Source organism: Sorex araneus, chromosome 8 (genome assembly GCF_027595985.1).
Source record: "Sorex araneus isolate mSorAra2 chromosome 8, mSorAra2.pri, whole genome shotgun sequence".
NCBI classification, from domain to species: Eukaryota; Metazoa; Chordata; class Mammalia; order Eulipotyphla; family Soricidae; genus Sorex; species Sorex araneus.
In genome coordinates, this window is record NC_073309.1 from 19,164,361 (window position 1) to 19,308,539 (window position 144,179).

Below are 144,179 nucleotides of genomic sequence, written 5' to 3' on the forward strand. Positions count from 1 at the left end.
AGTAAGATAATCTGATAAATAGGATAATATATGTTACTACTTACAGAACCTAAAAAAAGTCGATGCAATGGAAGAGAGAATAGGATATTTATGCCTACTGTGAGGTGCTAATGGGGTTAATAAGAAATATGGGTCAAAAGGCAAAAACTTACTAATAAAACGGTAATAAGTTCGAGGTTAAACTGTATAATATGACCACAGATGAGAGCACTATATTACATACTTGAAAGATCTGCATTGAATAAATGTTCTCACCCAAAAAGTAGACCTGGTCTTACCAGAGAAATAGTATAGTGGGCAAGGTATTGTATTGCATGCATGTAACTCAGGTTCAATTTCTGGCACTCCATAAGGTCTCCAGAGTACTGCCAGGATTGATCCCTGAGCACAAAACCAGGAGTAAAACCTGAACACTGCTTCCTACCCACAAAACAAAACAAAAATATACAGACATTTCAGGAAATGACAAATAACCCTACTATGGCAATCATTTTACAACATACAATAGTATCAAATCTTCACACTCTTTATCTTACATTTATGATAAACAGATAAAATCCGCACTTCCTGTGCTCTCTATATATTTACTTCTCCATAATGCACTAATCTACAAGTGTAGATTTCACCTGATCCTTCACACCTGGTACTAGAAACATTAATTGGTGGTGATATGTGACATCCATGAAAACAACCATTCTCAGGGCTGGGTAGACTAATCAATGCCAGCTAGTCAAGATCCAAGTTGTATGGTTAGATATGTGTTTTACTAATGTAGAAATGATTAGAGAATGAGATGGTAGGACTGTAAAAATATTTAACTTCAAAACTAATAACTATCATTCCTTAGAATTGTTAGCAACACCATATCTCTAGGAACTGGTATGATGTTTTCATCAAAAAAATGAATCAACAGCAATCATGCCCAAAACCACCCCTGGTTGATGCCAGACAATTTCATCATTGGCTGCCATCCAGATCTCATGTCTTTCTCTCCCGGAATGGAGCATAGCATGACACTCTCTATAACCATGCCACCAAACCCTGCGCCAGGCTGTTTCTTTGGGGGCGCCCAGGAGAGGGGTCGGTGAGACCCCTCCTGTCCCAACGGACCCAGCCCTGCAGTCAGAAACCTCCAAAACTCAACCACTGCCATGCTCACAGCCATTCTCCACATGTTCGGGCCCAGCCTCACCCACAAGTAAACCGTTGTGGCCACGCGGTCCTTCATACCACACACACTACCCATACTCCAAGAGTAACGCACAACATTTGAAGAGGTTCAAAGTAGGAAGTAACCAATATTAGAGGGAAATGGTTTCTTTTATACATGTGTGTGTATATATATATATTATACATAATAATATGTATATATTATTATGTATATAAGCACACAAAGTTCAACCTTTAACAAGATGTTAGTGATCTCTTACAGAAGAGCTCAATGGTCCCTCAGTGAAATACAACAATTTTCACACTCTTTCCTCTAAGGAAATATTTTTCTAGCAACTTCAGTGGTTTTTCATAACAAATAACAAAAAATATATTATTTTGGTTTTGCTTTGGGGCAGGGATTGGGGTTCGGGATGAAATATCTGAAATATGGTGGTGGGAAGGTATAATGTGGTGGAATTGGTGTTTGAATATTATTAAGTGTAATCAAATATTGTGAACTACTTTATGAAAAAGTAAAGAAAAAAAGAAAATGAATCAAGCATACTTTGTCAGATGAAAAAGTAATCACTGAACAACTATATAGTTGCTAAAATTTTCAGTCATGAAAGTCAGACCTTATTTAAAATTCAAATTTCACCCACATATATTATTTAATGTAATCCTTCCATGTAGGTATATTACAAAAGAGAAAATATGAAGTTCATGCAATTGAGTGAAATAAAAAATACTAGTACTGTGCATACTATATGGCAATTCCTTAGTATTTTTAAATATTGACAATTTTTATAATAAATAAGGTGTTTATATTGATTCTATGGTTGCCTATGAGCATAGAAATTTAATCACTAAGCCCTTTAAAGTTCCCACAAGGTATGAATAGGAAAACTTGTTACAGATTAGGAAGTGAACTCAAATATTAATTGACTTATCCAAGAATACACACTAATAACTGACACACTGGAATTTGATTTTGTATTGATACAAAGACAGTACTTGTGGCGTATTCAATATGCCAAAAAACTAACAAGTCTCACAATGGAGATGTTACTGGTGACCGTTCAAGCAAATAGATGAACAGCGGGAAGACAGTGTTGCAGTGTTACAAAGACAGTATCTTAATAACAGTCAGATGCTTTTAGCTTCAATGTCATGGAGGGTTCTGCTTACATTTTCCTCCATGTACCTTATGGATTCAGGTCTGATATTGAGGTGTTTATTCCACTTTGATCTGACTTTTGTGTTTGGCATTAGACATAGGTTAGAACTCATTTTTTTGCAGGTAGCTGATCAGTTTTCCCAACACCACGTGTTGAAGAGGCTTTCCTAGTTCCACTTCACATTTCTTGCTCCTTTATCAAAGATTAAATGATAATATATTCAGAGTCTGTGACAGAATATTCAACTCTGTTCCACTGGTCTGAGGGTCTGTTTCTAGTCCAATACCATGCTGTTTTAATTACTACTGCTTTGTAGTACAGTTTAAAGTTGGGTAAGGTGATGTTACCCATCTTCTTTTTTGCAAGGTTATCTTTAGCTATTAATGGGGGTTGTTATGCCATATGAATTTCAGGAGTGGTTTGTCCATTTCTTTTAAAAATGTCATGGGCATCCTGATAGGAACCACATTAAATCTGTATAGTGCTTTTGGGATTATATCCCTATTGAAACTCATTATTATTCAAATATTTTATGAAAATAGTGCAAAAATCCTTCATTCTTCCCTGTGGCTAACTAGAATAGCCTTAAAATATTTGGTTTCCACACTTAACCATCTTTTCCTTAAAACAAAATTTCACTCTTAAAATAGGCTGATCATGCTTTCTGATCTTACCAGTCTAAATGTGAGAGACACAGGATAGCTTGGAAATTTGTTACTTAGTTTGCAACTTTAGGATTCAAATGCTCTAATATGTAGGAGATTCTATCAGCTCTTTTGAATGAGTATGCTGAGAAAAGTTTCTTCAAATATATATAATATTATATATTACTGCCATCACTGTCATCCCATTGATATCGATTTGCTCGAGTGGGCACCAGTAATGTCACCATTCGTTCTACCCCTGAGATTTTAGTAGCCTCTCTTTACTCGTTCTTCTCAGAGATGCCACATTAGAGGCTCATTCAGGTTACTGGAAATGAGACCCATCATTGTTACTATATTTGGCATATCGAATACGTGATGGAGAGCTTGCTAGGCTCTGCTGTGCAGGCAGGATGCTCTTGCTACCTTGCCAGGTTCTCTGAGAGGGAGAACTAGGCTATAAGATGTCATACGGCTGCATTTGCACTTCCGGGAGCTTTGTTTTATAGTCTCTGGATCTTGGCTGTTGATGGGATTGCACAGCACTGGGGACAGCTTGTGGGTGTGGCTGCCAAGCTACTGGAAAATGGGGGATCAGGGTGGAGGAGGCCCAGTCCCGATCTGAGCAGGCTTGGAGATCTTAGGCCCAAGTCCCACACACTTGGGGTCCTCTCCTGGTTCCTCCATGTGTGAGACTCATCTGAACGTGTGGAGAGGGGCCTTGAGCATGGCTTTGGCTGAGTTCTGGAGGTCTTTGCTGCAGGGGCTCTGCTTGAGTCCTGGATCTTGGCCGTTGATGGGATTACACAGTGCTGGGGGCAGTGTGTGGGTGTGGCAGCCAAGCTACTGGAAAATGGGGTATCTGGGTGGTAGACAAACTATAAATTCAGAAATCAAAAACTCAACTACTTAGAATAATACATTAAAGAAATGAATATAAAATGGCTACATAAATAAAATAGCTAATATAAAATGTACAGAAAATGGCCTCTCGAAATTTTCTGGGATAGAAGAGATCACATTCCTCTTGCATAGCATATAGTCCCTCCTGTCCCCATTACCAGGGTACAAACAAAATCACTGTCACTGTCACTGTCATCCCTTTGCTCATTGATTTGTTCGAGCGGGCACCAGTAACATCTCTCATTGAGAGACTTATTGTTACTGTTTTTGGCATATCCAATATACCACGGGTAGCTTGCCAGGCTCTGCCGCGTGGGCTTGATACTCTCTCGGTAGCTTGCCGAGCTCTCCAAGAGGGGCGGAGGAATTGAACTCGGGTCAGCTGCGTGAAAGACAAATGCCCAACCGCTGTGCTATTAAAATATAGTATATTATATGTGATATATTATATTATATATAAGCTATATATAATATAATATCCTCAAACATATATAATATTCAATAGCCATTGCATACTGGTCCTTGAAAAAATCTTGTATATATTTTATCTTTTTATATTTAATACTTTTATTTGTGGAAGTCATGCCCATCAGTCCTCACAGCTAACTTCTAGGTCTGTGTTAAAGGGTCAGTTCTAGTGGGACTTGGATGGCTATATATGGTGCCAAGGATCAAACCTGGGTCAACCGCACAAGTCAAGTCTTATCTGCCCCAGTATATTTAATACTTAAAATGCCTTCTGACTCACATATTTTTACACAGTTTTTTTTTAAATGTAATCCACTACCCCCTTCCTATTGGAAATTAAACTCTTTGAATGATTGCATTTGTGTATACATGTATGCACACATATATCACAGTATAGAAAACATCAGAGCATATAAAATGCATCATTCTCCTTTTCAACATAGGTTTAAGATATGTTGTGTGAAGAAGGAAAGATGGATGTTGCAAATTGAATACTCAACTGAGCCTCACGCTCAAAGCACATTTCATTTTTTCTAGATTTGGGATACTTTCATTGGCTTTCTTCTCTTAGTTAATTGACACAAACAAATGACATCTCTTTGCACTCAGGAAAACCATCCATCGATCTCTTCTTCCCACATCATACTTGAGTTTCTCCTATTTTCTCTTTTCAGCTTTGTGCCTCTCAGCGCCCACTCTGTTAATAAATAACTTAGTTTGATAGTGTTTGATAGTATTAACACTGGTCAAAACTTTAAAAGAAATGGAAATTTATCATTAAGAATTACAACTAATATGATTCCATCATAGTGCTTTTCACAAAGGTGACTAATGATGCAACAAAAATATGAGGACCACACATGTTCTCTCATTTTTATTATTCTAGTTTGTTACATGTATCTGTAGAGGCTGGGCAGAGATACAGTGAGTGAGTGAGTGAGTGAGTGAGTGAGTGAGTGAGTGAGTGAGTGAGTGAGTGAGTGAGTGAGTGAAATGCTGTCTGCCTGCATCTTTATGTATAAAAACCACTATTCCACGTATTAAAACGCCTTCCTCCTGTTCTGAACCTCCTCCATTTAGGCCTCCTCTTAGTTTTCAGATTTACTTTACGTCCTCATATTCAGATTTACTTTAGATCTTTAGGTACTTTAGATCTTTAAGTCCTGAGGGCTAACTTTTTGCCATATTTCCACAGATTCCCCCATATCTACCTAGTGATTGAGTTAGACCAGTGGGAGACGCAGGAAGGTTATCGGAGGGAAATTGAAGCATTTCTTCTTCAGCTACCTTCTCTGTAATGTTTTCTCCATTTTGCTCTTTCCTTCCACTTATGGTTATACTATTTTAATTTTTTTATTTCTTTATTTTTTCCATTTAAATTTATTTTTAAATTGAATCACAGTGAGATGCACAATTGTTCGTGATAGGTTTTCAGTAATGTTTTAACACTCATCCACCTCCAAATGTCCCGTTTCCCTCCAACTCCCTACCCCTTCCTCCATGTCAGGTACTTTTCTCTCTTTCCCTCTGTCTCTCTCCCTGTCACTCTCTCTCTCACACTTGCTCTCACTCTCTATCTTTTACATGTAGCTGCCAAAGTTTTTTTCTAGCACCACTTGTTGAAGAGGTTTTCCTTGCTTCACTTCATACTCATACTCTTTTATGGAACCTTCTTTCATTAGCGTCACCCCAGCATTTTCGACAAATGACTCCCTCTCCTCCTTGCTCCCTAAAGTTTAAAGATGGAAATAGCTCACAACTCTAATGAGCCCTGCTAGCATTGAAACATGTTATATTATTTTCTAAGTAATACCCAGCCCAAATAGCTCTAACATTGATTATTTTGACATTCTTTTCAAACAACCCAATTTGAGTGTGTCATTTTTTCAGGTTAAGACCATGACTGACTGACTCAAACTAATATAAAAAAAATCCAAAATAGATCCCAAAGAAAAAAGTTCTTGGAGGTTGAAGAAACAGTGTGGTTGGCAAAGTGCTTATCTTGTATCTGGCACCACATGTGGTCCCTTGAACACTTTAAGAGGCGAACCCTGAGCACAGAGCCAAGAGTAAGCCCTGAACACAATCAGATGTGTCTGCACAAAACTAAAGAAAAACAAAAAAGGGGGAATAACATAATAGCACAGTGTGTAGGGAGTTTACCTTGCATGTAGTGGACCTGCGTTCGATTCCCAGCATCTCATAGGGTCCCCCGAGCACCACCAGGAGTAATTCTTGAGTGCATGAGCCAGGAGTAACCCCTGTTTTCCATTAAAAAAAGTATGGCAGGAGTTAAACAAAGTTTAAAGGTTAAGTGCCATTAAAAATACAGTCAGAATCAGCAAACACTGATTTTCAGATTTACTAATAGGTAACACTGAATTTTCAGATTTACTAACATAAATTCTCTGTGCACTTAAAGTTTGGTAAAGGTTTTCACTTGTTCAGTGAAAGCACTGGTTAGAGATTTTTTTATCAGGGGCTGGAGTGATAGTACAAAAATGCCCTCTAATCCCAGAGTACTTTGACAGGTCCTAAATTCCCCATTGTTCTTCAATGCTCAAAGTTTGAGAATGAATGTACTTCAAGAGTTGAAGTGGAATAAATGGCTAGAGTCAAAATCAAGAATAAGAGCCAAGATCTAGCACAAAAGGGAAGTGCCACATTTTACCACTTTATAAAACCAAATCACCAGTGAGACAAATTGATCATCAGATTTAAAGCAATACAATAATGCTACTCATACACTCCCTACCATGGCTTCTTCAGTTTTAAAATCTTCTAAAACTCAAGTGACATTGTCAAATATTGTGGCATTCCAGGCACATGTTCCCTGTCTGCAGATGCTGTACACCTTTGATAACTGTCTTTTACTGGCCTTACTGCATTTGTGCATGCTATGGTACAGCTGTTATAAAAAGAAAGAGTCAGAAGAGGAAAATAAAGCACACATTAAAAAAATCAAGGAATGCAAAAATAATGTTATTTTTTTAACTTGTGTGATTATTCTTTTATAATATTCTTGGTTCTATAGAAAGCATCGAACTGGTGCAATAAGCCAGCTCCAAGCTGAATTCAGTTCATGTTTCCTACAAAATAGAATCAAGTTGACCCTATGATAGGTGACTATAAGGAACTTAAAATTTAGAAAGCTACTAATATTTGCTGTCTATAAAAAGTTATACTAAATCCTCAACATAGGGTTTGCAATTGTAATAATTACTCCATGACAAAATAATATTATCGGGGCTGGAGCGATAGCACAGCGGGTGGGGCATTTGCCTTGCACGTGACTGACCCGGGTTCGATTCCCAGCATCCCATATGGTCCCCCGAGCACCGGCAGAAGTAATTCCTGAGTGAAAAGTCAGGAGTGACCCCTGCACATCACCGAGTGTGACTCAAAGAGCAAAAAAAAAAAAATACTATTATCATCTCCAATTTTTGTTTTCTTTTGGTATGGTTTTTGAGCCACACCTAATGGTGCTCAAGAATTTCTCCTGGCTCTGCACTCCAGGACCACTCCTGGCAGTGCTTGATGGACCAAATCAGGTGCCAGGCATTGAACCTGATCAGCTGCATGCAAGTCAAATCCCCTTCTACTATATGCTGTGCTATCTTTCTAGGTCTATCATAGGATAACATTGGTTTACCCTTCCTCCCTGGCCGCTAGGAGCTTGTGTTTGTTGATTGCACCCCAACCTGTCAATTAACTTTGTCTCCTGATTAGACTCTGATTTGTAAATATTGTCTTTCTCTTCTCCTTAATGTCCTTTGCAGGATATTATTTCAGAGTAGTTGCTTTTTGTATGGATATAGGAAGACAGAAGCCTGAGGCTTGGGAGTTAATTGACTCCAGATAATAATACCTCCTGGACATCTGCTTTCTCGACTTAAGCCTCAGTTGCTCTTACTTTCTATGTCCCCAAAAGCAGGGTCCTGACTAAGAACTGGATAGACCCAGGGCAAGCAGTGAGCTACGAGCTACCCTGGCATTGAAATGGGCCTGGCCAAAGCACCCTAATGCTTAACTCTAAGTTAAGAACTTGGTCATGGACAAATTCTGTCACAATCCAAAAAATAATAACTATGTTTGGACCCTGCTGGGGTTAGAAATGATTGATCCTGCCTGAGACTATAGATTGAGTCTGTGGCAAGATGTCCCCAGAAGAGTCACCCTACAAGCCTAAAAGTGTCTATTACTGTGTCCATACAGAATGGTAAATATTAGGAAGGAGAATTAAAGATGATAATTAAGTTGCAAGTCAAAGGAGAAGAGAAACACACCTAAGGACTGTTTTGCCCTCATGGGTTGTAGGTGGTCGACAAATCTGGAAATACAATTTTGATCACGCTTCCCGTGGAGAGGCGTGGTTGGGGAGGCGTGTTGAGAGGATAAAAAAAGAGTGGCTGCGAGGTGAAAGGGGATGGTTGTTGGATTATACAGATTGTTGGAGAAATAGATTGATTGATGGTTGGAATGGTTGGATTGATTGTTGGATTGATGGATTGACTGACTGAAGGAGAGACGGTTACAGAGCAAAGAGAGAAGATGGATACAGCGGGAAGAAAGAATTGCGCGGTTAGAGAGAGATTGACGGGGGGGGTATTGGAGAGAGCTGAGAGAGACGAGAAATTGAATAAATCAATTTCAGCAACCAGCTCGGCCCTCATTCTTCTTGGTCCATCCAAGGCAACAGCCGTCCCAGGTGGAAAAAGCATCTCGAGAGCACTGGACACGGGCGGCGAGTGCGAGCCTCCTAGAGAGCCCGCAAACATTCTTTCAAGTGTAAGCCTTGCACATGAGGGGCTTACACAGCCCAAGTAGGGTCTTACACAGCTCCACAGCGCGCACGTGGGATTTTTCACACTCTATGTCATCTCAATTTTTCTTTCAATAAGCAAATAAGTTAAGGGAGTGACAGTGTGGGTCACAATGAAAATGAATGATTAAAATGTACACAAACCCAACTCAATAGCTGGTTTCCTAACTTTGACAAATGTTTTATCAGCTCAATTTTCAGGATATTTCCTCATTAGCACAATTTTATTATTATCTGCATCTGCTGGATCGTAGGTCTATGTTAATATCTTTCTATGGTCATTGGAGAGGAACAACAACAACAAAGATGATCATGTCAATTCACAAAGATAATCCCTTTAAAATTTTATTTTTAATGGATTCAAATTATTGAATGCTTTCCATATTATCACTAATTTTATCAATAGATTTGTGAAAACAGGGTATTAATAGACATGTAGAAACACGGTAATGGCTTCATGTAGTATTAATGCACTAATGGATGTGCCAAGCCATTATTGTCATTCAAATTGATAGGGTATTTTTTTTTCTGTAATAACATTGAGTGTTCATCTCCTTGAAAAGTTTTGAGCCCATGTTAATGTTTTAATACAAACCCTTCCAGTTGACTCGATACTTCACAATTACAGGGAAAATGCTCTGTGACTAATGTGTTTAAAAAGTAGTGATCAGTATCTTATTGAAGATAATAAGTCACCATTTTTTGAGCATCTGGTGTTGGCTGACTTGTAGCTGTCAAAGTAATGAGTATTTAATTAAGGGGTGCATCTGAGATGTGATTTGGAAACACCTCAGCTATGCCAAGGGGAATGGAGGAACTTCAGTCAAGTGAACAGAGAAAGTTCACAGTCAAATTTTACTTTTTAAGTAAAATAAGTTTTCAGAATTGTGGGAAGGTAAAAAAAGATTGAGAAAAAAATACCTCCAAGATGCATAGATAAATTAATGTACCATTAATAAATTATTTTATGTTTTAATCACTTTCATGGTTCTAACAGCTAATCATAGACGCATGATAATGTTGCCATCATAAGACTATTCTCTATCAAAATATGCCTGTAGATTAAACCTCTGTTTTGATTTTATCAGTCACAGCACACAATGTTATTAATGGATACATTGGTTAAATATAGAATACCTAAACGTAATACATAGATATGTATTTCCACTCTTATTTTACCCTCCCTCTTTTTCATGCACTCAATCAATTAAGGCTTGTATTTAAAAATAATCTTTTACATTTTTGAAGGAAAGAACTAAATAAATTATTTTAAAGAGGACAACAGCTGATGGTATTCAGGGTTTACTCCTGGCTCTGTGCTCAAAGATCACTTCTTGTAATGCTCAGGGGGCCATATGTAGGACTGTGGATTAAACCAGAGTTGACTGTGTAAGGCAAGCACCAAAATCCTTTAGACCACATCACCACGTCAGAGTTTTGTTTTGTTTTTTATTTGGGGGGATCACATCTGGCAATGCACAGGGGCTACTCCTGGCTTTGCACTCAGGAATTATCCATGCCGGTGCCAGGGGACCATATGAGATGCTGGGAATTGAACCCGAGTTGGCCTCGTGCAAGGCAAATGTCCTCCCTGCTCTGCTATCACTCCAGCCCCACACATCAGGGTTTTAATAAAGTCAAAAATTAAAAATTTAAAACAACCATCAACAGTATTGTTTTAGAATATTAACAAGTTTGATATAGTGTTCAAGGCAGTTAAATTCAGGTTTTATATTTATATTATCTCCAAAAATGAGAATTAGATGTACTGCAAGTAAATTCTCCCAAATCAGCTGTAACTTATTCATAAAGTAACTTCCTTACTGTACTGTCTTTCCAGCCCAGAGATTCTGTTTTTTAATTGTCTAGTAATTCCCTAGTTTCATAGATTTTTCAATACATTTCTTATGGGATGAAAAAATTTATAGACTATTGAATTTTAAATTTTTAATAAAACATGTAATATTGTAACACTTCTATTTTAAAGAGTACTGTTTTAAACTCATTCCCCCAATGTATTTGAATTTAACGTTATCACGATCAATGATGCTTCCAATGTTCACCATGTATATCTGAAGTATAAACTCTTCTTGTTTTCCCATTCAGGACTATCACAACTGTAATATTGGTTTGCCCTTTCTGCCTTGCTACAGGGAGCTTAGGTTTATTGGGTTACTCCCATCACAGTGCTTCCATTCCTCTGTGTTTATTTGTAACCTATTTCTTGGTGCTCTGCCCCCCCAACTGGTCAATCACCTTTATCTCCTAATCAGACTTTGTTAACTTGTAAATATTGCTTTTTTTTCTCCTTAAGTCCTTTGCATAGTTAATCCAGAGCAATGTCCTTTTTGTATAGACACAGGAAGACAGTTAATGCTATGTTTTTGTAACTTGAGAGTTAATTTACTCCAAATGATGTTCACTCCTGGGCATCTGTTTTCTCGACTTAAGCCTCAGGTGCCCTTACTTCCTAGCATCCCAATAGCGGGGTCCTGACAAGGAACTGAATGGACCCAGGGCAAATGTGAGCTACGCTGGCATCAAAATGGACCAGGCCAAAGTGCCATAATACTTAAATATAATTTAAGAGCATGGTCATTGACAAATTCTGTCATGATCCAACATATAACAACTGGATTAGGACCCTGCTAGGGTTAGAAAAGATTAATTTGGCCTGAGCACTGTAGTCTGAGATCTATATCTATAGCAAGATGTCCCCAGCAGAGCTACCCTATGACCTTAATGTATCTCTTACTGTGTCCATACGAAATAACTAATATTAAAAAGCAAAATAAAGTTGAATGTTTAAATGATTATTGAACTAAAGAAGGGAAAAAAAACCCTAGGTGGTATTTTCTGCCCTTGAGCCTGATATCCTGGCCAGGGGATCAGAAAGGGCTTTGATATGTTGATCGTGCTATCTGACTGATGTGTGTTTGCTACCCCCAATATGGGGGAGTTCAAGCGAGATGAGAGAGACCACTGTAGTGAGTGGGAACACAGAGATACAAGCAAGGGAGACAGGAAGATACAGGAACGAGGGGCTTAGTGAGATTGGAACAGGCACATGGGGAGAATGAAATAAATGGCAACTGATCACCAACCAGCCTGGACCTCATTTCCTCCTTCATCCGCCCACAGCATCAGCCATCCTGGGTCTAGGAGGGGTGCGAAACCACCGAACGCAGGCAGCAAGAGAGAGCGCTGGGGCTTTCCTAGTTGTTTCATGATTACACGACCCCTGTTGATCTTCTTGTTATTCTTTCCTAACTTAAGCTTAACTATTTTAAAATGTGACACTGGACCAGATTAAATTTTAGAGAAGCTTTCAGTAATATTATGATTCAATACGTTTGTGAATTGCAACAACGAGAAATACAAAGAATTTTAAATGATAAAGATATTCTATCCAGGGTTTGCATTTCCAGAGAGTTTGCTCAAAGGAAAACAAGTACCAAACACTGATTTGGACTTGATGAAAAGGTTTTTCTGTGTTTGTGTAGAGAGAGAGCTGCCAAAAGATATGTCTTAACAGGACTGATCTAGAAAGCAGGTGACTAGATGAGATATGTGATCTTAAAACTAGAAGTCTTCTATGTCATAAAGGGAGCAGTCGTTAGCTAAATTCTAACTACTAAGAGTTACATGGCTACCTCCTGAGGACACAGATCCACACATCTAAAGCTATGTTCTTAGAGACCTTGATAGTTGTCAAGAAAGTAAATAAGAAAATTTTAAAATCTGTGAAAATCATGGTCAACTAATAATCAATTAGGAGCCAGACTCTTGGTGGATGTGTTAGACGCTAACGGAAATAAGCTCTGATTCTGCCTGAGGCTTAGTGGCCTAAACATTCAGTAATGAACCCATCAGAGGAGAGCATCTTTGCCAGGTCAACAGAAGGGCTTTTAAATTATTGAGTTAGTACAAAGGTGGTCGAATGATGGGAGGACAAAAATGACCAATGAGACAACCAAAATATGGCTATCAACAGGGCATCATTATAACTCTTATAGTTTGAAATATTAAAAGAAATGTAGAGCTGTCAGAGCTAAGAGGCCAAAGCTCTTTAATGGGCCAATGGAGGAAAGGACCATTCAGTCAGTCAGCCAGAGGACCACTGAAAGCAATAACTTCTGCAGATTAAAAAGAAAGGACCAATGTTGCCTTTCTCTATCTCCGCAATACCAATGTCTGTTAGTGATTTGTACTATACAAAATAAGTTGAAAACCATTTGGTAAAGGAATCTTGGAACAATTGATTTCAAGATTCGGGATAGAGAAACCATAATACTATCAGAAAAAAGACAAAAATGACTGTGACGTCAGTAGGCAAACTAAGTTCTATTCTGTTGAAAATCATCCAGCGTTTTTCTAGGATATTTATAATAAATAGCATCCCTTCCTTGCCTATCTTCTTCCCCAGTGCTGTATGCAATTAGTTCTGTATATTTCTTCAACATCTCAATTTTCTCTTCTACCATTCTTAAGTTGGACTGGAGCAATAGCAGAGTGGGTAGGGCATTTGCCTTCCATCGGCCGACCTGGGTTCGATTCCTCTTGGAGAGCCTGGCAAGCTTCTGAGAGTATCCTGCCCACATGGCAGAGCCTGGCAAGCTACATGTGGCATATTCAATATGCCAAAAACAGTAGCAACAAGTCTCACAACGGAGATGTTACTGGTGCCCACTCGATCAAATCGATGAACAATGCGACCACAGTGCTACAGTTCAGTGCTACGATTCTAAAGTCAACTTACATCTAAGGCCTGTTGTTCTCTCTTACTGAAATGGAATTCTTCTTAACCTTTTTTTTGTTGGCTCTAAATTATCATTAATATATTTAAAAAATAATAACTTTCCAAATAGTAATTCATGGAGTCCCTGGCTTAAATTAGCACTTTGACCTCTCAGCACTCTGCCTGCTTTATCACCTCAGTATATTTCTATTTTTCTGTATGATTATTTTACTATTTGACATTTAACATTTGACATTTAAAAAAAATATAAACACATGCATGCATGGAAATAGTGTGATGATGTGTGTTTAAGGGCTCTCAGGGCATCTGTCTCTCTCTACTCGTATTCACTGCTCTCGAGCTACTGTGTATGGACCGGATCGGAATGGCTCCTCCTTTGTGCTCTGCTTCTGTGTGTGCTACTGTAAGCTCTTCTGTCTGTCTCTCTGTCTCTGACTCAGTCACTGTCGTCTCTCCTCTGGTCTATTCTGACCTCTATCTGTCTCTGTACAGATCTCTCTTCCAATCTCTCCTGCTTCTCCCTCTGGAGCCCTGCTCGCTCTCACTTTTGACTCTGACCCCTACTTCTGACTCTGACACTTACTTCCGATTCTGACCCCTACTTCTGACTCTGACCCCCTCCACTCTTACAGTCTTAGTTTATATAGCAATCACATAGGGTGGTGATACAACCCCTTGGTAATACAAACGGTTGAACATTAACAAATCAACGAAAAGGAGTAAGACACTCCTCTAGGAGGTTAACTCAAGGATAAAATCTCATCTAAGGAGATTACTCCAGATTACTAGGAGATCCGCTTAAGGGCAGGATCCCATCCAGGGTGTGTTGCTTTCCTCTTTCCTCAGCTTGTAATACACTTATTAGCTGTAGTAAGTGTACTTCTAATATTTCTAGCAATGTCATTCTGTATGGGCACAGTAAGAGATATATCAAACTTAAACTTTGGTTCTTCCTGAGGACATTCACTATATATTCCAGACCACAGTGCTCAGGCTAGGTTAGTCTTCCTAATCCCAACATGATCCTAGTCTTGTCATTACTTTTGGATCATGACAGCATTTGTCTATGACCATGATTTCAACTTATAGTTGAGTATTGTGGTGCTTTGGCCTAGCCCATTTCGATGCCAGAGTAGTTCACAGCTTGCCATGGGTCCATTCTGTCCCTCTGATGGACCCTGCTTTGGGGATGGTAGGAAGTAAGGGCAACTGAGTTGAGAAAGAAGATACCCAGGAGCAAATATTATTGGAGTCAATCAACTCTCAAGTTACAAAGCATAATATTAACTGTCTTCCTGTGTCCATACAGAAAGAACATTGCTTTAAGGTAAACTAAGTTCCCTGTGGCAAGGCTGAAAGGATATACCCAATGTTATCCTACAACATTGAATTAGAAAATCATATTTAAAAGGAAAAATAAGACATTTAATGTTTAAAGAATGTCTTTCATATATTTGCACCTCAAAAATTGTTTTCATTAACTTTAATGCACTAGTATTGCATTGAGAAATGCACCAATTTTATATGTGATGAAATTAATGTTCAGCATATGTGAACTTACACAGTAACTTTTTTTACCCTTTCTGCTATACCATACAGTAGCATTTAAACAAAAAAGAAAAGAAATAATTAATCAGAGGAATTTTTATCCTCTTTATGGCAAAAAAAGTGAGAAAGATGTACTGACATGTATAAATCTGTCTTGCTTTGCAAAAGGGCTATGGGAAAACACAACTCTATAGGTTTGACAAATCTCTCTATAAATGTGAATTTTATAATGATACTTCAGAGGAGGATTCTAATATATATAGATTTATTATTCAGAATACTTTGGATTCATTTTATTAAAAGTTAGACAACAGAGTATGGTAGAATAAACTTTCAGAAACTACTCCTTTAAAATAAACTCTAGGGGCTGCAGCAATAGCACAGTGGGTAAGGTGTTTGCCTTGCACTCGGCCAACCCGGGTTTGATTCCCAGCATCCTATATGGTCCCCTGAGCACTGCCAGAACTAGTTTCTGAATGCAGAACCAGGAGTAACCCCTGTACGTGGCCAGGTGTGACCCAAAAAGTAAAACAAACTCTGAACTATCTGTATAGGTCTTAAAATATATAAATTTATCATCAAGGGAAGACTGATCAATGCAAGAATCTACATTTTTAAGTAGGGTGGCCATAAGTTCATGTTATTGGAATTGCATGAGATCCCCAACAAAGGATAAAGACAGAGAGTCATAGTTGTAATAATTTAAGTCCAAGACTGGAAATATTTTTGTGGAATCCAAGTGGATTTCTGGTACTGCATACTGTGATCAGATTTTCAAGCATGGGAATTTTAGCAGTCATAGCATGGTAGGTCATTTTTACAGCAATTCCACTTTTGTGAAAATAAAACCAGGACAGAAAAAAACCTTTCATTCAAAAGGATGTATGTATACTGCTGCTATTCATTGCAGGACTCAGTACAATAGCTAGGATTAGAATCAATCTAGATATCCAACAACTGATCAGTGTATCATGAAGATGTGGTATATATACTAAATGGAATACTACACAGCTATAGGAAATGATGAAATCATGCAATTTGCTGCAACCTGTTTGGAACCGGAAGGCATCATATTAAATGTAGTAATCCACAATAAAAACAAACACAGGATGATATTCATTTGTGGTTTCCAGAGTAATTGAATGAGGAAATGCAATGATTTAAAGCGAGAGTGCCTCAATCGCCCTTGCCCCTAGAGTTTAGGGATAGGAGAGAAATAGAGTGAAGAAGGGGAGAAGATGAGCATCAGTATATGTAGAGGTCAAGGGGACTCAGGTACATTGCATCAAGGAGATCCAAGTGTTCCTGGAAGTAAGCAATATGATGCCCGCCATAGTCATGCCACCGGACTCCACGCCAGGCTGTTTCACTCGGGGCAACCAGAGGGGAATGAGTGAGAGACTTCCCTGCCCCAAGGGACCCAGCTGAAAAAACTCTAGAACCCAACCACAGCCACATCAAGGCCACTCCTCACACACTCAGTCTGAGCCTCACGCATGAGTGAACGTATTCCTGGACACATCATAAGACACTCCCTACCCATTTTTTATAAGTACCACACCACATTTGTTGGGCTTCAAATAGTAGACAACAAATCATAGAGGGAAATATGTATATATGTGAATATATACATATTTTCAGATATATCCATACGAAAGCTCACATCACTCAATCTTTAACAACATGTCATTGATATCCTAAGGAATGTCTTAATGTGGGGCTGGAGTGATAGCACAGCGGGTAGGGCGTTTGCCTTGCACGCGCCCGACCCGGGTTCGATTCCCAGCATCCCATATGGTCCCCTGAGCACCGCCAGGGGTAATTCCTGAGTGCAGAGCCAGGAGTAACCCCTGTGCATTGCCAGGTGTGACCCAAAAAGCAAAAAAAAAAAAAAGGAATGTCTTAATGGCTTTTGCAAAAATAGAACAATCCTCACACTATTTCATCTATGGATATTTTTGTAGCATTTTTAGTGTTTTTTTTATAACAGAATACAAAATATATTATTTCTGTTATGCTTTGGGACAGGGATTGGGCTTGAGATGGAAACATCCCAAATTTGGTGGTGGGATGGTGTAATGGTGGTGGGCTTGGTGTTTGAATATTAAATGTAGTCAAGTAAAAAAAAAAACAAAAAATAAATAAACAAAATACAATTACAAAAGACTGTAAAAAATAAAAGGAGATTCAGGTGTTAAGGAATGATAGAGCTAAATATACAAATTACAGAGTCAATAATACTGAAACCACATTACCTAAACTTTAACACCTGGAATTAATTGGAGCCTGTCAATATGGTAGGCTGGAGGTGGGACTCGGGTTCGAGGTTCGGAGAGGGAATCTGGGAGTACTGGTGGAGGGAGATTCACACTGCTGGTTGGATTGCTGATGAAATACTGTACGTCAAAAACCCAAGTGGAAGAACTTTGTTACTCATAGTACTTAAGAAAATAAAATTTCAAAAAAGAAAAAAAACAAATGACACAAATAAAGGTAAAGAGCATGAAAAAAATTAAAATAAAAACATTCAAAAAATTTTATTTGTTTTTTTTTTGGTATTACCTGCAGGGAATTCTCTGTTGATGGTGAAAAAACTGTGTAACAATAATTCCTTCCATGGGGGACTGGAGCAATAGCACAGTGAGTAGGGCGTTTGCCTTGCACGCGGCCGACCCGGGTTCGATTCCCAGCATCCCATATGGTCCCCTGAGCACTGCCAGAGGTAATTCCTGAGTGCAGAGCTAGGAGTAACCCTGTGCATCGCCGGGTGTGACCCAAAAAGAAAAAAAAATCATATGATCATATCAGTAAATACTGTAAAGGCATAAGATTTATGCCATTTATGATGAAATACTTTTGGTAGTAGAAGTATACCTTTATATATTAATTCCACAGATGACAAATTCACATCTAAATGATAAAAAACTAAAAATATCCTTGCTTTGATTAGGAACAAGACACGATGATGTCTACTCTCACTACTATCATTGAACATATTTTGGAAGTCTAAGAAATTAGGAAAGAAAAATTATATAAGTGAATGAAAACTCTAAAAAAAAGTAAAATATCATTATATACAGATGTTATAAAGTACATTGAAAACATAATTGCAGATTAATAGCAAATGGAGTAAACATTTCAAAATTTAGTTATACTTTAACTTTCATGATTAATAAATGAGTTAACATGGATTTCTTTAACACAAAATAGTTGCTCAATAAATATAAAAAGTCCTTTCTCCTTTTACAGAATTCAAACACTTAAACTGATCTTGTGTTGATAAATTTAAATACTACATAGTATTAATGGAGACAAAATGTTAAAGGGATCAAGCAAAACAAATTTCTGACTGAGAAATATAAAAAAAAAATAGTCCAGGAAATCCATGTTCAGCCTCATATTTCAGTCCTGAGTTTTGCATCCCCCAGTAATCTATCTTCCATTAATCACAAGAAGTTCTGACCTAGACATGATTTTTTGTCCTTTTGCCAAAAAAAAATTCTATTTCTCAGAATGTGAGGTCTATTGGAAGCCCTGTCATTCGTCTAGACTGGGAGTGTTGGCAAGAAAAGATATAGAAGGTGGACTCCAACGATGACCCCCAACAATCCAGCAATCCTTATAGAACAAGCCACTCCTCTGTGCAAGAGAGTAATTTGTTTACTGTTAAATTAATGTGTGGCAACAGTGACATGGGCCATTTCTAGTATTAGCCCATTAGAGTTGGGAACTTATGATTTTGCTCCCTTGGGAACTGGCCACTACGCTAAGAATCTCTGGTTCTTCTGCTGGATGAAGAAAGGCTGTATGGAACGATAGCAAGAGGCCCCATAAACAAAAGCCATGTTTCCTGTTGCCTGTGGCTCGGTAAAATGGGGAGCAAAGAGGTAGACCTGAGAACACAGTGCTTCCAACCCACCTCTCAACCCATCTGGGTCACCTATACTCAAGGAAATTCCTGATGTATGGCACAAATGTTCATAACCCACCAACCCCCACAAAGCGAATATCAAGCTGTACCTGAACTTTACCTGTTCTGCATTTTTGTAGGAGATGACTCCTGCCTCAATTTCTTAGGGGCTCACTCTGGATCAAGGAAATGCTCTTTGTAGGAAAGTTGGTTTTAATATCTGGGTCCACAGCCTTTCCTTTACAGAAAAGAATTTCAGAAGGAGGTGAAATAAGTGAAATAGTGAAGCAAAATAATTTGGGGGGAATTACACCTGGTGATGTTCAGGGGTTACTCTTGGCTCTTCACTCAGGAATCACTCCTGGTAGTTCTTAGGGGACCACAGGGGATGTCCGGGATCAAAACCTGGTTGACCGTGTGCAAAGCAAATGTTCTGAAGCAATAGCACAGCAGGTAGGGCATTTGCCTTGCATATGGCTGACCCAGGTTTGATTCCCAGCATCCCATTTGGTCCCCTGAGCACCATGAGGAGTAATTCCTGAGTGCAGAGCCAGGAGTAACCCTTGTGTATTGCCAGGTGTGACCTAAAAAGAAAAAAAAAAAAGTTCTATCTGCTGTACTCCACCCCTAAGATAGCTTTTTTTTTTTTTTTTTGCTTTTTGGGTCACACTTGGCAATGCACAGGGGTTACTCCTGGCTCTGCACTCAGGAATTACTCCTGGCGGTGCTCAGGGGACCATATGGGATGCTGGGAATAGAACCCGGGTCGTCCGCGTGCAAGGCAAACGCCCTACCCGCTGTGCTATTGCTCCAGCCCCCGATAGCTTTTATTTAATAAAATTTATTTAGAAAAATTTGAGTTGAGGAGAAAGAAAGAAGATATTTGTCAAGAGAGGACAAAAGCAAAGAGACATAGAGGAAAGCAAGCAACATAGATGTTCAAGGGAGATTAAGTCTTGAAGCTCAAGATAAGAGATATTGAGACAAGCAATCAAGATATGCATTCAAGAGTAATCAGGACTGAGAAAGTAATTCCTGGATGGCTCTAGGGTAGAGGTTTTATACAATTTCACCAAACTTTTTTTTCTGTTTCTGCATATATCTGCATATATAAATTAATCTTGTCACAGGAAAGTCTTCCACTGTTGACGGGATTCTAATAATCTCGTCCCTTGCACTATGATGGTCTTTTCATGGGCTGGAGCAATAGCACAGCAGTAGGGCGTTCACCTTTCATGCGGCCGGCCCATGTTCGATTCCTCCACCCCTCTAGGAGAGACTGGCAAGCTACCGAGAGTATCGTGCCCGCACAGCAGAGCTTGACAAGCTACCCGTGGCGTATCATATTTGATATGCCAAAAACAGTGACAATAAGTCTTACAATGAGAGAAGGTACTGGTGCCCGCTTGAACAAACCGATGATCAATGGGATGATGACAGTGACCATAGATTCCTCTGTAGCTTCTCCTTTACTCTGTAGTCCACCTCTCTCTGCTTGTGTCTTGTATTTCAGCAATTAGTCGGTGCTTCACTTTTGCCTCTCCAAAGAGCGCCGGATGCGAACTTCAGTTTCAAAGAGATATTAGCTTCATGCCTTTGGACTACTTCAGGGCTAGGCAGATTTTTTTTAAAAGGTTTATTATTTCCCCAAAGTGCATTACCAGGGCCCCCTTCCTATCTGTCTGCAACAGTTTCCAAGGAGTCCTTCAGCACAAGTGAAGCCATCTTGGATGTTAGCAGCCCTGCCAGTCAAGTTGATCAGAACCACCTTGCTGAGTATACCCAACTAGAGGACTATAAGAAGAAGTCAAGCATCATGATTTTAGGTCACCAGACATGGCTTATTTTATGGCACTGAATATCAGAGACAATGATGCTATTCACAGTCTCAAGATGTAGCTGCATTAGATATAAGATGGGGAAAAAAGGGAGCAGAGGCATGGATCCCTGAGATCCTGACTGTCAATCAATTTCTTTAGAACTCCCTGGGTTTTTTGTTTGTTTTAATGGGAATGATCCTTAGCCTTTGTATCATCTAGATATTACTCTCCAGAATTACTTATGGCAGACCAACTGGTGTAGCTCAGGATATCATCTCCTTTTTTTCAAATTATATACTTTATTAAGTAGGATTTATTTGACATCTGCATTATGAAAATTAAATGATAAAATCGGAGTGACCTTTATTATTTTGCATAGGGCCGCTCTCATCAGCTTATCTGAGTTGTTGAAAAGGTCATCACCAGTTATTATGAGATCCGTTAATAATGCATTAATATTTGCTTTGTAGTCCTAGACATCATCCACAAATCAAACACATAAACATTCTGAAAGAGTTTACAAATATTTGAAACAAGTTGTGTAGAATGAATGTTATTTTTTGTTTTCTTTTTTATTGGGAGGGTGATGTGGATGGGTCACAACTAGAAGTGCTAGAGGATGCAGTACCCCAGATACTGTGGTGGGGGCGGTCAGTGGTCATATGATATCAGGATCAAACCAGGATTGGCTACAAGCAAGGAAAGGGCTTGAACATCTATACTACCTTTATGTCCCTGGAGTGTGCTATTTTCTATAGTTTTGTTGTCTGGCAATAGCTACAGGTGATAAATAAAAGGAGTTAAAAAGGCTATGTCTTTTGTCTTTTGATGCACAAGCCATACTACAAAGTGGTGTGGGCTGGGACAATAGTGAACTAAATCTTTGAACAGATTTGCATGAAGCTCCTAAGATAACTAGAAACAAACAGCTTTGACTCTTTGAATTTAACTCCCTTATCTACAAATGGGATAAACCTCCTTTCCTGGGTTAAGGATAGTTAGGTTGTGAATGTCACTTTTAGTATTGATCAAAGTATATTTGAATTGCAGGGCTCTTTATTTACAAGCTTGGCCCAGTGTTGAATTTGGACTAACACTCTTTCATGAGGAACCTCCACTCAATGAAATCAAATGAGAGATAAACTTAAAGATGTGGAGGGATTCTGTAAGAACAAGCATCTAGCAGTGATTTTCCATTTCTTCTAAATATGGTCAATTTTCTTCCCTTGTTTTTTGTTTTATGCTCTAGACTCAACAGGGATGTTTCTTATAAGTTGCATTATTTGTGTCACCCATGCTATTTGCTGTCTTGTTTGTGTAGCTGGAAACATTTGAAGGTGTCATTTTAGAATAAGAGGAAAGAGATACAATGATTTTCCACTGACCATATTTGAGTTCCCCAAGTGATGATATCTGCTTTGGCTGGTCTTCACTGACTCTCTTTAATCTTCAGACTTTTAAGACCTAATTCACATTCATTCCTCCTTTCTTGGATTTTTTTCAATTCTCCATCTTCCTTTTATTTTGGAAGACACCTCTTTGTAGACATTTGTGAGTAATGCAACTGTTTTACTTGCAAGATCTTTAAACTTCAGAATGCAGGTGACAGGTTCATCTCTAAAACCTGTTAGCATGTGTTATTAGAATAATTCATTAACTTTTGGTGTTTTTTTTTTTTAATGAAGCTACCCTACTCTTTCTTTCTACTCTAACTTTATTTAGAACAAATAAAGGGGGAGGAGGGTAAGAAGCTGTGGAATAAGGGATATCAGATGCATAAAATCATTTAAAAAATAGAAATTTGTAAGGCTTTATAGGAGCCAAATGGTGGTCAGTTGTTAAAAATGAGACATTCAGGAGTCCAAGATCACCCTGCCCCTCTAGGGCACTGAAGACTGGGCTGATGGTCCTTCCCAAGGTTGGTAGTCCCCAGGCTGTCCCCATGCTTACCAAGTATACCACACCCACTGATCTTTGTTACCTTTCCTGCCCGACTGCTTAAAAATACGCTTAGTCTTTTTACTCCAGCTTCCCCAGAGGTTGGGTGGGGTCCAGCTAGGAACACCCCCCAAAACTTCTCCTATTTCTTCAATTTACTTGACTCTGTCCCTCTGTCTGCACTAGGAGAAGTCTTAGACCTTTCATCAAACAGAGGCATATATTTGTGCAACACTCTGAGTCAGGCCAAAGTCAAGGAAAAACATTTGTCTGTATGAAAGCAGAGAGAGGTTGCTACCATGGCATTTCCGGAAGTTGCTATGAGTTACATGTATGTCTGTATAATTATCACAAAAGAGCACAAATAAAGTTAGTCAAGACCTTATTTCACTCAGATCAACATAGAATTGATCTGAGCATACACATGTTATGAACTAAACCTACCTGCTCCCAGGCCAGTGTGCATGGTGGTTAGTGAGGTTTTACGGCCCTTTCTATTCTTTGTCTCTATGACTACATTAACATGCCTGACATATCATCTTTGAACTGTTTAAAAAAAATCCCCTTAATCCCTCCAAAGGTTATCCAAAAATAGAAAACTTCCCTCATGTCTGCTGTTCACCAGGTAGAAATAAAAAGTTAGATGATATGTATGTTGATAAATAAAAAGTGGTATATAATTTGTAAGCTTATTAATTACTAATGCAAAAAAAATAACTAGCCAGACAGGAGGATGTGTATCTAGGTAAGATGCATATTTAGTATATGTAGATGTATATTTAGTAATAGGGTCTACCTTTACTCTCTCTCTATATATATTTAATAAGATTTATTTTTTTCAATGATCATCTATTGGAATTCTGTTAAGAAGTCAACAATTATGTGTGTTCAAGGAAATACCCTCGACACTATGCTACTGTTGTTATGGTTTATTCAGTCAATCTTTTCTATAGAGATTTAATTTTCAGAGTTTCTATCCACAAATCTCCAACTTTTCCCCAAATATCCATTAAATATCATCCAAAACACTATTTTGATCCACCTGTATCTTGCCTCCTTTCTTTTTGTTTGCATCTGAAATGGAGCAGACATCTTGTTTACCAGAGACCATAGGAAAGTGAATTCACTTATTGATTGACATTATCAAGCAGTCAGACAGACACTGTAGCAGGTAAAATTGCTTTTTATGTGTGTTGTTGTCTGCCAAATTTTAACAGAGAAAGTGATGTGCTTTTGCCAGACAGGGCTACTACCCAAGCAGGTAATGGGTCTTAAAAATGCTACAAATGTTAATGGTGTTAGATCAATAATATTGCTACCACAGGTAAAATGCCATTACATATATTATTAAGACATTTCTCAAAATGGAGTGGCTCAAAGGACTTTGTGAATGTATGAGTAATTGTTCTACCATTGGTAAAATAAAATGCTAATGGAAATCTTGTCATACAACATGTAGTGTATACCCACTACCTGCTCCCCTCTTCTTTCACATGGGATTTTACAGAGTGGATTTTCATTCACACATGTAAAGATCCCATTGTTCCATCATAGTCTTATTTTTTTAAAAAAAAGATGAGCTAGTTGAGAAGTTAGAATTAACTATTAATTTCATAATCATTCATTATTTTCCCCAAAATCTCTCATAAAGTAGGCAAACAGCAGACTAGCAATGGCTATTAGATTTATTATTTAATGAAATATTTAGTATATTGATTAAATAAAATTGTCCTTAATACCTTCAAATTTGCAGAGTGTAATATCAAATGTTAGATCCAGAAAGCATTGTAGATTTCCCATATGCACACAAACCTCTATGTGTTTATTAATTGATTCAGAAATAAATGAATACGTTCTTTCTGTGAAGTTAGTAAAACATGAATTGAACCATTTCAATGTGTTAAAGGAATTTTATGCAAGGGTTTGATTTAAATGAGCAGAATCCTTTATATTCTGTTTATAGAATAAATGCATAATTGGAACTTAAAATGAAGTTCCACAAATATGAGAAGTTTCTCAGTTCAAAGCCTAGTTTTCCTACACATTATCTACTTATTTATATTGTTTTTAAATATTTTCTACTATGTTTATTTTATTTTAAATTCAATATTGATAAGTTAAAAGAGGAAGAATGAATAGAAAAATATGAAAGAAGAAAGGAATAATGAGGGAGGTAGTAGTGAGTGATGAATAAAAGAATATCAAATAAGTACTTTAATGATAGTGAAGAAATTCACTCGGCCATGAGTAGGCAAATAGACCAGTTATGGGTCAGATAGAATCTTGAGGGTATTCTGGAGGGATTTCTTTTCATAACTTATATTTAATTATATTTCTAGCTCAAGAAACTTGAGAACCATATTCCTGGTATAAATTTTAGCATCTGTGAAATACAACTGTCTAATTGCTAGTCAATAATTTACTTGAAAGTGGGAAAATAATTTTTTCTTCTAATTTGTCATGATCACCTTTGATCTGTAATCCTATCCAGTCATTATTTGAAAAGTTCATTCCTTTGTCTTTCTTAATAATGAGATGCATTTATTGTTGGAATATTGAGTACTCTAAATGATGAAACTTAAGTTAAGAAAGTGTACACGGCGGGTGGTGGGTGGGGAGGCAGGGGGAGAGTGGTACTGGTGCTGCTCTCCACCCAGACGAGACCCCAAGTGGGCCCACACGAACGGGTCCTCTGCTCCTGAATGACCATGATCCCGGAGGCCCACTAACCAATTTCGGAACCCAGTGGCTTCTTGCAGAAATGCCTCTAGACTGTGAACTAAGCTACAGTCCCATGCCGCCCCAGAAAGGGAAACGTTTTTGTCCCTCAGCCTTTCCTTTCAGTGGCAGTGGCGGTGGTGGTGGCATGGTGACTGCCATCTTTTGGAGCTCATTAGACAGAGGTATGAGCTTGCAGTGACGAGGTTTCTGGCAGAAATTTCTCTGGACTTAATATCTAAAATACCTGAAATCCTAAATCATATGCTCTTCATTCTCAGTAATGGAAAACAAATTATCAAATGATGCCTTTTTGGCAGGTCTGATTGTTGGAGGGAAAATTCCAAATAATAATAATGAGTTTTCCAAATAATAATATTAATTTTTCTGTCAAAATATTGAATGTAATCAAAGTAAAGAGAGAGTAAAGTGAAAATCATCAGCCACACAGGCTCGGGGTGGGGGGTGGGATGGGAGGAATACTGGAGTTCTTGGTGGTGGAACATGTTCACTGGTGAAGGGATGGGTGTTTGATCATTGTATGACTGAGACTTAAACCTGAAAGTTTTCACAGTGATTCAATAAAAACTATATTAAAAAAAAAGTATACACTGAGCAGAATGTCCTGACTCTGCACCAGGTTGTCTTCACTGGGGCACCTCGGAGAGGAGCAGGTTGAGTTTCTCTTCCTGCCCCAAGTAGAACCCCAGCAGCCCAAAACCTCCAGAACCCAATTGCTGCCACACTCCAGGCCGCTTTCCACACACTCAGGTCGAACTTCATGTATGAGTGAACATATTCCTAAACCGACACATCATAAGACACTCCCTACTATATTTCCATAATTACCACACCATATTTGATTGAAAGCAAGATGGTGCCAGTGCTGCCTGAACCACTCATACTCTCCTAAACCCTGCTCACCAGCACGCCAAGCATGGAACTCTGTGTGTGATCCCTGCTGGAACTCTATGCGTGATTCCTGATGGACACTGCCAGCTGTTTTGCAAGATTCGAACATAATGGCGTTGGCGGGGCATGAAGAAGCCATGGCAGCGGCCACAGCATCACTGCCTGCCTCGGCCAGGCTGAGTCAGCTCTTTCAGACATAGAGCCATGGTGGCAGTGCGCACAGTGGCTCACCCACTGGCACAGACCCTCCGCTATAGGGTCCTGCTCTACCAGCTGTTCAACAACCTACGAGCGCACTCCATCAACCTCAAGAAGATCAACCTGAGGCCACAGATGTCCCAGGTGCTGCCCAGAGACGCAGGCAGGTGCATGTTTGTCAGTGTGCAGATCATTAACAACATGCCAGTTGACCAAAAGCTTACATTTGGTAGATTGGGAACACCTGTAAAGGCGGTTAGAGGCCACCCCAAAAGCCTCCAGCCCTCTCGGAGAGTCCTGCAAGCTACCAAGAGTATCCTGCATGCACATCAGAGCCTGGCAAGCTACCCATCGTGTACTCGATATGCCAAAAACAGTAACAACGATGGTCCTCATTCCCCTGATCCTGAAAGAGCTCCCAATATGCCATCAGGCTACAGTAGCATGTGACAAGGACAAATGGAGATGTTACTGGTGCCCACTCGATGAACAAATCAATGAACAACAGGATGACAGTGATACAGTGAATGAACTATTGTGAGCTACTTTATGAAAATAAAATATATGAAAATTGCAAACAAAGAACAAAATAAAAAACAAAATTGTACACTGAGAGTTAATCTAAATAGATGATTTTCAACTTTTCAGATATACTATTTTATAAATTATTAGCAGAGATAAATATCTGTTCTGTCTACAATTCAGGTAGGAGGATGAAGGGACAGACTATTCTGCAGGGCAGCCAGCCTCTTCCTCAATGAGGAGCTCACTCTGCTTTTTTTTTTTTTTTTTTTTTTTTGGGTCACACCCGGCGATGCACAGGGGTTACTCCTGGCTCTGCACTCAGGAATTACCCCTGGCGGTGCTCAGGGGACCATATGGGATGCTGGGAATCGAACCCGGGTCGGCCGCGTGCAAGGCAAATGCCCTACCCGCTATGCTATCGCTCCAGCCCCGAGGAGCTCACTCTGGATCCAGCTTTCATAATTGATGGGTTGCACGTACACTTCAATCTTTTGTAAGTAAAGACTCAAAATCAGCCTAGGTTGATTATAGAGATTTCTAATCCAAAATAATTTAAAATTATAGAAGCAAATTCAAAGTTTTAGAAGAAACGAATAAGACTGATCAAAAAATAGCTAATTTTACTAGAAAGCAATGATAATATGTATGCTAATCCAGGAGAGGAGAGATGGTCATGAATTCTCTAAGTAAACAGTGAGTTAACTCACTGTAAACTCTAAGAACTAAGTTACTGAAGTGATGGGGTTACTAGGATATCACATAGATTTATACAGTATTTATTGCTACTGGAGTAGCTCATCCTTGGGGGCACTCAAAGATACAGATGAGTATCAGGCCCTTTATTCTTTATTTTATTTTTTTAAATTATTTTTTCAGTATTATTTTTAATAATGTAGGAGTACTGCTTTTTGTTTAGACATTGATTAAGGTGATTGAATTGGGCATGAACTCTCCACATTATTTATTTTTTTTTTGCTTTTGCTTTTTGAGTCACACCCGGTGATTCACAGGGGTCACTCCTGCCTTTGAGGTCAGGAATTACTCCTGGCAGTGCTCAGGAGACCATATGGGATTCTGGGAATTGAACCCCGGTCAAATGCGTCCAAGGCAAATGCCCTACCTGCTGTGCTATCTATTGCTCCAGCCCCGACATTGTTTAAGAATTGTATCACCAGGCCCTTTATTCTTATTTCTTTTTATATTTGTTTCCATATGTACATCTGACTTTTTTTGTGACATAAAGTTTCTTTTACATCAAATAATTAACATATGATTTTTCTTTCCCGGAATAGAAAAAATATAATCAAAATGAAGATGAATGTACTTAATTTTTCCTAAGATTACTTTCTCTCTGAACTTCACAAGGACTTTATATTAGACTTTACATGTTCAAGTTAAAAAGTATCCATCTTTACTTGTATGGAGAAAGACGATTTAAAATGATGTCTTTTAACAAATCTAAAAAATAGACGCAATTTATGGATCAGTTCAAAGACTAAGAAATTAGCTGTTCTTGATTTTATATTCCAGAAATAATAATTTTATTTGTTTGACCCAATTTTACCATGTTTATAAATTAATGCACATAACTTATTTTGATAGGAATTTAGAAAAGTATCTGGAGAATGGATATTCTCTCTTCTCTCTACTCCACAAGGGGCCATTTTGGAACCAATAATGCATTTAAGTGTTTGTAATTATTAAGTGTGTCCAGGGACAATTGCCATCTCACACAATTGCTCTCTTTATACTATCTTCTAAATGTCGCTAGTCTCATTACTTTAATTATTTTGTAATTGATTCCTAAATTTTCACCATTAGGTAATTTAATTAATGATTCCATTGATAACTCGATGTTGTTAAATTATTTTAAGGCAATATTTTAATTTGGGTAAGCAAACTTTGAATTTTGGGTGAATAATTATGAAATCTGTATATGGATTGGAGTAAAGAAATGACCCATGGGCTTTTCTGGTATTGTAAGGAAGATAGTATTCAAAGAACTCTGAGCATTGATCAAGTGGAACAGTTCTCCAGTGATTAAAGCATCAATGATGATAATTCTGTTGTAGTCTTCTGATGAGTAAAGGGAGAGAAAAGATAATTACAGTCCAAGAGTGATTCTACCCATTAATTAGCTGCTTCTTCTAAATAGGTTTACATCTGGGAGCAGGGGACTGACAGCCACTGTTTCTTTTTAAAAGTTTGTGTCTTATCAGGCTATTTCCTTCATGAAACCATTTGGGTGAGTTACCATTGCACCTAAGATAAAGTTAAAAATGTATAATATGAACTTATAAGCCTTCTCTTAGTCTAACCCTGCTTACCTCTTTTCACTGATGTCCTCATTCTGCTATTTTATTATAAATTTTCTTAACTTATTTGTCATTTACTCCTTCCTTTTTAATGCCTCTCTAAAATATTGAATCTGCCTGAAAATTTCTATCTCCCTGTTCTCATGAAGTCGCTTTATTTATCCTTTGAAAATGAAATCATCCTTGACCTTGACCTGACATAATTTTAGATTTCATTATATCAATATCTGAGCATGATAGATATCTCACTTATACTGACACTGAAGTTGTAACTTAACAGTCATTTGTGTGATTATTTGATTAAATTATGTAACTTCCCATTAGACTGTGAGTTTTAGAGGAGAAATAAATATGTATATTTCTACTCATCAATGTATTCCAACAAATATCATAAAACAACATAGGATTACTTAACAGATTAATGAGGACAGATTAATTAATTGATAAATCACTGTCACTGTATCACTGTCATCCTGTTGCTCGTCAATTTGCTCGAGCGGGCACCAGTAACATCTCCATTGTGAGACTTGTTACTGTTTTTGGCATATCCAATATGCCATGGGTAGCTTGCCAGGCTCTGCCATGTGGGCGAGATACTCTCAGTAGTTGCTGGGCTCTCCGAGAGGGAGGAGAAATCAAACCCTGGTTGGCCTTGTGCAAGGTAAATGCCCTGCCACTGTGCTATCACTCCAACCCAATTGATAAATAAATAGTAATTTTTATTACATTTCAATGACAATTTATGAAGAACATGTGGTTGTAGTGAAAGTTGTCACAACATATACTTTAGACACAGAAGCAATTGTGTTCAAGCAGAGCCTCTTCAACTTGACATGTGGATCATGGGCATACAACCAAAGGGAACAACTGTAAGGATTACATGAGTTAGTTTTGTCATTATACTGCTACTGTATTTATCTATTTAATAAAGTGCTGTGAGAGAAATAATTTATTGTTTATTCATTCAATATATTTATCAAACATATGTAATTTTATATTATACTCTGCCGTGATTTCAAAGCAAAATGCCTCAACGCTATTTGTTATCTTTATAAAGTTTTAAATGATACAGTAACGATCACATTACCATAACCAGCAAAACCAAAAAAAATCTACATGAGCCACTCTGAGATCAAGTAAAACTATAACTCTTTAGATTGCAGTACCTGAGGAAAATTAACTGCCAAGTCTTTATTTTTAGTGATGGAATATTGAATTTTAAGATCTGGAGAAATCTTTGAATAAGTTGATAACTATAAACTCCAGTATATCATTGTGATCTTGCACTTTTATGTCCGAATAGTTTCTGTCTAAAATGTCCATTTCAGATGCCATGTTTCCCCGAGTTTCTTTTGATTAAATGACTACTTGACTCAATGACCACTTACAAAGACAGATGGAAAGTGATGAGTAATGCAAATCTTTTTCAACAACTTTCTCCAAAGAAAATGAACCTAGATTTAGAGTACAATTACAAATAGACTGTCAAAAGTTTTACCTAGAAACTGAGGTAGGTAGCTTATCTACTTATATTTGTTCTGAGTAGTAGAAGTGAGAGTCATGAAAAGTAGTACATTTTACTAGTAGAAATTTTGTGATTATAATAACACTGACTACATAATTGATTCTTACTTTGTTTTTGTGAAGCAAAATGATTTATAGGCAAATCATAAATAATATTAGGGAGACACTATTATATTATTTCCATAAATATTCAAGCAAAGTATAAAGGAATATTTGGAGTTTTTAAATAGAATTTAAAGGGCTGGGGCAATAGGTAGGTCATTTGACCCGTGTTCAAATCCCAACATCTCATATGGTCCCCTGAGAACCTCCAGGAGTAGTTCCTGAATGCATGAGCCAGGAGTAACCCCTGTGCAATGCCAGATGTGACCCAAAAAAAGCAAAAAAGAAAAATAGAATGTAAAAATGAACTACGTAATAAAAATAGGAACTAAGCAATTAATTGTACCAGAAAATGTCTTTAGAATTACCAATTATCCTAATAATCTTTAAACGTGCATATATTATTAGCATGTAGATAAGTGAGGAGTATGAACGGGGCCACCTCCCTACATGCCACCCACACAGGCAAGACATGACAAGCTATCCATGGCATATTCAATATGCCAAAAACAGTAACAAAAAATGGGCCTCATTCCCCTGACCCAGGAAGAGCCCCCAATAGAGTAGTGTTGAGAAGGATGAACGAGAGGCTGCTAAAATCTCAGGGCCGAACTAGACTGCCAAAACAAAGGAGGACTAAAATGACTGCACTTCCAATGCAGTTTAGTGTTATGAGAACAATGTCATCATCAGAAGGGAGAACACTGGGAATGACATATCCCTCTGTGGAATTTGGTGTGTGGGCAGGTAGACGTGCTATCAAAAAATCAGAGTAGAAGTCATAGATGACGTTCTCCATTGCCCTACACTGGCATCGAAGCATCCATCGAGGACCTGATGATGCAAGCATGGAAGATCAAGTATGAAATCATTAAATTGACCGAGACAAGAAGGAATCAAACATATCATGTTGTTTTGGGCACTGAAGAAGAACTGTTCCTCAGAATATGGGATAGCAGAGGCGTCAGTGTTGTTGGTGAACTTGTCAACACAAACTTGTCCATGAGCATTGATTCATTCAAATGCCTAACAATCTTAATTGAAAGCTTACATTTGAATAGATGTGGCTCATTGCTGGCAGTTTCTATCTTCGCCATCTATGCACCAACATCCAACTATGGCAAAGAGAAACTGAGAAGAAGCTTTGCAAAGAAGCGATAAAAGAAGACCTCAAAGAGAGAAGAGCAGCAGAAGCCAGGAAAAGTATTCGCAAAGCCCTCCTGTCCTTCGCCAACTCTAAGACCAATATCACTGCCCTCCCTCTGACAGATTTTCCAGAAGGGCAATGGAGAAGGTCATCTATGACTTCTACTCTGATTTTTTGATAGCCACGTCTACCTGCCCACACACCAAATTTCACAGAGGGATATGTCATTCCCAGTGTTCTCCCTTCCGATGATGACATTGTTCTCATAACACTAAATAACAGTGAAGTGGTACGAATGCTGACCAACTTCAACTGTGAGTGTAGAAAGGTCAGACTGCAGCTGAATCTCACAAAGACAATGTTCGTGAAAAATGAACTAGTTCCCAACGTTCCACTTTCTCTAAATGTAATGAACATCTCCAAATGCAGCAGTTATATGATTCTTCTGTTGAATGTTGTATGACACCAGAATCAGTTGCTTATCCCCATATATATATTATATATTTTTTGAATGCTTACAAGTCAACAATTCAGTAACAGAATAGAGTTTATCTAAACCAGTACTGTAGTTCTGAAGATATGTTATCCCCAAGTCATTACCAGGTTTCTTTCACAAGACGAAATGCTTAAACAGTTGAAAATGGGTGAGAGTAATCACCATAAAGAAACAGGAGCAGAAAAAAAGTGAATGTCACTTCATTATAATTATGTCTGATTGTTTTGTAAGTCCTTCTCCTAATAGATTCTTTAAGAATATCACTAGATGATGTTTTGATTTTTTTTTGGTTTGGGGGTCACAATCAGAGATGCTTAGCACCTATTTCTGGTTTGTGCTAAGGGTCCTTCCCAGAGATACTTAGGAATTATAGACAGTGCTTGCAAGGGACTAAAACAGCATTGGCATCCTGCCAAAACCCTAACCCCTAAATCTTGTACAACATATCCTCTACTGGTATTCTGACCTGATATAATTGACCTGTTAATCGTAGAAATGATGGCTTGAGAGGTGAACATAGTCATAGCTGATAATTTGACATTCTGAGGGACGAAGTCTGTCATTGGGGAAAGTTTTCTTTTGATTTCTTTTGGGAGTAGGTCTTTCAAATGATGCTCAGGATATGTGAAGGCCCTCTCTTTCTGGAGATTATGTCCATTTTCATGTTGGAACACCAGTTTGTATTTGGATTTCTTTGTGTCAGGCTCTGTGATAGGCAGAGAATGAATATATAGGCTTAGAATATGGAAGGAACTGATCCACGTAATCCATTGCATTGCTCACACTAAGGTTCCACATCCTTATGGTTTCCATGGCAATGTCTTAGTTCCCATGGCAGTCAAGAGTAAGGCTCAGCAGTGATGCTCAATTTCAACACGGCTTGCTTTTCCAGGGCACTTTAATTTTGTCTACTTAATATACTGATAGGTATTGAATTGTACAATAAATTTAAACTCAATGTACTCAAAAATTTGGAAAACTGCTATAGGAATCATGAGAATTTAGTTTAAGATGTTACTAAGTTGCAGGACTAGGGAGATAGTACTGATGGTAGGGTGCTTGTCTTGCATATTGCTGAGCCCCATTTGATACTGGGCCCCCCGTATAGTCCCCTGAGCCCCAGCAAGAGTAATCCCTGACTACAGAGACAGGAATAAACACAGTAAGGCCTGGCCCCAAACACAAAACAAAACTAAACAATATGTCACTGAGGTAAAGTCCAAGATTATAACAGCATCTCATAACTTTTACTTATGAAGTCAGGATGTTACCAATGTTTATTAAGGTGGATATTAGTTTTTCAAGTGAGGGACTACAGAATTACAGGCATTTGTGATGGGTGCAAGGCTAAGGCCATAGAGAGACTCAGTCTCTAATCTAACCACTAGTCTTCATACTTATTAAGGAAATATGGACAAGAGTGAGCAGCACTTTTTTAGTGAGTAATTTGCGAGAAGGAGAAACACATTAAATAAGATCACCTTTCACCAGAAGAGTGTGAATCATGATGTAAGCCTCAAGCAAATAAAAGCATTTCTTTTCTTGGCAGAATAGATGGCATAAAGGTGTGAACTGAAGCTTAATAGTATAAGCTCTTGAATCAAAGGCAAAGAATGTGGTTCCTGATTTCACTGTTTCAACTGAATATTGAAATGGAAGTAATTTTTTTAAAAAATGACTCAAACTTCAGTTCCTTATCTATCATATTTTTATTAAAATTGCTTTAGTTACAATAATTTTTGTTCATTAAGTCAAGTATAGTGATTTTAAAACAGATCCCAACTTCGGGGTGTTAACCTCATTTTTTCCTACTGCATCTATAAATACAAATTTCAGCAGATGAGATCATATGATGTACTAGGGACTGAATCAGGGTTGGGTGTGTGCAAGACAAACTACCTTAACCCTGAATTATCTTTTAAGCTACATAAAACTCTATTTATAATGGATAATGGTGCTCAAGATGTTCCTGGATTCCTTGTTTATAACATTGTTAAGTTGGAATAATGTAGGTTTTCAACAATACAGAGAGGTCAACATGTGTCATCCATATGGCATATTATATATCATTTGAAAATAGATATTTTACAAATTAAAATAAATATCTTAAAATACAGATTAATCTCCATAATATAAATGTCTATAGGCAAAAAAAAAAAAAAAGGCAGAGTCTCTTGCCCTCGTACCTGGCTGTATTCACTGGGACCCCTCAGAAGGAGTGGATTGAGTTTCCCTCCCCACCCTGAGCAGAGCCCCAGCAGCCAAAGAACTCTGGAACCCACCCACAGCCATGTTCAAAGGCCCTCTCCACACGTTTGGACAAGCCTCATGCATGGAGGAACCGGCAGAGGAACCCCGGTGTGTGGGACCCGGGGATGAGATCTCCAAGCCTGATCAGATCGGGACTGGGCCTTTTACACCAAGATTCCCCATTTTCCAGTAGCTAGGTGGTCACACCCAGGGACTGCCCCCGGCACCATGTAATCCCACCAACAGCCAATATCCAGAGACTATAAAACCAAGATCCCGGAAGTGACATAGCCTAGTTTTCCCTTTCGGCGAACCTGGCAAGCTACCAAGAGTTTCCTGCCCGAATGGGAGAGCCTAGCAAATTCTCTGTGGCGTATTCATATTCTAAAATCAGTAACAATGCTAGAACTCATTCATCTGACTCTGAAAGAGTCTCCAATGTGGCACATACCGTTGGGAAGGACAAATAAAGAGAGGTTTCTAAAATCTCAGTGCTAGGACGAAGATGATGATGATGATGATGATGATGATGGTGTTGATGATGATAGGCAAAAAATAACCTAAATTTAAAGCCTGCAGTAATATCCATGTAACCTCATCTGAAATGATTCATTGACCAAATTGATCATTGGATCAAGATCAGAATCTGTGTGTGAAAAAACTAGATAAATTTAGAGATATATAGATATTATATGGAGGGGACTTGTTTGTGGCTATGTTTATAAACCATCTATCACTCAGAATGGTTAATAACAATACTACCTATTTTATTTAATTTTATTAATTTAACTTAATTTATTAAGATTATTTGGGCTGGAATGATAGCATAGCATATAGGACGTTTGCCCTGCATGTGGCTGACCCAGGTTTGATTCCTCTGCCCCTCTAGGAGAGCCCTGCAAGCTACCAAGAATATCCTGCCTGCATGGCAGAGCCCTGTGGCGTATTTGATATGCCAAAAACATTAACAAGAAGTCTCACAATGGAGGTGTTAATGGTGCTGCTTGAGCAAATTGATGAACAACAGGACAGCATTGGTACAGTGCTATTAAGATTAAGAAACCTGACACCAAAACCAAAGATCAGAACAGGACATTACTTGGGGTGAATGTTTATTAAATCCACATATTTATATTAATCTTAATAATGAGACATGAAGATATGCTAGCTAGTTAGGAGAAGACAAGTAGAATATAATAATTGCCATCATGTATTTTAATAATCATTCTTAAATATCCCAACTTCCAAATTTCTTGTTTAGGTACTTGGAAGCACACAAAATAAAGAAGAGAATTTTAAATCAGTATGTTAGAGTAGAGAGAGACTTCTAAAATCTCAGGGCTTAGATGAATGGAGACGTTACTGAGACCACTCGAGAAATTCAACTATCAACAGGATGATTATGATATGTTAGTTGGACAACGAGAGTAGAAACACACCCATGGGATTCTGCTCTTGGAGGGTTGTCCTGCTGAAAGAGAATCTGTCCTAGAAGCAGCATCCCCTGAGGGAAAGAACTTTACCCCTATTGATTGTGACCACACCTATGTGTAAGCCCCAACCCCTCATGCTTTGGAATTTAACTAGGCTGTAAGAGTGGGCTGGGGGGGATCCAGATCCAGAATCCAGATCGAAGAGGAGAATGAAGTAGCATGGGGGAGGAAGAAGCAGGAGAAGAATCAGAGGAGAATGGAGATGGGAATGGAATAAACTGCAACTGAGACCAACCAGCCTGGCCCTCATTCCTTCCTTCACCTGCCCATCATCATAGACCCCCCTGGGGTAGAGGAATTGGCGTGAGACTACCAAACATGGTCGGCGGGAGAGATAGAACCCCCCACCCCTTTTTTGTGTTTACACACAGGCACATTCCCTTTTATTTTCTCTCTCTCCTTTTGGGATTTATGGTTTGCAATACAGTTAGTAAGCAGCCATCATGTTTTGTCCGTAGTCGACTTTGAGCACACATCTCCCATCCCGAGCGAGCTGTCCAAACATCATTCACTTAGTGGTCTCTTTTCTATCCCAGCTGCGTTTTCCCCCAGTATGTCGGCTGGCTTCCAAGTCTTGGATCAATCCTCCTGGCCCTTGTCTCTATTGTCCTTGGGTGTTAGTCTCTCATTCTGTTGTTTTATATTCCACAAATGAGTGCAGTCATTCTATGTCTAACCCTCTCTCTCTCTCTGAGTCATTTCACTTTACATGATACTTAACATAGTATTCTGAATAGTCAAATAAAGGCTAGAGACTACAGACATACTTAAATAACAATAGAATATCTCCCCCTCCTCCCTCCAGTATAACTGGTACAAATTACAAAGTCACTTTCTTTAGTCATGAAAATGACACTTAGGAGAACATTCGAAGAAGGAACCTAGAGGGTTTAGCTGGACCAGACAACTGCCGATTCCAAGCAGATCCCATCAACATCCATCTGACTCCTTCACACTAGAGCAGATTTGGGGAAGTATTGAGAGATATTGGATGTAAAGTTAGACTAATTCCCTTAGTATTGTTGTCCAAGTGAGTTGGGCAAACAAGGACACTTTCCCCATGAAAAGTGTAGTAAATACAGAGAGATCCTGCAGAGACCTTTTACTTTCAATTCTGGAGAAACAACAATGGAATGGGAGGCATTTGCAAAGTACTAAACTATTCATGAATAAAGCCAATACCTTTCAATTTTCCCATCTAGAACTTGACAGATGTGGTCAAAAGCCAATATGCACTACTCCTTTCTGAACGTGAAGTACTAAATTAAATGTAAGCCCCCGGCCTGCAATAATAGAATATTAACATCTGACTCAGACCTACAGAAATGACTCCATTGCCATACCTGACCTGGCAGTGTAATGCAGCTCATACATTATGGACAGAGAGGTTAGGCTTTGAAGTTTTTATTTTGAGAAATTTATGTCATCAATCCAGTGGTCCTCTTTCCCATCTAATTTCTACAAACTCATGTTCCCTTAACTAATCTTTATCAAGCATTTTTTCATGGCAACATCTTTTGATCTTTTCTCAGGAATTAGATTCATCGTCTCCTTTTGTGTTTGCCTGAGTGAGTTTTTCCTGAGTTCTGCAAAATGACTTGTTATGAAAGAACTGATTTGTCATCACCTAAACACAAGTCCTTTCTGTTACGTTCCTGCTCCCAACATGGTCCATGGGTCCTGGGCTATGAAAATTATGTTGGCTTTGATAGTAAAGCTCCTGCTTGGGTTTTGAGGGCTGAAGCAAGTAAATCCTAAGTCAAAATTGTTTTATTAGTGCCTCTAGGAGGAATAATATTAGCTGTATTATTTAGGATTCATAGGCCTTGCTATATAATACCTGAAAAATATTTCCCTACGCAAAGCTCCATTAAAATTGATGGTGCAAGGAAGGAGCTTCATAAAATTATGCACTCCTATTCCCATAAAGAGCTGTGACAACTGTGGTCATGTTTACCAGGCAGTTTCTGGGTAATACTTAACATACTGCATCTGTGGAGGATTTTTTTTTCCTAGTGGCAATCTCTGTAGGATAAATGATAATAAAATTCTCTACGTGGATATTTTCTTCTCCATAAAAATAAGCCCATGCCTTTTATATGATATACAATGATCTTATAATATTCTATAAATTCATTAAATAATGATTCAAATAAATGTTTTGTGCTGCTCACAAATGTCTGATCCTTAGACAAGGAATTAGCACATTCATAATCCTTCAGTGCTAAGAACAGTGGTGTAACATTCCACCCAGTATGAAGTATTTTATCTCTCTAATGTATAAGAAATTATAAAATGGGATTTGAGTAACTTTTTTTGCCACTAGTATAAGAATTCCAGTCCAGAATTCTACTCTTTACCAAATTTGTGATCCTAAAGATGAACAATCATTCACTGGTATCCATAGAAAAAGAAATGATTGTTGAGTTCCTAATTGAGGGTTTAATGTTTTGTAAATATTTGATAGAAACTGGTACTAGGTAAAAATATTCAACTTCATTCTCTCCACATAAAGTTCAAGTAGAATGGAAGATGTTAGAACAATGAAATAACTTCTCCTTAAAAATAAAGGAAATATAGCAACAATCTAAAGTATGCCTCTCTCACAAATTAATTTATTTGACTTGATGTGAAGAGCCATTTCCATCAGATCTCAATTGAGTTTTATTAGAAGATTTTGCATCAGAACAGCATGCTTTTATTTTCCAATCTAATGTGTCTCTAGCCCATGTATTAGAAATGACAATACCAAGAAAAATAGCTGTTTCTCGTCATCAGATAGCTTGCATTTTCACAGCAAAGCATACACAAAGAAGTGTGCTCAACAGCCTGTTCCACTGTATCTAGAAACCATGTCATGTGCATTGTGTCTTCTATAATAACTACAACCCAAAAGGATTTTCAGAAATATCGCTTGTTCTAGAAGGGTATCAATTCTGAGTGATAAGTTACAAAAGCACTCTGATAAACAATCGATTAGTGTGGATATCTGATTAAAGGTCAAAATACTCTAGCACTACATTTAATGCATTATCAGAAACCATAAGATAGTGGTCATTTTGTTTTATATATCAATAATGTTTTTTTTCTAGTGCAGGCAGAGCTAATTTCTAACATATTGTTGTAGTTATTTGATAAAAGTTATTAACACCTTCCAAGAGTCAGAAACCTCTAGGATTTCTTTTCTTTCTTTTTTTTTTTTGAGTCAGACCCCGCAATGCTTAAGGGTTATTTCTAGCTTTGCACTCAGGAATTACTCCCAGCAGTGCTCGGGAGATCACATGGGATGCTGGGAATTAAACGCAGGTTGGCCTCATGCAAGGCAAACACCCTACCTGCTGTGCTATCACTCCAGCCCCTAGCCTCTAGGATTTTTTGTTTTTGTTTTTGGGCCACACCCACCCAGCTGTGCTCAAGGCTTACTCCTTGTTCTGTGTTCAGAGGCCGCTCCTAATGGGTTGGGGCACCAAAGGGCGTGCTAGAGATCAAGCCTGGGTAGGCTACATGGAAGAAAAGTGCCCTGCTCACTGTACTATCACTTCAGCCTTCTCGAGTATGTTTTGCTGATATAAAAGTGATACAATTTCTGCTTCATGGAAGTTATGCATCAGTACCTTGATTACTGACACATACTTCAGGCTAAAGCTTTCCTTTGTATATATATATATATACACACACACACACACACACACACACACATATATATATATATATATACACATACATACATATGTATATATGGGGCTGGAGCGATAGCACAGTGGTAGGGCGTTTGCCTTTCATGCAGCTGACCCGTGTTCGATTCCTCTGCCCCTCTCGGAAAGCCCAGCAAGCTATTGAAAGTGTCACGTCCACGTGGCAGATTCTGCGAGGTACCAGTGGCGTACTGGATATGCCCAAAACAGTAACAGTAAGTCTTACAATGAGAGACATTACTGGTGCCCGCTTGAAAAATCAATGAGCAACGGGATGACAGTGACAGTGATATATATATATATGTATATATACACATATGTATATATATATTATAATGGCATTATTGTTCATGCTTTTTGTGTATTAAGTTATCCACTTCCACTATTAACAAAGTGTCAGAGATCTCCCAACTCTGTCCTTGTGTTTATGAATGGGAGACTTGCAGGGCTTGGGTGGGGGAAGGTGGTGGTGTTTCCAAATGGTGCTCAGGAGACCCAAGTGATCGGAGATTCTCAGCCAACAGGTAAGCTTAAAGTGTTCTGACCCTTTGCTATTCTCTTAAAATAGAGAGGGAGAAGAGACAAAAATAAGGAGCTGGGGAGAAAGGGTAGAGCTAGGTCAAGAGCAAGATGTGTAATGCTGCTCAACTTCTCACTTTTCATCTTATAGTGACAATATAATGACAATATTACCATTCTGTTTTGACCTAGCAGTGTGACCACTTTGCTATTTGTTCTGATCACCAACTGTTGTCTTTAGCACACAAGCTCTTATATTTAGCTCTCTAACACAAATATCTAAAAGAAGAAAATGAGGTCAACTACCTTTTCGGAAGACCAAGTTTTCCATTTCAACAATACAATCCACTGAGCATCCTTAACTAATATATTGGAAAGCATATTCTTCAAATTTTTTGCAGGCTGAATAGAACAGGGATCTTAAGACTTTGCATATGGCTGACCCCAGTTCCTGGCTGACCAAGCATTACTGGAAGGGAACACCCAGCCCTAATAAAAACCTTCTTATAGAGACTATGATCCATGTGATTTTAAAATGAGTAGGTACATTTCAGATTTGTGACTTCTTATTTTAAAATATAATCTCAAAGAAACTAGACTAAATGAAAATGCCAATCTTATGGCATTGCATAATATATCATTATTTCATTATATAATATTCTTTAAGTAGTAAAAATATAGACATGGACAAGAAATTAAAGTTTTCCAAATGCTATAAATAAAGGGGTTAAGGATGCCAGTTGTAACACCAGAGAGCCTGGTGGTGATAAAATAGTTCTGCATATAAAATATGTTTGCTATTACAAGAATCATCACATTCAATAAGATTTTATAGAAATATGCACACCAATATATGTAACCAAATATATGCACACAAAACAAATATGTAAGTGCATAAAAACTGATAAAAATACATATATTCTCTGGATTATTTAATATTAATTTCCTGTTTTTAATATTTTTGCTTTAATGTTGCAAGATGTTTCTACAGGTCAAAAGGTACCTGAGACCTCATATCTTTTTGTGCATTAGTAATTCCAAAACAAAACATTAAAATAAGAATACTACTTTCAAAAAAATCAATAAATAATGAAGAAAAATATTAAACATAATTTCTAATTATTGGTGATATTTTTTGACTAGGAAAACAAAGAAATGATGACTACAGGCAAAGTTCAGAGTGAGCATCAATTATTATATGTATACCTCTCCATGCTATAATTGCTATAATTTTTAAGTTCCTCGGTGCTTTTGACAGAGAACTCATTTATTCAAGTCACAGTCTGCTTATAACTATTCAATTCATACTAATGCTACAGAATAAAATTCTATGGAAAAATATGCAATTTATGACCCAGTCTTGGACAGATGGTCTGAATGATTGTTCCCCAAAGGTTCCGCTCTGTGACAAGATCAATTGCTATAGCAAATATATGTGGTGTTTCACACCTCACTCCATTCTACTATGCAAAACTGAATATGGGGAAACCATCCAATATTGAATATATCTTATGTCTGGCCCTGTTAAAATTAGATCTCAACATTCAATGATACAGGTCTCTTCTCTGAATTCAGAAAGATAAAGAGAGCTTAATTAATGGCACAAGAGGTGTGAAAATATTGCTGTGTGACGGGAAGCACATGGAGTTTTCAACTGTGCAATGACAAAATTGGCAGGGATTTCCCACGTCCACTGCCAGCAGTTCTCTTCCTCTGTTCCTCCAGATTTTGCCAGCTGGAAAGCACAGCCTGTGCCGTCTTTCCACTTTCCCCTAAGCAGTGAAACTGGCTCTGCTGCTAGACACCCATAAAGATTCACACAGAGGAACCCAGCCTGGCTCTCAAGAGATCAATAATTCGGTATTTTAAACGCTTAAAAGCAGCACAGAAGAACGTGAGGAATAAAATAGATTTTCATTTTATGAAAATTTCTTTTCACTTAGTGGTTTATTCATCAGGAAAACATCCACTATCCAACTACACGAGGGACTTTCATGGTAGCCAGTCTTATTACCTGGTTGTGGGATAACATTGGGTTTGTCCTTTCTGCCTTGCCGCAGGGAACTTAGTTTATCTTAAAGCAATGTCCTTTCTGTATGGACACAGGAAGACAATTAATATTATGCTTTGTAACTTGGGAGCTGATTGACTCCAGTAATATTTACTCCTGGATATCTGCTTTCTTGACTCAGTTGCCCTTAGTTCCTACCACCCCAAAAGCAAGATCCCAACGAGAGATGGAATGGACCCATGACAAGCTGTGAGCTACCCTGGCATCGAAATTGGCCAGGCCAAAGTACCACAATACTCAACTCTAAGTTGAGAGCATGGTCATAGACAGATGCTGTCATGATCCAAAAGTAACAACGAGACTAGGACCCTGCTGGAGTTAGGAAGACTAACCTGGCCTGAGGACTGTGGAATGGAATATATACTGAATGTCCTCAGGAAGAATCAAACTTTTAGTCTGATATATCTCTTACAGTGCTCATACAGAATGCCATTGCTAGAAATATTAGAAGTAGATTTACTACAACTATTTAAGTGGATTACTAGCTGAGGAAGGAAGAAAGTGACACACCCTCATTTGGATCCCACCCTTGAATGGATTTCTACTAATCTGGAGTAATCTCCTTAGATGAGATTATGTTAATCTCCTGGAGGACTGGTCTTACCCCTCTTTGTTGATTTGTTAATGTTCAACCCATCTTTGTATCACCACCCTATGTGATTGTTGTATAAACTAAGACTGTAACAGAAGAAGGGGAAAGACAGAAGTGAGAGAAGACACAAAAAAGAGAAGACACAGAAGTGGATGAAAACAGAGTGGAGGAAGACACAAAAGCGAGGGAGAAGACATAGAATCAAGAGAGAAGACACAGAAGCAGAGACAGAGAGAGGTTGGAAGAGACCAGAGGAGAGACTACAGAGACAGAGATAGAGAGACAGAAAGAAGAAAACACAGTGGCACACACAGAAGCAGAGCACAAGAGAGAGAAGACACAGAAGCAGAGCACAAGGAAGAGCCATCCTGATCCAGTCCATACACAGTGGCTCGAGAGCACCAAATGTGAGTGGTGAGAGTGAGAGTGAGCGAGCGAGTGAGAGAGAGAGAGAGAGAGCACCACCCTGAGAGCCCAAGAACAGCACAACACACATCACATCACCCCCTCCAGCACGCTTGCGTGTTTGTATTTTTTACACTTGGTGTTATTTTTATTAATATTTTTTCCATAGCAAGTCACTCTTAAAGCAAATGACATAGTTAACTATCCCTTTTTCTTACGTGTTATTTGACTGGAGCAATGGCACAGTGGGTAGGGCATTTGCCTTGCACGTGGCCAACCCAGGTTCGATTCCTCAATTCCTCTAGGAGAGCCCAGCAAGCTACCAAGAGTATTCCGCCTGCACAGCAGAGCCTGGCAAGCTCTCTGTGGCATAATCGATATGCCCATAACAGTAACAAGTCTCACAGTGTTGATGTTACTGGTGCCCGCTCAAGCAAATCAATGAACAACGGGACAACAGTGCAATTACAACAGTGCTATGTGGTTAGTGACAGAAGATTTCCTAGGATACGTTCTAATTTTATGAACTATTATTTAATTTTTTTTCCATTTCATCTAACCTCCCATCCCTTCTTCCTTTTCAGAAAACATAACAATTTTAAGTTAGAAACAATTTGAGAAGATGGCAATGAGAGACCCTTGTGCACCTCACAATTTCCCTTATTATTTCCTTCTTCTATAAATATAGTACACAATTGTAACTAAGAAATCTATGCTGATGTATTACTATTAGACTTTATGATTTTTTTCAGATTTTGCAGCTTTGACTTTAATATCCTTAATTTTATAATCTTTATTTTATTAAATCTTCCCACACCTGGGTATACTCAAGTGCTACCCATAGTGCTCAGGAGTCACTCCTGGCAGTACTGAAAGGATCACTTGGTGCCCAAGCCTTCCAGACGCACAGTACACACTCTGGTCCTTGGAGCCAACTTCTTGGCTCTTAGACCTAATAACGTTTTTTGTATGTTTTGGGATGATCCCATTCAGAATTCCACATCAGATTCAGTCATCAAGTCTCCTTAAAGTGCTCATCTTTGCTGTGAAAGTTTCTCAGAGTTCCCTTATTTGTGATAACCTTGACAGATTGGAAAAGTAATGGTCAGGTTTTGCTTTTTTCCTCTCTCTTTTTTTTTGTAGAAATCCTTACAAATGATATTTGTCTGATGTGTTTCTTAAGATTAGACAGTGGTTATGGGTTTGGGAAAGGAAAACTGTAATGTTACAGTGTCATTCTCATCTTATCATACTCACATCGCTCTCTATCAACATGATTTATCAGTGTTGAGAGAAACCATAATCATCTGGTTGAGACAGCATTTGTAGGGGTTCTCTGCAGCCAACTTATTTTTTATATCTTTCATACTCTGTTCTTTGGAGGAAATACACCCTGCAAGAATTTAAGGAGTAGGGAGTAATTTATATTCCACCTCCTTGAAATAGGTATATCAACATAAATCATTTCTCATGGGACTGTTCTCTCTGTGTTGTATTAATTTATCTAATCTTTTATTTTTATTACTATGGAAAGATCAATATTTATCTTATGCATTAATATATGCATTAATGTTCATAATTATATACATAGTGCATATTGTAGTTATTTTGCGTTTTACTGGATTATAATTCAGTGCCATTTAATTAACTTTGCTTCTGAAATTGCTCCAAATTTAACTATTGGAAGTTCTGTCAGTTGACTCCTATGTATAACCAAACCTGATAATTATGTGTTTTTTTTTTGGCTTGGTTTTGAATACCTTAATCTTTGGGGTGTTATTGCATGCTGCAGGCTTATTTGCAGAATTCTTCCTCCAGTCCAGAGTTAGTTGTTTTTTAAGGATCTTTAGCCTTTATGCTATCTATAATGGTGTTAGAAAACAATATGTGGGTACTAGGTATATTTGTTGCTTCTAGGAAGTCATTACTTTTAATTCCATTGGTTGAAAAAACATGATTATATATGCAAATATTAATGCATTTTTAAGTGTGTATAAATATTTATAAACATAACTGTCCGTATTTGTGTTGAACCAAAGATGAGTTTGTAGTGAAGTCTTCAACTCTAATACACAACATGGATCATTCTGGCCTCCTACCTACATTTGCTTATGTAATTAAAGAATAGATTCACAACGGTCAAACCATGTGAAATATTATATACAGATTCACTTCTATTTTTACAGATTCGGTTTATTTCAAAATTACTTAGGCCATTGTGTTTTACACCCCTGTCTTCCCTGAGGTTGTTCATATATTAACATTCAACTAGGTATTTCTGTCATAATCTGCTGTTTTATACCGAAGACCTATAAAATTTTAAATAACTTAAATTTTGTATAGACTAAGGATCAGTCCTTGTGCTTTAATGTTCTATGGATATTTTTTAAATAAAAATCAATATATTTCACCACTTCAATATTACTTAAAATCATCTCATGACCCTAACAATATCAGCACTTAACAAATTAAAATTAGCTTGATGCAACCAGAAATTTGTTTACTCTCACTAGAGTATCAGTTTCTCTTGAATTTCATATAAAAGAAAATTTACAGCCTTTTCAAGTGACGTCTTTTGTAACAGCAATGTGCAATTAAGATACATCTATGCCTTGGTGTAGCTTGAAAGCTCATTCCTTTTTATCATTGAATATTGTTCCATAGAATGAAAGCTGAGATAGCACAGCAGGCAGGGCGTTTGCCTTGCACACAGCCGACCGGGTTTGATTCCTCCACCCCTCTCGGAGAGCGCGGCAAGCTACCGAGAGTATCCCACCCGCACTGCAGAGCCTGACAAGCTACCCGTGGCATATTCTATATGCCAAAAATAGTAACAACATGTGTCACAATGGAGACGTTACTGGTGCTGGCTCAAGCAAAATCAATGAACAGCAGGACGACAGTGCTACAGGATGAAAGCACCAAGTGTCTATCCACTCATCTATAAGAAGAAATCTTATGCTTCCAGTTTTTAATGATTAGGGGAAAAAACTTCCATAAGTGTTCATATGCAGGATTCATGCTGATACAACTTTTCAGATAACATGAGTAAAGGTTATGAGTCTGCTTGCTGGGTTGCACACAAAAGCATATTTAGTTTTGCAGAAAACTGCCAGAGTTCCAAAATGACTGTGCTGTTTTGTCTACATTCCCACTAGTAATCCAGGAGAAATCCTGTAGCTGATATCCTCAGAAACTGTTGCTACAATTTTGGAAAAAAATATAAAAAGGACTCATACTAGTAGGTATGTAAAGATTCCTAACTTTTTAAATTTGCATTTCTCTCATGAAGTATGGTGCTCTGTATATTTTTACATGCTTGTCATATTTATATGAGCTTTTAGGAGATGTTCCAATTTTTCCTATTTTTTAATTTGGGTGTTTTCTTACTTAATTGGGGAAGGGGACAAGGAGTGCTCAGGGGACCTTTTTCAGGGGCTAATGCATGTGGTCATTCCAGTCATGTGGTTCAGGTATGGAAAGGGGGCTCCTAGGTCTCGTAAGCACTATGTGGAAACACTCCTCCTAAATTCAAAATAAAACTCACATATAACCCATAGCTAAGGAGTATATTCCATCAAGTGCTCCAGTCTCCAACTTTCAACTCTCCACAAAAAGAATGAGGGTGAATGAAGTCCAGTAGATATCTTAAGTCTAATGACCCAAACAAGACTCATCTCTTTTTTTTTTTTTTTTTGCTTTTTGGGTCACACCTGGCAATGCACAGGGGTTACTCCTGCTCTGCATTCAGGAATTACCCCTGGCGGTGCTCAGGGGACCATATGGGATGCTGGAAATCGAACCTGGGTTGGCCGCGTGCAAGGCAAATGCCCTACCCGCTGTGCTATTACTCCAGCCCAAGACTCATCTCTTTATTCAAACTATTCTTCTAGCTTTGTTATTTGTATCATATAGAATATATTCATTCATGCGGTTTTTATTCTGGGTCTTGTCCCTATGTTTATGTGTTATGACATGGAGAAAGAAGTTCACTTGCTCTTCTGTAAGTCTAACATATTATCTCTGGAGTACACTGGCTCTGGGCTTTCCTTTCTGATGGTCTCTTTGGGTCTCTCCTCATTTATAGTTTTTATATTCTTATATTCTTACAACAGCCCCAAGTGATGTCCTCTCAATATTTGTTCATTTTCTCTGGTTTCTCACGCTGCTTAGATTTCTTGTGTGACTAGGAGAACCACCGAAGGTTTAGAGTAGATGATGGAGGGATCTGATCACTGGTATCAGAACACACATTCGATTGTTCAATCTCAATTAAAACAAACAAACAAACAAAAAAACTCCCTTCCAGATTCTCTCCACTTCCGAGAATCAGCATTCTTTAGCTCTCTTCTATATGTTTCTTTCTCCCTTCCTCTTTCTCTCTCTGTCCCAACCCCGCCTATGAGCCCCATATAGATTCTATATAAAACTATTTCACTCTCACATATATAGAAACTGCCTTACTTCTGTCACTAGTCAAGGAGTTCAGACTTCAAGGCATTTTATTCTCATAATAGCGATAGCACAGTGGGTAGGGTTCGCCTTGCATGCAGCCGACCCAGGTTAGAATCCGCTGTCCCTCTTGGAGAGCCCGGCAAGCTACCAAGAGTATTCCGCCCGCAGGGCAGAGCCTGGCAAGCTACCCGTGGCGTATTCAATATGCCAAAAACAGTGACAGCAAGTTTCACAATGGAGATGTTACTGGTGCCTGCTCGAGCAAATCTATGAACAACGGGACAATAGTGCTATAGTGGCATAGAATACAAAATATGATTGTCCACCATTTTCCATCTCCCTGCCTTTGATACTTGTAACCCATTACCTAATATAGATTATCTCCCTTTTACATGTACCTACCCTATCTTTCTTTAACCTCTACTTGTTTTGATGCTCAAATATTTTAATTCTTTAATTAAACATTTTAAATCTTTAGTCAAGAGGGTTCCTTAAATGTAAGAAATTTATTTTTCATATATCTGAGCTATCTGTCTCATTCCATACCCTGTAGAATTTTCAGGATTGGCAGCTTCTACCATATTGGACATACACAAAACAAGATTTGAGGGTAAATAAATTATAGAAAAATTACATTAAATAATATGCCAAACTAAAGTTTAAATCACATATAATGTCCAATGTATAGTATTACAATGCAGATGAATTGACAAGGAGAGCAAACCAAAAAAAAAAAAGTAGGAAGTGTCCAAATTATGAATGCCTTAACTAAATGTCTAAGCTTGAATTTCATTTACATTCCAATTTTGAAATGTTTTCCCCACCCTTACCTCCCTCTTGGGTTGTGGGCCAGATATGGCTGTGCTCTGGGCCCTCCTAGTAGGACTAGGGGGACCATCTAGTTGCTGGGGATTGAATCTGGGTTGGCTGTGTGCATCCAACCTGCTTTTTAGTAATTTTTTTAGTCCTTCAATATGAGATCAAAATAAGATGTCAAAAAATTTAAGGTCACCAAAATTTTTATGGTGACCATTTATCTTGAATTAGAATCAACATGTTTAGAGATCAGAGAAGGAAACTGTGTTTAGGAGTAGTTGTAACACAGAAAATAACATAAGCCACCAAGTGCAAAAATAGTATTAAAAACCCTATCACAAAATAGCACTTAAAACCCAAAGAATATCTCTCTATTGTAGTTCCAGAAAATTTTAGGGGGGCAGCAGTAAACTTAAACCAAACTACCAAAATTAAGATTAAAGATCTGGGTTTTTCTGATTAGATTATGTCAATGGCAGATACCTCAGGGGGACATGTCAGTGTAGAGTCTTTCCTATCCTTCAATACGGAGATGAGAAAAAAATCATGGCAATATTCTGAACTAACTTTAAAAATATGCACAGGGTCTGTTTGAGTTCTTGCACTCAAGTTAAGGTTAAAGACACATAAGGGTATTTATACGTTTATAAAATATATACCCATAATTAATGTCATCTGGCCGTTATCAGTGAGTCAGTCCATAGCTCTGATTTTAGCACATGCTGTAAAATTTTGTATGGTTACAAAAATGACATAATTATAGTTTTGGAAAGTTGAAATGGTGTCATCTTTAGAAGTATTCCCATGGCAATGGCGTTTTTCAAATGTAACAGTCCTAAGTTTGTATAAAAGGTAATTAACTTGTCTCACAAATTAATGATTTTTAAAGAAATAAATGTATATAAAATATTATATGATTTTTATCATACTGAAAATATTATCATTAAAAATTCAGGCAAAGCTTCAGAGCAGAGCCTACAAATTATATATTAAGAGCTCTCAAAGCAGATCAGAAGCATCTGAAGTGGAAATTTGTGGGTACTATGGCATAGAAGGGAACAAAATGAAGCAAAGTTGAATATTCTTGTTCTCATGACTTAGGTATAAAAGATGACTTCTAGCGCTATGTAGGGAGTGTTGAAGCCTGCCAAGGCGAATGCAGATATATGAGGCATTGTGAAATTGCACTCATATATTTCTCCATGCCTATGATTATTTGCTGATTTACTGTTGTCAAACTCTGGTGCTCATTCATTTAATCACAAGTCCCTTCACAACATAATTTAAGGTGATCATTCATGAGAATCTGGGGTGTGCCAGGAGCCCAAGGAAACGGCGTGAGTTAGTGCTCTGTGAATTCCTTAAGGAGCAATGAATTTCACTCCTCAAATGGGCCCAACATGAAAATAAGGCTAGGAGTCATATGTGCTTGCAGATTTTCAAACATTGAGAGACATTTTGGCAGACTGGGAAGGACTGCTTCTCAAGAGAATCCTGGAACTAGAACCAGCAGACTCGAGAAGCCCAAGATTACAAAGTTTCTGAGGGCCGGTAGCCAAAGCATTAGCAAATGCCTTTTCTTTGCCCATATCAAGTGGCTTCAGGCATCTGATTTATTTTTCCTCTGCCATGTTGGAAGAGCAATTGGAAATATATTTCCATTTTAAAGGATCCCCAACTACTCGTGAGATTGAATGGGTACGCAAGTGGTCATCAAACATATATCAAGTGATAGCCTTAGTTTTGTTTTAGTCTTCTTAATCTGATATTTATGGTTCTACCACCTTGCATCTCAGTCACAGTTTTCAAATAATCTTGCAGTATTTCTGGTTCCAGGTATTTTCATCCAAAATCATCTCAAAATTGTTAAAGAAACTTTGAGTATCACAAATCCACTTATGTTCTACATTTATTTTGTAGACATACTTAGGATGAGTTGCATGCTCCCAAACTGATCAATCAAGACTATTTCATGGAAATTGGGAGACACTTATTTAATATTGCTAAATTGCTTATATAAACATATCAGAATCTTGGTTATAGGAATACATTTTACCGATGTCTAAGAGGAAAAATAAGAAATAATTCTAGAAAATGCTATATTATTTAAAGCTTTGACCGACTAAATAAGTTTTATAACATCAACACTATTAAGCAAAAATATATTCTTTCCAACTTAATACCAACATCAGCTTGGGGACAGAGAGCTAGTACAGTGGACAAGACAGTTGCCTTTTATGTGCCCAGCCTGGGTTCAATTTTGGGCACTATTCATGGTACCCTTAGCACCTCCAGGAGTGATCCCTGAGTGCAGAACTAGAAGTAAGCCCTTTGCATGGCCAACTGTGTAAACAAAAACCAAAAGAAAAAAACAGCATAGGGGTTGGAGCAATAGCACAGCGGGTAGGGCGTTTGCCTTGCACATGGCCAACCCGGGTTCGAATCCCAGCATCCCATATGGTCGCCTGAGCACTGCCAAAGGTAATTCTTGAGTGCAAAGCCAGGAGTAACCCCTGTGCATTGCCGGTGGTGATCCAAAAAGCAAAAAAAAAAAACCAAGCATAATATCATCTCATTAAATTACATAATATGAAAAAATATGTGAATTCCCTTAATAATTTCTCAGTAACTATTTTGTTATTATATGATCAATGTCTCCATTTTCTCAAATAAAACAGTATTCCTGATTTTACTATTAATACTTAAGATGTGCAATCCTTAATTAAAATTTGGCCTTATTTTCTCTCCAACTAGTTGCATTTATAGTCTTTCCCTTTTAGTTTCATTTCTATTCATGAATCACAGCAACATCCTTCTTCACACTTACTGTTTTTTTCAGCCAAGAGCATACTACATTCTGGTATCTACCTTTGTCTTGTTAAGTCCTAGCACAGTGGTCGGGCATTTGCCTTGCACTTGGCCAACCTGGGATTCTTCCATCCCTCTTAGAAAGCCCATAAGCTACCGAGAGTATCCTGCCCACACGGCAGAGCCTGGCAAGCTACCCATGGCATATTTGATATGCCAAAAACAGGAACAACAAGTCTCACAATGGAGATGTTACTGGTGCCCGCTCCAGCAAATTTATGAACAACGGGATGACAGTGACAGTGATATAGGGATCTATAATCTGATGGTAATCAACACACAATAACTGTTTTATAATATATAGACATATATGTTTATAATAATTATAATAGCTGCTTTTCAAACATTTGTTGAATGAATAATTGCCTAAAAAGCAGAGGTTGATTAGTCAGCTAGCATGAGTTATCTAAATTATTTCCAAGTCCATATTAGGGACTTTTTTCAAGTGTTTCATGGGCGTTTTGAGGCTATGAAGTCAACAGTCCAAACAATCTTTGTATTGATAAAATAATTTCCACCGTGACAGTATTTAAGAGGCATTTTTTTGCACTCTAAGTGCCTCTCAGAAGCTTTCACTTATACTTCATTGAAAGTCATCTTGGTTTACTGATAGGTACTTTTTCTGATGCTTTCAATGTCGAGCCCCTTAACAGGCATCTGCCTATATTTTTTCACTTCTGCTTGTCAGTCTTCAGGCTAATTTCTGATAGATTCCATACATTTTTCTTCTATTAATATTTTTGAAGTGAAATGTCTCCATATTTGTGAGGACTCTGACTCCTCATTATTCTTTCAATTTTCTGGCAGAAATTCTCAGTGAATCTCTATTTTCTATTTGAAATTGTATTTTATCCATTTGGATAAAAACTCTTTATCATACTTCCCACAGAAAGCATCACATTTCCCTTTATTCTGCTTTTGAAGACTCCCCTCCCCCTCCCCCCCCACCTGCCCTTTAATCATTTGGCCAAAAGAATCATAAAGATTTATTTTATGTTGCTTGGAGAATGACAACAAGACGTTCTTAACCCTTTCAGGTTTTTTTTTTTTTATTTTATTGACTCACTGTGAGATAGTTACAAGCTTTCATGTTTGGGTTACAATCACACAATGATCAAACACCCTTCCCTCCACCAGTGCACATTCCTCCCCACCCCACCCAACCGCCACCAATATCCCTAGTATACCTTCCTTTCCCACCCTCTCCCTGCCTCCATGGCAGACAATATTCCCCATACTCTCGCTCTACTTTTGGACATTATGGCTTGCAACACAGACACTGAGAGGTCATCATGTTTGATCCATTATCTACTTTAGGCATGCATCTCCCATCCTGACTAATTCCTCCAGCCATCATTTTCTTAGTGATCCCTTTTCTATTCCATCTACTTTCTCCCCTCTGCTCATGAAGCAGTCTTCTAGCTATGGAGCAATCCTCCAGGCCCTTGTATCTGCTGTCTTTGGGTGTCAGGTCTATTTTTGCTGAAGTTTATCTGGACAACTTTTTGTATCATAAGTTAAAATAAGTATGTTTGTTTGTATGTGAGAAAAACATCCTAAAGCATTGCAATCCAATTCTCAAAGTTTCAGAGTTAGTTTCCCCATGGGAATTTACTGTCAGGGTTTAAAAGTGGTACTTATATACAGGAAAAGGGGGAAACAATGGAAAAATTACATGGGGGTTGAATCCTGTGGACACAGCCTCAGGCTCCTACACTCTGCCTTTGCTAGACAAACTGAATCGTGTTTTGCCTTGGCTACATTTACTCTCAATGCTTTCCTGTTTCTCCCTATTCTAGAATGAAATCATGACAAATGTTCCTACTGGTGTTGACTAGTAATAAAAACTCATAGATCATTATTGCAAGACATACTTTATACTGTAGTAAAAGAATACTAGGATAGGATGCATCTAGATAGTACATGCTGTAAAAGTTTACATTTTTTAAGTATCATAAGGGGGATATGTAAATTAGTCATGAATTACCAATCTACTCACACTGAGTTCATCAAAATAATACTATAGCACTGTCGTCCCATTATTCATTGATTTGCTGAGTGGGAACCAGTAATGTCTCCATTGTGAAATTTGTTACTGTTTTTGGCATATCGAGTATGCTATGGGGAGCTTGCCAGGCTCTGCGGTGCGGGTGGTATACTCTCAGTACCTTGCTGGGCTCTCCGAGAGTGATGGGGCAATCAAACCCGGGTTGGCCGCATGCATGGCAAATGCCTTACCTTCTGTACTATCGCCCTACCCGCTGTACTGTCGCTCTAGCCCCCTTATTTTTCCTTTTGTTCTTTCCTCCTGCATTTCACTGTGCTCATGGCTTTGTGCTTAGGGATCACTTTCAGTGATGGAACCTATAAACAGGTTATATTTTCTCACAGGTTATATATTTAACTATATTATATTAGAAATGGGTTCAATCTTCATTATTTACACAATAACAAAACTAGTAATGTACTAAAGCCCATTATCTTATTATTTAGATATGAAATAAGAACAGTGGGATATCTTTTTATACTGTTTGAAAACCAGTGTGTGTTTTGCTCTTAAACAAATGCTGATGTGGACCCACCACAATTTAATTGTTTAACTGGTGACTTATGACTACCCTACCACACAGTGCCTATACAAAAGGCTTTTTGCTTGCATGGGGAAAAGAAATCTGGTGGGGGAAATCAGCTTCTATATCAGGTCCAATCTGAGATTTGCAGGCCAGAGACAGTAAAGGAGGTAAGATGCATAGAGCTGACCTCAGCCTGATTCATGGTTCTGTATGTGTCCCCCAAGCTCTGAATGGATCATTTCTAAACACAGGGCTAGTGACTGAGCACCACGGGGTGGGGCACAAACCCCACGCCCACCATCTCTGGGGGAAAAAAGAGATTTACAAAATGATACTTTTTTTTTTTTTGCTGCTTTTCTTCTAACAAGTGGTCCTTCCAAATCCAATTTTTTCTCATGGGTATCAAATGACAGTGCTAATCCTTGACAAAATAATATTGAACATATTAGCCTGTATATATATATAGGTATATATATATATATATATATATATATATATATATATATATTTGCTTTTTGGGTCATATCTGGCGATGCACAAGGGTTACCCCTGGCTTTGCACTCAGGAATTACTCCTGGTAGTGCTCAGGAGACCATATGGGATGCTGGGAATAGAACCCGGGTTGGCCGTGTACAAGGCAAATGCCCTACCCACTGTACTATCGCTCCAGCCCCTGCAATTTTATTTATCGCTATTGTTCCAGACCCTGTCTTTTTCCTTTATGTTTTTTTTTTCTTTTTATCTGTATGGTGGTTAAAAACATAAATCATTGATTGCTTTAGAGAATAGATCGAGGGTCTGGGATATGGCTACACGGACAAGACCCAGGATTCAATTCCTGCTTCACACGCCCAGCCCTGAAGCAGCACTGTGGGGTGTGGCCCTGTGGCTGAGGCACAGCCAGCCCGAGCTCTCCGGCGTGTGACCAGCATGTATTACATAATGATTAATTTGTCAAAACAGGGAGCATTGTGATATAGGAATGTGTGAGAGCAAAGATAGAAATTAAAGAAGTAAGAAAGGACTACATTTTCTTTAAATTGCCAAGATGAGGGGCAAGATGCTGGAGTGATAGCACAGCGTGTAGGATGTTTGCCATGCACACGGCTGAGTCAGGTTCGATTCCCAGCATCCCATATGGTTCCCTGAGCACCACCAGGAGTGATTCCTGAGTTCAAAAACAGGAATAAACCCTGAGCATCGCCGGATGTGACCCAAAAAGCAAAAAAAAAACCCAAAAAATTGCAAAGATGAACACTCTGAAGACTATTTTGATAATAAACTAAACAAAGCATTATTTTATCATATGTTATAAGTTAAACAACATATATTTTCTAACCACTATGTCCTTGCTATGACCATTGTCACAGTTATAAATTCTGTTTGCAATTGTCTAGCTGAAGGAGTGGTTGAGGAACTGTGTATATAATATGATGCCAAGTTTGTATTAACATCTTGATTAAAGAGTGAAACTAAATTAGAAATATTCAACTTTTAAACTTGTGATTTTCCTAAAAGTTGGGAGCCATTCCACATGATCTTTATCTAAACATAATAAACTGAAAGAAATAATAATTGTGCTATCCGAAAACAGGGCCTGAAACTATTTAGTATGAAGATTTAATGAGAAGGTACAATGGAAAACTCATTTAGACATGCACAATACTGTGAAAATGGGCTGATCATTTCTGTGGAAATAAATGTGCTATTTGAAGAATATGTGAATATGTTATGTGAACATGTGTTTAACCTTTTGCCTTTATCTTTAGTTTGCTTTGTAATGTGCATCCTGAATGAGGAAATCTTATATATATTACATATAATCATATATTATATATAACAAAGAGATCAATAAGAAAGTGATTCCATCTTCCTTGTGTGAGCTTTTTCCATTTTACGATACTGGAAATACATAGCTATACCAAATATCTGTCCAATCATATCAGAACTAAGATCTTATTATTTCAAAGACATTTTTTTAGTTGGTGTCAAGTCAATCTCTAGCTTCCCCAAAAAATGTATGCAGGGTATTAAAACAATAACCTTATTTGATTAATAAGCAAGGATGATGTTCATTTATTGGAAAGGAAAATTGGTCAGCTTAGAAGTGAGGGCTCAACTCAGTTCTTAATTATCATTGTCAATTCATGAAGCTGAAGCTTGTTATCCACGTGCTTCTGTGTGCGGAGAGAACAGTGGGGTGGGAGAGAAACTGAGCACTCGTCTGCTGTATATGTTTACAGTATTGAGTCAATTTGCATTAATAAAGATTTAAGACTAGCAAATTAATTTGTGAGGTGACTTGTTTGAGTGAAGGCCTTTAAACACCCTTGGGAGAGCTATTTTGAAATCACTGAATACAAGGCACTATATTTAGAATATGTTTTGTGTCTCTAAAATCTAAGCAGCTATAATGGGGAAATTTCTGAAGTCAGGACTGCCTCCTCGTGGACAGAATTCCTTCGAGAAAGGTGAGAAAACCACTGAGTGTGAATGACATTACTTCTGAGTGAGATCAGAGAGGTCATTACACCTCCTGATCAGAGGCAGGAGTCTATATGTCCTGATCCACAGGATTGATATTGGGAGAACAGCAGAAAATAAATACATTATGTTCTGTTCCCTGTATGTTGGAATATAGCTCTAAATATTTTAGGACTGACTTTGGTTTGTCCTTTCTCCCTTGCTATAAAGACTTTAGCTTTATCTGGTAATAATCTCCAAACAATTCTAGACAACATTGGTATGTCCTGTTCCCCTTGCCACAAGGAGCTTAGGTATAACGGTCATGCACATTAAGGTGCTCTCGAGTCACTCCCATTCCTTTGTCTATTCGTAACCACTTCTATACTCTTTTCCCCAACCAGTTAATCAGCTTTCCCCCCTAATCAGGCTCTGATAATTTGTAAGGTCAGACCTTTCTAGGACAATGAACTTGTAAGTAAGTTAATATTGCCTTGCTCCTCTCCTTATGTTTTACTTTAAAACAATGTCCTTTTTGTATGGACAAAGAAAGACAGTTGTTAATATGCTTTGGTAACATGGGATTTAATTGGCTTAGAATATTATTCACTCCCAGGCATCTGCTTTCTCGATTTAAGCCTCAGCTGCCCTTACTTCCTAGCACCCCCCCAAATCAGGGTCCCGACGAGGGATGGGAAGGACCCAGGGAAAGTGGTGAGTTATGTGCTACCCTGGCATCGAGATGGGCCTGGCCAAAGTGCCTAATGCTTAACTATATGTTAAGAGCCTGGTCATGGACATGCCATGTCATGCATGATCCAAAAGCAACAATGAGACTAGGACCCTGCTAGGGATAGGAAAGGCTAATCTGGCCTGAGCACTGTAGCCTGAGATTGAGATGACCCCAGGAGAGCAATTCTATAAACTTAATGCATCTCTTGCTATGTCCATACAAAATGATTAATATTATGAATACTTATATGTTAGTTGGACAAGGAGAGGAGAAACACACCCATGGGACTCCACTCTTGGGCAGGTGTCCTGCTGAAAGAGAATAATCTGTCCTAGAAAAAGCATCCCCTGAGGAAAAGAATTTTACCCTTATTGATTGTGACCACACCTATGTGTAAGCCCTGACCCCTTATGCTGGGGGATTTAAGGAGGCGGTAAGAGGGGGTTTGAGAGAGGAGCAGAGAGAGAGATGGGAGTGTATAGAGAGGAGATTGGAATAAATTACAACTGAGACCAACCAGCCTGGCTCCATTCCTTCCATGGCCTGCCTCATCATCACCATCAACCTCCTTGGGGTGGGGGAAGTGGCTGGAGACTACCGAACTTGGGCGGCAGGAGAGATAGAGCGCCACTGCCCCGTGCCCGGTGCGGTGTGCTCCTCCCCCCTTTCCTCTTTTGTGTGTGTTTACACACCTGTAGACTGTCAATCTGTCAGTTTTTCAAATAGACAGGGTAATTTTTTTCTTTACAATTTAAATAATTCTTTTTTTTTATTGCTACAGCACTGAATGCAACTATTTTTAAAGAAAGAAAGAAAGTACAGGGGATAAGTTACTCTGGTTTGATCTCCAGAGTCATGTTTTATCAATTGAGCACTGCCAGAAGTGATCCCTGAGCAGCAATGAGTGTGGTCAACACTGCACCAAAGGAAAGTGGTGGGAGAGAGAGAGAGAGAGAGAGAGAGAGAGAGAGAGAGAGAGAGAGAGAGAGAGAGAGAGAGAGAGAGAGAGAGAGAGAGAGAGAGAGAGATTTCAAAGAAGATAACATTGGACAGTGAGACCATGCAAAGAATGAGACTTGCTTTATTTCATTGACTGTAGTAAGAACACTTAACACATAATACATCTTACCAAGTATGGAAAGTGATATTGTTAAGTACAGGCACAAGGTTGATTAGAGATTTTCTAGAATATCGTCATGCATAACAGAATCTATAGGTTCTGGACACCAAATCCTTATATTTTTCATCTGCCTAGTCTCTGACAACCACTGTTCCAGTCTGTTTCATAAACATCGTATATTAGAAAACACAAACACACAAACACACAAACACACACACACATAAAATGCCTCCACAGGGACCCAGAAGATGGCTCAGTGAGCTAAGGTGCCTGCCTGGGAAGCACAAGGTCAAATCCCACTGCTGTCCACAAGCATGGGGCTGATCCTGGTGGCTTTGCTATTAGTGATTCCCAAGCCAGCTGGGCCCTAAAGATGGGATTGAGGGCTAGGAAGAATAAGGTTTTCGAGCTTAATCCTCCATGTCATACAGTGCCACACATGTTCTGAGATATTCCTGGCCAGTCTGTAGTCCAGGGTCCCCAGAAAGGGGTGAAAAAGCATCTCTGCAACTGATCAACTATATTATTTACCTCTATCATGGGACAAGGAAAATGTGATCAGAAATTCATGGAGGATACTTCTTAGAATGGGGTCTGCAACTCAAAAGCCATCGCACAGATCTGTCTCCTGTTCAGTTTTCTCACCTGGGGGCTGGAGCAATAGCCACAATGGGTAGGGCATTTGCCTTGCATGCAGCCAACCTGGGAGTTCCATTCCCAGTATCCCATATGGTCCCCTGAGCACCACCAGGAGTAATTCCTGAGTGCAAAACTAGGAGTAACACCTGTACATCACCAGGTGTGACTCAAAAAAGCAAAAATATATTTTTTTCTCACTTGTATAGCAAAGAATTTCATCCTTTGAACAGCCAGAGATCTTTAAGTACTAATACTCCCTATTTCCAAAACTTTCTCTGGGCCATCCACTATATCTACTCTTCACTCATCATGTAGAGAGCACCAGAATTTTTCTAAAAGAAGTTTAAATGTGTTTTGAGAGAAATAATAGAAAAAAAATATTCTTCAAACAATGTTAGTACTCACAACAGAGTAGCATTTTTATATACTCTTTCTGAAATTTTATTTTTATTTTATTTATTTATTTATTTATTTTTTGCTTTTTGGGTCACACCCAGCAATGCACAGGGGTTACTCCTGGTTCTATACTCAGGAATTACTCCTGGCGGTGCTCAGGGGACCATATGGGATGCTGGGATTCAAACCCGGGACGGCCGCATGCAAGGCAAACAGCCTACCTGCTGTGCTATCGCTCCAGCCCCTGCAATTTTATTTTTAAAAGACTTAATTTTATTGTATTATCCATTTAAGACTTAGATAGGTAGTATCGGGGGCAGGAGTCAAGGGTCTTGATTACTTCTGTTCTGTAGAAGTGTAGTATATCTATATATCCAAACCACAGTTTGAGTCTCTTTTAGCGTGAGACCCAAACTAAAATAACAAAACTAAAACAAGTGTCTGAGAAGCAGGTAGGTTCTCGGTATGGAAGAGAACCTGGAGGCATGGTGGAGGGAAGTTGATGGGGAGATTGGTACTGGAACATTGCATGCCTGAAATTCAATGATGAATAAATTTGCTAATCACAGTGCCTTAATAAAAATAGTTTTAAATAAATAAAATATATTTATTTAAACTATTTATTGAGTTTGAACAAATGCAGACGCTCAGCAGGTAGAATTCTCAAGGCAAATTTGTTGCAACTCTTACTCAGAATATAAAAGAATATGTTCATAAATCATTCCCTTACTTTAAAGGAAAACAACAAGATCTATTTCTCTTATTATAAGCAGTAGGGCCTGGAGCGATAGCACAGTAGGTAGGGCGTTTGCCTTGCATGTGGCTGACCTGAGTTTGATTCCTCCGTCCCTCTCAGAGAGCTCGATAAGCTAGCGAGAGTATCTTGCCTGCACGGCAGAACCTGACAAGCTACCCGTGGTATATTTGATATGCCAAAAATAGCAAAAACAAGTTTTACAATGGAGATGTTACTGGTACCCGCTCGAGCAAATCAATAAGCAATGGAATGACAGCAATATGGTGACAGAGATAAATAGTAGAGGCTGGTATAAAGGATGCAGTAAAAAAAAAAATCACACCCAAATGCAACAACTGACAGTCTGTGACAATCTAATTGCATTTCTGCCATCCCAGAGAAGCTATTTGTTGTCACTAATAATGATGCCATAAATTAACAATCAACTGGAAAGAGACAGTTTTAAATGCAACCTCTACAAATCTAAAGCAGGTCTTTGGCACTGAACACTTTACCAGGACAGCTAAGCATTCTTCGAAAGACAATGTGTTTCTCATTCTCACTCTATGCTACTTGCTGTAATCAAAAGAGAAACTGCAAGGCAGCAGAGCACCTCAGAAACACTGACAGTGGGAAGGTATGCACAAGCATCATCTGTGTTTACTGATCCTTAGATTAATTCTCTGTTGTTGATAGTTTCCTCTGTGCCAGAGAGCTCAGATAGAGTTACAAATGGAGAAGCTCAGAAATTACTCTCCAGCACCTTTTAAATGATGGACTATGAGGGGACGGATGGATAAGAACATAAGGGCTCTTTGAATGCATGAGTGCTTGATCCCAATTAATTACACCTTATTTTTTAACTTTTTTAAAAAATTATTTTTATTTTAGGCTAGAACTTCTCTTTTTCAATTCCAATTTTACCATTGACTTACTGCCAGAATACAATGAGAAATACGGTTAAGGAATATAGCTCCATACTTTAGTCAATGTTATACACACATAAACTACCTTAGGATAACATTGGTTTGTCCTTTCTGCCTTGCCACAGGGAGCTTAGGTTTATTGGGTTGCACCCATTAACAAGGCTCCCAAGGCACTCCCATTCCTCTGGGTATATCTGTAACCTCTTTCTTTGTGTTTCTTTGTGTTCTGCTTCCCCAACACAGTCAATCACCTTTATCTCCTAATCAGACTCTATTAATATGTAAATATTGCTTTTCTCTTCTCTGTAAGTTCTTTGCATAGTTAATTCAGAGCAATGTCCTTTTTGTAGAGACACAGGAAGACAGTTAATGTTATGCTTTTGTAACTTGGGGGTTAATTGACTCTGATTGACGTTCACTCCCCGGCATCTGTTTTCTAGACTTAAGCCTCAGTTGCCCTTATTTCCTAGCACCCCAAAAGCAGGGTTCTGACAAGGAATTGGATGGACCCAGGGCAAGCTGTGAGGTACCCTGGCATAGAAATAAGCCAGGCCAAAGTGCCATGATCCTTAACTCTAAGTTAAGAGCATGATCATGGACAAATTCCATCATGATCCAAAAAATAACAACTGAATTAGGACCCTGCTAGGGTTAGGAAAGATTAATCTGGCCTAATCACTGTAGTCTGGGATGTATAGCAAGATGTCCCCAGGAGAGCCACCCTACAATCTCTTATTGTGTCCGTACAAAATGATTAATATTATTAAAAAGTAAAATTAAGATGAATGCTTATATGACTGTTGGACTAAGGAAAGGAGAAACACAACTTAGGTGGTATTTCGTCCTTAATCAGAGGGCTTTCATATGTTGATTGTGCTGCCCTACCTAGGTGTGGTTGCTACCCCCAGTGCTGGGAAGTAGAGAGAGACTAGAGAGAGACCTAGGCGGCAAGTCAGAGCGTGGAGAGACCAGCAAGGGAGATGGGAGGAGATGGGAATGAGGGGCTTAATGAGATTGGAACAGACATGTGGAGAGAATGGAATAAATGGCAACTGATCACCAACCATCCTGGCCCTCATTTCCTCTTTCGTGGGATCATGGCATTGGCCATCCCAGGTGGGGAAGAGCACGGAGTCCACCGAATGCAGGTGGTGAGAGAGAGCCATGGGAATCATTTTGGTTTTCACACAAACTACCACCAAAATTCTAGCATTACTTAGTCTGTCAAATCTACTCTCTTTACCTGTTCCTCTCTCCACCACCCCCGTCTTATAACCTCCATTTTCATGTCATCTTATAGGAGTTGTTTTGGTTTTCTTCTTTTTGTCTGAGTTTGGTTAGTTTCTTAGTATTGCTACTAAAGGCAAGATCTCATTTTTTAATATTTTTATAGCTAAGTTATATTTTATTTATGTACATATGTATGTTACGTTAAAAATGCACTGTTCACTAAAAAAAAAGTAGACATATGTGATTACTAAAATTTAAATTATAGAGGGGGAAAAGAAAGAGACTGAACTCCAAAGTGTTCTTAGAGAACATTTCCATAATCACAAAAAGTGGTTTTGAATAGAACTGTTCAACAGCAATCAGTTATCATGTTTTAGTTGACATGCAAATTCAGTCCAACTTCATTGCCCATTGGTGCTAGAGTGCCTCTTTTTTTTTTACCAGTTCCTCTCTCTCTATTTTACTTATATATATTTCCTTTATATTTGCTTTTTCACTCAGAAACCATCAACTTTTTTTCAAACTTAAGTCTCATCTTGATTTCCTTTTTTTATGGTTTCTCTTCATATTAGAACAAAATAAGCATGTTATTTTGCCTTTATCATCATCATCATCATCATCATCATCATCATCATCATCATCATCATCATCATCATCATTCCGTTGATTGTTGAATTTCTCGAGTGCTCTGAATAATGTCTCCATTCATCATAGCCCTGAGATTTTAGGACCCTCTCTTTACTCGTCCTTCCCAATGATGCCACTTTGGAGGTTCTTTCAGGGTCAGGGGAATGAGACCCAGCATTGTTACTGGTTTTGGCATATGAATACACCATGGGGAGTTTGCCAGGCTCTCCCATGTGGGCATGAAACTCTCAGTAGCTTGCCAGGTTCTCCCAGAGGGAGAAGTAGGCTATAAAATGTTGCATGCTTCCAGGAGCTTGGTTTTAAGTCTCTGGATGTTGGCCGTTGGTGGGATTACATGGTACCAGGAGCACTCCCTGGGTGTGACCGCCTTGCTACTGAGAAATGGGAAATCTGGGCAGAAGAGGCCCAGTCCCTATCTGAACAGGCTTGGAGGTCTCAGCCCCGGGTCCCACACACCTGGGTTCTTCGGCTAGTACCTTCATGCATGAGGCTTGTCCGAACACGTGGAGAGGGGCCTTGAGCATGGCTGTGGCTAGGCTCCGGAGGTTTTTGGCTGAGGGAGCTCTGCTTGGGGCAGGGAGGAAAGCTGGAGCCCACCCCCTCTGAGGGTCCTCGGGGAAGACAGCCAGGCACAGGGACAAACCAGGTGCCTTATATAACTTTATATAATACGATCATTTTCTCTCTCTCTCTAGTTATGGCATAGCTAGAGATAGATTGTAGATATAGATATCTTTCTTACCTCATGTCCTACTATATCTATAACATATATCCACTGTTTATTTCATTGAAGCCATAGAGGAAATTTTGGTATTCACATATTTTATGGTTTGGCATTTTTCCTTACCTACTCTATAATCCCAATTTACCAAGTCCTTATAAAAATCTCTGATGCTGAATATTCACTACCTATCAAATGATCTAATATAGATGGGTGCTCAACAAATAAGGTTAAAGGACAGACCACCTCTCTAAAGTCTTAGATGTATTAGCTTGTTTAATTCTCTTATTTAATTTCCTTCTGAGAGAGGTACTAATAATACTTTTTTTTTTTTTTACAGATGGGGAAAGTGCTTAGGCAACATTTAGCACCCTCTACATGTTTAATAAATGGCAACATGGAGTGATTTCTCTGGACTCCTTAGCCAATGTAACTGTTGAAAACTGTGAAACATGAAATCTGGCGATTGCTAAGAAAGCAGAAATGCAACAAATGCAGAAAAGCATTTTTCATTTAGAAGGAATGATTTTAAGGAAGTTAACTAACTCCTAAAGCAGTCCACCCAGAGAGAGTTAAATATAGATCACGATTACAGACTTTGAATGGCGCAAATACCATTTTTCAGAGTTAATAAGCAGTTTTTCATATATTCTCATTTTATAGTCTCTCTCTCTCTAATACTATACTCATTAAAAGAAAATAGGTTATTTATGTTTTAAATTCATTTTTTTGGTTATGGGTTATGGGATGTGATATTTAATTGTCACAAGCTATCTTCCTCAATCTGCCTTTATCTCATAATTCTATATTTGAATATCCTCCTCTTGATGTCCCCCACACCATAATGACAGAGTTCTGCTGATGATTTCCTAAATATAGCATCTATTTTCCCACTTTTTACACGAGCAAAACACTCTGCTTGGCTTTTGTATTTTCACACTTATGGTTGAGGTGAACCTTAAAGTTAGGTCAAATTTAAATACAGGGAGGAGAAGTGGAACAAAAATGATTTTTCTGAATCAAACCTAAAAATCAGAAAATTTTCCTGCAGATTCCTTCAGCAGTATGATGTCAGTGCTGTTCTAATATTTTCTTAATTATTAAAGTTATTAAATACCTACTGAGCATTACTTCAGTATGTTATTAAGCCTTTGAGTTACCAGCAATATGTTTTACAAATAGTTTAGAAGCTTCTTAAGGTCATCAAGTACATTTTATTCAGTTTTTTTTATTGCCCAAAGCTTTTAGTGACATTCCACAAACATATTATGAGTTCGATACTTATTAAATAAAAAAAGTATTATCAATCAGTTTCCAAGCAGTTCTTGATTAAGAAGAAAACTGAGAAAACCACGTTGACAGGAAAGGAATACCACAACTTCACTGAAAATGATAGCCAAAGCATGCCTCACTTTTGAAAATATTGAATCTGTGTCATACATTTGGATAAATCTCAGTCATGAAGAAAGTGAGTCACTGTATGACATCTCTTCTGGAGGTGTAAGCAAAGACAGATTGATTTGAGGGCCCGACTAAATAGGTTCATTCCTGTGGAGTAGGAGGAGCTGGAGATGTTGAGAAGATTTTGATCGGTATGAAATTCTCCTCAGGAAGAGAAGCAGGGAGACGAGAGTGTTTGTACGGTTATTTATGGATGGGTGGGCAGCCAAATGGCTTGATGGGATAAAAAAGCATAGTATAAACCTCCTTCCCCCCCAATAAATTTCTCTATCCATATGACACCAGGAAATTTTCCACTAGCTTTACTGACCAAACTGAATGTCTCTTTATTCGTGAAGGGGAAGGTAAAACTGCTGAAAATGGAATTATATTTGATATATCCATCTGGTTACCAATATGAATAAAAACTGGTATAGCTGTGATGGTATGTAGATGCTATGGATCTTGTCATGTTATCTACAAACCAGTTATAGATAGTTATAGTTATCTATACATTAGGATATATTAGAATATTATTTATTTTAAATGATTGGATATAGTTAACTGAACAACATATGTAAAGGCTATAAAGTGATTATGTTGAAACAAAATAAGCATCTCATGAAATCACCAAATAGTTCTTAGAAGCCACTGTAATATGCATCTGTTGAGGTCATTGTGGCATTCTCTTTCCATTCCTCATTTAAAGTGGTATTTATAATCAAGAAAACTTCTCTAAAATAATTACCTTATCTTCAATATTTAATAATTTTGTATAGCATAAATATTATAAGCCATGTTGATATATTTCCTTATAAAATTATATCATATCATCTTAGACTAGGCCTAGCATGTTGCCATTCAATCGCTTCTGAAACATAAAACACATAGTACACAGCACTAAAATATAATCATTATAGTCAAATGGGCAGTTTGTTGAGACATTGATACACACACTATATCTTTAAGTATTCCATTAAATTCTTTGAAGCCTCTAATTTGTACATTTCTCAACTTTCAATTTATATTAATTATGTCACCCATGTTAGGTACATTATGGTGTCATGGTGATAGACAGGATGAACAAATAACCCTCAACTCCAGGAAATCAATGCTCTCACACAATCTCTTCCCATAAGAGGAATCTGGACTTGATAATTAATTGAATGTGATAAAATAATAATATGTCACTTTTGAGATTGTGATATTTAATGGTGCTTGCTTCTACCCAGGGTGCTCTCCACTTATAGGGTGACTTCTAGCTCCATTAAAATATTCACTCTGGAAGAAGTTGGCAACTTTGTTGTAAGTATCCATAGGAAGATTTTTGCAGGGTGAAGGTCTAAGTCTTGCCAGCAGTCAGATGATAGCCTGGGAGAAGATTTTCTAGGACCAGTCAAGTCCTCAGATATTTGTAGTCATTGACAGCAATTCAAAATCTCATGAGAGATCCTCTACCAGAATCACTCAAATAAGCCACCTCTAGATTTCAAAATTTTAGAAATGAAATGAGATGTCTAGTTGTAATAATATAATGATAATATCTGTAATAATACATGAAATGAGATAAATGGTTGTAATTTAAGCTGCTGATCTTTGGGGCAATTTGTTAGAGAGGAATAAATCCCTAGTACCCATTATCTTGCTAATTGTTTACTTATACAAGTTTGTGGTAAACGTTAACATCCCCGTTTTACAGAATTCACTGACCACGGAGAGGCAAAACGATTTCCTTAGATTTCAGTTTCCTTGAGTCTGTTCATTTAATTCTTTCCATGATAACACATATGCCTTCTAAGAATATAGGGCTCTCTAGAGCTAATTATGGTGCTGTGATGTTTATGCAACATCTACTTCCACGGTTTTATGTCTGACCACTTTCTGATCACTCTTGCACAGACAATGCAGTTAAGTCTAGGTGCTAATATATTGTACAGCTGCTTCATGCAACCTGCTGCTATGGCTACAGCTGGGAACAACTGACTTTCTCAGCAAGCTCTGATTAGCATTTTGATCTTGACAAGCACTTTTCTCTCTGAATGCCAATGCAGGAGTGATTGTTGTCACTACCACACTTTAGGTTTCTACTGTAGGGAGACACAGCGGTTTGCCTATGCTTACTGCAAACACGATAAGCTACTGACATACTCTAAACGTGAGTCAATCCTGATTTCCAGGCATGTGTGCCCTCGAAGGGGAGTGATACAATGCAACTTGTATTCACTAACCAAGTATTGGAGAATACTTGGTCATGGAAACAATTTCTGCATCCTTTTTTATGATTCAACATTTTGGATATATTAGCACATATGTATTTAGTTGGCAAAACTTGCAAGCCTTGTCTTACTGCTTGTCCCTCTGTGTTGAGAGTTGAAGGAAGTAATGTCTATGTCTGCAGTGATTGATCTAGTTTTGTCTGGTATTGCTAAGATGGGAAGAAAAAAACTGCTTTAGTTAATCTTTCCTGAGACTCATAGAATGTACCCAGATGCAGCTGTATGCCTAGTATCATTGTGTACTTAGTCCATATTTTATTTTCCTTCTTCCTTTAAAGAGGTGTGAAGAGTCAGTCAATAGGTTAGTCTCAAAAACACCAATTTTTTTAATATATATTCACCTCCTCTTGCTTACATTTTAGAATCTTATAAAATTATTTCAAATAATTTTAGTAAATTTTATTTGGGTTCTAAACAGTTTCAATTTACTTTCTCTAAATAATTCAATTCTACTGCTAAATGAATCTCACACAAAACTCTATACTTACGGCGCTGTATTGAGTTAGTCATTGGGGAAGGGTTAAAGAAAATTAGATGGAAGCCTGAGATTCCAGTGTTGCACAGTTGCACCCCAACCCTAACTCTTTATTTTGGGGGCCACATACAGCCATGCTCTGCTCAGATCTCCCCCTCCTTCTCTCTCTCTCTCTCTCTCTCTCTCTCTCTCTCTCTCTCTCTCTCTCTCTCTCTCTCTCTCTCTCTCTCTCTCTCTCTTTTGAGGAGGGATACACCCAACAATGCTCAGGGCTTACTTTTGGCTCTGTGCTTAGGGATTACTTCTGGCAGGGCTCAGGGGAACATATCTGGTGCCAGGGATCTAATCTGAGTCAGTCACTAGCAAAGTCTAGCAAAGTAAATTCCCTACTCACTGTACTATTACCCTAGCTCCAATATTGTTTTATAAAATAAACCCCAAGTCTCTTTGAGAGTTATTATAATCATTATTTTTGTGAAAACTCACCATATCAAGGACATCCCACACCCATTTTCAGTTTAAATAGAAATTCCAGAAAAATGACATATAATTTTTTAAATTTTCATTTTTTTAATTGAGTCACCATGAGATACATAGTTACAAAGCTGTTCATGATCAACACATAATGTTATGGTTGGCAAAATGAGGATGAAGATTTAAATAAGTGTCACAAGATCATAGGTAATCAGTAATACTTTTGACAGACATGCAAGAACCCTGTAACTACAGCCCTTGGCTATAATTAGTAGTATTAATAATAACAACTAGAAAAGAGAAAGTTAAAAAGGACAAATTAATAAAAAATAAAACTATGATAAATTCATTCCAATAATGTGAAAGAATAGAGTGTTGAGTTCATGAAATTTAAGATATAACTTACAAGAAAACTAAAATAAACTATGTTTTACAACTTCTAGGAGTAAAGATCATGAGCATAATTGCTTCTATGTACTAAGCACTTTGATTTAGGTTGTTGTAAGAGCTGTAAAGAGATTTTAAGGATTATTTGCTAAATGGGGATTTGTGAAATGCTAAATATTAATTTAATGCCTATTTTTATATGAAGCATCTAAGACTTAGAGAAGCTAAAATACTTATCAAAAGCATTTATTGAAATATCTCAGGAATATAGATTTACCAAATACTTTGACTTCCAGACCATTACTCAACAAAAATTCTATTCAGTTACTTAATAATACTGCTTCTTACTATGCTATAGTTAAAATATAAAGTATAGGGTCTTGACATTAGAGTAAATGATTCTGAAATAGATGTAAGACTTTTATCAAAGATGAAAAGCAATCTCTTATATTATTAAAGTTTTAGTATATAAATTATATGATATTATTTTTTTAATTTAAACATAAACGGAGAAAAATGGTTAATATGACATGCTAATCACTGTATCACTATCATCCCATTGCTCATTGATTTGCTCGAGCGGGCACCAGTAATGTCTCATTGTGAGACTTGTTGTTACTGTATCTGGCACATCAAATATGCCACGGGTAACTTGCCAGGCTCTGCCATGCGAGTGAGATAATCTTGGTAGCTTGCTAGACTTGGAGGAACCGAACCCGGGTTAGCCATGTGCAAGGCAAATGCCCTACCCCGCTGTGCTATCTCTCCAGCAGACATGCTAATAATGAAGGCTTTATTTGCATAGTGTTTAATGAAGGCTTTATTTGCATATGGTTTTAGCCTAGGACATGATGCATAAAATCAATGATATATCTTATTATAATAAATAAAGTAAAAGATGAAATAAAGAACCAGCAATTTTTTTGGTCTAAATTTTCTTCCATTTATTTATTTATTTTTATTTTTTATTATTGACCAAGATGCAAGTTAACATGGTTCAAGGTAATGTGTCTCAACATAAAGTTCTTTTTTTTGGGGGGGGTCACAACCAGCACTGCACAAGGGTCACTCCTGGCTCTGCACTCAGGAATTACGCCTGGCGGTGCTCAGCGGACCATATGGGATGCTGGATGCTGAGAATTGAACCCGGGTCGTCCGCCTGCGAGGCAAACGCCCTTCCCGCTGTACTATCACTCCAGCCCCATCAACATAAATTTAAATAATTTCTAGTCAATTTGTGTTCTAACTCAGTCAATGGTATTGATTAATAGCAATGAAGGAAATGGAAAAAATATGCCCAGGATGACAAGAGATGAAAACTGTAATCTGACCATTGCGTGAAGAGATTGCCTTAAATCATAGATAATCATAGATAATGTGCACTGTACTGTTGTAATTGTTCTTGACACAGGAAATATTGATTAGAAAACTGCTTTGGCTTTGCTAATTTTTTAAAAGTAAGAGATACTAACTCTTTGTAAAGTTGTTGCTTGGGATTTCATACTAGAAATTCATGCCGCCAGTATGACACAGAGGAAAACTATACTAAGTTTGCAAAGAAAGGTATATTTTGAATTTTTTTCTTTTAGTTCCACATGATTTTACAATTCTTAGTTCTTTCATTTTTTAATTGCAACTTAAATAACATGAGTTACGGTAGTGTCAATTTTGATGGTTTTAATGTATAAAATAGTTGCCTCAGCCCCCTCATGGCTGTATTCTTGAATCTTATACATCTAGTTACCACATAAAATATAGGAATCCCAGTAAAACTTGAATCTTAGAGTAAAAATATATTATTTTGTATGTTTTATCATAAGAATATTATAAATATGATACGTTATATACTTATCTTAAGCATTGGTGATTGTTTATTGAAAAATAAAACATAGTGGACACCCTTTGATTATATTTGTCCATGCAAGCACTGCACTATAGCACTGTCATCCCGTAGTTCACCAATCTGCTCCAGTGGGCACTAGTAATGTCTCCATTGTGAGACTTGTTGCTACTGTTTTTGGCATATTGAATATGCCACGAGTAGCTTGCCAGGCTCTGCCGTGCAGGCGGGATACTCTTGGTAGCTTGCTGGACTCTCTGAGAGGGACGGAGGAATCAAACCCTGGTCAGCCGCATGCAAGGCAAATGCCCTACCCACTATGCTATTGCTCCATGCAAACTTTTGAAAAATTTTGACTAGATTTTTTTTTCTAGTGGAATAATTATTTTTTTTAATTGTAGCACGGCAGGTAGGGTTTTTGCCTTGCACACAGCTGACCTGGGTTCAATTCCTCCACTCCTCTTGGAGAGCCAGGCAAGCTACCGAGAGTATCCCACCCACATGGCAGAGCCTGGCAAGCTATTCATGGTGTACTGGATATGCCAAAAACAGTAAAAACAAGTCTCACAATGGAGACATAACTAGTGCCCGCTGGAGCAAATCGATGAACAATGGGATGACAGTGACAACTTAAATAACATGGGTTACAACAGTGTCAACTTTGAAGGTTTTGATGTATAAACTAGTTGCCTAAGACTCCTCATCATGGTATTCTTGAATCTTATACATCTGGTTACCACATAAAATATAGGAATCCCAGTAAAACTTGAATTTTAGATTAAAAATATATTATTTTGTATGTTTTATCATAAGAATATTATAAAATGATATGGTATGTAGTTATCTTAAGCATTACTGATTGTTTATTGGAAAATCAAACTTATAGTGGATATCCTCTGTTTATATTTGTTCATGCAAACTATTGAAAAATTTTAACTAGTTTTTTTTCTAGTGGAATAATTATTTTTTGCCTATTTCAGGGATTGCAAGGTTTTGTAATGCAACTTCACTAGAAAAAAAAATCTAGTTAAAATTTTTCAAAAGTTTAAAGTATGCAAAGTTCCATCCTAATGGAAAACCAACAGGACAGTTCTGTTGTACAAGAAGGGAGACATCCATGACATCAGCAACTGTCGCCCAATCTGCCTGTTGTCTGTCGTCTACAAGTTGTTCACTGGAGTCATCCTTAATAGGATTGGCAGAACACTAGATGAAGGACAACCATGCGAGCAAGCTGGGTTCCGAAAAGGATTCAGCACAATCGACCATATCATTCAGGGAGTGTTGAATAGATAATAACTTAATTTACAGTAGACAATTGTAAATATTAGGGGCTGTGCCAAAAAATTGAACTTATTTAAGTGAAACTAATACCACTTTATTAAATAATACATTAATAATTCAAGTCCTTAGCTATAATATTATTTGCCCACCTCTATTTAATTTAAATGAAATTTCGATATTGCTTGCTTACATATTACTCCTGGATGCACCTAAGTGACCAAAAGTGTTGAAAAACTAAAACTTCACTTCTTGACATGCATAACAGTACAATGGCATCAGCTTTTAAGGAAAGGAAAGGCTATCCCGTGAGGCTGATGAGCAAGAACGCAAACAGTAAAAACTTAACTCCAGGGGCTGGAGCGATAGCACAGCGGGTAGGGCATTTGCCTTGCACGCGGCCGACCCGGGTTCTAATCCCAGCATCCCATATGGTCCCCTGAGCAACGCCAGGGGTAATTCCTGAGTGAAGAGCCAGGAGTAACCCCTGTGCATCGCCGGGTGTGACCCAAAAACCAAAAAAACAAAACAAAACAAAAAAATTTAACTCCATCTCCTTGGTCTTATGGTTGTCGAGGTTCTATAGTTTTATGAAGAATTAACACAAATAAAGTTGAGCTGTTGATTTTATGAGCCCTGGATCTTTCTGAGACTTTTACTTCGGGAGAGGCTCTGATGGTCAGTGTTTCAGCTTTGTGGTTCTGCAGCTGGGTAAATTTTGATTTTTCAAATTCCTGCAGTTTTCAAACTTTTGTGTATGTCTGCATCTGTGCTCTATAAAGCAGCTTAGGTTTCCATTGACGATTGCAATTACACACACACACACACACACACACAACATAACAGAGAGAAAGCAACATTTTCTGCTTAGGTCTTGTTTGGGTTTAACAAAATAAAAAGTGAATTGAAGGGATACTTTCATGAAAGGGTGGTGTTAGTGAGCCAAGGTGGGATGATAGGTTTGGGCTAGCTTTTAACAAAGTTCCTTATACAAAGCAGTTGCTTTATAATGACTGCTTTGTAATGCAGTGACATTGGAAGGAAATAAAAGCGTCAAATAAAAGAGATGAGAAAATATCCATGCAGCTATGATTATTAGTAGTTACCCAATGATTTCAAACCTATAAGCTAAAAAATAGAGATTGTCAAACTAGGTATGTTATATTAGTCAGTATTCCTATTAAAATATGTGGAAAATTTTAAGTTGAGGGGGGAAAAATCAGTGAATTGAGACTCTGAGAATTTGCAAAACCTAGCATATTTCTTGCACATTTAGATGAGAGGGAAAAGATAGATTTAACTCAACTATGTATGATGATCCAATTGGTTCATATTTACATAAATCAATGGATAAACCAATGGATGGTGTAGATATCAACAAAATAATAAATGGTCTCTGACATGCAATCTCAGTTGCAATTAGAATCCTGGGTCTATTTACAATTCTAATTTCCAACAGTCACAATTAAATCCTTTAAAATTCTATCAGTCTCAATTAGTTGGCGTGAACTTTAGGTTTAATTTTAAAGATTGTGTGTGTGTGTGTGTGTGCGTGCGCGCCTGTGGTGTGCATTTGTGTGTGTATGAGTGTGTGTGTGTGAGTGTGTAGAAAAATACTGCAGTCAATAGAAATTTTGAATACTGAAGAATAGTAAAGGCCAGATTCAAAAAACCAGTTTAAGTTAGTTTTCCAATGGATTTTGCGAACTTTAAATAATTAAATTCTATTGTTTTTTCTCTGCTTGTTTTTTTTTTTTTTTTTTTATGCGTAGCTTCTATGTCTCTAACTTGCTTGTCAGCTAAAATTTATTTTCCAGGAAGGGCAAAAGACCTTAATAAAAGTGTTATTCACTGCTATAACCATTCAAACATTTTTCAAGCATATTTGTAAAATTACAGGCTAATTCAATAATTTATTGAAATTATCATAAAACTTCAACAAATCATGCATCGCATTCAAGTTCTAATATACACTAAATTTCCTGTTTTTCTGAGTCAGCAGCTTTAAAACTAGAACCATTTGAATTTCAAATGATAATTTATATCTACCATAGCCCTAGAATGCATAAAAAATGATGAGAGGGTGCCCTTTAGAGAAATTTAAAAAGAAATGTGCATTTTGTAATTTGATATATGTAACATAATCCATTATATACCACGGCTGGTACGGTTCCAGCAAATATAAAAGGGAAAGAGACTTGTCTGTGCCCAGCACAAAGCAACACAACAGAGACATGTTTCCTTGAGTTATGGACCACTGGCTCCCTGGTATGCAATGCTTTCTATCCTCAGTCGGAAGGGGTGCATATGTAACACAGGGAAGGGCTCTGTGGGCTTAATTACTACGCTAAAGTTTGGCAGAATGAGAAAGAAGAGATGCCAAGCAAAGTGAGAAAAGAACTCTGTAGTCATCTCCACAGGGCTAGAGAATCCACAGAAACATTATAGCACAGCCAAGGCAGAAGACTGTATTCCTGTCCTTGGGAATGCCTTCTTTCCATATGTCTCTTTTACCAGATCATTACTTGCTCATATACCTCTGGCCCAGATGATTACTCTCTTATTTGAATTTTCACTGAACATTTTTTCAAAGCCCTGCAATAATATATATATATATATATATATATATATATATATACACACACATATATATATATTCAAGCATAAAAATTCTCATTTTCACTAGCATACTATTCCAAGTATTTTTTCTAATGACCAGGAGAGTTTCAGTGATCAATACTTGCATGATCGTGGGTTACAGACCAACAGAGGGATTTGTTCCTCTCCAACCAGGTGTTTAATCGAGTAATATAAACCTCCCAAGTTTTGACTATTTTGCATGTAAGAAACATGCAAAGGGAGACATTGGAGGTTTGAACACATGGCACATTAAATTTTGCTGCCTGTCAGCCCCCCGCTTCTCTTTCTCTTTCTCCCGCCTTATTCTCTTTTCTCACTCCACTTCAATGTCTTCACATCACTTCAATGAACCAAAAACTCAGGTTCCCCCCTTGTTTGGAACTTTTAATTCTAGACTGCAAATTCATAAACAGTACTGTTCGCAATAAGTTGATGAAATTAAACAGAGCCACTTGAGTTAAGAATTTAATCATCAAGCTAGGGCTTCTCTTAGTCACATGATCAGATTTCTCCATAAAGCAGTCAGACATCAGTCAGCCAGGAATCTCTTGATCAGCACTAGGTAGGGAACCTGCCTGCTGACGCCTAAGGAGAGAAACTGTAACAGACAACTTGTTTGGGAGGGTTATTTTTGGCGTAATATAATTTTCTTGTTCTGACTCCTTTCTGTCTTATAAAGCCATCATTTGGACAACCGCTTGGAGCTCCTTTCTATCTGCTCGATAAGATATTCTTCAGTTTATCTGTTAATAAACTCTTGGTTTAAATTACAAGCTTCCTCTTTGTTTTGAATTTTAATCAAGATACATCAAGTCACCTTCAGGTAGATTCAGAGCTCTGACAAAGTCACAGAGAGAGGTAGGAATCTGGGAAAGTCTATTATTATCACGCTTTTTTTTCTATGTAATTAACCAATCCAGGAGAATTTCCATATTCAATCCTAGTCCTCAGTCCTTACGATGGTTAAACCAAATACCTGATATGATGGTTGGCAAAAGCATCCCACATAGCACTGTAAGGTTATAGACACAGAAGAGATTTGAAAAACTTAACATATTCACTGAGCTGCTGTGCAAACTCCTAAGTATTCTACAACCCATGACACACTCTCCAGTATTGTGACAACAAACCTATCGAGTAAAATTAGATAACAAATGTCAACCTCTAGCACAGTATGCAGGAGTTGAAAGGTTCAACAGTTCATTGTTGGGTTGAATCTTTGATTTTTCTTTGAAAAACAAAACAAAGACCGCAGAAAATAGTCTTTCTAAGAAATTCAAAACGATCAAGAGGAAAATCTTCAGAAATGGTTCTTCCTGTAACTAAGCTGGAAGGAAGGGCAGACCCTGACATTTTGTCTCTGCATGCACCAGTAACTTAGAGTCTGTGTGAAGTGGCGCACGGTGCCGTCTGTTTCAGGGTGAAGGTTTCCTGTGGGAGAGGGAACAATCCTCTCAGGCTAGTTTTGTTTTGGTGGTTGCTTTATTTTAATTTGCTCACCTTGGAGATCTCTGTCTCCCCCACCCCAAAGAACAAGCCCACCAAGCATGAAAAGGGAAAGGACTATTTTTCTAAGTGCTAGAGTCTTTGAGTAAAGAGAAACAAATCACAGGGCCTGCGGCTGCCAAGGAAGAAGGAAAAAAAAAAAGAAAACAAACTCCTTGGCACATTGGGGCGAGTACACATTTGATGAAGACCAACCACTGAAAGGTATCCAAACACAGACAGTGTGTGTGAACACTTTCACACCGAAGCCACCATTTGTGGTGCCCAGAATTGCCAAACTTTCCATCGGCCCCTCCACCCACACTGCATTCCGCCTAAGCAGCTTTGACAAGGGTGGAAGATGGGATGATTATGCTTTGAAACTGTGACAACCTTTAAAACTTGAACTAAAAGATACTTTCTTTGCCAGGGGAAGAGTTTGGATTCATGGTTGAGAAGCAGGAACTAGGTCTAGTTAATTGCAGCACCTGGTATCCTGATATTGTCCTTGTCAATATGATATTGTCCTTCCTTGGAAGGAAGGAAGGAAGGAAGGAAGGAAGGAAGGAAGGAAGGAAGGAAGGAAGGAAGGAAGGAAGGAAGGAAGGAAGGAAGGAAGGAAGGAAGGAAGGAAGGAAGGATGGGACTGAGAGAAAGAAAGAAAGAAAGAAAGAAAGAAAGAAAGAAAGAAAGAAAGAAAGAAAGAAGAAAGAAAGAAAGAAGAAAGAAAGAAAGAAAGAAAGAAAGAAAGAAGAAAGAAAGAAAGAAAGAAAGAAAGAAAGAAAGAAAGAAAGAGGAAAAGGAAGGAAGGAAGGAAGGAAGGAAGGAAGGAAGGAAGGAAGGAAGGAAAGAAGAAGGAAGAAAGGAAGGAAGGAAGGAAGGAGAGAGAGAGAGAAAAAGAAAGAAAGGAAAGAAAGAAAGAAAGAAAGAAAGAAAGAAAGAAAGAAAGAAAGAAAGAAAGAAAGAAAGAGGAAAGAAGGAAGGAAGGAAGGAAGGAAGGAAGGAAGGAAGGAAGGAAGGAAGGAAGGAAGGAAGGAAGGAAGGAAGGAAGGAAGAAGGAAGGAAGGAAGGAAGGAGAGAGAGAGAGAGAGAAAGAAAGAAAGAAAGAAAAGAAAGAAAGAAAGAAAGAAAGAAAGAAAGAAAGAAAGAAAGAAAGAAAGAAAGAAAGAAAGAAAGAAAGAAAGAAAGAAAGAAAGAAAGAAAGAAAGAAAGAAAGAAAGAAAGAAGAAAGAAAGAAAGAAAGAAAGAAAGAAAGAGAGAGAGAAGGAAAAAACTTCCTGTTCCTTATGCATAAGCTAAAAGCAAGCCCCAGGCAAACACACTAAGCTTACTCCAGTCCTGGCTGCCAGGGTCTCCCCATCTGTTACAGTGGTCGTCTGCAAACCTTGGAGCCGCCCTGATTTCCATGGCTCTCCTGGGGCTGTCCGCTGGAAACTTCAATCTGTAACTGTCAGGCTAGTGAAACGCTCCTCTGCCAACTCTGACCTCGGTCCCTAATCCACCCTGACACATTCCAGGCTGTCGCGGTGCATCATTCTCTCAGGTTCACTGCGCACCATTCAGGCCAACAATCAGCACGGCCTTTTCCCAAGCTGTGTGTTCTGGTTGAGGCTGGGTCAGGAGAGATGTCACTGTTTCTCTACCTCACTCCTGACAGCTTTCTGATTTTCAGCATTTAACTTCATAAACACTCACTTGCAAAGTCCTGAAGTCAAGTGACAGTTATATTGGTAAATCCAGCGTGGTGAGAATATTTTTGCTTGTGCTTTGCTTTAGAAGGGCACTGGAACGTCCTTTTAAAAACAGGGTACCTCTGCTTCTTATGACCATGTTTCCAAGGCCCCCAACCCTGCTTCCTGAGCATTGCAAATTATTGTTGCTATAATCGTTATCCATTCTTCAGGGCTCATTTCCAATGCCACCTGCTTTGAAAAATTTTCTCCAATTGACCCACGACATTTGAGGATCCATCATTTGTATGCCAGCTCTAAACATTTTGACTCTGTGCATCACTTTTATATATTTCTTTCGAATAAATGCAAGTGTTTCCTTACTCTCTCTGCTCTCTGGTTCAGCTGTCTCCCTAGGTAATAGATCTTTTATGGAAAATTAGTATTTTGAGTGAAAACCCAGTCTGATGAGAGACTCCCATGGTCATACACAGCTAAAACTGATTAGTATAAAGGAAATAAAGTAGCTATAAGAAGAGCATTGTTAATTATCTTTTGGGAGATCAGGAAATGTCATATGAAAGAAGGGTAGCAATTCAAGTTCAAACAAACCTGAATATGAATTCCCATTCCAACACTTACTAGATCTTCAGACTTGAGCAAGATATTTAATGGGGTTGATATATTTGACCATACACACAAATCATCAAATGGCAATACTAATAGCTCATCAGCATGCACAGTTCTGAAGATGAAATGTCATCATTAAGTAAAATAATCAATATCAAACATTTCGCCAAAACTTATAAAGGAAATTCTTCACTAGTTTTGTAGAAAGGGACTGCACCTTTTCTACATGTCAAAATGAAGACCGTACAGATACTTTTGCTACAGCATGGACAGCCCATCAAAACACTGACTAAGTTCATAGCACTGGCATATGCAAGTCAAAAATGAAGGTGGGCAAAGAGATAGTGTAGCAGGTCAAGTGCTTCCTGTGCATGGGGCTGACCTGGGTTCCATTCCCAACACTGTATATGGTACGTGAGATAGGAGTAAGCCCTGAACACAATTAGAAATGGGCTAAAAAACATTAACAAAACAGGAAAAAATAATAAAGAAAGCAAGTGGACATAGTACTTGTATGATCAAAGAAACTTAGCTCCACCGGAAGAGAGTGACCAAAAGTCTACTATATTCCTTTGTGGAAGGATGCAACACTGCAGTGAGAAAGAATCAACCCTGTTCTTGCTGTGCAATCTTGGACAAAGAAACATTTCCTCGTTTGACTTACTAGATCTTTAAGATGGAATATTTACTTCCTCATATCATCAGCCAGAAAACTGAGGTGATTTAGTTGAATAATGCATGTGATCTCATAGTTCAACTCTAGCTTAATTTTGGAGGGAGAGGTGAGGACAAAGTATAAGTGGGTGAAAATAAATAGCCATATGGACAAACACGCAGATCCTTCTGAGTATTTTTAGTTTTTGCAATTGACTATAATTGTTTTTTAAAAAGACTCATGAGAAAATGGATATCTAGTTAGGGCCACATTTTCAGCTTGGTCTCAAGTGTTTATACATTTAATATTTATTTAGCAGGCAATCTATAGCTAGTTAATTAGATAGCATGCTTAATATCTAATTTTCTTTAGTTGTATGGATAAATGCTAATTAAATTCCTGAGCATTTCTCACAAGTGTAATGTAATAATAGGAAACACCGTCACACACTTATTGGTTCTGCAGATTTGAATTAATTACAATGCTAGTAGATTTATCTTTCATATATTTATACCTCAATAGGTGCTCTTTCCCAACAATCATGGGGGATTTAATTTCTATCCTATCACCTTATTAATTCTAAATTAAATATGTTTAGTAGGATTTTAATACTTGCAGAAGCTATAGCTAGTGATACTTCTTCCACACATCCGGATTTTGAAAATCATTTTGCCTTATGCTGCTAAAAGTGAATGGACAATTAATAAGGCAGTAAGATATACTACAAAATTTAATTTGGAGACAACTCAAGAAATCTGTTCTTTAGCTGTGTTTTATTAACATCCTGAGGGACATTTGGCTTGGCCAAACATTTTCTTTATTCTTTACCTTTAGGTTTGAGATTATACTTTTGTAAAAAATAAATATGCATTTCTACATTTCACTCAGCATTTCCTGCCTGCAGTGCTAACTTAATTCTAGGTTCAATCATCTTGCATCTCAATTATTTTAGGGCTTGTCCTTGTATTGTCAATGCTATCTTCTCTATCCATTCTGCACATAGATTTTATAGAGAACTCTCATATATCCAAATCAGAACTTTGTCATTCTTTCCTGGAATGCTTTATCACTAGAATGTAGTCATAGTTTTGGACTTGGTTTTTGTTTGGAAGGGCCACAACCAGATTTTCTCAGTGCTTACTTTTGGCTCTGCACTCGGGGATTACTCCTGGCAGGATCAAGGATCACATGGGATGCCAGGGATCAAAATTGGGTGTGCTGCATGCAAAGCAAGCACCACACCTGCTGTATGTATACCAACCCCTAAGAAGATAGTTTTTTTCCAACAACATGTAATAATATGACTTATGAACCCAATCTTTTTTTTAGTTTTTATTAGTGATTATAGAATCACTGTGAGGTACAGCTACAAATTTATGAACTTCCATGTTTTTATTTCAGTCATACAGTGATCAGTGATCATTTACATCTTTCCACCAGTGCCCATTCTCCTTCACCAATGTTCCCAGTATTCCTCCCACCACCCCAACCCCAATCCCCACCACCCCACCCTGCCTCTGCGGCAGGACATTCCCTTTTGTTCTCTCTCCTGTTGGATGTTGTAGTTAGCTATAGAGGTATTGAGTGGCCATCATGTTCGGTCTATAGTCTACTTTCAGCAAACAGCATTAAACCTGAGTGGGTCTTCCCAACATTCTCTACTAGGTGTTCCCTTCTCTGTCTCTGCTGCTTTTTCCCCCAGCATGTGAGGCCAGTTTCCAAACTGTGGGGCAGACCTCCTGTTTCTTTTTTTTATAATTTATTCTTTTATTGAATTTTAAGTCTCAGTTATACAATGCTCGAACACCCATCCCTTCACCAGTGCACATATTCCACCACCAAGAATCACAGTATAGCTCCACCCCACACCCCCCACATCCCCAGCCCCCCAGCTCGCCTGTGTAACTGATAAATTTCACTTTACTTTCACTTTACTTTGATTACATTCAGTATTTCAACAAAAAACTCACTATTATTGTTTGGAGTTTCTTCCCGCAATGTCGGACCTGCTGAAAAGGAAGCATTTGATAATTTGTTTTCCATTGCTGAGAATGAAGAGATATGAGGTTGAGCAGCTGCACTAGTGGCCGCAGGATTTTGGATTTCTGTATTTTAGTATTTTAGTAACTAAGTCCAGAGAAATATCTGTCAGAAATTGCATCATTGCAAGCTTGTACCTCTCAGCTACTTTATATTTCACATGTGAGTGCAATCTTTCTATGTCTTTCTCTTTCTTTCTGACTCATTTCACTCAATATGATACTTTCCATGTTGATCCACTTATATGCAAATTCCATGAATTCATGTTTTCTGACAGCTGCATAGTATTCCATTGTGTAGATGTACCAGAGTTTCTTTAACCAGTCATCTGTTTTGGGGCACTCTGGTTTATTCCAGATTGTAGCTATTGTAAACAGTGCTGTAATGAACATAGAAATGCAGATGTCATTTCTACTATACCCTTTTGCCTCTCCGGGTATATTCCCAGGAATGGTATTGCTGGGTCAAATGGAAGCTCAATTTCTAATTTTTTGAGACTCGTTCATATTGTTTTCCAAAAGGGTTGAACCAGTGGGCATTCCCACCAGCTGTGAAAGAAAGTCCTTTTCTCCCCACATCCACGCCAACACCGGTTGCTTTTGTTTTTTGGGATGTGGGCCAGTCTCTGTGGTGTGAGTTGATATCTTATTGTTGTTTTGATCTGCATCTCCCTGATGATTAGTGATGTTGAACATTTTCTCATGTGCCTCTCAGCCATTCAGATTTCTTCTTTGGGAAAGTTTCTGTTCATTTCATTACCCCATTTTTTGATTGGGTCGGCAGTTTTCTTCTTGTGGAGTTCAACCAGTGCATTGTATATCTTTGATATCAACCCTTTATCAGATGGGTACTTCACAAATATCTGCCATAATATTACATTTACCATTCTGTAGATTGTCTTTGTATTCTGGTCACTGTTTCTTTTGAGGTGCAGAAGCTTCTTAGTCTGAGATAGTCCCATTTATTTATCTTTGTTTTCACTTGCTTGGCCAGTGGTGTGTCAGCTTTGAAGATACCGTTGGCTTCAATGTCGTGGAGCGTTTTGCCAGCCTTGTCTTCAATGTACCTTAGGGATTCTGGTCTGATGTTGAGGTCTTTAATCCATTTTGATCTGACTTTTGTACCGGTGATAGGTGGAGATCTAAGCCCATTTTTGTTTTTTGCATGTAGCTGTCCAGTTTTGCCAGCACAATTTGTTAAACATGCTTTCCTTGCTCCACTTCATATTTCTTGCTCCCTTATCGAAGATTAAGTGATCATATATTTGGGAGTGTGTGTCAGAGTATTCAACCCTGTTCCATTGGTCTGCAGCTCTGCCTTTGTTCCAGTACCATGCTGCTGAACCCAATCTTTATCATTGTTTCTACTGCTCTCCAAACCAGACTGTTTGTTTTGTGAATTATCAGCTCCTGGGTACTTATAGCTCTATGCTTAAACCTTCCACTACTTTTTCTTAACTAACTAACCTTGTTCAACACTCAGATGAATCCTAACTGAATGATGAAATAGATATCTCTATTAACTGAATTATTTAATGCCAAATCTATTCTATTTTTCTGAGGTTATAACTCTCATGGGATATAATTCCAAAAGAATGGGAAGTTTATCCTTCCTCTCATAATCAGTTTTCTATGTAATCAGTACTCCTCTGCCTCACAGGAATGATCACAGTTCCTGTCTCCAAATTTGTCATTCCCCTCGAACCCAAGACTTACTTATTAGTGTTTAATACATTTACTCAATCCCAACTGAATACCAGGAATTATGCATTATGAATGTTGGAAAAACCAGGTATCACATTATGGCTTGGAAATAGTGAACAAACTGGCAAGACTCAATGGTAGAAATAATTCCATACAGACCTATAAGGAAATGGTTACAAGTAAAGACTCTGGAGCCATATTACTGAGTATTTGAGTAAACTTAAGCTTAAATGTTTCAACAAAAGTAGCAAAAGAGTGTTTTATGATGCAAAGAGGAAAAAAATTACCGTAATCTAAGCAATGTATCTGAACTATTTATTCACACAAGCTATTTGACAAGGCCTATCTCAACCATTTGCTGTATCTGAGAAAAATTATACTTCAATAAATTAAAAAGTACACACAGTAGGTACTTACAAATATAAGCTCTTATTATGACAAACAACTTGCTTATGCTGCAAATGAGAAAACAAAAGTGCAGTGTCTTCTTCCAAGGTACAGCTAACAATGCCTGTTGTTTTATTTATTTATCAATAAATAATAAAGGCATAGGGCATATAAATAAACAAGGAAAACATAAATAATATAGAGTCTACAGTTTCATCAATAAATCATACATTTCTTCCAGGTTCATAGAGAATTTACATTCATTTGATAATATTGATGATTGTGATAGTCTGAAATTTTTGAAGAAAATTAAAGTCAGACATTTCAAAGGGAATGCTGCAAAGGAAATGGTAATAATTCATAAGTATACATATCTACATGACTAAATTATGAATTTTAGCAGAAATCTAAAGGCTCAGAGAACTGAAGGATGAGAAGAGGCAAAAGGACAAGATTGGTTTTGCATTAGTTTTCCCAGTAAAAATGCATCTATCCCTTCACAATCTTAAAATAACTTTCTTAAGGGTTCCTGTACTTAACACTGAAGCTTGGTAGAAATGTAGAAGCTGCATTGTAATATCACTTGTATCACTTGTAGTCCCGTTGATCTTCGATTTGCTCAAGCGGGTGCCAGTAACGTCTCCATTTGTCCCTGTCTCGAGCTAGTGTAGCCCAATGATATCTGCTTGCTCCAGGAACAGGAAGAGCCTCAAATCGTTCATTCAGGGATTTGATGAAAAAATCTGACCATCTAGTTGGGTGGTGGCCATGAGGTCTTCTGACATCCCGTGGAATCCAGTCGGTAACAGCTCTAGTCTTGTGGTTATCTCTGAATCGCATTGCATGACCGGCCCATCTGATTTTTGACGCCTTGGCAAACAAGACAGCATCCCTGATTTTTGACCATCGACGGAGGTCAGAACTCCGGATTCCTTCTCTCACTTGAGTGAGACATGATATTCCTAGCATAGCTCTTTCAATTCCTGCATTGTAATATATATATATATATACATATATGTATATATATGTATATATATATATATAATGAAAGCTTAGAGAGAATGAAATAAGCTCACCAGAAATCACAGACATAGTGATAAAACTTGGAGTAATAGCAGTAGTAGTAGAAGTAGTAGTAGTAGTAGTAGTAGTAGTAGTAGTAGTAGTAGTTGTAGTATACTTTCCAAAAACCTTCATGTGGTACAGAGGACTCTCCTCTAGATATTCAGCAACCTTGATTTGTCACTCAATGCTTGGGCATGGCAGAATTGGTGGGCATCAGGACTATACTTAACAGTGATCAAGGGTCATGTGCCAGTGATCAAACATAGGGCTTCATGCATGAAAACCATGAACTCTAGTCCTCTGAGTTATTTCCCAATCCCTGTATTTATATATTTTATTACAGGGCACTTTCATTCATTCCAACATTTTTATACATTTCTTTCCATTTCCCTCACAAATTCTTTTTTTTCTTGCTCTGTGTACCATATGGGATGCTGGGGATTGAACTTGGATTGACCACATGCAAGGTAATTGTACTACCCACTGTACTATCACCGTGATTCCCATTTCAAACTATTTTTAAAGTATTATTTCATTAATTTGATAAATTTAGGATACATTTTTGCATATAAATGTATACAATTTAAATATTATTATCTGTTATTTCATTTTAAATTAAATATTTCACCAGGAGTTTGGGGTGGAGCGAGAGCACAGCAGGTAGGGCGTTTGCCTTGCATGCAGCTGACCTGGGTTTGATTCCACCGTCCCTCTCAGAGAGCCCAGCAAGCTACTGGGAGTATTTTGTCCCCATAGCAAAGTCTGGCAAGCTCCCTGTGGCGTATCTGATATGCCAAAAACAGTAACAATAAGTCTCACACGGAGATGTTACTGGTGCCTGCTTGAGCAAATCGATGAGCAACGGGGTGACAGTGATACAGACAGTGATACCAAGAGTTTTTTTTTTTAAAGCTATCTGCTGACAACCCTAGCAGTTGTTTTAGAGCCCTAATTATCTCATCTTTATCTTTTTTCTACTTCTCCTCCATCTTTCTGAATTTGAACTAATATTTCTACTCTGTCTCTTCAAGAGAATTTTTTGGTTTAGTTTGCCCAGTCTTGCCCCATCTCTAAATCATGTCTTCATCAGGGATTTCACTTGCCTGTCCTCAAACTAACTGCTATTAAGTTTCTGTGCTCTGTAGTCTAAACTTTCTGCTCATCACTTAGCATCTTTATCCCTCAGTTTGGTATGAACAAGAGCATGCCTATGTGAAAGATGTCAATTGCCTCATGAAAGAGAAATGGAGGAGGTGAGAAATCAATTTTTTGTATCATTAGCCCTATTATTAAAATCAATGAAACACTAAACATATCAATCAAGTCCTTGATGTTATAATTCCCATTATATCTTTAGTCTTTTCTATGTACTCAGAAGTACAGATTACCTGAACAAGCTATCGGCTTTTTAAGCCAATAGTTCTTGGACTCTAATGTGCCTCAGGGTCAAACAGAGGACTGGTCAAAACAGGTTATAACGGGGCTGGAGTGATAGCACAGCGGGTAGGGTGTTTGCCTTGCACTCGACCGACCCGGGTTCGATTCCCAGCATCCCATATGGTCCCCCGAGTACCACCAGGGGTAATTCCTGAGTGCAGAGCCAGGAGTGACCCCTGTGCATCTCTGGGTGTGACCCCCCCCAAAAAAAAACAGGTTATAACGTCTTATTCTCAGAGGCAGTTTTGAGCGGGACCTAAAATTTTCTACTTCCACGTGATGCATACACTGCCACTCTGGTATATAGGTACTGCTGCACTTCAAATACCACTAAACATTCTTTAATCTATCTCAAATACATGATTTCTGGTCTTCATTTCTACAATTTTGGTTCAGCCCATTCACTACAATGGGCTAAATATTATTTTACTTGTTTACATATTGATTGAATGTATATGGAGGCCTTACACAAAACTTGGCCTGGTATGCACAAATTCTATTACAAAGTCACTTTATCTTTTATTTTTATTTGAAGCATGTTGCTTGACAGTACTATAAATGAAAAGCTTTCTGAGGCTAATGTTGCAACAGCACACCCTACATCAGAGACGATGGTGGCACCTCCCAACACTCCCCCACCTCTGCCAAGTGTCCAGTCTCTAAGGCCATTAGTTCTCAGGTTCAATTGTTACAAATTCATTCCCAAGCTTTGTAGTTAGGAGGGGCTGGTGTCTTCTTCTTCCTAGCATGATTATTGTCCTCTACTAGGTCATAGATTTGCAGGTTATCCTTGGACTAATCCAGTTACATCACTTGGAACTTCTCAAAAATGAAGACTCAGATTCTACTCAGATTTACAAAAGCAGAATCTTCATCAAATTAAAGGGGATTTGTATGCAAATCTGATTTTAGAAATACAGTTTTAGTAGACTATGACTTCTTCAAATAAAAAAAAAAACAGGGTTTTCAGCTGCATGTCACATGAAATGCCTTGCAAAAAAAGTGATTCTGTGATAGAAGGAAAAGGAAAGAGGAAACAGATAATAGATCATTGTTACCATTGTTTCATCAAAATTTTCTTTATATATATATGTATATATATATATATATATATAAGCATTATCACAGGGCCTGACAAAGCTCATTTAACTTTACAACAAAAAGTAACTAAAATGATTACTTATTACATTAGATCAAATTGACTTTAATTTATTATGGAATAAAGGAAAACTACAAGCAACTCGTTCAAAGTATAAAGGAAGCATAATGTGTTTAAAATCCTTACATAAATGACATTACCTTCAAAATTATATTTTGTTCTCTTAAGAATCATAGTGATTATTATTGTCAATAGCCATCATTTATTGAGCAGTACATTCATCACAGAACTAGACTTTTTTTTATTTATAGCACTCTGTTATTATGCTTTAGAAGAAGGTAGCGTGTCCCTTATTTAATAATGAAAGTAAAAATACAGACTCAAATTCATGAAACTTTAGGTGGGGAAAATAAAAAATAAAATGATCCAGATCTGAGTGAATCAAATGGAATTTTATTTTCTTGACCAATATATATTTAGTTTTATGTATCTTCTGGAAATCCATATAACTTTTACTATTTCATGAGAAAATATTTATTTTTATTTTTATTTAATTATTTTAATTCTGATTATAGGAATAATTGTAGGGAATCAACTGTACTAAGTTTCTTGAGAATGACCTTCATGGGACAAAAATATCATTAAAGTATATATCATTAGAAATGACAGAGTCTCTTGCTGCCACGTCTGGCTGTCTTCACTGGGGCCCCTTGGAGGGGGTGGGTTGAGCCTCTCTCCCCACCTGGAGCTGAGCCCTGGCAGCTGAAGACCTCCAGAACCCAGCCACAGCCATGTTCAAGGCCCATCTCCACATGTTCAGATGAGCCTCACGCATGAAAGAACTGACAGAGGAACCCAGGTGTGAGGGACCCAGGGCTGAGATCTCCGAGCCTGCTCGGGGCCTCTTCCACCCAGATCCCCAATTTTCCAGTAGCTAGGTGGTCATACCCAGAAACTGCCCCCTCCCCCCATGCTGTGTAATCTCATCAATGGTCTACATCCAAAGACTATAAAACCAAGTTGCCGGAAGTGCGGCATCTTATTGCCTAGTTCTCCCTCTCGGAGAACGTGGCAAGCTATCAAGAGTTTCCTGCCTGCACGGGGGAGCCTGGCAAGCTCCCCGTGGTGTATTCGATATACCAAATACAGTTACAATGATGGATCTCATTCTCCTGACCCTGAAAGAGCCTCTAGTGAGACACCATTGGGAAGGACGAGTAAAGAGAGGCTGCTAAAATCTCAGGGCTCGGACAAATGGAGACATTACTCGGCCCACTTGAGCAAATCGATGATCAACTGGATGATAGTGATAGTGATCATTAGACATGCTAATCTCTCTGGTTAGACAGTCTTAATGGGGATGGGAGGGTGGCACTGACCCTCCTGGGAAACATAAAAATATCTGGAGATAGTTTTGATTGTCACAAATAAAAATAGGGGTAATGCTGGCATCTATCTAGAGGCCAGAGCTGATACTAAACATACAATGATGAACAGTCCCACCCTCACAATTATTTGGTTGTAGCTTTGGAATTGGGAATGAGGTGATTCTACAATAAGTAGCTAATCGATTGAATAATTACTGACAATAATTATTGTATCAAATAATTTCAGAGAAAATAAAGGGCTTGGAATGAATGTAATGTGAAGAAATTAACAGTCTCATTGACTTGATCAAAGACACAGGTAAGGGTGTCAGTCATACCTTGAATCTATTTTTTATCTCATACTTTACCCATAATACTCAAATATACTTTTGCCCAACAGTGATATTCCTTTCCATTATGGCACAAGGTCATTCTAAAGCTACACTAATGAGGCAATGTGGTGATTAAGCACTTGAATTCTGGACTCCAATTGCTGGAGTCTTAATCTTGTATCCACAACTTACTAGTTTTATGACTAGGTATTTAACCTTTCCCATTCTTCCTATGCTTTCTTTGCTTTGAGGATGATCTGTGAAATGGGAATGATAAGATTCAGTCTTCAGAACATCATTTAAACTCTGCATAGTTTCTGGTATATTAAAAGAACTAACACTTAACACAAATTTTTGTCTATTTAATGTGGTCAGAATATCAAATATTTCTCGTGCCTGCTTGCATGCCTACCTGCCTGCCACGTTCTCAGTGAACTTTCAAATTCCAGGTTTGGTTCTCACCAGCTGCATGCAGTTACCTGAAAGAGCAAAGGTTTTAAATAAACCTTGAACAGCCTTTGAGTTACAGAGAAGGGTAGCCAGGGGAGAAGACTTCTGGTTTATGTCTCTTTGGTTGACAGTTCTGAGGCATGCTCTGTTCAAATCCACAGAGGTTACCATTCAAAATTGAGCCCTGATAGAAAACTGTATGGATTAACTGAATAACACATATTTGGATTAGATTTTGTTTCTTCATTGTTCATTATTTCTCTGGGCTGTTATTCCTTGGAATTGCTTTTCAAATAATAATCTACCCTATAAAAGTTTCTATGTCAAGAACATTTTATGAGAAAAAATATCAGGCTAAAAAAACCAAGGGTCCACTTCTTTCTTCCACTTTAAACTGTATTAGAATTCAATCCTAATAATTTGAGCTTATTGAAGTGTCTAAACAGCTAACTAAAAGAAAAATGCTCTCACTTTGTTGATGGCAAAGAATCACTCTTTGTGCTTGTATTATTAAATCCATTTTGTCTTCCTAAATGAGAAAAGTTAGAGAAACTCTTTTCATAGGTATTTATGAAAGACTGCTGTAGTGTACCAAATTAAAAAATATACTGCATTCATATACACACATATAAGCACTCATGTTATCATACTGTTTTCCCATCTGTTCATGGTGGGGAGACAGGAGTAAAGTAAAACAAAATAACTGTGTATATAAATACAAGACCATAAAACCAAGCTATCACACTTATAAAACCAAGATGTATGTAATAAAACCATTGTTTCTCATAGACTAGACACTTCTGTGTGACTGTGTACATGCAAGTATGTTCTCCTAACAATGATAATTTTGAAAGAAATCACCTGTTTATATGCTGAACTTTAGGAATTAGTGATATATATTTTTGCTAAAAAAATTGCAAAGAAGCATCAATAACTCAAAGAAAAACCAATTTGATTTGTTTCTGAATGTTCAGAAAGTTTCGAGGTGACAAACACCTGTCTTCATTCAACCATATACTAAGAAGCCATATACTAAGTATGGACACATGAGTATGCCTTGGACCCAGAGCCAGGAGTGTGAGCACTGTTGACTGTGGGCCAAAACCAAGGAAGAGGAAAGAAGAGAAGAGAAGAGGAGGGGATGAGAGGAGAGGGGAGGGGAGAGGATAGGAGGGGAAGGGAGAGAATAAGAGGGAAAGAAGGGGAGGGAAGGAGAGGGAAGAAGAGAGGAGGGAAGGAGGGAAGAAGAGAGAAAAGAAAGGAAAAAAGGAGGAGGAAAGGAATAAAGGTGAGAGGAAAGAAAGGAAAGAGAGAAGGAAGGAAGGAAGGAAGGAAGGAAGGAAGGAAGGAAGGAAGGAAGGAAGGAAGGAAGGAAGGAAGGAAGGAAGGAAGGAAGATAAGGAGGAAGGAAGGGAAGGAGGAATAAAGGGAGGAAGGAAGGAGAAAAGAAAGGAAGGAAGGAAAGAGGAATAAATAAAGGAATGAAAAAAGAGGAAATGAATGAAGGAATAAAAAAGGAAGGAAGGAAAGAAGGAAGGAAGGAAGGAAGGAAGGAAGGAAGGAAGGAAGGAAGGAAGGAAGGAAGGAAGGAAGGAAGGGAGGGAGGGAGGGAGGGAGGGAGGGAGGAAGGAAGGAAGGAAGGAAGGAAGGAAGGAAGGAAGGAAGGAAGGGAGGAAGAGAGGGAGGGAGGAAGGAAGGAAGGAAGGAAGGAAGGGAGGGAGGGAGGGAGGGAGGAAGGAAGGAAGGAAGGAAGGAAGGAAGGAAGGAAGGAAGGAAGATAAGGAGGAAGGAAGGGAAGGAGGAATAAAGGGAGGAAGGAAGGAGAAAAGAAAGGAAGGAAGGAAAGAGGAATAAATAAAGGAATGAAAAAAGAGGAAATGAATGAAGGAATAAAAAAGGAAGGAAGGAAAGAAGGAAGGAAGGAAGGAAGGAAGGAAGGAAGGAAGGAAGGAAGGAAGGAAGGAAGGAAGGAAGGGAGGGAGGGAGGGAGGGAGGGAGGGAGGAAGGAAGGAAGGAAGGAAGGAAGGAAGGAAGGAAGGAAGGAAGGAAGGAAGGAAGGAAGGGAGGAAGAGAGGGAGGGAGGAAGGAAGGAAGGAAGGAAGGAAGGGAGGGAGGGAGGGAGGAAGGAAGGAAGGAAGGAAGGAAGGAAGGAAGGAAGGAAGGAAGGAAGGAAGGAAGGAAGGAAGGAAGGAAGGAAGGGAGGAAGAGAGGGAGGGAGGAAGGAAGAGAGGGAGGGAGGAAGGGAGGGAGGGAGGGAGGAAGGAGGAAAGGAAGAAAAGAAGAAAGGAAGGAAGGAGAGAGGGATGGAAGGACAAAAGGAAGGGAGGAAGGGAGAGAGGAAGGTAGAGAAGGAGAAAAGAGGAAAACGGGTTTGAGCAGACCATTCAGCCCATGTCTGGTAATAAAAAAACTGGAACAATGTCAAAGAAGATATATGCATCTAGTCTGATCTTAGATCTTAGGTTTCAGAGATAGAAGTAGGTCTATATCTCAGATACAAGCTGTAGGTGGGACTTGTGAAGGGATGGCTATTGGAACATTGTATGACTGAAATCCTATAATCAATGAATTTTGCAACTGTGTATCTCATGGTGATCCAATAAAAACAATTTTTAAAAGATATAAGTGAGAGAATGAAAATATTAAATATCAACAGAACACAGAATTACCTTAAAGTTATTATAAAAGTTTTAAAACATGATAAAATGTTTTTGAAATTAAACATATATTATTTCACATATAGATATGCATAATTTTTATTTAATATGCAATTTGATGTTAAAAGAACATAGTTCAGAAGCTATAATAACAATTAGAGCAATAGGTTTGCTTCTGAAATAGTTGACTGAACACAGAAGAGAAATGATCCAGAGGCAAGACACATTCAAGATCCTTACTTATCATTACTAAATATTTGAAAGTTGAAAATCAGCTCTTTGTAAGCATAAACATTTCTTTTTTTTCCAGCAGGATGAGGGTCACACCCAGCAATGCTCAGGGGTTACTCCTGGCAGTGCTCAGCCACCCAAATGGATGCTGGGAATTGAACTATGATTAGCCCAGTGCAAGGCCCTACCTGCAGTATATCAACAAGCCTAAAACGATTTGAAGACTGACTTTCACAGAGAAGAAGAAAGAAACTTGTCAAATTAGAGTTACCCATTGCCTACATCGGAAAAAAGTCATGAAAGAGTTCATCTTATCCATTTGTTTTGTTCTATTTAAAAGGCAAAGAAATAAAATAAACCCAGAATCTAACCAACAAGACTGACTTCCCAGAAATCAATTAATGTCTCAGCAGAAACTGCAATGTTGGTCATGAATGGAAGGACATGGAAAATATCATGCTGAGTGAAGTGGGGGGGATAGACATAGAACGATTGCACTCATTTGTGGGGTATAAAAAAACATAGTCGGAGGCTAATACTCAAGGGTAATAGAAACAAGGTTCTGGAGGACTGGCCCAAGGCCGGAAGCTTGCGACATGTGATGGAGCAGGAAGGGCAGGAAGGATAGAGAGTTCGCTTCTCTTTTGTGTTCAGCCAACTATTTCAGAAGCAAACCTAGTGCTCGAATTGTTATTATAGCTTCTGAAATATGTTCTTTTAAGATAAAGTTGTATATGAAATTAAAATTATGCCTATCTACTTATAAAATAATATATGTTTAATTTCAAAAATGTTTTTCATCACGTTTTCAAAATTTTACATTAACTTTAAGGTAACTCTGTATTCTGTTGATATTTAATATTTCCAGGGAGAGCTGGAAATGGTCACTCTAGGTAAGAACTGAGTGCTGAAAGTAGGTAAAGGGATAAACAGGATAACCTTTCAGTACCTGTAATGCAGACCATAAAGCCTAAAAGGAGAAAGAGAGAAAGATAGCAAGTGAGAGTGAGGGAGAGAGAGAAGAGAGAGGGACAGAATGAGGGAGAGAGAGAGAGAAAAAGAGAGAGAAGGGGGAAAGGGAGACAGGGTGAGGGAGAGAGAGACAGAGAGAGAGAAGTAAATTGCCTGCCACAGAGGCAGCCTGGGGGTGGGGGTGGGGGTGGCGGGAGGGAAACTGGGGACAATGGTCGTGGGAAATGTCCACTGGTGAAGGGAAGGGTATTGAAACATTGTATCACTGAGATCGAATCATGGATTTTGTAATTGTATCTTACAGTGATTCATTAAAAATTTCAAAAAAAATAAAGAATCCCTCTCTTTTTATGCTTTCTTTTCAAGGAAAGGATTGAATGATCTCAAGGCACTAAGTTCCATCACCTGCTCCTGCTGCCACGGCCATCAAATGTCTCCCACTTTTCCATAAAAGTAGTGTTGCCTCTCGCACTGCCTTCCACCGCTGCCCCAAAGCCTTGCTGAACGTACAAGCACAGACCAGCTTATGGGAAATTGGAGGACCAAATGTTTCAGAGTTGCCTGGGGGATATATTTGGTTATTGATGCTCTGAGAGGCAGGAGCTGTATTCTTTTGAAATAGACTGATGATGACAACAAGCTTTTACCAAAGTGGCATTTTCTTCCCCGAGGGCTGAACTGCAGGAGCTATGTGAAATATGAAAGGATTACTTCATTTTGTTTACTTATTTATTTAGTCTTAAAAAAAAGTCTGTGGCCATCGCCTCCTCTCATCAAACTCTGACCCACAGATTCAATTAAAGAGCTTTCCTGGAAGTTTGCTTTTTCTTGAGGTTCACCTGCAGGGTAAGAAAGAGTATGCGCTGGCCAGAAATCAAAGACAGTGCAAACATCCTCAGTTCAAATTACTCTGAGTCCATATTTCTATTAAATTTCCAGTAAAGTATGCTCAATAAATCATAGCATTTGAAATTAATTGTTTCAATGAGGCATTTAATTTTGCACAATTCATTGCTCTGGGTGTATATTAGCTAAATATTTATGAGTTGATTATTTCCAAAGCAGTCAGATTTGTTAAGGACTGAAGATAACTATCTTCCCGGATGATTTGCCTGAAAAATTTTTTTTTTCCTAAATGATTACTAAAATGTCAAAAGTTGTAAAGAGCATTTGTACAGTTTGCATAAAATGAAGTATAGTGTGTTAGATTTTCAATTAATGACCCAGGCTGCTTCATAAAGTGTGACAGTAGAAAGCTCTCTTGCAAATCTCTTTCCATCAAATTCTAGAATTTAATAACTAACAGCAAATTGTTGATTTGTAAGGACAGAGGGGAACCGACACCAGAAGCAGCAGTGCCACTAAAACTAAACAAGCCACTATGTGTATTTGCCATAAAGTGTTTATAAAACAGAAGAAGCAAAGGAAAAAGCTGTGATAAATGTATTATTCCCACCATTAATTACTGATGGATATATAATGGCATAATAATAAATAAAAATTTTTTAGGGCTCATTCCATGCAGAAATTTATCTATTATAAAATATTTTCAAATTATGAACAGAAGTCAACAATACTCTGTATCTCTCCATTTTACTCTTCTCTCTGTTTTTCTCTTTCTCTCTCTCTCCCGTACACACTTTTAGTATCTATTTTTCTTTTCTTTATTGTTATGTCTACTCAGACCTCTATTGCTTATAAAGTATATAGACACAGATAAGTCACTTAATTTCTCTGAGATTATGTCTTCATTCAGATATGCTACAGTGCAAGATTTAAATTGGTTAACTAATTAAAGATAAGAGATCTTGCCTTAAACTCAAGTAAGCTGCCTATAACACAAAGTGATCATTATTAGATTGTGTAATTTTAGTGACTGAAGGATTAGTCGTTATTATTAAATTCATCAAAGTCTTCCTTGAAACTCAAATTTCCCTCCAAAGTAATGTATTTAAATATTCATATTATCTAGAATAATTTTTAATTTAGAGAAGATTTAATTAAATATTCTACATATCACAAAACAAATATGGCCATCTTCCTGCTATAAAACCTAATAAATGTATTAGTAGTACTTATGTGCTAATAGTAGTTACATTATAAATGTGTTAATATTTAATCTACCTTCACCTTTGTATAGTATTCCATTTTTAAAGAAAAAATCCCTATATTATGATAAATCTAATATCATAGTGATTAGAATTCCTGTCTATATCCTACATAAAACTTCATTAGTTTATTCATCCATAAATTCACTTTATATTTTTATCAATGTGTATTTATATATTAGCACATAACTCATTTCATGGCTTCCGGATATGTGAGAAATAATATACAAAGCAACATTTAAATTTCCTGCCTGCAAAATGGGCATGGCTGTTAATATAATATATCTGAACTTCTTATTGCCTAGTGAATTATTTAGATCATCATCACTGTATCTCTGTATCACTGTCATCCCATTTGCTCATCGATTTGCTCGAGCAGGCACTGGTAACATCTCTATTGTTAGACTTGTTACTGTTTTTGGCATATTGAATACAGCAGGGGTAGCTTGCCAGGTTCTACTATGTGGGTGGGATACTCTTGGTATCTTGCTGGGCTCTCCAAGAGGGACGGTGGAATCGAACCCAGATTGGCCACATGCAAGACAAATGCCCTACCCACTGTGCTATCACTCCAATAACATTTTATTTTACTTTAGTTCTGAAAACTTCCTTATACAACTGAAGATTTTATATACAAGTATATGTATACAAGCCATAGAAGTGACTGTACTATTTTAAATTTAGTGTATGCTTATTAATCAAGAAATGACTTAATAACATCTTACTTGGTTGTCCAAAGTTAAAAACTGAGTGAAAAGTAAGTTTCAGTCAGGATACCTCAGGATACATAGTCATACACTTCTTATATAACAATAAGGTGTATATACTACAATATAACAAGGTGATATGCAACAAACAAGCTGAAAGGTGTATATGTTCCCTGTGAGGCAGCAATCACTTCAGGCAAGGGAAGTCCTATAGACTAGTAGGGGACATGTTTGCTTAGATATGGATTTCAAATGTGCCAGAGTCATTTAGGTTGACAAAGAACTGTAGAAATGTAGATTGCACACATATGAGCACAGAGTTCAATTTTTTTTGCTTTATATGTGTGATAATAAAAAATACATCATATTTCAGACTGCTGAAACTTCTTTTAAAGCAACCACTGAAATCCCATCAAAATCGGTATGCATCTTCTGATGATGTAACAGAACGTTAGCTGACGTGCTTACCTGTAACATTGGAACCATTTTATAGAACCTTGAGAAACTTTCATGATTTATTGAATTCTATTTCCCTCATCTCAATCAAAGATAAGAAAACAGAGCTGGGTCTGGGGATAGAGCTAAAGGGCTAGAGTGCATGGTTGGTTTGCAAGAGGCCCCATGTTTGATTCCTCTGTCCCCCCCGCTCTCCCTAGCATGTTCCCCAACTCTATACCCCTAGCGCCTCTGGATGTAGCCCCTGGACTCAAAGCATCAAACAATGGCTATGAGCATGAACCGTCTCGTCCCAGCCAGGCAACATATCAATCACCTAGCGGTCCCCCCAGTCACTGTTACTGTCATTGTCACCCTGTTGCCCATCAATTTGCTCGAGTGGGCACCAGTAGCATCTCCATTGCGAGACTTGTCGTTACTGTTTTTGGCATATCGAATATGGGTAGTTTGCCAGACTCTGCTGCACGGGCGACATACACTTGGTACCTTGCCAGGCTCTCTGAGAGGGGCAGAGGAATAGAACCTGGGTCGGCTGCATGCAAGGCAAGCGCCCTACCCGCTGTGCTATTAAGAGGTCCATCATCCAACAATTGGGTGAAAAGTTTATAAAGACACCTAATTTGCTTGATTTTCATGAGAATTAGAAGAAGAAACTACAGAAGTCGTTTGTAAAGGACAATGTCAAAGTGAGCATGAACTACATGCATGTTTCCTTATCCTCATTGTTTGTAAGCAGTAACGAATGGAACCTCATTACTATACAACCACTAAAGTGTGTCCCCGGGAATGGTAGTTGAAAACATCTATCTTTTTTAGGCAAATAGACGTCATATCTTTCACAACTTAGATTAAACTCACATCTAGTCTCTTTCATTTGCTTAAGTCTTCGTAATTTCTTCAGTGTCTGATTAAGAAACAACTAGCTTCCGAGCTGTCAGCGGGGCAGCCCAGTTCAGAGAGAGTAACAGCACAGGGGATTTCAGATGCTCACTTCTTCAGAGCTTGCCAATACAAACTTGGAATTTGTAGGCATTTAATAGAGTTACATTTCTGAACAGAAATTACAGGGTAGATATCCTCAGTGAAATCTCACTGAATCATCAGAGAAAAATTAGTTTTATTGTCCTTGTTATGTAAAGAGGCAACTTTGGCCTTACCCATCACAGCGCTCTTTGGAGTGGCTGACAGTTGTTTATCTCGCAAACACACAGAGCTCACCCTGCCTTTCACCTTTCCACACTTTCTCTGTCAACAGCAGACATTTATTATCTACAGGAAGAAAGAGATTACCTTAAGCATCCCCTTTACTATGATTAATGTGGGGAATAATCATTGAAGGGTACAGTTTCACAAAGGAAACAAATGTCTGTCTTTATGGATTATTGAAAATCATAATGTTTCATCTTCTGTAAGAAAATGAAATGATCAAATACCAGTTTGCAGTATTCAAAGGGAATATAGATACCATTTAGATATAGTTGGTGTTCATCCATAAAGCAGGCACAGCATTATGTGCTATTCATGTATGCATTAAGACTATTGAACAAGATGCATTGTGCTGTAGAGGACGGACTCGGATGCAGAATCAGGGAAGCTTGCTTGGAGTTCCTGATATGTCAGTAGAAATGAAATATCCTGCTAGTTTAAAAGTGGCTTTATAGGTATACAACGCTTACCCATTTACTCTACTGACCTTAAGATTCGCTCCGTTAAAAATGAGAACACTGTTTTGTTAAACATCCATTCATTTTCAAGTCCTGGCTGCTATTCATATTTAAGATGTCCTGAGTCAGTTCACTCTATTTTTAACTTTTGGGTCACACTCAGCAGTAGCTTGGCTACTCCTTCTGCAGTGCTCAGTGGCCGTACTAGGTCATGCCCAGGGGATCGTGTGGTACCAGGGATTGAATCAAAAACTCTTGAATGCAAAGCACGTGCTGCAGTCCATTTGACTTATCTTCCTGAACTGTCACTTAGCATTTCCATTAATTGAATTCCCCTAAGAAGCCCCCCACACACCTGGATTACCACAACAGGTTCCTAACTGGCTTAGTTCAGTTTGGCTCTGCTTGAAATCTATTCTCTGAATAAAAGCTAGGACATTACTTCTCGAATACAAATCATTCCGTGCTACTTCATTGTTTAGCTAATGCCATCATATTGAATGTAGAATAATATAAATGCTATTCTATTAAGATCTATTCATAACCTGGGGTTAGTGTGTGCTAGTCCTGGAATCTGAATACAGCTCTAAATTTAGTGAATAAGCTCTGCCCCATCCCTAAACCTTCCAGAGGAATCTTCAAGATTCCATAAGTAGCTTTTTCTCTATCTAATCTTTACATATTCACTAACTGCTTCCTTACGGTCCTTTCAGCTTCAAGTTAGCTATTTCTGCTAAAACCAATATATATTCTAGGTTTTGTCATAGTGTCATCCTATTTCCAAGTACCAAAATATCTTTCTGATCTGATGTTGCAGCCAATCACCACAAAAATATGGTGGCTTAAAACAGAACAATACATTTATATTGTCCAAGAATGCCTAATCCGATCTGGAGATAGTGGTGACAGATCATGTGTGCTCCATGAGATAGCAGCTTGGGCAGCTCAAAGACAGACTTGAATCACCGGACTACTTTATCACGCCCCTGTGTACTGCTGGCAAAGTAGGATGAAAGAAACTGAGAGCAGAAAAGCTGAGATTTCTGGACACTGTCACGGGATGACAGTGATAATGATTCAAACTCTCTCCAACATTATGGTGTTATTATATGTGGATTTCGAGTGCCATATCTCAGGATTCCCAATGTGTAGGTTTGAAGCTTCTACTCATTAAGCTGAAATAGCACTGTTGTCCCATTGTTCATCGATTTGCTCAAGCGGGCACCAGTAACATCTCCATTGTGAGACTTGTTGTTACTATTTTTGGCATATCTAGTACGCCACGGGTAGCTTGCCACACTCTGCCAAGAGGGCGGGATACTCTCGGTAGCTTGCCAGGCTCTCGGAGAGGGACGAGGAATGGAATCCAGGTCGGCTGCATGCAAGGCAAACTGTGCTATTGCTCCAGTCCAAGTTAAGATAATGAATCTTATTATTTATAACACACACATTTTCAGGTAATTTTCTAGGTGGTAACATAACTAAAATATATGGTAATATAATATAATCAGTCTATGCATACTAGTAATACAGGCTCAGAAAATAGTTTGAGGACCTAGAGATGGATCAGTGATTAAGGTTCCTGCTATTCCAAGCATTTGATTATGAGCTCAATTCTTGTTTTTTCTCATATGCTTTGACTGCTAGTCACTGCAGATCGGCAGCTTAGGACTCCAGAACTGTAATATCTTGAACACAAGTTTAGGTGTGTGTGTGTGTGTGTGTGTGTGTGTGTGTGTGTGCTTGCTCTGAAACTAAAATGTGTGACTCCTAGAGAGCACTGCAGCTAAAGATTGGTGAGCACCATGACCATGGGTGTGACCTCAGGCAAACCCTGAGTGTGCAAGTACCATAACTGGATCTAGCATAATTCATTCTAATCCCTCAAGCAAGGACCACCACAACCAGGTGTATATGATGCTTAGTCAATGCAGCAACAAAAGGGGAGGGAGGAGAAAAGATGGTTTGAAAACCCATGAACCAATGTAAATGAAACCAGTAGGCAGCCTATTTGGATGAGAGATTTTGCCTAGATTGTTATCGTAGCTCCCTACCCACAGGTGTTTTTGGAGGGAGGAAGGTTACGGGTTTATTAAGTTATAAGTGACATAACATAAACTTCCCACATTTGAAATGTACAATCTGATCAGCTTTAACGTATGAATATATTCATGAGTGAATCCATCACCATAATAATGAATACATCTGTAGTCTCCCAGATTCCTCATTGTAAACCCTCCTCTTCCCCTTCTTGCTCTAAGGGATACAGAGACTGTAGGTGTACAATCATCATTCTGTATTTACTTGCATTTTTTCCTAGCATTGTATGTAAGTGAAAGCATACCATAACATTTACTTTCCAGTTGTTCTTCTTTACTGAGCAATATTCATTTTCAAATCCATTGACAGAGTTGTTTCTATCTGTGATTTTATTGAGAAGCATTCATCGGTAGGATGATAGCACAATTTATCCATTCACCTGCAGGTTAAAATCTGTGTTGCCTCAGGTTTGGGGCCATTACAAATAAATCTGCTTTGAACATTTATTTGTATTGTTTTTATGCAGACAAATTCTTTTGTCTCTTTTAAGTAATATCTAGGATTGAAATGGCTAGGCCATATAGTGATTCATATTTTACACTCTGAATGACCAAAAAATGTTCTTCAACATACTTATAGTATCATATATTCCAGTTAGTCACGGATGAGAGTGTCAGTTGCTCTATATTGTCAAGAGTTAGCATGGTCAGTTTTAACCATTTTAGACATTCCAAATACATCAATGAGAATGTTAATTTGGATTTCTTTAACAACTATTTTGCTTATGATTATAAATCCATAAAAATTTAGTTTGGTTTTTATAGTATATACATGCAAGCATTTATCCATTTTGGAGTAGCTTGCTCATATTGAACTGCTATTTACACATTCCACATATAACCTTTTATGAATAAATATCTTATAAGTGTTCCTTTCTTTCAGTCATTGTATCTAAAGTGGAGAAGGGAGGTCAAAGAGATAATACAGAAGGTACGGTGATTGCTCACATGTATTCAACTGAGGTTAAATCCCCATGGTACTACATATGGTCCCCCAAGCACCACTAAGGGTGGCCCCTAAGCACAGAGCCAGAAATAGCTGCTCATACCTTTAGGTGCTCCCACCTTCCCAAGAAAATGAATGGACAAGTTAGAGGCCCTAGGAGCACTAAGATCCTGTGCTCAGGCTTGTACTCATCACTTAATCTCAGTGACGCTTACCTCCGGTGACAGATGGCAAGCACCTGGAGAAAACAGAAAAAAAATTTTGATGCTCAGTCTTCAGTTTAATTTGGTCAGAATCTCTGGAGATGGGGCTCCGGTCTAAGTCTTTAAAAAGAAATTACCCAGCACTTCTTAATATGTGCTCGTGGCTGAGAACTCAGCCTTATATATCAAGGTTTCTAGTAAGCAGAGGTTTTATTTCTCTTTTACAGGCGAGGAAACTGAAATGCAGAGAGAGAGAGAGAGAAAGAGAGAGAGACAGAGAGAGATTCACAGGTAACAGATTATAAGAGGAGCATCTAGGACTCAATTCAAAGTCTATTCATTCTCAGGGGTATCATTGGATAAAAACTATCAAGTGGGAAAAGAAAAGGAACCCCGGGTCAGTAAGAAGAATTAAAATGGGCTGTTCGAGTTTGCTGCCCAGTGGTCTCTCTCCAAATGTTTGCCATTCACCAAAATTCTGTGGGAAGTGAGAACAAGACAGAACCTCAGGAGCAGCTAATCCCCATGCTGATGGCATTTCCCCCTTGAAGCTTTCCAGCCTGATGCCTTTCTTGAGTTTAACAAGAAAACAGGCCTTTCACTGGTGTCTCTTCTAATCTGCCCATCACTTGTTCAGTGTGTGGAACCCCCCTGACAGCTAGGGAAGTCCCATTTGTAGGACTGGCTGCATAATTTATCAGAGAAAGAATCTCATTGTGCATTAGATGCAATTTGTCATCTGCTTTAAGAAGGTAATTGCAACACACAGCCCCACCTCCCAGAAATGCCTCTATTTTCTAGTCTTCCAAAGCTCTGCCTGTATTTCTAGCCCCAGATCCAATTCCATCTCCTTTGAAAAACCTTCTCTGACCCCTTTTGCAGTCTTATTGTAATTTATTGTCACTGCCACTCATATAGTAATCTATCACAAGCTGCCTGATTAAACCTCTTTTACTTTTTCCTTCAACAGTCATTTTATGTTCTGTTATTTTTAACTATGAGACGTTTATTTTACAGGGAAGAAAAAAAAACAAAGCTCACCATGCTTTTCCCCATTCTCCCAATCCTCTCCCTCTCAATGCACAGTTCTTATTTTTTAACACACAGTTTTTATTTTTTAACATTATTTGATGTTGCGCCCTGATAGTAAACATTCTGGTGAAAGCATCTACTGCTTATCTGTTCAATTCTCATTTAATTGTTGCTGCCTATAGTCCCCCACAGTTCCTGACATTTTCAGAGAATGTTAAAACTTCCTATTTTTATATCTGATTATTCTATCCTATATATAATACTAAGAATAAAGTCATGCATGGGTAGGGAACCTTTTGGTTGTTACTATAACAGCCATACTAAATAATGCTGCAATTAACAGTGGGGTGGAATCTAACCTTTTAGGTTAGTATTTTTATAGAGAATGCCTACAGCTATTCTCTCCCTTAATTGGGAGAATCTATCCCCCCAGGGTGAGAAGGATGGAATTATATATCTACATGTGAGTGAAAAGGTTATGTATGCAAAGGGTGTTCTAAGTATATGATTCCATATATGTAAAAACATATATACATATATATATATTTGATCAAGATCAATGATGCAAAGATTTTTCAAGGGGAGTGCAGGTAAACTGACTTCACAGAGGCTGCCATCATATAAATGATATATTCCTATCTAAGGTAATAAGAGTTTAACAGAGGCAATAGGAAGTTATACAAGATTCAAGTTTGTGTTCTAAGTTGTAAACTTGTTTATGCCAAAAAAATGGAAATTTTGATTATTGTTTTGAGACTCTATAACTGTCATCCCATTGCTCATTGACTTGTTCCAGTGGGCACCAGTAACGTCTCTCATTGAGAGACTTATTGTTACTGTTTTTGGCATATCCAATAAGCACGATAGCTTGCCAGGCTCTGCCTCATGGGCTCGATACTCTCAGTAGCTTGCCGGGCTCTCTGGGAGGGGCGGAGGAATCGAACTCGGGTCGGCCTCGTGAAAGGCGAACGCCCAACTGCTGTGCTATCGCAGTAGGCAGCGCATCAGTCTCATAATCTGAAGGTCCTGAGTTTGAGACTCTAATGCTCTCAATATTCTTTTCTCTAATGCCAGGCATTGTGGGCAGCTTTTTGATAATGGTGCAGCTTTTCTTGGAGCTGGCATAAGCATGGCATATTCACCCGGATAAATAATTTGAACAATACCACTTTAATACCAACACCTTCATCTGATATCTAAAAGCATGCAAATATTCACCCACTGTATCTCCAGCTTACCTCCCAATTACTCCCATCATTATTCTAGAGCACATAAAGTCTCTTCTTACTACCTAAAGTCCTCCTCATTAGGAATAGAATAAAGAAAAATCTATTCTTTTGGTCTGAAATAGAGTTTTATGGCTCAGTTCTGTTTCTACATGATGAGATCAGAGAAAATAGCTTCCTGGTTTTGTCTTCGTACTGATATCTTCTGGGAAGTAAATACAGACAGAGACTGGATTACAATGAACTTGGACAGAATAGATGCCAGGAGTCACTATGTCATAAGAAACAGCACATACAGGAAAAACTCAGATTTTCCCGGAATTAAAAAAAAAAAAAGACATTGAAAGTCTGTAAGCAGAGGAACAAGTCAGGTTAGCTGTTCTTTGATTGTTTTCCCTTTTTTGTTTGTCTATTTGTTTGGAGACCACACCCAGTGGTGCCCACAGCTTACTCTTGGCTCTGCCCTTAGGCATCATTCCTTGCAAGGTTTGGGGGACCATTATATGGGGCTGGGCTTTCTGTAGAGAATGTTTGGTGTGTGTGCATGTGTGCATGTGTGTGTGTGTGTGTGTGTGTGTGTGTGTGTGTGTGTGTGTGTGTGTGTGTAGAGGGGGATAAACAAAAAGTGAGTCAAAAGATCATGGCAAAGTTTGGTGAAAAGCATTGATGGACTGGATGACAACAGTAGCAGTAGAGATGGGAAGCTGGTATGAAACTGAGATGTATTCACTAACTAATTAATACATTAATTTTTTAATGTGATTGGTGAACAAACACATTCAGGACAATTGCAGAGAATCTGATGCTGCCTAGGACAAAAACAGGTCCAGTCCTAATTCCACTCTTGAAAACATCAGCAAACTGCACTGTTTTGAGTGTTAGTGACTCCTGACCCAACACTCAAACCAATGGTGTTCCTCGCATTTACTCTCCCTGTATCAATAGTAATTTATGATTTATCTTTCTGCTTTTCATCATTACATAAACAATAAAGCGTCCTACCATTTATCATGTAATCTTTCTCAAAGATTCTACTGTTAACATCCTGGAGATTTCCTAAGCATCGGTTAAAGACTTTAACTGTCTAAAGTAATTGGCTTCGGGAACTCAAACACATCAATATTAATAGAGAAATGAGGTTCTGACATCCTGTCACTAAAAGAAAAATGATAAAAATAAATCCAAGGGGTGCCGTGTAATGTGTGCTAACGAGAGAGCGCCGATGGTCTGAGCTCTGCACGCACTCTCTTGTGAGGGCTGATTAATGGATGTGTGCGCATCTGATAGAAACGCAGATACAGGCATGTCCCAGGAAATTAGATCTATGATCAAGAGAGATGAGGCACACCAGCCTCAAGGGTGTGTTTCCTCTAGCTGGAATGAAGGTCTCTAGTGGTTCCCCCTTCAGAACTCGGTGACTAGGAGATGTCCTCACAAAACGCACACTGGGGCCAGCCCATGGGAATTCCTCTCACGTAGGATTATATTAGGTCATATGTTAGAAGCCTGCTAAGAGATTTTAAGGAAAAATGATGAAATGTGTAAGAAAGAACAAAATTTGAGGGATAGAAAAATAAACGGCTAGCATGTAGTTGGTTTCACGTTTTGTCCTTACCCCCTACCCTGCCAATAAACTTGTGTCTCAAAGAAAATAAGACATAAATAAGATTTAAAAAAATAACAATTCAGATCATTACATTAAAACATTGCTCTGTCTCTGTAAAAAGCGCCACTATTCTCTCATTTGTAAAATGTAGATAATAGTCACTTATGGAAAAAAAAAAGAAGTATTTAAGATAGTCATAAAGTCTAGAAGCTCAAATGATGATAGTTTTTATTTTCTTTTTAAATTTGGTGTTAAGAAAGTAGTAAATATTTAAACATATGTGAATCACCATTTCTTCCCAAAGCAAAAGCTCAAGGGAATTCCTATTGGCTACTCCAAGATATTTCTGTTCTCTCCTTCTTTTAGGATTTTACTTCAGATTCATGCCCCACCCTTTCTTATATTTTTCTCCATATCTATTTTCGGTCTCCTTTAAAAAATGTTTTGAGGCCACACACAGAAATCTCAGGATTTACTCCTCACTCTGCTCTCTGTTATCACTCCTGGTGGACTCAAGGGACTATAGCGGATAGCGGAGATTATATCAGGGCCATTGTAGTGTAGGGAAAAGGCACTAACCTCTCTGGTGCCTTCATTTTCCTTCTTATAACCACTGTCACCTCTTCCATAGTGACCATAGTAAGCTCCTAACTGAGATCTTTGCAGTCACTTTTGCCCTACCCTAATATGTTCTTAAAAATAAAACAAAACAAAAAAAAAACATCTGCTTAAGATAGTATAAGAAAGTATAAATAGAATCATAACATACCATAAATTAGAATATTTTTTGTGTCTTTCCAGTGTTTTACAAAATACTACAAATTCTGGCAGTTCTGCTATTTGACTATTCCACTAGTTTCACATGCTCTGTGTGTGTGTGTGTGTGTGTGTGTGTGTGTGTGTGTGTGTGTGTAAGAGAGAGAGAGAGAGAGAGATTCATCTATTTTAATATTTTGGATCACTAATCAACTTTATCATGTTCTGTCTTCTCACTGGTGTTTACCCTCCTTCTGCCTAAAATGAACAGCTGCCCCCAGTTCCTTTATGGTTAATCCTTCTGAAACCTCCTCACACTCTCATCTACTAATTTCTTGGGGTCCTAAAGTATAGGTCAGGTAAACTTTCTCACATTTTCCCATAGAATAAATTTCGATCCTTCCTTATAGCTGTTCCTGTTTTGAATCATGGTGTATTTTATTGTTTGTTTTCCATGTAGGACCTAAATTACATGAGAAACTGGACAATGCCTCTAATTGGGTATGCCAAAATGCCCAATCCAGAAAATTCATTGATTTGCGACTTTTAAAATTATAAATGGCACTTATTTTTAAGGGAATGAATACCCCTTTAATTAATAGCCTCATTGATAAGTATGAGAATCAAAGTCCAGTGATATATAAAGATATTCCTCTGAAAGCCAGATCTGGGAACTGTCTAAATTTCTCTTTTAATGATGCTTTTCTAACTCTTCTACCTAGTTCAGTATTTACACTTCTTATGCATTTGGGGAGAACTATTATTCCTAATAAATTCTCACCCTTTATGTCCTTTACTGTGAACATTTGAGTAGAGATTGTTGAAATGAGCAATATAGGTGACATTTTTTAATACAAGAGAGGTTTCTTAATTATATCTACTAGATTTACATTGGGCTAGATTTACACAGCAGTCGGGCTTTCGCCTTTCATGTGGCCAACACATGTTCTATTCCCCCGTCCCTCTTCGAGAGCCCGGCAAGCTACTGAGAGTATGGAGCCCACACGGCAGAGCCTGACAAGCTACCTGTGCATATTGGATATGCCAAAAACAGTAACAATAAGTCTCTCAATGAGAGACATTATTGGTGCCTGCTTGAACAAATCGATGAGCAAGGGGATGATGATGAGATTTACATTGGACTGGAGCGATAGCACAGCCAATAGGGTGTTTGCCCTGCATGTAGCTGACCTGGATTTGATTCCTCCGTCCTTCTCAGAGAGCCTGGCAAGCTACCTCTGGCATATTTGATATATTGAAACAGTAACAACAAGTGTCACAATGGAGATATTATTGGTGCCTGCTCGAGCAAATCAGTAAACAATGGGATGACAGCACTACAGTGCTATAGATTTACATTAAAGTTAAAACTGGCCAGAGTGCCCTTAAAGTAAAATATTAAGTAACATAGAAATTATTTGTTTGAGGGTATACTTTGTTTCTGATGATTTAACATTCACATTAGACACTACTATCTCTTTGTGATACCTTTATGTATACTTTTAAATAAGAAACCAAGAAAAAATAATATTCCAGAGATAGATTGGTACACTGGAAGGCAGTTATGTTCCATCTATCTTTCAGTTCTTCTTGGCCAAACTCTGACTAAATTCCTTAGCATCTTCATTTACATGTACATGAAGGATTGGAAAGGTTCACGTCTTTCCAATCAAAAGTGCTGCATGGATCAGTAACTTTGAAAAGGAAATCAGGTACTCAACCCCTCATTCTGCTCTGTCAGGGGAAGGAGAGCCTTTCAATTCAATCTCTAGTTATCTGGAAGCTCTTCTCTACAGCATGTTAATTGGCTGTTTCAAAGGACATTGGTTTAGAAAAAAATAAGAATGAATGTTCTAGCTGCTGACAAGCCACACATTATCACCTTAAGCTTAACCTAATTAGATGGAATCACTAGACAGAAGTTTTGACCTTCAACAAGAACACTGTTAGTGTTTTCAGTCAACCAGTTATATTTCCTTTTGAATATTAGATCTGAATAATGAAGTGGAAATTGTTTAAGTACAGCATGTAGTCTGTGAGTCCTGTTGATTCCACCTGTTTTTGCAATAAGAGGGTAGAGAAAATTTTAAAAGTAAGAAAATGTGAAATTAACATAAAAATCCATTCATGTTAATCCACTATTGTAAAGGTTACTATAAATGTGCATAGTGATCTCACAATCCTTAAGAAAGTCAGTTCATTAATAAGTCTCTAAGCCTCGATTTTCTCATCTCTCTATAGAGGCATGAGCTACAGAAAGGAGAAAAATGCATATCTTAAAGGCTGTAATACTATTGAAAAGCAAAGCAAAATCAGATAACATGCACAAGTTATAACCCCAAGTAGAGAGAAAAATGCTGAAGTTCTTTGAGATCCTTCCTTGTGGGAAATTCCCCTAACAGAAAATTCCAAGGTTGGTATGTTCCCTGGGTAAAACATTTTAGTTCTTAAAACATAAAGCTTATCGATAATCACTCTGGACAAGAACTGAGTGGAAACTGGGGACATTGGTGGTGGGAAATGTACACTTGAAGACAGTGCACAGTGATGGGTGTTGGAACATGACATGACTGAAACCCAATCATGAACAACTTTGTAACTGTGTATCTCACTGTGATTCAGGTAAAATATTTTTAAAAAAAGAATATAAGGGCTGGACTATGCACCTCAGGAAAGAATAGAATAGCAAGAAAGGGTAGAATAGATGATGAATAGATAAGGGCTATCTAAGAAAGCATAAAATAAAACAGTTTATGTTCTTTTAGATGTAGAGGGCAACATGGGCAAGAATAGAATAGTAAATTCATAACTTTATACTTTAAGAGTAACTGTTGATTGGCTATGAGAAACATCCCAATCTCTGTTCTCCATGTGCCTATTGTTGACGTGCTTACTAATTGTCTTTAATGTCTTTGTCAACTCCAACAATTACTCACCTATTGGGAGTTTTGGTGGGGTAGAAATATGGTATTGAATAAACTGCCTGATGGTAGCTCAGGCAACTCTAAAGATGGAAAAAAACTAAAACAAACAAACAAAAAGAACACTTTCTAAATAGGGCATGGAAAAAAAAACAGCAAGTCTCCCACCCAAAAGAATTGGGTAACTTATGGTTGGGATTTGCTTCAACCAAAGTTAGCCAAATCCTTGATGAGGTGGAGAGACTCAACAGTGCACAGGATAACTCCTAAAAAAAAACCCAGGTATTCATTAGGAATAATTTCATGGTACTCCCTGCCCAGAATGAAACATTAATCCCCAGTCTCTGGCAACTCGTCAGTCACGCACATAAGACACCCCTGGCTGGCGCCAGATAATCTCATCATCGGCCACCATCCAGATCACACATGCTTCCTCCTGGAAGGGATCAAAGATGCCGCCAGCCCCCTCGCCAGGCTGTTTCACTCTCTGCCCCAAGGGACTAGTCCTGGCAGCTGAAAACCTCCAGAACCCAACTTGCACTCTGTTCATGGCCACTCTCCACATGCTAGGGCCGAGCCTCACCCTCCAGTGAACCTTTTCCTGGACATTTCATAGGACACACCCTACCCATTCTCCAAGAGTACTGCACCACAGTTGATGGCATTCAAAGTAGAAGGCAACACACCTTAGATATGATATTATTTCAGTTCTGCTTTGGGACAGGGATTAGGGCTCGGGATGGAAACACCCAAAATATGGTGGTGGGAAGGTGTAATGGTGGTGGGATTGGTGTTTGAGTATTAAATGTAATCAAACTTTGTGGACTACTTTATAAAATAAAACAAAATAAAATAAGTAAATAAATAATATACTAACTACCAAAATAAAAAGTGCTTGCCATAGAGGCAAGCTTGGGTATGGGGGAGGGTGGCAGGAGGGATACTGCAAATATTGATGGTGGGAAATGTACACTTGTGGTGGGAGGGGTATTGGAACATTGTATGACTGAAACCCAATCATGAAAGCTTTGTAACTGTTTCTCACGGTGATTCAATTAGAAAACCCCCAACAGATTAAAAAAAAAAAAAAGAGAAGAAGACGAAGAAATCTTCCGCCCCCATGTGAAGTTGGCTATAGAAGAGCTAGCTATGCTTCCACAACTCAGCCTCCTTTACATCTACTTTTTCTCCCAAGGTTGCTCCCATGTTTAGAAAACAGAAAACAAGAGACAAGGAGGCGAGAAGGATAAAAAAAAATAAAATCTACTGAGCATTCCTTCACAGTTTTGTGCCAAGTATAGAGCAGATGCCTTGCACACAGCACACAACAAATGGAATTACACTGCTATTGTTGTTGTTATAATTATCATGCACTTCAGTGCCAGTATTTCCCAAAGCATAGCTCTGCTTAGCCTACACTGGAATTACCCGGATTCTTATTAGAAGTGTAGATTTCTAGGCTCCAATCAGGATCTGCAGAATTAGAACCTCCCTGGGCATGAACCCAGAATATGTTTTCCTAACAAATACAATCCTGACTCAAGCTAAAGTACAGAAACAAGTTTTAAATGGTAGGTATTTTTTTTTTTTAAAATCGCTTCATGTAATTTTTGAAAAATGAAACTGATATTGGGACTCATTTTTTAAACATCCACATAAAGCCACTATTCCAATACAGTTCTGCTTGGCTTCAAACCTATGTCCTTACAACTGTCTGAAGCAGTCAGTTATGAAAAAAAAAATCCGTGCTCCTAGGAATTACTGCTCTGGGAGGATCTTCAGTACAGTTTCAGCTCAACCATAAGACAGGGAGGAAAGAAATTAACAATATGGAGACAGCTCGCTACACTGTTGCTGCAGGAGACACTAATTCAGTGCTCATCAAGGAAGAAAATAATAGCGGGCTCTCTCAGTCCCCCACATTTATATGGTAAGCCTTACTTCAAAGTCACCCTGGAAAATTACATGACATTTTTATCACAGTCATTTTCAGACTGGGTCATTATCTTTAACCAAACATTTGTGCCACTCTTTGAACAGACACATATATCAGGCAGGCAATAGATTGTGCTGGCAAATTCCGAGGGAGACATACCACAATCTCTTCAGGGATGTCAGTCAAAAGATGATGGTGATAAGAGAATAAGGGGAAGAAATGTCAAAGGGGAAAAGTGTAACTAACTGACAAACCGAGTTATCAACCCAGAGGACTGAGATTAGGGACTGGGATTTCAGCCAAATGGGTTGTTCCTGTTGGAATAAATGGCTAAAACTTAAGAGATCATTCTAAAATGTCTTCACCACCTAGGAATCTCAGGTCTATTATATATTAGGGAATTACCTTGGGCTATTCATTCAGTCTTTGAGAATTCTAGTTTTAAATGGGGAAAAGACATAGTTTAGCTTCTATCTATTCTGTTTATTAGTTCCATTGTGTAGTGTTTGTGTGTGTGTGTGTGTGTGTGTGTGTATTTTAAATCTCTAAACAACAGATTGATCTGCCACTAAGTATTATCAAGTGTCTGGCATGAACATTTGGCATCATAAGCATAAGCTCACCTCCACATAATCTACCAATATTTATTGGGTATTTAGATGAGGTTGACAACTAGCACAAAATATTATTATTATTATTTTAAATCATGTCTTCATTGTCACACTCATCAGAGGAGTTTAAACCTGTAGAACCAGATTGTTTTTGTTCAAAATTTGCTTCTATACATTGCTCTGTGATTTTAGGTAGGTAATATCCTCTTTGAGTCATAGTTTTCTCTGTAAAATAGTGCTAATAATGGTTAATTAGTTGGGGGTGTATAATAAAAAAGTAGATATCATAAAACTGGTGCAGGGCTTCAGCACGAGTATAGCTGGTAGGGCATTTGCCTTGCATGTGGCTGACCTGGGTTTGATTCCTGGCATCTCACATGGCCCCTCGTGTCCACTATGAGTAATTTCTGAGTGCAGAGCCACGAGCAACCCCTGCACATCATTGAGTATGTCCCCAAAACAAATACAAAAAGGCAAAGAATCAACAAAACTGGTGCCAGGAACAAGGCCTAAAATAAAATACACACTCAAATTAGTCAGAAGGCCTGAAATAAAGTACACATTCAAATTAACACCTAAGTATAGATTTCTGGCAGGCTTTGTCTTTAGAGTAACAATCTAGGGTCAAGGGGCGAGATCAGTGGTAGGAACATATGTATCATGTACCATGACAGAGTTTGAACTCCAGAACTATACAGCAACTGGGGCATCACTGCATGTGGTTCTGATGGCCGCTTTTATCCCTTGGGTGCCCCTGGAACCCTCTGGCGACACTAGATCTGAGCAGCACCACACCACTAGCCTGAGGACTGAAGCATCCTGTCTGGCTGACTGAATATCACTAGGAGTGGCCTCTGGGTCCCTAGAGCACTGTTTGGAACTCATCCCATCCCCCCAAATCATAAGTACTCCCTAGAAGCATGGGCATTTTTGTTTTATTGAGTGAAAGCAAAACAACACACACACACATAATAAAATAAAGTTCCTCTTCCTCTTGGCTGCCTTGTCTTTCCAAAAAGTGAACTGCAAATGCAGTAATTTCAGCAATTTTCAATTGCTTTTTCTTCTCTCTAGTGGGTATCGCCAGAACCTCTTGCAATCTGGACATTGTATAAATGATTCCAAGGTGGCACTAGGCACAGTTTATTCTTAGATGTCCAGTGAAAAAAGGTGTCAACAGTTTCTCAATACCAAACATAAGGATATTGATCAAACTTTCAGAAAATATATCTGTGTATTCTGAAGGTGGGGCAATAGTGCAGTGAGTAGAGTGCTTGCCTTGCACATGGCCAACCTGGGTTCAATTTCTCCATCCCTCTTGGAGAGTCTGGCAAGCTACTGAGAGCATCCCACCGGCACCACAGAGCCTGGCAAGCTACCCACAGTGTATTCAATATTCCAAAAACAGTAACAACAAGTCTCACAATGGAGACGTTACTGGTGTCCGCTCGAGCAATCGATGAACAACCAGATGACAGTGCTAAAGTGCTATTCAGAATGTGGACCAGGTAAGATAAACGGTTAGTAGAGGCAATTCCCACCCAGTTAATTGGCAGAATCCTAGAGTAGTTCTGTGACTACACTACAAATCCTTCGTGCACAATATGTTATTTTATTTAAAGAGCTAAAATAGTATTTACTTGTTTCTGAACACAAGGCATAGGGTTGGAGACTGACACTTATGAGGGAATATAAGAAGATCTCAAACAGCATATAAGTCAGATCTTAGTGAAGCCAAGAGACTATAACTGAGCAGTGATTTGAGCAGTGAGTTCTAAGTAATACGCATAGAAGAACAAAATAAAAGGAAAGATGCCTCTAGATCCTGTTTTGGTACTGGAAATACAATAAAAGACACATGAGTGGATGGGTATTTGAACATTGTATAACTGAGATTTAAACCTGAAAACTTTGTAACTTTGTAACTTTCCACAATAAAAAATTAAAAAATAAAAAATAAATTAAAAAAAAGACACATGAGTTAGGCTTGTAATGGATTTTATATTTGAGAGGAATATCTAGTATCAAGCAATAGGTGCACAATTAAATGACAGGGATGGAAATCACGTAAAGTCTATGAAGCAAAACCTGGTTTGGAATGTGTAACTGCTTTTACATAGGATATGCACAGAAGGGTTCTTTGAGGAAATGGAGATCATAGGAGGCTAAAACAAGGAGCAGTTTTTATTCAACCTTCAAGCAGAGTCTGCAACAACAAGTTTTTCCTGCCCCAATCTTGTAAAACAGATGAATGAATATGTCTCACTTCTATTTTTTGCCCCCAGAAAGGCTGGGATAAGGATCCCTGAGTCAAGGTAAAAAGATATAAAAATAAGGAAGCCCAACTTCATTAAAATGTCCACTTACACTCAACAGTTTATATCACCGAGATTTATTAAAACCGATATTTGTCATTCATCAAAAGCCAATTGATTTCTCAAAAACATTTATCGAGACTTAACAACTCAGTTATGTGCATTGTATGGTTGTTAAGGTCTCAATAAATCTGTTTTTCTAAATCAATGTGAATTTAATTAAAATGCAAAAAAAAAATCCTATCTGCTTTGCTTCAAATCCTTACTTTATACAATTAATAGGATGCTATTAGGAGGCTGATTTAGTGACTTTGGGGCAGGGAGGATTTAGTGTCCATTAGAGTGGCCGGCGAGTACCAAAGCAGCAGGGGAGGCAATTTGAAAGAAAAGCAGTGGGATGAGTGCTGAGGCACTGGCAGGCAGCAGTGGGGGTGAAGCTGAAATATCACACGGTTTGGGCAGACCTTAAATTCCAATTAGTCAGGACACAGACATACAGGTCACGTGAAAGACAGATCACTCCGACCTCATCCAAATCCTCGCTTTATTCCTGTGTCAACAACCCACCCACAGATTCCCTTTACTAGGTTGAATATTCCGGTCCCACCCACTTCCAAATTTCTGTTCACCTGAAATGTTTAAATGTGACCTTGTCTGGGTCTAAGAGTTTGTAGTTATAATCAGCTTAAAATAAAGCCGTCTTGTGTTGAACTGATCTGAAGCCAATGGGCAGTATCCTCCTAGGAGGAGGGAAATACGGATATGGACACACAAGGCCTGCAAAGGTGAAGGCAGTGACCAGAGGTGCATTTGCGTGTGAAGAAAAACAAGGGTTATTAGAAGAAGCCCATAGAAGGCGAAAGAAGGCAAGTTCTACCTCGAATTTGCAAAGAGCGTATGGCTAGCCAACACTGATATTTCAGACCTCTGGTCTTGGGAATTATAAAAAAATATATATTTCTATTGTTTCAAATCACTTTGCAGTACTTTGTAGTAGCAGTTAAGGAGGGAACTGATTTGGGGTATATAGAATTTTTGGAATAGAGTTAGACTATATCATGCATCTACACCTATTATCTATCTAACTGGTCATAAACACTCTCAAGAAGTGTGAGCCCTGTTAACTGGCTGAGAGATCTCTCCCATCAGACCTCATCTCTCCTTGTGGCATGTTTCAAAGTCAATCATTCCATTTACCACTGACTCTCTAGAGCCTTCTCTACAGAGTCTTCCAGGACTGATCACTTCCTGTCATTGCCCAAGTCACACAAGTTTTCTCTTTCCAAAGACAAATCCCTAATTAGCATTGTCATTCAGTCCTGTTGTCAGTGTTTGGGATGTGCCTTATTGACTTAATTGACTCACATTGATTAGGAATGTGCCTTTATTGACTTAATTCAACAAAATTATCTATTAGGTATCAGAAACTGTGCTAGATAGGGTAGGTACCATGATAGTCACAATTGATATTTTTTTTCTTGTAGCCTTATATGCTTAAATGTATTACTCAGGCTATCCACAAAGCATGGTTCTCTAGGAGGTTCTAAATGATTATTTAATATTTTAAATATTGAATTTTGCCTTAACATTCATGCCCTTTTACTTCCTCATTGGCAGGGTGTACAACAGAATCAGTGGATAAGGTGAAAAGCGGGTTCAATCATCTTTACACATTTTGTGGCTGGGAGCATGTTTCTTAACATTTTTGTCTCAAGTAGAGGTTGGAGAGGGGCAGCAAGGGAGAGTTACAGGAATGTTGGTGGTGATGAGATGCAATAATTATATAGATGCCTTAAACTTTACCACTATTGTAATGATCTAAAGTTTAATATTTTTTTCAAATTCCAAGATCTCGATTTTGAAAATTTAATATTTTTAATTTAAATTAAAAATTTAAAGTTTAATATTTTTTTCAATTTCCAAGATCTTGATTTAGAAAGCAAAGATCAGGAAATGTACTTCCTTGGGCTTTATGTACTTACTGACCTAATAATTATAATGTAACCCACAAATATCTGTTGCCTTCTAAGTTCCCAGCAGCAGTCACCTCTCTCATTGGCTGCCTTTTTTTCTGCTTCCACCTGCTCCTTGAGAAGACATAAAAAAATAAAGACCTGGGGATTCCAGTGATTTCTTTCTGACCCTGATCCAGCAATAGAATTCTTGCTTCTGAGAACACCCTAGAAAACTGATATCTGGTACTGTCTTAAAAAATAAGTAGATAAGACAGGTGAAGGGAAGAATGATCTTTTGAGCAAAGCCAGCTGGAGTCATTAGACTGGGTCACAGAAAAGCATTTAACTTCCAGTTGTTCTTAGTGTATTGATTCCCCGACACCCACCCTGGAAACCCCTCTACCAGGCCCAATGGGCAGCTGACCTCCAGTGCCCTGCTCTAACAGCCTCTTCTGCAGTTTAATAACTGCCAATTTCTCACATTCCACTGAAAATATGAGCTTTGGGGGTGGAGAGAGGAAGCTGGGAACTTCTGCAACTCTCCCTGCTTAATAACCTTGTGGTGCCTTCTATGCTGACTGAGCTCCAGTGCACAGGAATTAATGAAAGAAGAGTAAGTGGCATCGTAAATACTCCAGTGTCAAGTAGAACAGGAATCAGCTGGTAGTGCGTCTTATTAAGCTTCACAAAGGAGAGAAACTGCAGCCATTACACTCATGCCCTCTTCCTCAACTATGCATTCAACTGAGGAGTCTTCCTAAGGTTGGGCTTGGCGAAATTGTGGTTCCCATAGTAGTTTTCTACTTTCCAGTATGCATTTGCCTTATTTATTAGTTTTCCTTCTTTTTTGCTTTAGTTTTTATAGTCTGCCCATTCCTGAGGCAGCCCTAAGACAGAAAACAGGCACTCTGGGATCTCCTTGACTGATGAATGCTTTACTTAGTCATTCAGTTCATGCTGATTTCATGTTAGCTGTAGCAATAAGCTATGTGTTACACACAGAATCAAGGCCTTACCATGAGGAGCCACCCTTATGAAAGAAAAGCAACAGAAGTATTTTACAAAGAAAAAAATATGCATGTATTTGTGGGGTGCTGGGTCACACTCATGGGTGCTCTGGTATTAATCCTGGATCTATGATCTGGGATCACTCTTAGAGGTGCTCAGGGAACCAAATCCAGTGATGAGAAGCGAAATAGGGTCAGTCACCTTACCCCATGTACTATCACTCTGGCCCTGGAAATTAAATTTCTGGAGCTTTGCATGATGAGGCAGGAATTCCATTCTTCACCTCTCACTCTCATGAGAATATGAAGTGGGGATTCTTAGTCCATTTGATATATAAGGCACTCAAGCTCAGAGTTGTTAAATTATACAAGTAGAGTGTTTCAATTAAGAATGTAGATTTAAAGTCATATAACTGAGTGGATTTTAAATCTCCAGTACCTTTAAAAAGCTGTATGGCACTGACCTGTTTAATCTAAAAAAAAAGAGAGAGAGAGAGAAAAGTCAGTTTTTCTCAGTTACTAATGTCAGATTTGGAATCAATTTTCTTAATTTTCATGTAAACATTTTTTTCTTTTTTTAGTACCATCATCACTCTCATCTCTACAACAAAAATTTCATAAGTTTGTCTATACATGATCTATATGCCAAGAACAGTTAGTCATGCCTTGGTTGGTTTGAAAAGGCCCAGCTGGAAACATTGTGAATTCCCTTTCACCCCAAATTCCTATTTTTCTCTATAATAACTAAGAAAATAGAATCTCTTAGATTTACTTATAAAATGTATGTGTTTGTGTGTGTGTGTATCTGTGTGTGTGTCAGTGTATGCATGTGTTTATTTAGGTTGAATTGTGTCCCCTGAAAGGGTTTATTGAAGTTCTGATCAACTAGTATCTGTGAATGTGACTTATTTTGGAAACAAGGTTTTTGAATATGGGTTCAAGATAAGAACAGGTCATTAGGTTGGGACCTGATATATTACATGGTGTCTTTCTAAGGAAACAAAGAGGCTCAATGATAACAGGGACACACAGAGAGAACACTTTGTGATAACAGGGGCAGAAATGGAGTAATGCCATTGTAAGCTCAGAAGTGTCACAGATCAGCGACCATCACCAGGGGCTGGGAAGACACAAGAAATGATTTGACCCAAGGTCTCAGAGAAGGTATGAGCCAGCTGACCCCTTGACTTCCAAAATGCCACCTCCACAACTCTGACAGAAGTTATTATTCATGTTGTTTTCACTCAGAGTACTAGGTGTTGACGGACCTAGAAAGTTCTGAAGCTTGCAAAAATGTCTTACAAAGACAATCACATTGACATAGGTCCAATCTAGGGACACCCCCAATGCCTTATCTGTTTGCTAGCTTCTTGAGCCTTTTTCTATGGCACATAATTTGCCAAGAAAAGCTAGCGCTGTAGCACTATAAAATGTTTGAGCTAGAGAAACACATTGGACATAGCTGTAGCTAATTTACTATAGTTATAAAGAAATTTTTAGTTTCAGGGGGAAAAACTAGCTGCTCAAGAATAGGGACAGGAAATAATTTCTGTTCTTTTGCCATGTTCTTTCCTTTACCAGGCTGTTTCTTTAGCTCCTTTAATCCCTTCCTTTCTTAAATTAGAAATCTGTGGGCAAAATCCAAACATAACATTATACTGTCTCATTCGCTAAATATATAAAATGAGTCCTGAGTATTAGTTATGATTGCAGGAAGAATAAATTTGGCAATTTTATCTTTAAATCAGAACACTTTTGTGCAGGATAAATCTTTTAAATCTTTGGAAGTGGTGAAATGTTACAAACAACCACAAAAAAGAAACTATAGATACTCCCTGTGACTATTTAAAGCTATTATTCCAGATCACTTGTATCACTTGTAGTCCCATTGATCTCCGATTTGCTCGAGCGGGCGCCAGTAACATCTCCATTTGTCCCTGTCCCAAGCTAGCGTAGCCCAATGATACCTGCTCGCTCCAGGAACAGAAAGAGCCTCAAATCATTCTCTCAGAGACTTGATGAAGAAATCTGAATCATTCCAGATACAATTACTATTTATAATGTTTGTTTTTAATAGCCTGTACAAAAAATTTATTGAAATCATATTTGAAAAGGCAACAGAATTCAGGGGCCAGAGAAATCCTGTGATGGGTATGCTGCTTGCCTTGCATGTAGCCATTCTGAGTTTGATTCATCCCCTGAGCCCTGTTAGGAGGGATCCCTGACTACAGAGCTAGGAGTAAGCCCTGTGCACTGCTGGGTGTGGACCACCCAAAAAGCACAAACAACAACAACAACAACAGAAACAGACAATGCAGAAGAAATGAATGCTTCCCAAATTGTGAAAAATATGCCCCAAAATAGAGAGGGGAAATTGTCTCCCATAGAGGTAGGAAGAGGGTTGGGATGGCGGGGTGGGGGAAGGGGGGCTCTAGGGAAGGGAATACTGGGGATATTAGTGGTGGAAAATGTGTACTGGTGGAGGGATAGGTGTTTGATCATTGTCTGACTGAAACTCAAACATGAAAGCTTTGTAACTGTATCTCATGGTGATTCAGTATAAAAAATTAAGAAAAGAAAAGCAAGTTAAAATATGTAAAAAAGCATATTTCTACAATCAAATCATTGCCTGAAAGAGTAACATGAAGTTCTAGCTAGTGTGAGGCAAAAATCATATCTTTATACTACTAAAATTCTACATTGGAAAATATTTTTTCGTGAGAATTAAGGACATTATGATGTGCATATATTTTTAACCCTGTAATTCTAGCTCTAGAAATTTATGTTTAGGTAAACATCTGAAAATTGCAATTATTCAACCAAAAATCACTTGCATGGTATTTTTTAAAAATATTAAATATATTTAAAAATTAGAAACAGGGCTTGAGAGATAGCTCAACAAGCTGATTGCACGCTTTCCATGCAGAAAGCCTGGGTTCAGTTCCTGGCACTGCACGTCTCCTGAACACCACAGAAGTGATTTCCAAGCCTAGAGCTGGAGCAATCCCCAAACAAACAAAAACCAAACAATAAATTTTAGCCACTGAGGCTCTTTTTGTTGTTCCCATTGTTCAAGCCATGCCCTTCAGTGTTTAGATGTGTCATAAGGAGGCAGAGATTGAACCCAGGCACTGCACATTTACTCACATCTCTGGTCCCAAGAAGAGAATTCCAAAATGTAAAGGCTAGGATACTCTACATCCAACAAAAAAACCACAATAAATTTTGAAAGCTTAAGTTATAGGACATGAAAAATCATTTGTGTCACTTGTAGTCCCGTTGATCTTCGATTTGCTCGAGCAGGTGCCAGTAACATCTCCATTTATCCCTGTGATGAGCTAGTGTAGCCCAATGATACCTGCTCGCTCCAGGAACGAAAAGAGCCTTAAATCATTCACTCAGAGATTTGACGAAGAAATCTGACCATTTAGTTAGTGGGCGGCCATGAGGTCTTCTGACGTCCCGTGGAATCCAGTCTGTAACAGCTCTAGTCCAACACTCGTCTCTGAATTGCATTACATGACTGGCCCATCTGATTTTCGATACCTTGGCAAACGAGACAGCATCCCTGATTTTTGACCGTCGACGGAGGTCAGAACTCTGGATTCCTTCTCTCACTTGAGTGAGACATGATATTCCTAGCATAGCTCTTTCGATTCCTCTTTGGGATACCCTAATAGCATTCTCATCCTGCTTGCATAGGGCCCAGGTCTCTGAGGCATATGTTAGTGCAGGAAGAATGGTGGAATCAAAAAGATGTGCCCGGAGTCGGAGGTTCTTTGTTCTCTTAAACACCTCTTCGACACTCTTAAAGGCATTCCACGCTGCTCTCTTCCTCCTGCACAGTTCTGGCACCAAGTCATTCCTCATGTTGATTTCTCAACCCAGGTACACATAGCTGCTGCATTCGGAGATGTTCATTCCATTGAGAGCAAATGGAGCTTCAGGGACCAGTTCGTTTTTCATGAACATCGTCTTGTTGAGATTAAGCTGCAATCCAACCTTTCCACACTCTCGGTCGAAGTCGGCCGGCATTTGTGCCGCTTGGCTAATGTTTGGCATTATGAGAACAATGTCATCAGCAAAGCGGAGGTGGTGTAATTGCCCACCATCTATCTTCACTCCCATTCCTTCCCATTCTAGTTTTTGCATGATGTTCTCAAAGGCAGCACTGAAGAGTTTCTGTGAAATGGTATCACCTTGCTGTACCCCTCTCTTTACATCAACGATCACTTCCTTGTAGAATGGTGAGATCCTAGTGGTGAATTCCCAGTACAGCTCTCGGAGGATTTTGATATACTGAGTTTGAATGCCCTGTTTAACCAAGGCTTCGATGACCGCCGCAGTCTCAACAGAATCGAAGGCCTTCTTTAAGTCCATGAATGTTAGACAGAGCGGCATCTTGAACTCTCACGAAACTTCAATGAGTTGGTCACTGTGTGGATATGGTCTATCGTGCTGAATCCTCTTCGGAACCCGGCTTGCTCGCATGGTTCTCCTTTGTCTAGTGTTCTGCCTATTCTATTCAGGATGACAGGAGTGAACAACTTGTAGACGACAGACAACAGGCAGATTGGGCGATAGTTTTCGATGTCGTGGATGTCTCCCTTCTTGTACAACAGAACGGTCCTACTGATTTTCCACTGGAACGGAACCTTGAATTCAGACAGGTAGCATGTGAAGAGTTGGGCCAGTGTATTGATGAGTACTGGCGGCAGATTCTTCAGATGTTCGGGTCTGACCTTGTCCCGACCAGGTGCTGTTCACGTCTTTACCAGGAAAATGGTGTGTTGGATTTCAGAAGGGAGAACATTGGAAATGACATATCCATCCTGCCAAATTTGGTATGTGGGCAGGTGGACATGGCTGTCAAAGAGATCTGAGTAGAAGTCATGAATAATTTTCTCCATTGCCTTTATCGAGGATGTGATAGATCCATCGGGATGTCGGAGAGCAGTCATCTTGGTCTTGTAGTTGGCAAAGGACAGGCGAGCATTGTGAATACTTTTCCCGGCTTCTGCTGCACTGACATGAAAAATATTGTATCTAAACTATGCATTTTCTTTTCTTGAATTTTGGTTCCTACCTGGAGGTGCTCAGTTCTTATTCCTGGCTCAGTGCTCAGTAATCATCACTCATGGGAGTTCTCTAAGGGCCTTATGTGATACTGGGATTGAATCAGATAGGAAGCATGCAAGGCAACTGCCTAGTTCTCTAGCCATGCCATAAACTATGCATTATCACATGCATTACCCCAAGAAGGCCCAAACTCAACTCTGCCAGCTACAGATTTGAAAAAAAGAAAAATGTTGTAACCATTTTTTTTCTCTCTACTCTAATAATCACAAAATCACGAAATCCCGTTAATCACTGATTTCTCGTGTGAGCTCAGTAACCTCTCATTTCGTCCTTTCCCTGAGATCTTAGAAGTCCATCTCGACTTGGCCCTCCTAACAATGTTGGACTGGGGTCTCTTCAGGGTCAGGGGAATGAGATCTAGCATGTTACTGGATTTTGCATATGAATACACCATGGGAAGCTTGCAAGGCTGTCCCATGTGGGCAGGAAACTCTCAGAAGCTTGACAGTTTCTCCCAGAGGAAGAAGAAGGCTAAAAATATCGCTTCTGGGAGCATGCTTTTAAGTCTTTCTCTGGATGTTGACCGTTGATGGGATTACACACACCTGGGTTCCTCTTCATGCATGAGGCCTGTTCAAACGTGTGGAGCGGGGCCTCCAGCATGGCTATATCTAGGTTCCAGTGGTCTTCAGCCGCCAGGAGCTCTGCTCGGGTTGGGGAGAGTAGCTGGAGCCCATCCCCTCCGAGGGGCCCCGGGGAAGACAGCCAGGTGTGCAGGCAAGAGACTCTCTGCATCACTCTCTTCTGAGAGCTTGCTTTTAAGTCTCTCTCTGGATGTTGGCCATTGATGGGATTACACACACCTGGGTTCCTCTGCCGGTACCTTCATGCATGAGGCCTATCAGGACGTGTGGAGAGGGGCCTCCAGCATGGCTGTAGCTAGGTTCCGGTGGTCTTTGGCCACTAGGAGCTCTGCTCGGGGTGGGGAGGGAAGCTGGAGCCCATCCCCTCCGAGGGGCCCGGGGAAGACAGCCAGGCGTGCGGGCAAGAGACTGTCTCAAGTAGTTCTCCTAGTCTAATAATAATAATAATATCAATAACATTAATATTAAATCTATTGTGAGGAGACTGAAATGATCAAGCAATGACCAAGAAAGATCAGTGTTAGAAAAGGAGCAATCTAAGAAACTTATAAATTTTTGGAATCTGAAAACGGCATCTGCATTGGAGGATTTTTCCACCCACACAACTGAGATGGTGGGAAGGAAATATGGAGAAAGCCTTTTGCAATTATAACTCCCCTTTCTTCCTTGCCTACGCCCTCTCTCGACTTTGGTAAATGATTCCATTCTCCATCTAGCCAAAAATTTTCAGCTTGCTCTTGCTCTCCTTCTATGTATAAGATCTTGCCCTCTTCCATTCTACTGAAAAAAAAAAAAAAAAGAAGATGGAGTTCTGATCCAACAGACTGATTTGAGTACTGTCTTGGTTCTTTTTTTTTTTTTTTAACAGAACTAACTATAAATGGGAGCCACCACTTCTAGTGACAGGAGTGAAAGACATTGGCAGCTCTCCTCAGTAAGCCACAGGGGAGAAGCCAGTGTTCAAAGAGAGAAGCCAACGCCAGCAGACGGCAAGAGGCAGAGAGGCGGAGACTTCTGCCAAAGAGCGAGCTGAAAGAATCCTCCTTTCCAGAAAAAGGAAGTTATTTGTCCTTTGCTTGGTTTGGTTATGAACCTGGACTTCATAATTCAGTGAAAAACGCTAGTAACTTTTTAAATGAGAACTTCTATTTACTTAAGCTCTGGTTCTATTTAGCTTTTGTCAGTCGCTGATGTTTTACAACACAGCAAGCAAGGTCAATAAAATCAAGAAAATTCAAATCTGCAAAAGACAAGGGTGAGTCCTGGAAAGATCTAGAATATATAGATGGACTGCCTGTTAAGCCAGAGGTGAGAAGAAATTCGAAACTAGATGGTCAAGGGTGAGGTGTTAAAGGACTATAATGGCAGTTCATTTAAAAGAAAGTGAAAGTGGAAAGTAGTCAGTAACCACCACAGGAAATTCTGGGAAACTCAGCCGACAAGGAAGGTGGTCAATTTGTGGTCATAGAAGCACCAATCAGGGGCTGGAGAGATGGCACAGCAGGTAGGGTGTTTGCCTTGCACACGACCGACCCGGGTTCAAATCCCAGCATCCCATATGGTCCCCTGAGCACGGCCAGGGGTAATTCCTGAGTGCAGAGCCAGGAGTATCCCCTGTGCATTGCCAGGTGTGACCCAAAAATCAAAAAAAAAAAAAAAAGAAGCACCACTTCAGAGGAGGCGTGGGGAAGTCATGGGTACTTGGCAAAGCCAAAAGCAGCAGTCCAGTTAGAAAGTTAGGATGATAGGAACTGCAAAGACAATGCAAAAGTCTAGATATTACAATGACACATTGTAAGAAATGTAGATGAAGCAACTGAAAGTAGTTACACTGGCAGGTTACAAGCTCTGGAGCTGTGTAGATTTTTTTTTTCTGACTCTGATCCATACAGTCCCAGTGTCATGTCTAAGGGGATAATCAAGGAAAAAGTCATTTCTCTTAAGTTGAATTTTTACTGCCAGGCTTTTAAAGCTGCTTTTTCAGGAAAGTAGTCACAGAACACCAATCTCTGCCCTTTTGCAGAATCTGCAAAACCCCTATAGATGCCATAAAGACATGAAGTGGAAACAAAAGAATTCTGGGATTGATGCATCTGTGATAAATAATCCTTCTGATTGATACATCCGTAAATTAATCATTCGTACTGTTGCACTGATGATGAAGAGAGGAACATTAGGACTCTTACCTCTCACATGGAAGAAAATTATGAAAACTTCAAAGAAAGATTTGAAAGATGGCTCTAAAGCAAATTAGATATTAATGACAAGCAAAATCAATTTTCTTCTGTGGCCCATCTTTCTCCACCTGCAGATAGCTCTAAATAACAATGTTGAAAGAATCACATTAGTTTCTAACTTAAAGGAATTTATTCTAGCAAAATAATCACAAAACCTCTAATGACACCTATCTTCAATAACTTCCTAATTTTTCGAGTGAGTGGGAGGGGTGGTATTAGCCAATGTTCCCTGCCTCTTGTCTGGCAATTCACAGAATTGTATGACCTTTGGTCTTCAAGAGGAAATTGCAGTTTTTAAAAGCACATCTACAGAAAGAGCTAGTCCCCATAGTGCAATCATACCTGCCAGGTCACTGCTGTCATCCATCTCTAATACCATTGATTTCTGGATGAAATGACAATAGCCAAGCAAAATGGTGGAGGAGGTATTTTGCTATGACATAATATGCTGGTTGCAAATACAACCTCTATTACCTATTGCAGTAACTCCCATCCTGTCTCTTTCATACGCATGGACTCATATAAATGAACATCACCCACTGACAGGTAGTTACTTGGATTTTGTTTTTATTCAAATATCTCTCAAAACAAAAACAAAGAAAAGGCTTTTTCATCTCCAATTTTAATTTTAACATAAAAAAACCCTAACTTCCAATTATAAACATATCACAGAATGTAATATATAACGATATACATAATATATGTGATTATAACTATTAGAACTGTACCATGTATTTAAAAAATTGCTAAGTAAACAGAGATTAGAGACATTTGGGGCCCTCTTGCTGGGGGCAGTGAGCTCCCACCGAAAAAGCCATGGCAGCTGCTCCAACACCCCAAAACTGCTGTCATGACTCCTTGAGTCTGAAAACTCCAGACCTTCCTCCTGTCTGTATGAGCAACCTCTACTGACCTCCTTCTACTTCCAGTAGCCCTGACAGTCACGCCACGTTCCATCCACTGCTGCCATATAAGCTCATCTACTGGCCTTGTTCCAGAAACACAAATAAATCTTGAAGAGATCACCTAGTTCTAAAAAATTCTCAGACTCTGGTTCCCAGCAGGGACCTCCCTGGCGCTCATGGAGGTGGATGGGCCAGCTCTAACCCACATCCCTTGCTATCTCTTCCACACCCCAAAGTTGTCACCGAGTTAGTTAAACATTTAACTTTCGCTGGACTGCCCAGTTAAGAATTCTGAATTTTCTGGATATCTCTGATATCTCCAACACTGGTATACCGGTAGTAGATAGATAGGATGAAATGTAGGAACCACCCAGTCTCCACTAACAAAAACATTAAAATGGAAGGTTAGCTTTCAGCCACAGCTTAGTAAGCCCTTAGATAAGGATTTGATGTCTCCATGATGAGATACAGCAACTTTCACAAGTTTTTTCCTAGGGAAACACTTTTTTAATCATCCCATTAGCCATTTAGAGGTAGGAAGCTGTAGGATATCATTGGTTTGTACTTTCAGTCTTGCTGCAGGGAGTTTAGGTTTACTGAATTACTCCCATCACAGTGCTCCCATTCCTCTGTGTTTATTTGTAACTTCTTTCTTTGTGCTCTGTTGACTTGTAAATATTGTTTTTCTCCTTTCCTTAGTCCAGTAACTCAATGAACATCTTAATTCTACTTCTTAATATTAATTATTCTGTATGTAAACAGTAAGAGATATATTGAGGCTTATACATTGGATGTCCTCGGGACATCTTGTCACAGATTCAGACTACAGTGGTCAGGCTGGATTAATCTTTCCTTACCCTAGCAGTGTCCAAATCTAGTTATTGCTTTTTGGATCATGACAGCATTTGCCCATGACCATGCTCTTAACATATAGTTAAGCATTATGGCACTCTGGCCAGGCCCATTTCAATGCCAGGGTAGCACACAGTTCAGAGCTTGCCTTGGGTCCATCTAGTCCCTCATCGGGACCCTGATTTTGGTGTGCTAGGAAGTAAGGACAACTAAGGCTTATGTCGAGAGAACAGAGGTCCAGGAGGAAAATATCATTCAGAGTCAATTAACTCCTAAGTTACAAAATCATAGCATTAACTGTCTTCATGTGTCCATACAGAAAGGACGTTGCTCTGAATTAACTATGCAAAGGACTTAAGGAGAAGAGACTGTAAATATTGTAAAATAATATTTACAAGGAACAGAGAACAAAGAAATAGTTAAAAGTAAACACAGGAATGGGAGTACTGTGATGGGAGTAACCCAATAAACCTAAGATCCCTGTGGCAAGGGGGAAAGGAAAAACCAACGTTATCCTAGAGCAAGCAGTATAAAATTATTATTGTTGGCCTGCTATAGTAGCATGCTTGAGGGGTGGTTGGGAAAATAAAGACAATGGTGGAGGAAGGTGACAGTGATATGGCAACTGGTGTTGGAATACTGAATGCCTATAATAAATCATCATGAACAACTTTGTAAACCATGGTGTTTAAATAAAGTGGGGGTGAGAGGGAAGAAAGTAGAAATTATAAAGCATCATCTTAAAAAAGAGGTATAACTCAATGGAGAGGGATCTTTACTAAATTTATTGTACTGCTTATTTAATAACATCTGTCACTGTCATCCCGTTGCTCATCAATTTGCTTGAGCAGGCACCAGTAACATCTGCATTGTGAAACTCATTATTACTGTTTTTGGCATACCGAATACGCCACGGGTAGCTTACCAGGCTCTGCCTTGCAGGTGAGATACTCTCGGTAGCTTGCCAGGCTGTCTGAGAGGGGCAGAGGAATTGAACCCGGGTTGGCCGAGTGCAAGGCAAACGCCCTACCCTCTGCCAAATTTTAAATCATTGTGCTCAGGAAACTAGTCTGTTTCATGTCAATTACATTGTAATAAAAATTAGAACAAACAACGGCAACAAAAAATGCTTGCTTTTTCTTGTTTGGATCTTCTCTCCAATGCGTACTGATGTCTTGGGCAAACAGCAATTGGGTTTAGAAAACTGCTAAATTTTGTACCTTAGTTTACTCAGTTGACAAAGTAGCACAATAATTGCACTCAGATTATTACATTGCAGTGGGGATGTGATGTGAGGTGGTAAATAAGCACTATAAAGCACTGTTCTGGCATTCTGGAGATCAAACTCAGTATCTAGGATCAAACACAGGGTCTGCACACACAAGGGCAAGTAAGTACTCTATAGCAAACTACATCTCTACACTTTTCCTTCATGCTTTCTCAAATTGATGAATATTATTTTACATAATAGCCATACTTTCTTTTATTACTGAAGATTTTGCCCAAATTAGAGTCTCATTGTTATCTATGATGTATGAACTTGGATTACAACTTGTAAACAATAAAAAGTCATTTGTACATTAATATATAGATAGTCAGAGCCTTTTTTTCTGCTCTCCAAAAGTAGAATGTTCCTTTGGTATGATTTGGAACGTTTAGAGGATCTGGGAATGTCCCCAGTGTTTCTATATAAGTTAAAAGTTAATAGCATTCCCAGACTCCCCTCACCCGCAGTAACCTGTCATTATCACTTGCCGGGCTCTCTGAGAGGGGTGGAGGAATCAAACCCGGGTCAACTGCATGCAAGGCAAATGCCCTAGCAATCACTTGCATCACTTGCCATCCTGTTGATCTTCTATTTGCTCCAGTAACATCTCCATTTGTCCCTGTCGAGTGCTAGTGTAGCCACCCAATAATCTACCAAATCATAATACATAAGTGTTGTACAAACATTCAGTTAGGCAGTCTGAGGCACTGACAAGGAACGAGAGACAGATTATTTTTCACGGAGGATCACAGGACTGGCTCAGATCTTGTGATCTAGAGCAGCGTCCAATGACTCATCCTCATGATCTGGTTGGGCACCAAAACATAAGCATGTATACTTTCAAAGAGTGGAGGATACTTGGGTACCAAAATGATAACTGGATATAAATAAAACAGCAAATCCTAACAACTGGGGGTTTAATAGCTAGTCAATGGACAGCTATAATTATTCAGGTGAACAGTATTAAATACTTGCTGAGAATGATAGGAACCAGATCTCAAAAAGAGAGATAGTTTTGCAAAACTGATGGAATTTGAGAAGTTGTTTGGTAGAATTGACAGAACTTTAAAACTTACTTCAATAAATCATTATGTCTGTAGTAACTCTCTTGGTATCCAGTACAAGGCACCAGGAACTCAAATGCATGCTAAATTGCAAAAATGTTCGACAGCTGTTTGATCAGATATGTATTTCAGCTGGAGAACTTTCTGAGCATTTCCTTTTGAGGATTTGTGTATTTCAGAGAAAGGGACTCTCTCCCCTGACTTTGATACTTTTCTGCCAAAGAAACTATATAAAACTAAGAAGATCTGCCTTAGGGTCAGGTGATCATTTATTATCCTACTTTTAATCAAATTAGTTTTTTTACTAGGAATTTCATGTCAGTCACAATAGATGCCAGCAAAGAAAAAAAAGGAGAAGTCATGTCATACAAGAAGCAATTCAGGAGGATTTCCCGGAGATAAATATTTGTAATGTAATTATAGATCTGTCATCAACACCACTATAATTTACTGTCAATCACCATACTGATGATAAGATCTTATTTTCCAAGGTATAACTCCACTTCTCTGAAATTATCTCCAGCATGAATCTTCATGTGCAAAGACCCCAAATTTGGAATTCTTTTTAAATATGACTTGGAAAAAATGATATTTTTCATGCTAATACCCACGAAAAAAATCATTCAAATGTCTCTAAATCCATTCCTGTATAAACAAAGGTTAGTGAGAAATAATAATGGAAAATAGGATTTTCCCCAACAATTTGCATTTTCTTGACAATAAATAACTCATTCAAATAAGTACATGAAGATAGATGTGAGATAATGACAGTTAAAAGGTCTTGCCCAAGTTATCGAACTTTAAAAGTGGATGTAGACAATTTTTTTCAGCAGAAACATGTAAGTTGCTGGATTTGAACCCCAACTTCTTTGAATATATCAGCCCAATAATTCCATGAACCACTTCTCCCCTTTTTTTTTTTCTTTTCATTTAAGTTGTTCTAATCTGTACCTATCACCTACACTACTTAGCAGTTTCCTACATTGTTTTATCTTTAATTCATATTGATCCATTTTTCCACTTGTAGAGGCTAGAATCTTCAAACAAAACAAAACAAATAAACCATGATATCATTTGTGTTCATAGCAACTGCCTACGATGCTTTATTGTCTTCATTATCTTAACTATCCCCAACTCTCTGTCTTTTATAATGGGAGTAAAGAAAAGGTATTAAACATAGTATCTGCCCTCAAGTTTCTAAGATCTAGGGGTAAAGCACCATATGTTGATAAATTTCTTTTCCATTTATTTAATAGTTAGTAGTACCCATTCATTTTTCTTTCAGACTCCTCAGGAGAGAATGCCAATTTCTATCCCTTTAAGTCAATAAATGCATTGATATAGCAAGAAATATCTGAGCTAGGACCTGAATAAGTAGGCAGTTTAAATTCTGTTAACACAGAAACAGTAGCAAAACAAAGATTATGAAAGGATCAGCATGTCTGAGGAAGAGTAAACATTTTATCTACACTTTGAAATGTCCTTTAGACTCAGGTGTGGTGGGAGATTAGCTACTACCCAATTAACAAGATCTTATGGGAAAAGAGTTCTAGCCAACCCAAAGGGTTTATAACTAATAGATAACTCAAAGGGCTAAAAATCTTTTATATATTTTACAAACTTCACTCTGATTGTGGAATAATAGCACTGTAGCATTGTAGCACTGTTGTCCCATTGTTCATTGATTTGCTTGAGCAGGCACCAGTAACATCTCCACTGTGAAACTTGTTACAGTTTTTGGAATATTGAATATGCCATGGGTAGCTTGCCAGATTCTGCCGTGCGGGCGGGATACTCTCAGTAGCTTGCTGGACTCTCCGAGAGGGACGGAGGAATCGAACTCAGGTCAGCCATGTGCAAGGCAAACGCCCTACCCACTGTGCTATCGTTCCAGTACAGACTGTAGAATAATAAGATAAAAAAAAATTATTGATGAAATAGAGGCATCTGAATGATGCAATAGGCAGTGAGAGTAGATATTTCTATTTATTTCAGATTAACACTCATCAGATTTCCCACCTCCATTTTAAAGAGGAATTCTCTTTCTGTGAATATTCCAGACCAATAGTATATCCTTTTGTAATTTTATCCAATGGTAGTCAGGGTGTAACCTTTCATTTAAACTCAGCTCTTAGCGAGCTTCTCCTATTCAATGAATCTAAAATGAGTGAAGTACATAAAAGCAGGGGGATTATTAAGGTAGATTCTCAACTAACACAGGATCATCAAGCATTGATGTCAGGAATATCCTTGTACCTCTGGTTCTAGTGGCGTTGCTCTTGGAAGGAATCTTGCCCCTAGAATATCAGTGTTCTACCTTCTAACTTTCCTGGGTTAGGTTTTTAGTCTCTCACTGATTCTGTAGCAATAGACATTAGTATGAATTCCTGCTTTCTTTGAGAAAAATATTATTTTCTTCCAGTTTTACCACAAATAAAGAATAAGAATCCACTAAAAAGCAGTGTCAATACAGAACAAGCTGCAGACTTGAGTTAAAGGTTTAGAGCTAGACAGACCAGACCATATAGCTATGGATGTATATTTTATGCATGCCATAGTCTCCTTACACCACTTCAGATATGTATATGTGGCTTTCTCAATCTTGGATTTGCTCAGGCCTATACGTTTTGCAAGGTCGTATATGAGACATGACATCGCATGCAGTTTATTGTTTTCATTTTCATTCACTATGCTCCACACATATTTCCTCAACACCAGCTTTAACTACCCACAACTGATCCCTGCTCATAAGAGCAGTGCTTGGTTCTCTAAGGTGAACGAGTGTATGTATTAAGCATGTATGTATCTAGCTGGGCCAACATGGGTTCCATTGCTCCGCCCCTCTAGGAGAGCCCGGCAGGCTACTGAGAGTAACCTGCCCACACGGCAGAGCCTAGCAAGCTACCTGTGGCCTATTCGATATGCCAAAAACAGTAACAACAAGTCTCACAATGAAGACGTTACTGGTGCCTACTCGAGCAAATAGATGAACAACAGGATGGCAGTGCTACCAGTGCTAACTATGTATCCAGGTGAGAACAGGCTGGAAGATCAGCCAGTAACCATGCAAGAGAGGAATGTTAGACATTAGTTAAACTCACAGCAACATTTATGCAGAGTTGTGAAGGGGTGGTAGATAAGAATAAAGAGAACCAACCAAAGAGATCAGATGGTTCCTGTGGAATACTGAACCAGACAATCACAGAATACAGAGCAAGTGTGGAACTGGCGTGACTTGAGCCGTCCAGTATTTTTCTTTCCTTCCTCTTCCTTGCTTCCCATTCCCTGCACACTGGCTCAATCCTTACAGATCTGACAAGTGGGTTCTTTGCTCTTTGCCATACCTGGCGATGCAGAGGGGTTCCTCATGGCTCTGCACTCAGGAATTACTTTTTTAATTAATTAATTACTCCTGGTGGTGTACAGGGAACCATATAGGATGCTAGGAATAGAACCCATGTTAGCCACATGCAAGGCAAATTCCCTACCCACTGTGCTATCACTCCAGAATGCAAGTGGGTTCTTAATTGATTTATTTATTATCTAGGTAAAAGGTGGCTTGAGGAGAAGCTTCTAGATTGAATAGTAAAGAGATGAGATTATTCACTCGGAGCTTGCAGAAGCCAAGAAAAAAAATTCTGAAACCTTTACAGCTTTACAGCAGATAGATCACCAGTGGGGAATGACTTATCCTGTTTCTGACCTTATAGCTAGCACATTAGTAAGAAAAGTAGGGCAGGTTATGAAATTTCGCTGACTCCTTATCTCCTCTCATCTTTAGATCATTCTATTCACCTAATTAGCACCAAGTAAACTAAAAATTATCCTTTTCATGTACATTATCTGATAGAAATCTCAAAATATTTTGATAATTGATATTACTATTGTCTCCATTTTCCGCTTGAATAAACTAAGCCAAGTTTGACTCCAGATTCTATTTCTTTCCTGTTAATTTTATTATATTTTCATCTAATGTAATGGCTTTTTCAGTTGTCCCTACAAAAAGCCAAATCCACTATATAGAGGAATATTTATGGTAGAAAACCAAACACCAAGTTTCTCTTTACCCACTTTCATTTTTTAAAAGCAGTTACATACAAGCTGACAGAAGGGAGAATGAATCTTCTCACTTAAACTCTTTAGCTTTTCCTCCAGTTAGTATTCCCAGACAAAATTACTAGCAGCAAAATATTATTGGCGTTATCTGTGACATAATTAATAGTTATTAACATAATAAATTATTTCTTAAAAATAGAAATCTAGTAATCTGAAACTGACATGAAAGCTTTGTTTTGTCTTGGATTTAGTTTGACATATGTCATTATCTTCCTCCCAGAAAACGTTCCATGTTTTCTGTACCCTGGCTGTGAAAACAAGAAGGTCAGAAAAGAAAAGTTAAGGAAAAGGAGACCAAAAGTTAGAAAGAGACAGAGATGGGAGTTCAAAGTCTTGCCATGCCAATATTATTAAAGCCACTACTGGTCTCAAATAGCATAAATGCTACATGCTCATGAACACAAAATAAATCGCTCTGGAATACTTTATAAAGCACATCTACAAAAGTAATGTACTCTGTAATGATGATTGAGCTCATCGCCATCCGTCATGTGGCGTGTTCGTGAAGGACATCCAAATTTTAATTAGCTTATGTTAAGCGGCTTTAGTATCAATTTAGGCAAAATTCGACACTTGGTAGAATTGTTTGGATGGCCGCTAGGAATAATAACTCATAGAGCAGCATCACCAAGAGACTCCTATTTCATAAAGAACACTGATTCTGATAGGAATTAGGAAACCATCTGGAAACAGGACAGGAAGAAGAAAATCGTTTGCACATACAGAGGAAATAAGTTGCTGTCCTTTCGGTGTGAATAAAGACATCATCCTCCCATGTAAAAGAAAATAAATGCCTCTGTATTCACAGGTACACACCATGTACTTGTACAGATACACGTATACACATCCATCACACTCACTATAAATGTGTAGGAGACAGACAGCATAGTTCCATGAGTTCTGTAAAAGTGAATTCCGTGGTACATTCGTATTTTAGTAATCATGATGTTTACACTAGAGGCTCACAAATAGATTTGGTATACATATTTCCCCTCTTTTCAAAAATAAAAATTCAGTCAGCACAACATGACAGTTCCCTTCTTAAAAGTGAAGAAGCAAGATGTACTCCCAACTCGCACCTATGCTAATCCTGTCTCCTAGACTTGTTCAGTATTTCCCAAGGGTACACTCACCCATTGTGGGAGTAATAAGTTTTCCACTGCATCACATGTGCACAAAGCCCGGGTTTGGGGGCGGGGTTTGCTGGAGTGATAGGACAGTGGGTAGGGTGCTTGCCTTGCAAATGGCCTACACAGGTTGGATGCCTGGCATTGCATATGACCCCCAAACTGGGAGTGATCCCTAAGCACAGATCCAGAAATAAGCCATGAGCACTACCCATGCCCTACCCTACCCCTCCACACAAAGAAAAAAAAAAGCCTAGGTTTGGAACACAAAGAAACATGTAAATGTAGTTCTACCATTAATTACTAAAGCTCTGATTTTGGGCCAGTAAATACTGTGGATTTTTGTGTAGGGAGATGACTATAACTTACATAGAATATTTATGTATATATGTATATATATAACATTAATATAACATTATATGAGTTTTAGGTGTATAATAATGATCTGAAAGATTTGTATATTGCAAAATGATTACCATAATACGTTCAGTTAGCATGGGTCTTAACTTGTAAGACTCATTTGTTAGGAATAAAGAAGAGATAGTGCAACGTCTGTTTTAAATTAGGATTTCTTCTCATCTCTTGAGTGAGAATGGCAGAGGTGGGAAATTGAGGGAAAAAGAGATAAGCTGAGAGATTAACACTTACAAAAAGAGAAAATGAATACCCAATTCATATTTATATTATTGCTGCACCAAATACCTCAAGTTTCTGAGTTCAAGTTGTAGCTGAACTTCGTAGGCATATGGATATAGAAACGTCTCATGTTCTTTGTGCTTTAGTTTACCAAAAAGAGGGTATAACAATTGTATTTCTATGTCCTCTTTGGATGATAACATGAGATAAAACCAGAGTATTACTTCTGCAATACAATTTAGTGTTTACAAAGCCTTTTCTCATATGCCATTATTATTCTGCACCTGCTTATATATTTTTTTGTAATGGCAGAGAACAGCCAAAATATCTATCAAAGGTTTCCTTTCACCTGCACGAGGAGTTAAAATATGACCACTGAGAATGCATGCTGAGACAATCAAAACGAATATTTACTTAGGCTAGTAATGATCAATGTCTTCTGAGTAATATGGAAATTGAGTTCAACACTCAGAATAGAGCCGAGACTCTGAAACTAAGCAAAACAGTATTACCTAATGTACTCCCCCACGTAATTGCTTGTCTTCTGCTGCAATTTTCACAATACGGAGATCATTTATGTGCACTTATACATTTTACTGTTGACTGCATGACTGTACAACACATCGGGGGAAAAGGAAGCCACTGTAATAAGAATTCATCAAACATCCACAATTGCTCCTTTTTTAAAAAGCCTCTAAGGAGAGTCTTAACACCAACCACATTTACCAGCTGTCAGAAACTGGTGAGAGACAAAGCCTGCGAACTGAATTGGGGCTGAGCTCTGCTCCCGCCTCAACTGCTAAGTTTTAAGGAATCTTAAGCAAATTATGCACTAAAGTAGAGTGATAGCACAGCGGTAGGGCATTTGCCTTGCACGCGGCCGACCCGGGTTCAATTCCTCCTTCCCTCTCGGAGAGCCTGGCAAGCTACCGAGAGTATCTCGCCCACAAGTCAGTACTTGCCAAGCTACTCATGGAGTATTCAATATGCCAAAACAGTAACAACAAGTCTCAAAAAAAAATGGATACATTACTGGTGCCCGCTCGAGCAAATTGATGAGCGACAGGATGACAGTAACAGTAAAGTACCCAAGAAGGGGCTTGGGTAAGGAAGGACAAGAGGAGAGAGTTATTGCTCACTGTCTCACGTGACTGAAAGAACTCCTCTGTCAAAAGTGACTCTCTTCCCTGTGTAAACAGAGGGAACTCATGTGTAGACAAAAGTCAGGTTTGGTAGAGCAACTTCATACCTTCTGTGGGGTAACATGATCCTTAAGGAGGTCCCAAAGCCAAAGTCTCATGAGGATGGTGAAGATGAACTGCAATCAGAAAGGTAATGGATCCGGTGGAGTTTTGTTATTCTTTCCCAAACTCATTCAGATGGGATCAGTTATATCTCATTACTGTGTTGTCATGGGGTGTTGTGTTTGATAGAGGCTGGGGATGTAACTCCAGTTGTACAGCACATGCCCAACATGACTGAGGTCCTGAGTCTGATCCCCAGCACTGTCTGGTTGCCAGCTATCACTAAGACCGCAATGAAGCACCAGGTCCACATGAAGAGTGACCCCAGATCTCTGAGACACACTCAGGTAGCCCCTAAAAAAACAATTTGATAAATATTTCAGTGACTCTCCTGCCACCGACCTATTGAATTGGATGATCACAACAAAAGCTGCCCCAAGTTCAGTCCTAAGACACTTCAGGACAGAAAGTTTCAAGGCACTGGCAGAGCTTTTATTTCTTGTTAAGCTTTAACAAAAACTTGTCTTATTTTATTAAGTTCTTTTATTTTGTTAGGTTTTGTATGTTAGTATCATTTCATTAATTGAACCCCAATAAACAAGTTACACATCCTAACAATATGTTGCAATTCACAGAGTATTGCTAATGCCAATGGACTTGTGAAACACACATACACACACACAAACACATACACTACCCCATCACCACTACTAAAGACAGCATCCGCAACAACAATAACCACCTCTGCAAATTAGACTTTTTTTTCTTTTATTGTCTTTCTTATTTCTTATTTATTTTAGTGTAAGGAGTGATTTTTATCCTTAGGGAGGAAAATTGTGTGTATATTTACCAAGATCTATAGCAGGAAGAGTAACTTAAAAAATTTGGGATTTTGACTTGAATATTATATTCGGTGATAAAAGTCTTAACTGACAATATCCATGGAATGTGATTTTAAATGAAAAACTGTGATCTGTGAAGAAGAGAGAACATGGACAGTGCAGTGTAAATTTAGTGATCACTGGTAAATGCAGTGACCAAGTTTAATTGCTGGGGTTTCTAGACCGTAGTCTGGTAAAATAGAACCCAAGGTCCAGAAGAGTCTGACTTGAGGAAATGGTACAGAGAAACGGAAGAAAATAAGTATAACAACAAAAATATGTGCCGGGAAGAGGATGGCGGAGAAAAATATGCATAGAGAAAGAGGAGGCAACTATAGGAACTGACCAAATATATACATAGATTTTTACTCAAAGACAAAATATGAAAAGACAAGAAATTATGTGGCCCATACTTTTAGCTGCAACAATTGCTGTCAATTATCCAGTGCAAAACAAGAAAAACCTTTTTGTACAGGGGTCGCGGGTTCATAGTAGGAATTCTTGCTTGTTACTCTCAACAAACACAGCGAGAAAATGTACATGTCAATGCTGACCTAGGTGAGAACCTCTTCAATATTTCTACAACTAGTAGAATCTAGTGGTAGTGCTAGAATCCAACAGTGAGTGCTAGGTTGAGGGCACTATTTAAGACCTAATTTACGTGGGTTTAAAACTTTTAAGTGTGCCTCAATAAGACACAGGGTATCAGCTAAAGTCTGACACTTTTATACAGATGCTTTTATCATTATCATGAAACATACACATTTTCTCTCATTCAAAAGCATGAGGGTGGCCCCACCCCCACACCTACTTCAGCAGACTGTTTCCTACGTCACAGTAAAGACTGATCAATTCAGTGGTTGTAGTCTTCTTTTCATCCTACTATTCCTTTTTCCTAAACACTGCTTATTTGCACTAACTAATTTTTCATCTCATCGGTTATTCAACCAAAACATGTTTTATTTTATTTTATTTTTTTTGCTGGGGTCACACCTACCAGTGCTCAGGGCTTCTTCCTGCCTCTGCATGTAGGAATCACGTCTGGCTTTGTTCTCTGGGATCACTCTTTACAGGGCTCCAGGAATGCTCTGGGTACTGGGGATTAACCTCCGGTTGGGTGTGCAAGGCAAGTGCCTTACCCACTATACTATTTCTCCAGCCTCCCCCCGCACCCCCAGTATAGCTTTTTTTTTTCTTTTTTCTATCTCTCCAGCCTCCCCACACACCCCTAGTATACTTTCCCAGTAACACCTGGCAATGCTCAGGGGTTACTCCTGGGTTTGCACTAAGGAATTACTCTTGGCGGTACTCAGGGGACCATATGGGATGTTGGGAATTAAACCCAGGTCAGCCATGTGCAAGGCAAACACCCTACCCACTGTGCTATCATTCCAGCCCATGACAAATCTTCTTTTTTTGTTTGCTTATTTGTTTTTAGGTCACACCTGGTGATGCACAGGGTCACTCCTGGCTCATGCCCTCAGGAATTACTCCTAGTGGTGCTTGGGGGACCATATGGGATGCTGGGAATCGAACCCAGGTCAGCCGCATGCAAGGCAAACGCCCTACCCACTGTGCTATCCCTCCAGCCCGCAAGTAGAGCTTTTTAGAAAAGGCCCTTAAAAGTTCAGAATTATGGACCTGAATGAATATAGCTCAGTGATATATAGTGTAGACCTGGGTTCGACCTTTGATCCCATGGGGAGTGTGTGTGTGTGTGTGTGTGTGTGTGTGTGTGTGTGTGTGTGTGTGTGTTGGGGGGTGTTCATTTTCTGGAAAAAACATTGCCGTTTTGCATGGATTTCTTCAAGTTTTTATAAAAATCTTACCCTATTTATTTTCTTTGTTTTGAGGCGAACTCCACTGTTCCTAGCCCTGTGCTCTTCGTGGTTGCTTCTTATGGTGCTGGGGACAGTGCAGTTCTGGGGATTGAATATGGGCCTCTGCTGGCAAAGCCTGCCTCAGCCTGTTAAGGTAGCTGACCAGCCCCTCCCCCCTTTAAAAAAATTGTTGTTGGCTTTTCAACATTTTTCTATTTGACTTGTCTGAAAAAGTCCGGCAAGCTACAGAGAGTATCCCGCCCGCACAGGCAGAGCCTGGCAAGCTGCCCATGGTGTATTTGATATGCCAAAAACAGTAATGATAGGTCTCATTCCCCTGACCCTGAAAGAGCCTCCAATCATGGGAAAGAAAAGTAAGGAGAGGCTGCTAAAATCTCAGGGCTGGGAGGAATAGAGACGTTACTGGTGCCCACTCAAGTAAATCGACGAACAATGGGATGACAGTGACAGTGATACAGTGAATTTTTCTATCTTTAGACTGTAATTTTCTATGAGTTTTTTTAAAAGTACATAGCATAGTCTGCCACAACACTATTGTGTCATTATGGAAAAACTTTACTGCAGAAAAATACCTGACTTCACATATTGAATCTCTATTCTTTCCCAAGTTGACTCCTGGAAGCTGTCCATTTATTTTCTCTAGGTATTACTATCTCTGGAATGACAAAATAATGGCATCAAATAACACCTAGCCTTTTAAAGTTTGTTCCAATAATATATGTGTTAAAGCCCCCCCATGTATTCTCCTGGCTCAATACTGTATTTATTCTTTAATTTTAAAATAGACTTCTTTGTCCATCCTTCCTTCCTTCCTTCCTTCCTTCCTTCCTTCCTTCCTTCCTTCCTTCCTTCCTTCCTTCCTTCCTTCCTTCCTTCCTTCCTTCCTTCCTTCCTTCCTCCCACCTGTCCTTCCTTCCTTCTCCCCCTCCTTCAAGTTATACAAGCCATTCAATATCTTAATAAATATAAAGCTTTTCACATTATCTTTTCCTTGGGTAAATTTTGATATTGTGTATTTTCTATGGAATCAGTGTGTTTCATACAAGGATTAAATCTATGGGTATATAATTCTAGATGTCATTTGCTTATTGTCCTTTTAATATCCTAAAATCAATAGAGTTGATCTTTTCTTTGTTTTTGAATGTACTTATTTCACTAGAGGTTCGAATACAAGAATGTAATAGAAACCCTAGACAAATAAATAATAAAACCTCTAGTTGGTCTAGAGAATCTTAAAACTTATCTTTCTACCTTATTATAATATAATATTCCTATTCTGAGAATAATTTTAGATTATTCAATGTCTGTTTATATTAGTATATTCAAAAAACATAGTCCTGATTAAAATTTCTACAACTATTTAAAGAATATTTGAAAATTAAGAAAACTATAAATTAATTTATAAGATTAAATATTTCAGAGGATTTTCTTTTTGGAAATCTACATGAGAGCTTTTTTCTCATAACTTCCCCACTAATTATAAATCAAATAATGACCTATTGATATTACTTTGGGTAATCAATAAATTTATAAACTTAGTACATATCATATTTTAATGTTTTGATTTATACTTTTTTTAATTTTGCTTTTTGGGTCACACCGGCTATGCACAGGGGTTATTCCTGGCTCTGCACTGAGGAATTACTCCTGGCAGTGCTCAGAGGACCATATGGGATGCTGGGAATCGAACCCGGGTCAGCTGCGTGCAAGGCAAATGCCCCACCAGCTGTGCTATTGCTCCAGCTCCTTGATTTATACTTTTGTCAGATTATTAAAACTCTATAATTAGCAATATTATCTAGGCAATAGTATTAAACAATGATAACACTTTTACAATTCACAGATAATTTTCTCAAAATATCAAAAAGGTATTTTTAAATACATGAAAACTTTTATTATCTTTCTACTAAAGAAAATGTTTCATATTCAGGTCAATTCTAGTTCAGACTTGGCAAAAAATTATTGCCATATCATATTGGCAAAACAAAATATGGACCTTTTATTAACATAATATACATTAAACCTCAGCCTGAATATTTAAGTAAAAAACTACATACTTTCTGAAACCCAAGGTTTTAAGACTGAATAATGGGAATTTTAGTAGTTTCTATATGGAAAGTTAGTTGTGAGAATGGAATATGTATATTGAGTACTTTATTAACACCTTGCAGAGAGTAGAAATCTCATGTGCTAATTTAGTCACATGGCTATTCATTCATTCTCAGTAAATAGTTATCAAACGGATTATACAGTGGCACTGTTCTAGGCACTAGGAGAAAGTAGTACAGAAATTAAAATTCTGTCCTTTTATTCTAGAGCATTCATTCCATTCTAGAACATTTATTATAGAGGAGAGATAAGTGTTCTTAAGCACACAGCACACATAAAATATATAGTGAGCAATTGATTAAGTCTAAGAGGGAAAAAAATTAAGGAAGGAAAAAATTTGAGGATACATTTGAGGGTAAGGACAGATAAAATGCAAGGTAACAAACAGATTTGAGTTTCTGATAAATAACAATGAAAAAACGTGTCTTACATAATATTGCCGATTTAGTGCTGGAGCCCATGCATATTAATACATTATTCATTGTTCTCCTGAAATTAAAACTTAACTGTGCATCCTGCTTTTATTTTCTAAATTTGGAAATCCTGCTAGGAACAGACGTTTTAAATAAAATTAGGAGAACAACCCTCCTGAGAAGATGAGTTCTGAATGAATAACTAAAAGGAATGAGGAAGTCCATTAATGCCACCCAGGGAAGAGCATCCTGAAGAAAAGAAAGAGCAAGTGCCAAACACCTGAGTCTTTGCCTACTGGCGGCCAACATGGCTTGAGCTATGAGACTAACTCCAGCAGAAGAAAGGTCACAGGAAACAGGGTATCGAAAGCAACAAGGTTTTGTATAGAAAAAAAAGAAAAAGATCTTCCTATATTCTGAGTGAGATGAAAGTCTTTGAAGGGTTTCAAGGAGAGAACTGGAACAATTTTTCTTATGATTTAATAGGAATTATCTGATTGCCTTTTTTAGCATACACTATTGGAAGGACAGCAGAAATAGATCAATTTGGTAGAAACCGCTTCCAGTAACTGGCCAAGAGATGGTGATCATTTCAACCAGACTAGGTTTGACCACTAAAGGTAAGGACAAGTAGTCAGAATCTGCATATGTAATACAATGAATATTGAAAGCAAGGAAGACTGCAATAGAGAGGTACTGACATTCTGGGAAAGAGCAGCTAATATTTGCATCACCTTTACCTTTCATTATATTTAGTGGATACGTGGTGCTATTCATTATTAGGCAAATGAAAAACTACAGAATGACTATCATTTTGTGGGTTTTTTGTTTGTTTGTTTGTTTTGCTTTTTGGGTCACACCCGGAGATGCACAGGGGTTAGTCCTGGCTCATGCACTCAGGAATTACTCCTGGCCATGCTTGAAGGACCATATGGGATGCTGGGAATTGAACCAGGGTTGGCTGTGTATAAGGGAAACGCCCTACCCACTGTGCTATCTCTCCAGCCCCTCATTTTGTGTGTGTGTGTGTGTGTGTGTGTGTGTGTGTGTGTGTGTTTTGAGGAATAAGCAACTATTCTTTACGAAGATGTAAACAAGGAAAAAAACCCAAAACTTTGACTTACAAAGAATCAAGTCTTTTGAAGTTGTTGCTACAAATCCCCTTATAGAGCATAGAAGACACTCCATGTAAATATATAAACTTTATATTATAGTCAATAACATAATAAGGAAAGAATTTGATTCAAATACAAATGCTTCCACTAAAGCTATTGCAACAATGCAGGGCTTCAAACAAATAGCAGTTAGGCACTGCAGAGGCCTCAAAAAGGAGATACTCAGGACCGAGGAATATTACAACAGGTAGGGCACTTGTCTTGCACGCAGCTAACCCTGGTTTGATCCTCAGCATCCATATGGTTCCCCTAACCCGTCAGGAGTGATCTCTGAGTTCAAAAAAAAAAAAGGAGTAAGTCCTGAGTGCCACTGAGAATGGTCAAAATCCCTCCAAAATGAAAATATAAAGGAGATACTAAGATGATTAAGGGAAATGACCAAGAGGCTACAACAGCTAGTAAGACTATCCTTAATTCTTGCTCCATTATGATGTTTATAGACTGCCCAGAAAAAAAAAATCTATTAAGCCAGAATACTCTGAAAGAGAGGAACAAAGTTTTTAAAGGAAAATTAATGGATAGCTAATTCAACAAGGGAAACTACTTGTCCCTTTTCCAAGGCAGTGGAAAATAGTGAAAGGATCACATGGAGCTTCCCACTTGGGAAGAGAAGTTTTAACAACATTAGTAAAAACTATCTTCGTGGGAAGGGGCTAAGTTGAACAGTAAGTACAGTAACTCAAAGGCTGTACTGTGTGCTGTTAAGAAGCCGGTGGGAGTCCTGGGCAGCCTCTCCTGGTGCCACCTGTTCACCATGGGGGGAGTGCCAGCTTGACTTCATACAAATGTCTAAATTCTAAAGCTAGAAACATTTACTGATTCTATTGACATCTGCACTGGGTGGGTAGAAAGCCAGAGATGTGTCGAAGATGTTAACTTAAGGAAATAATTCCAAGACTTGACTTACTTAGATCACTACAGAAGGAAATGGTATTTCTTTCATTTCTAAAGTCACCCCAAAATTAGACTCTTCTTTAAAAACGGTCAACTCTATATAGTCTGGCACCCCAATCACAATGAAAAGTGTGGAGTATTAATCATAATAAAAAAAAACGATATCGGGGAAATTACCTTGAGAAACATTTTAGTCTTGACTCTCACCCTTTCCTGTAACTGCCTCTCAGGTTCAGGATCACTTCTAAAGCAAAATTTCAGCTTAAACCTTTTGAGTAGGCACTTTTTTTTTTTTTTGCTTTTTGGGTCACACCTGGCGATGCACAGGGGTTACTCCTGGCTCTGCACTCAGGAATTACCCCTGGCGGTGCTCAGGGGACCATATGGGATGCTGGGATTCGAACCCGGGTTGGCCGCGTGCAAGGCAAACGCCCTACCCGCTGTGCTATCACTCCAGCCCCCTTGAGTAGGCACTTTTTAAAGAAAGACTTTTTTAATGGATTAGAGGAGTTTAAAATTAATTAAGCCTGCTATTAATTTGGGACTGGTGCAATAAGAAATTAAAGAATATGGAATTACTATTTTGCCCCATTGAAAAAAAAAGAATTAGCCCCAGTGAAAATTCAGCCTGGTAGTTGGGTTGACTAAAATTCTGTAAAACCAGATCCTCATAGGATCAACTACTGCCTAAAGGAAAAATACTTTATAAAGTTATCTTAAGCACTT